The 125,438-nt window shown below is 40.1% G+C and overlaps 7 protein-coding genes and 4 long non-coding RNA genes across 15 annotated transcripts; 10 read left to right on the plus strand and 1 right to left on the minus strand.

The window, feature by feature from the left end:
* The first annotated feature begins 902 nt into the window (after positions 1 to 902).
* Positions 903 to 2,288, plus strand: scpp9 (secretory calcium-binding phosphoprotein 9). The gene is made up of 6 exons (XM_085789090.1): positions 903 to 1,076; positions 1,610 to 1,684; positions 1,770 to 1,829; positions 1,924 to 1,989; positions 2,068 to 2,118; positions 2,214 to 2,288. The coding sequence occupies exons 1-6, from the start codon at positions 912 to 914 to the stop codon at positions 2,286 to 2,288; spliced, it is 492 nt and encodes a 163-aa protein (XP_085645216.1). The 5' UTR covers positions 903 to 911.
* A 1,167-nt stretch (positions 2,289 to 3,455) lies between these two features.
* odam (odontogenic, ameloblast associated) lies at positions 3,456 to 5,730 on the plus strand. 2 transcript variants are annotated; one of them, XM_085791907.1, is made up of 10 exons: positions 3,456 to 3,551; positions 3,697 to 3,762; positions 3,852 to 3,887; positions 3,986 to 4,033; positions 4,151 to 4,399; positions 4,488 to 4,544; positions 4,650 to 4,772; positions 5,156 to 5,188; positions 5,291 to 5,374; positions 5,538 to 5,730. In XM_085791907.1, the coding sequence occupies exons 2-10, from the start codon at positions 3,703 to 3,705 to the stop codon at positions 5,571 to 5,573; spliced, it is 726 nt and encodes a 241-aa protein (XP_085648033.1). In that variant the 5' UTR covers positions 3,456 to 3,551; positions 3,697 to 3,702; the 3' UTR covers positions 5,574 to 5,730. The 2 variants fall into 2 exon arrangements, with proteins under 2 accessions (XP_085648033.1, XP_085648042.1); XM_085791916.1 differs by having other exon boundaries at positions 5,159 to 5,188; positions 5,538 to 5,607.
* A 3,173-nt stretch (positions 5,731 to 8,903) lies between these two features.
* LOC146991762 (uncharacterized) lies at positions 8,904 to 9,555 on the minus strand. Of its 2 annotated transcripts, XR_015037124.1 has the most exons (4): positions 9,392 to 9,555; positions 9,208 to 9,282; positions 9,027 to 9,116; positions 8,904 to 8,940 (listed from the first exon to the last, which is right to left on the minus strand). It is a non-coding gene; the product is annotated as an uncharacterized LOC146991762 (long non-coding RNA). The 2 variants fall into 2 exon arrangements; XR_015037123.1 differs by lacking the exon at positions 8,904 to 8,940 and having other exon boundaries at positions 9,020 to 9,116.
* A 681-nt stretch (positions 9,556 to 10,236) lies between these two features.
* Positions 10,237 to 10,760, plus strand: LOC146991763 (uncharacterized). The gene is made up of 3 exons (XR_015037125.1): positions 10,237 to 10,398; positions 10,528 to 10,601; positions 10,710 to 10,760. It is a non-coding gene; the product is annotated as an uncharacterized LOC146991763 (long non-coding RNA).
* A 20,391-nt stretch (positions 10,761 to 31,151) lies between these two features.
* On the plus strand, positions 31,152 to 31,877 carry LOC146991764 (uncharacterized). The gene is made up of 3 exons (XR_015037126.1): positions 31,152 to 31,383; positions 31,530 to 31,568; positions 31,662 to 31,877. It is a non-coding gene; the product is annotated as an uncharacterized LOC146991764 (long non-coding RNA).
* A 2,122-nt stretch (positions 31,878 to 33,999) lies between these two features.
* Positions 34,000 to 36,045, plus strand: LOC146991765 (uncharacterized). Of its 2 annotated transcripts, XM_085791954.1 has the most exons (7): positions 34,000 to 34,139; positions 34,221 to 34,469; positions 34,571 to 34,627; positions 35,096 to 35,245; positions 35,380 to 35,418; positions 35,527 to 35,565; positions 35,698 to 36,045. In XM_085791954.1, the coding sequence occupies exons 1-7, from the start codon at positions 34,086 to 34,088 to the stop codon at positions 36,019 to 36,021; spliced, it is 912 nt and encodes a 303-aa protein (XP_085648080.1). In that variant the 5' UTR covers positions 34,000 to 34,085; the 3' UTR covers positions 36,022 to 36,045. The 2 variants fall into 2 exon arrangements, with proteins under 2 accessions (XP_085648080.1, XP_085648088.1); XM_085791962.1 differs by having other exon boundaries at positions 34,086 to 34,469.
* A 2,424-nt stretch (positions 36,046 to 38,469) lies between these two features.
* LOC146991766 (uncharacterized) lies at positions 38,470 to 39,347 on the plus strand. Its single transcript, XR_015037138.1, has 3 exons — positions 38,470 to 38,574; positions 38,876 to 38,957; positions 39,126 to 39,347. It is a non-coding gene; the product is annotated as an uncharacterized LOC146991766 (long non-coding RNA).
* Positions 39,348 to 40,350: 1,003 nt separating this feature from the next.
* On the plus strand, positions 40,351 to 41,923 carry scpp5 (secretory calcium-binding phosphoprotein 5). Its single transcript, XM_085791980.1, has 10 exons — positions 40,351 to 40,416; positions 40,505 to 40,578; positions 40,706 to 40,765; positions 40,887 to 40,955; positions 41,084 to 41,119; positions 41,206 to 41,265; positions 41,386 to 41,415; positions 41,503 to 41,541; positions 41,641 to 41,715; positions 41,811 to 41,923. Exons 2-10 carry the CDS (start codon positions 40,525 to 40,527, stop codon positions 41,913 to 41,915), a joined length of 528 nt encoding a protein of 175 aa, XP_085648106.1. The 5' UTR covers positions 40,351 to 40,416; positions 40,505 to 40,524; the 3' UTR covers positions 41,916 to 41,923.
* Positions 41,924 to 48,640: 6,717 nt separating this feature from the next.
* enam (enamelin) lies at positions 48,641 to 51,125 on the plus strand. The gene is made up of 8 exons (XM_085791992.1): positions 48,641 to 48,665; positions 48,846 to 48,904; positions 49,004 to 49,027; positions 49,199 to 49,264; positions 49,391 to 49,432; positions 49,522 to 49,545; positions 49,621 to 49,704; positions 50,689 to 51,125. The coding sequence occupies exons 2-8, from the start codon at positions 48,851 to 48,853 to the stop codon at positions 51,106 to 51,108; spliced, it is 714 nt and encodes a 237-aa protein (XP_085648118.1). The 5' UTR covers positions 48,641 to 48,665; positions 48,846 to 48,850; the 3' UTR covers positions 51,109 to 51,125.
* Positions 51,126 to 53,643: 2,518 nt separating this feature from the next.
* Positions 53,644 to 57,994, plus strand: cnga1a (cyclic nucleotide gated channel subunit alpha 1a). Of its 2 annotated transcripts, none has more exons than XM_085778433.1 (6): positions 53,644 to 53,690; positions 53,943 to 54,221; positions 54,302 to 54,406; positions 54,769 to 54,875; positions 55,542 to 56,152; positions 56,747 to 57,994. In XM_085778433.1, exons 1-6 carry the CDS (start codon positions 53,659 to 53,661, stop codon positions 57,677 to 57,679), a joined length of 2,067 nt encoding a protein of 688 aa, XP_085634559.1. In that variant the 5' UTR covers positions 53,644 to 53,658; the 3' UTR covers positions 57,680 to 57,994. The 2 variants fall into 2 exon arrangements, with proteins under 2 accessions (XP_085634559.1, XP_085634568.1); XM_085778442.1 differs by having other exon boundaries at positions 53,644 to 53,680; positions 54,119 to 54,221; positions 56,747 to 57,789.
* An 8,084-nt stretch (positions 57,995 to 66,078) lies between these two features.
* tacr3a (tachykinin receptor 3a) lies at positions 66,079 to 95,108 on the plus strand. Its single transcript, XM_085778455.1, has 5 exons — positions 66,079 to 66,690; positions 75,044 to 75,232; positions 75,796 to 75,946; positions 93,136 to 93,332; positions 94,624 to 95,108. Exons 1-5 carry the CDS (start codon positions 66,323 to 66,325, stop codon positions 94,955 to 94,957), a joined length of 1,239 nt encoding a protein of 412 aa, XP_085634581.1. The 5' UTR covers positions 66,079 to 66,322; the 3' UTR covers positions 94,958 to 95,108.
* The last annotated feature ends 30,330 nt before the right edge of the window (positions 95,109 to 125,438 follow it).

The raw sequence follows: 125,438 nt of genomic DNA on the forward strand, positions 1-125,438 counted from the left end.
GGCATATATGAATAAAAGCTCTTGATGATGACGTCAGCTGTTTGGCTCTTGTGACCACAACCCACAGCATTTAGATGATTCTTACTGGTTCTTTAGTTTCCACAAAGCTGCACAAACTCAAGACACTGAATCACTGTGTTATTGTTGGTGGTCACTCAGCTGCATTGAGAACAATGCCGGACAGCTGAGCTGGGTCGGGGTCGGGGGTGTCCTTTGAAAACCGACAGCTCACAGCATCACACTTCTTTTGAGTTCATATTTTAGAAAAAGACATGACATGATCCACAGGTGACAAATATAGTTTGTCAACAAGTCGCTGTTCTCCTCTCTAATTGGCTCATAATAATCTCTGGGACTGATAAATTGTCCCAACAATCACAGAGCAACTGTAGTTGAGTCCTCCTTGGCACATATTACATTTGAAGGAAGCTCAAAGAGACAAGGTATGATATATTCTGGATTTTTTTTTTGACAGAAACAGCGTAATAGATGTGTAAAAACTGATCTATCCTGGTCTTTTTTATATGTTTTAGGCCACAAAATGAAGCTGCTCCTTGCCACACTTCTAGCCACTATCTGCTATGTGAGTATCTATCTATCTATCTATCTATCTATCTATCTATCTATCTATCTATCTATCTATCTATCTATCTATCTATCTATCTATCTATCTATCTATCTATCTATCTATCTATCTATCTATCTATCTATCCATCTATCCATCTATCCATGTAATTAACAGTGTATTTACTGTAACTTTTGGTCTCTTTGCACACTGCAGGTCAGTGCAGGCAAGGTACGTTACATTCATAATTACGTAATCCGTACAATACAATTCAAATGAGACGATGGTTTCTGTGATAACTGACACTATTCTTCCCTCCATGCAGACAGCGAAGATGATAGCAGCCATGAACGCAGCAATGATGAATGGTATGGTCGGAGTTAACCCTGGGATGGTCGGAGTTAACCCTGGGATGGTCGGAGTTAACCCTGGGTTGATGGCTGGAGGCCTGAACCCACGCATGGTAGCTGGTGGTGGGGCAGGGCTCGCTGGACAGCCACTGTTTGCACAGGTTAGTTCACCAGGCTGTCATTTTGATGAGGTCGGTTTAAAGTTATGGTGAGGGAAATTATTTTTGTAAATGACATAAAATCGCCACACAATAGGAAAATAGGAGAGGCGGAGATGAGATTCCATGGTGGCTTCGCATACATGACCATGTTTATAATAATTACAGTAATCAGGTTTATGATAATAAATTAAAAGTGTATGTAAATAAAACCAAGACATGTCATGGAAACCAATGTGAGAAAAGGGGAAAAATGTATGCATATAAAGGAATGAATGGATATAAAGATTGTCTGGTTATTTCCATTACTGTTACCAACCACAAGATGGTGCTCTCCTGTTGGCTAATCGGTTTGTTCCTGCCATCTTCAGTATTTCACATTCTGTTTATCAAACTGTCTAAATTATGGTTGCTGTTTCTCTTGGCTATTTTGACTATCTGCATTCCCCTGATCTCTTCTTTCATGTTAGCAATTTCACAGAAATGGTGCACTATAATGAAACTCATATGAAAGTTTACTGTTATTCTTGTTAAAGTTTGTCCCTGGAGTTCCTGCTTTTGCTGCACCGGGCCCTGTTCCCAATCTGTACCCTGTCCCTGTGGCCAATGCGGTAAGTGTGGCTGTTAGTGCTAATGTGATATTACATCATGTTAGAGCACCAGACCAAAACGTTTCACTTCCTCACATAGTATCAGCCTCCTTTCATGGGACTCCCTCAGATGGCACAAATGAATCCTCCTCAGCAGCCTCTCATGGTAACCTGCATATTTTTTATTTTAGGTTACAATATGTTATATGTAGAAATTGAAGAAAACACTAGAATAACTGAATCTTGCTGCCTGTCTTCAGGGGATTGCAGGTGGTGCTGTGCCACAACAACTTCCCCTTCAGCCTGATCCACTCCGAAGATTCAGGGTAAAACGCAATAACTATATTAGTGGTGTGCTATGAATGAAAACTGCAGTGACTCACTGTTGTTCTTTGACTTTCCAGCGTCAGGTTATGAAACAGGGCAACACCATGAAGACCACTGTGGACACTCAGGTAGGACTGAGTAAAAGCAAAGAAGCAGGCCGCCGTGAAGTGAATGAGACCTTTAGTTTTATCTGACTCATTGGGAATTCTCCTTCATTTCTCAGATTCCAGCTCCGACCGACACAGTAACAACAACTATGTGTGATGAAGCTGACCATCATCATGAGAATGATATATAACATGACTTGTATCACTTGTATCACCAATCACAAATAATCATGGAAATTGTGTGAATAATGTTTTGAAACCAGTGGTGGTGAATCTCCGGATGGTTGACTGTACATGTTCACCTTTCAATAAAAATAAAGCCTAATTAAAATGAAAGTTTTTCCATAGATGGCTCTGATTTCACACCAGTAACCAAGACAACCAGAAAAGTAAAAATGAACTACAGTTTGAATAAAATGCACGCAATGTCTACTGCCATCTAAAGGATAAGAAGTATAAAAACAAAGGTAATAGGAAACCACATTATGATATAATATAATTTTTTTTTAGTTTTTATTTATTTTTTTTAGTTTATTTCGCACCAATAAAGAATAACAAAAATGGGACATATTAAAATACATTGACAAAAAAACAATAGGTGCAAGCCGAGACAAGAGACCCAAAGGGCCTGTATAAGGCCTCAGCATATAATATGATATGATATGATATAATATAATATAATATAATATAATATAATGAATTCATATTATGCTGTAATTGTGATGATTACAGTAACACCTGTATTTTTCCCAAATATAAGTTAAACTGTCCAGCATGTGATAACTATGCAGAAAAAGCATAAACTCTGCATTTAAAATAGATTACAACATAACATGACTTTGTGTTTAAATATTGTACTTTCTGCCACAGTCAGTAGTTTTTTAATTGATGTCTAAATTTTCCAGACAGGCAGACTCAAAAGACATGCTTTTTTTTTTTCCTGTGTATCCTCAACCTAAATCCCAAGACAGTCACCAGTAAAAAAAAAAAAAAAAAGGCAACATCAGACTGAACACAATGAATAACTGTGACAAATGTCTGATCATAAGCTCATGAGATGCTGAAACCCAAACTGTCAAATTTAACATCTGTAATCACACACTTAAACATGTACACGTGAACTCAGTGAAAGCTCAAACCATTATTGAAGAACTGGTGCTTTGCATGTGAACGGTGCCGGTAAAATACTGTTTCAGGGACTTGTTAGAGTAACAACTTGACACAGACCATGTCACGGCACTTAGAGACATGACTTACACCTAATAACATACTTACCTGTCCCATGTTGTGAGTGTCTGAGTCTGATGCCATGAGAAATGTCTACCACACTGACCACACATTGTCGGGACAGGTTGGTGATGGACTACAACAGCTCACATGCAGAGAATTTAAAAGGGACCTGGACAAGGTGAGGAGACACAAGCTCAGAAAGGAGAAACAGAAGCAGAAAAACGGTAAGAGGAGCTTGGAGCACTCACTCTACAACTTCCCTGTCCTGGTAAAAACGCATTAGATATTTCATAAAGCTTGAGGATAACATTGGTAGAACTTGGTAGCTCTTTTACAGTAGACCCTCACTCTTGTTTTTGCACACTGTAGGACATCATGGAGCTGCAAAGTGCCCTTCTGTTGGTCTGTCTATTGAAGACAAGCTTTGCTCTGCCAGTGAGTTCCATCTTTATGCTGCTGTATTATGCATCGCTCACATGGCAGCACCTAAAATGACTGGTAAAATGTGACTGTTTGTTTTACAGCTGCAAATTGGAATCATTGCAAGCAACAGCAATGAGGTAAAAAGCTTTTTATGCATTGATGTCTCCTGGAGATAAATTATTTCTCTCATTTGAAGAAATTGGTTGATCTAATTCAACCCTTTGTGTGTGTTCAGATCCTGAGACTGAATGGACTAACTCTTGCAGCACTTGGACAAGCTCAGGTACAGTCTATAAATACATGTGCTATTCTGATACTACTGTACCTCTACAATTGCGTGTTTCCATCTTTGCTCTGGAAAATAATATGCTCAGCTGAAGCACTTCCCCTTTTCCTCCAGGCGTCTTCAATATTACCCCAGTATGTGCTTCAGCAGCAGCAGCCTGAGGTGCTACTCACTCCACAGGTGGTGAACTTGAACCCTCAAATGACAGGACCTTTCGGCCCCCAGGGGCCTCAGCTGTTGTTCCCCAACCAGGGCAACCAGCTCACACCCATGTTCATCCCCAACGGCCAGCAGGAGCAGCTCGGGCCTCCACAGGACCCCAATGCTCCTAATGTCCCTCAGCAGGCCCAAAACCCTATGCAGGTACAATGACGTGTCGTTATTGGCTTTACTGTACAAAACTCCTAATAGTCATAGTCAATAGTCATTAACACTTGTAAATCTTCTTTAGATGTATCCACAGTTTCAGTACCCTGCCTATGGATTTCCTCAGATTCCCAGACACCAGGTACAATGTCAAACACACTGACTTGTTTGCGTACTGTATGTCAGTATCGTCTTTTATATGCTCGCTTCAGATTTCAATTCATTTGATTAACTGAACCATCCACAGGGCTTCCCCTACTTTGTGCCTTCCTACGGCTACCCCCAGCAGAGGAACACTATGCTGCCACAGCCAAACAATCGTCAGCAGAACCTGGAGAGAACCACACAGAGACCACAGCTCCCCCTGCAGGTCAGACATTCAAAAATAGAAAGAAATCAGGATGTGAAGAAAGGTCTGGCCGCTCAGCAAGATTTCACACAAGTAGGGAAAAATATCGACTTAACAACAGAGAAAAATAAAGTATTGGGTCTTTGAATTATATGTCTCAACTTATGTAGACGATGGTGACAAAGACAAGATGTAACAATAACATCAGAGCTGCAGGTCTTGAGTCATGACAGTGTAGATGTAGTGACTGTGATGCAACGGCAGCTGTTTGCCATGCAAACCACACTGTCTGTCTGGCTGCTGGAAACAAGCCATCTCGGTCTTACTTGAGTTTTCAGAGAAAACTCATTTTTTGCATACTCATTTTTTGTTATCTAATTTTCCTGCATATCATATCATTTCAGCAGGGTTCCCAGCCCAAGGTGCAGACAGAAAAAGTGAGCATACTACATAACCTCTTCATTTTCATAATTTCACTGTTAAAATGAAGATGGAGACAGTTAAAGTCTAACTGCTGTTTCGATGTTTGTCTCTCTCAGATATGGCCCAGTGGGGCACAGAAAGAGTCCACTACAACTACTCCTGATCTTCGTGGCGACACTTCAGGCCCTGGGATCGATGAGGTTCGATTTCATACAATGACACTCATCATTTAAAGTTTTCATACATTCAAATGTGTTTGTGACACAGGAAAAACTGGTTCCCATTACACATCGCTTTCTCATTAACTGTGCAACTTTTAAATTTGAATGACTGAAACAGTTGCTTTTCTGTTTGTTTCTCCAGGGTCACTCAAACTTCCCCTTTCTGTTTGAGCCTTAGACGTCATCTGGGAAATAATAACAATCTGATTTGATGTTTGGCTGCATTCACTGCAAACATGCTTTTGCAGTATACACTGGAGTATGTTGTTCTTTTGAATGGATTTTATTTGTATTCAGTTATTTGTCTAATAAATTGAAAGTGTCTAGCTTGTTTCGGGGATATGGTCCTCTCTCTTTCAAACCCTTCTAAATCAAATAAAGATCTTTGCCAGAAGATAATTGATTCAGATTTTATTGGTGAACACAGAGATTTGGGTTTAACAGGAAAAAGGAATTATATTTCCACAGGATGTGCCACAGAAAATAAGCCATCATCTCCAGACTTGATCAGACTTGAAGAATCAAATTTAGACTTGTTGCTTCTTTCCTGAGTAAAGTGGGAGACAAAATAAGTACGTATCAGTCATCAAATGGATATTAAGGTGATTACACAGGGTGCCACTGTAACATACAGTATATTACCTTACAAGTCAGCCTCCTCTGGGTCATCTTGTTCTCCAAAAAGCTCACCAAGGTTCATCTGGAAATAATAATGTTGTTCAAATTAATCACACAAACCTATTACCAGTGTTAGAGAAATTTTAGTGAACAAAATACTTTAATATCTTGATATATATGTTAATACCCCACACCACCATCACTACCAAAAGAAAAAGAAAAAAACAAAACAACAACAAAAAAAACAATCTACATGAAATATAGTTCAAGACAAAAGCACAAGCTCTGTCTAGAGTTGATGACAATGTAAGTAGTGCTCAAATAGATTAAGGAATTACATGCAATTTGGTATTGAAGCATTAACATGACTTTCATAATACTGAATTGAGAAAATGGAACAAGACAAACACATGGTGCAATGTGAACAGTCTGTACTTACAGGTTTCACAACACCATACTCAATGGAGACTTTGTTCTTCATGAGGTAGGAAAAAAATATGATAATTGTTAAGAAGATAATAATAAACAAAAAAATATTCCTACATAATAATTTTATACAGCATAAAAAGATTACCAGCTGTGTGGCGTTGTAGATGAGCTTGACGTATTGCTGAATTATGAGGGGATACAAATATCACAATTTGGTTGTATTACATAATTAAAAAGAAATGTTAAACTGAAGCCAAAACACACAAATAGATACAGTTATTTTATACATATATACCACATTCTCTGGAGGCCCATGTCTTCCTCCCTGTAAAACAAGTAACAACAAAAGTCAAACTTATTATTCCAAAGTGTCTTTGTTTTTATATACTGTAACCATGAATAATGAAACGGCTTCTCTACCCTGTGATGGTGAGGTCCTCTTCCACGATGCTGTGAATGAATTGTTCAATCATTGATAATGATGACAATTATTTCTATGGTCATAAATGTGATTATACTGTAAATGTGGATTTATTTTTTGCTGTATTTTCAGTCACGTACCTTCGGCATCACAAATACACTCTCCCCCTGTAAGACGTTGACATGAGTGTTAATGGAAATTTAAACGATGTAGTTTGGAAAAGCAGCTCAAAAAGTTACCAAATTACACTGTTTACCTCCTTCAGAGGCACACTGGTGATGTTCTAGGGATGAAAAACACAGATTTGTTGAAAAATATAAATATTCAGCGATTCTTCTAAACACTGAAAGTTTCATTTTCCTGTATAATAACTTTATACTGTAACATTTTCAACCTCTGGTCTCACCTGGAATGTCACATTGTCAACCTGAAAAGGATTATAACAAATTATAAGAAAGTCTACTTTTTGGACAGCAAAATGTTAAATGTATGAATATTATAATAAGCCTACTGTACCTTGAATGCAGGGGAAAATGCAATATTACCCTAAAACAAGAAAGACAGTATTGTAAATCATATTTTATCCTGACACAAAACCAATTATAATGCCAGTTCCCAATAGATGTCAAACAGCACTTCACAATAAAAGACAAACGCAACAGCAAGAAACACACATCACAAGAGTAAAAATGAAAAGGTATAAACAAAAGCAAGTTTAAAGAGGGGAGGGGGGCCTAAAGCTGCTGTTAAATTATTACATTGTCAAGGCTCAGTGGGTGCTCTCTCAAAGGAAGACGCCACCAAACAGAGATTTTCTCACCTCTGTTAAGGGTTCAGGAAAGACCTGCTTTAATAAGATTAATTGTTCTTTTCTTTTTTCATTCCATGTAGCGTCAGTGTGTTTCACTATGGTCTTACCGTAACACCGGGGTTTCTCAGGTTAGGCCGTCCGCCCCTCTGAGGCACCCTGGGTCTCCCAAAACGTCTGCTTGCCCCAAGCCCAAAACCTGGAGCCTTGGTGAAGCAAAGATAAAGAGCTCTGTAGAGTTAATTATTGCCTCAATAATTGTTGCAGTGTTTCAGCAGCTCTTTGTGTGACCTCTATATTTCAAATGTTAAAACAATATTCTGACATATATTTTGGTTTTCCAGAGATTTACATCGGCACCACTCATTCAACTGTGTGTTAAGTTTAAAGTTTATGTGGCAGTACAGTTACCTATTGTTAAAATAAATTACAAAATCAGTCAAAATACAGTTGTTAGCAGAAGGCATCTGAAGTGAATGTGTAAAAGGTTTAAGTACAACGCTGTCCTGCATCACATGCAGTTCCTCAACCTCCTTTTGTGTTGTTCTGAGCAATGTCCTCACATCATCATCACCCGTACATGTACACATTTCACTTCCCTGCCACTTGTAATGTTTTTTGTTTGTTTGTTTTAGGCCTGTAGATAGCTAAACTGACAGAGGGAGAGAGAACATGATCAGTACTGAGGACAGTGCTGAAGCTATTTTCACCGTTATCTCACAAAGATAATGGAGCATCCAATTTGTAGACGTATCCCATCATGCAATGAGTGTGCATTGGCTCATTGCGATAACAATAATAAAGATTATAACAAAAATTTTGCATTTGCCAATATTACGTCATGCTTTGTGTTACGTTAATTAGTGACTGGTTGTTGTGATGCTGCTGCTGACTGATCTGTCTTCATAACTATGACCTCAGATTGGTGTACAGTTATTTCTAATCAGGTTTCAGTTCATGTGCCATGTGTCTATTAAGGCAACATGATGTCTATCTGTTATTTTTGATATGCGTGAAAATATATTTCTGCATGCAATGATGGTCCAAATACTAACTGACAATAGGTTTTCAATCTGTCTGTCCTGCAGAAATAACACACTTTTCCTCTAGTGAGACTAAACTGGTTGGAGTTGACTGACTGACCTCTCTTTTTCCCAAAGTGGGAAGCTGCTGGTTGGTCCTATCACCCACCTGCATGGGTCCCTGTGGATTTCCATTTCCTGGTCTTGCATGTGGTCTGTTTTGTAGCCAAGGCGGCAGGTCATGTGGCTGCCCCCAAACAAGAACAGCCTGTGCATTACTGAATCAGTGACGCTGGGATCAGTTAACCAGTGACCACAAGATGTAACACGTACCCGTACTGGATGTCCAGAGTCTCCTTCTCCACCTGATACTCCATCTCTATCCTCTGGGGCTCGTGTCACTGACTGCTCCCTGTCACCACGCTAAACAATAGGAGAATTCAATAAGAACAAACAGACACAGATCGTAGATGCAAGTTAGGACCTGTGTGAATTCATGTCTATTCCATGTTACGTTAGGGTCGGCATCCAGTTTGGGTCTTCCTGCAGGTGGAGACTTCCCATCCTGCCATGGTCTCCTGGAATCTGGCTGAAAGATGAAATTAAACAAAACTCAAATTTGAAAGTGACTGATATCAAGCACAATTTTGTTTTTAAATTTTACAGCACTAAATGAATAAACTTTATACCATACTCACACGAGCAGCTACTGCTGACACAAGTAAGGCGGCGATAAACAAAAACTGCATTGCTTATGAAGAATCTGCCAAATAGATGAATAATAATACAATTTAAAAAAAACCCAAAAGATTTAGTTCAAAATGAATCCAACTGAATTCTTCCCTATGTGTTGTTTGTCACTTGTACGTACTATAGGGTAAGCATCTACTCTACGTTCCCACTTACCTGCGCTGTGCGAGTATGTGTGACCTTTCCAGCATTGATACTTATATCAGACATCAGATATTGAGACACAGATGTTTCTCAAAACAAAACATCTGACTCATGCTAAGTTGTTTTCAAAACAAGTATGACTTCACACATTGTGTTCTAATTCCCTATTACACTGATTTGGTCCAAACAATGGAATTGGTGCTACCGATTAATATAAATGAAATAAAAACTGGACACTCAGAATTTCCTTGGATTATGAATTAAAATCATTGTATCTACATATGTGAGTGACTGAAAGCAGAGGGGCCTCCAATATCCTGAAATGAGCAAGCAGACAAAGTGCTTGCTTCACTGGGTGTTGCCTGTAAACAGTCTAAGCCACTAAGTCACTTGATTTGTAATCTTAAGACCAGGTATTTCCAGGTATTTCCATGTGCGGTATCTGTTGACTAATTTGCCAATACGGAAGGGTGGAGAACAAAGACACTGGTGTGACATAATTGTTTTAATATTGAAAACATTGCCAGACTCAACTTAAACTAAATTCAGATTCAACTTTTAGATCAATCAGTAAATTGTTTAATTGTAAAATATTATTTCTGGTATGACTTATTGAATTAATATATCACATACACATATCACATGGTCCAGGCTCTGTAAGTTCAGTAGACACACCTTGGCATGTGGAGGTGGAAGATTTCCTAATAACTGCAAACTACTCCTGGAGCTGTATATAAGGGAAGTAGCATCCAGAGCATCACTACAACAACCTCCTCAACCATCTGTCTGCTACTCCTGTAAAGACTTGACGGTAACTATATCATTAGATTTTTTTTCCCTTTATTTCATTCATTCATTGCCATCTTGTTTGTATTTCTGAATGTTTTTATTTGTCAGTTACTGATGGACTTAATATTAATGTATTTGTTGTTTTCAATAGGCGTGATCACTGAAACCATGCTGAAGGTAGTGCTTGTGCTCGGATGCCTCCTGAGCCTGACTCTGGCCAATCCTGTACGAGATATAACTCTATATTCAATACTCTCATTTTTTTGATGTTATTACTTTTACTGTAATAGTATAGAGTTAATCTTATTTTTTTTGTTGTTGTTGTTTTTATAGGTGGATACGATCCACCAACGACTTGTCCGCTCAAGCTCAAACTCTGGCTCTAACTCCAATGAGGTGCGTATCGTCTTTCTCTAAAAAATAAATATCGAACACAATTGACTTTCTGTAACTTTAACTCCTCTGCTGTGGAACTGATAATCAATGTTTCTGTTTTTCTTGAAGGGTTCATTGGGTTTGTCTTCACAACAATTACTCCAGCTCCTTCTTGCCCTCATCCAGCAGCAACAACCTGTTACTGCTGCACCAGCAGCAACTACAACAGCTGCACCTACAACAACTACAGCAGCCCCCACCACCACAGTCGCACCCACCCCGGCTCCAGGCACATAAAAAAGAATAAGATCAGCAAGAGATTGATGAATGATCAATACATCAGTGCTATTTTGTGTCAGTTGCCTCGTTCATCTTTTCAGTTCATGTAAACATGTGGATCAAAATCCTTTTACTGTCTGTAGTAGTCTCTTCTGAATAAAAGTCATTAATGGAAAAAATGTGCACTTAATTCGTTTTGTCTTAATGAAACCTTTGTGTCACTTTGTATATGGAACATGTGCTGATATTTTATCTCATGTAAAAAAAAAAGTAATAACTGGGGATGTTCCCATAGCTCACCACTAAATTACTTTTTTGCATGTAGAAGCATAAAGCTGTGGTACATAAGTGATGTCCAGCGACCACCACTTTTTTCTTTCCCAGCACCAGTGAAATTAGCTCTCTAGTCTAGCACAGAAAGCAAACAACAAGTTTTACAGATCATCCCCTGAAATATGTCAAAAATCCCAAAGCTTTCAAACAAGAAGAGAATAAACATCTTTGACATGTGATTGGATGACTGGGGGCAGAATCTGCTTAAAAGGTTAATACAAACATCTCAGGTCAATTCACCACTGAACTGAACTGTATTTGTGTCAACATTAGTATTGATTTTGAAGATTAGACTTTCATGTCTGGGGACTGTTCGTAGATTTACAAGTACAGCCTGCAGCAGTTTTATTTTTTCCTTTTCTGTTTCTGCTTTGAACAGTTTTGTATTTTCAAGTGATGAGGCTGTGCCTATGTCTAACACATGGAAATCTGAAAACATTTGAAGAAGATGTAGGCACTCCTCAAACTAGTTTTGTGAGAAATCCAGTCTGAAAGATTTTGAAAGAGTCTCACCTACTGTACCAGCCAGGTAACAGTGGCTGCTCATTTGCGTCACACTTAGGCTACATAAGTCCTGGTCCAGCTGTCAGTGACATCTGTTAGTCCACAGGACAGAAATTATTGTAGTAATGTGAGAAGGTGAGCAACCTTCCCCCCTTCTCACAGTCTCCGGTGGTGAACGCCATTGTGTGGTGTGGCCAATGGGGGAGCGAAGAGAGACTTTGGTCGGACATTTGTATACACACGCACACACACTTATACACCCACACACACTCACACATATTCTTCAAAGGGACTCAATAAGGATGCTATTACGATTATTTTTATTAAGTGCATGTTGTCTGCTTTGTAACATGTGTGGCTTCCACTTGGCAATCGAATTATCTAAATATCGATAAAAATATAAATGCGAATAACGCTGGTGCAAAAAAGCCGTGTGTAATGAGGTCATGTGCTGTTTTGCAATCATATTGGTGTCGAATTGTTTTCTTGCAATTTAAGGTGTTTCTATTCATTTTGGTACTAATGTGACTGACGTTGTCTGGCCTGCCCTGAGTGAGTTTCAAACCCGGGTCTCCTGCACCGCGGGCGACGATGCAAACAGGTTCGCCAAGAGGTCAATGACCACTTGGCAAGTGGGTTTGCACGTCTTTTATGGACGAGTGAGTTTAACTTCAGTACCGCTAACCGCTGCACGTCGTCACTTCTCCTCACTGGCACCTCGTGACTGTGGCTATACTCGCGGACCTCCGACTTTCTAAACCTGATGAGTCATTCAGCTACATATAGGTTCTCCAACTCTCATCATTATCAGCAAAGTCACCACCTTTTTTCTAAAACTTACTTTAAAGGCAATATTTATTCCTAAAGGCTTTCTCGTTGTTACCAGTCAACATTTTCACAGCTGTTCCTTCACCTATTGTTTATCAGTGTTGTTCCCACAGTTCACTATCATGGTGTTGTTTTCCTCTCTTTCTCTGTATGAACAGAATATCAGTTCTGCTTCAGCATCCCTGTGAAGTTGTAAATGCTGGCATCCACTTTAACACAAGAGTGTGTTAATAATCTTGGCAAATTCAACTTTGAATTGCACATTTAGCTGTAAAGTTCAGTTTAGATTTGTCAGTGGGACATTTTGTAGACTATTGGTGCGCTATCATTAGTGATCTGAGCCATGTTATTAATATGTACCATTGTATGTTATTGTTATTTATTTTATGTAAAGCACCTTGGTCAACCACGTTGTTTAAATAAAGATGACCTTGACCTTGACCTTGAATTCATTATCTTTCACCATCAGCCATCTATATAAATGACATTAAATTCATAATAATGTTAAAAATGCTAATTTTCTTCGTGGGAGTTGTTGGGTTTTCTATGCATAGGATCATGTTGGTGTATGGCACTGACCATATGTGTATAGCAAAACACATAGTACTGTTTCATGAACTAGTAATTAATGATCTGTATGCGGCTAATTCAATTAATTTAAAGTGATTTCATTCATGTTTATGAAACCGTATTTCAAGAAATATTAATTCACAACATATGAAGTCCATGTTGGTTCAATTGATTTTTATTCAGCAGATGATACACATAGTAAAGTGATATTCACCCACATGTTTCCTTGAACTGGAAAGATCATTGTGGGAACAGACAAAAATTGCATTGATTTCAATTTTTCATTTACTGGTTCATCTCTGGTTGAATTGCTGCTTTAACCTGCAGCAGCTGGTGCAGCGGTGACAGGTTGACGTAGCTGGAGGAGAGCTAGAATCAGCTGCAAGAGCTGTTGTGTAGATAAGTTAGACGTCGTCGTGGTTGTGGAAGCCTTCAAGAAAATCAGATATATTCAGAGTCAGTTAAAGAGCAGATTATTTGACAGTGACAGACAGTCTGAGATGAATATTTGATTTCTGGAGAGACGACTCTCACCTCATTGGAGCCAGAGCCAGAGTTTGAGCGAGCAACTCGTTCATGAGCCATGTCCACCTGAGGAAAATCCAAAGGTTGAAACAACACTATATTATATTACAGCTGATTGATTCAGAATTTCTTTTTTCCGACAACCTTCTCTATTGCCTGAGACACAGACTCTACAATACTATTGCAATTATAGTCCATTATAATAGTACCATTATATTATTTCATTAACTGATATTGACTATAGGGATGTTCGACTCACAGGATTGGCCACAATGAGGCTCAGGAGGCATCCAAGCACAAGAGCTACCTTCAGCATGGTGATCACACCTGTTGAAAACAATAAGAACAAGAAGACTTGTGCATTCTGCCAAAATTATTGATTAAAAACACTAAGATTACAAATAGTTTACAAAATATTACAATAATAATCAAATAAATGTCTAACAATATAATTACAGTCAAGTCTTCTCCGCTGTAGCAGACTGTCTCGCAGATGGTAAAAGAGGTTATTGTAGTGTTGTTCTGGTTGTAGCTTCTCTTATATACAGCTCCAGGAGAAGATGTTGTGTCATTGATGAACAGTGTTTTGTTGGCAAATTTGATTTATTCAGGAATCATCCACCTCCACATCATCAGGGTGTGACCACTGATTAGAAAAAGAAACCACACCTGTTATAATTTAAATCTAGGTATTAGTTTTGATATAGTTAGATAAATTTTTGTTTTACCACAGATAAGTTGGCACAGTCTATTTCCACCTATTGGTACTGGCAAATTAGTCAACAAATGCCAAATATAAATAACACCTGATCTTATGATTATAATTTATTAACTTAGTGGGTTAGGCAACACCCAGTGAAGCAAGCATTTCTGTCTGCCTCCTCGTTTTATGAAACTGAAGGATCTGGTATAAGTTCAATAAATAAAACTGTAAATTCACATCACAGGAAATGTTCCATTTCATCATATATTTCATCGTTGTTAATAATTGCTCCCTGGAGCCAGTTTCATAGGGCCCTTAACTGCTTCTGTGTCTTATCAATGTATCACATTTCACTCTATTAGTAATACACAGCCATGTCTTTAATGAAAATAACCTAACCCACCATAAATTATCAATGCAAAAGTTTCACAACATTGAGTTTGAAGCGATGCTAACAAAGATGCAAGCAAAGTAAAAAAGTGCCATCAGTGAGTATGAAGCTATTGTTTGACAGATGTACTGTATCACTGATGCCCTAAAATGACAGTTTCATTCAGATGTATACAAATATTTCTAATAAACATGTGGCAGAGAGCATTATAAAGTCCTGATTCTTCGTTTTGTGAGACCAAACGTCCTTGATTAAATTGTGCAATTATTCCTTTCTAAGCATGCACGCGGAACTCAAAGTTGTTCCAGTTCAGTGGGCACCACTTCACCATCTCTCAACAGCAATAACATTAACTATGTCTCGCACCAACAGTGAATGACATACTTTTAAGATAAACCTCCCTATACAACACCACAACCAATTTATTTTACTTTTTATACTTTATTCTGTATTGACATTACTTTTGACTTTTTTTTTTTCAAGCAGTGACTTAGTTTGTACATGTGGGCGGCAGTAAGTGATAATGAAATTTGTTTTTTATGTTGAAAATATCTTCTGATCATTGCATTCATTTTCTGCATGTACTCTACTGAGTGACTTAAACCAGAATTGCCACCAGTTTCCTAAATTGAGGAAGCAGACAGAGGTGCATGCTTCACTGGGTGTTGCCTGTTACCAGCCTACGCCACTAAGTTACTCGATTTGTAATCATAAGCCTGAGTAGGCTTACTATTTCAGCTTGGCATCTGGTCACCAATTTATCAAGGTGGATGATTTCCAAATGATTGCAAATTCTCAATGACAATGTGCTTTTTTATCTACATGACACATCATCAGCTCCTGAAGGTGTATATAAGAGAAGCTGCATCCAGAACAACATTACAATAACCTCTTCACCCATCTGCAAGTCTACTACAGCTGATAAGCCTTGACTGTAAATATATCATTAGAAATCTTTTTAATTGTAACATTTTGTAAATAATTTGTGATCATAGTGTTTTTTTTATCAATACTTTGGACAGAATGTCTTTAAAATGTCATTTTTTATTGTTTTCAACAGGTGTGATCACCATGCTGAAGGTAGCTCTTGTGCTTGGATGCCTCCTGAGCCTCATTCTGGCCAGTCCTGTGAGTTGAACATCCCTATATTTAATCTCAGTTAATGATATGTTATAACAGACGATAATTGCTATAGTATTGGAGAGTCTGTGGCCCAGGAGGTAGAGAAGGTTGTCGGAAAAATATAATCTGAATCAATCAGCTGTAATATAATATGCAGTAGTGTTGTTTCAACCTTTGGATTTTCCTCAGGAGGACATGGCTCATGAACGAGTTGCTCGCTCAAACTCTGGCTCTGGCTCCAATGAGGTGAGAGTCGTCTCTCCAGAAATCAAACATTCATCTCAGACTGTCTGTCACTGTCAAATCTTCTGCTCTTTAATTGACTCTAAATATTTCTGATTTTCTTAAAGGGTTCCACAACCACGACGACGTCCACCTTATCTACACAACAGTTGCTGCAGCTGCTCCTTGCCCTTTTACAGAAACCTGTCACCGCTGCACCAGCTGCTGCAGGTTAAAGCAGCAATTCAACCAGAGATGAACCAGTAAATAAAAAATTGAAATCAATGCAATTTTTGTCTGTTCCCACAATGACCTTTCCTGTTCAAGGAAACATGTGGGTGAACATGACTTTACTATGTGTATCATCTGCTGAATAAAAATCAATTGAACCAACATGGACTATGTTGTGAATTCATATTTCCTGAAATACATTTTCATAAACATGAATGAAATTACTTTAAGTTACGTGAATTGGCCACATACAGATCATTCACGAAACAGTAGCCTACTATGTGTTTTGCTATACACACATGGACATTGCCATACACCAACATGATCCTATGCATATAAGTCTTATTTAAAATAAGTGCAGTTTATACTTTCTGTTCAATTTCATCTGTTTTTTTGTCAACTCATTATCAACTAACAGGGTAAAGTCAAGACCTCACTTTATAATAGAGGAGAACCCAACAGCTCCCAAGGGCAAACACATCGAGACATGAAATCATGACCAGCTGATCACTGGGACTTCATCACATGTAAATAAAAATTAGCATTTTTAGGATTGTTATGAAATTTATATAGATGGTCGATGGTTAAAAATGATGAATTAAAGCAGAAGTAAGCGATATTTTTGTGTTAATATAAGTCTTAAATAGTTATATCTTCTGACAGCAATCACTTACATAGAGTGTTTGGACCGAAACACGGGTCTGTCAGTCACTCTGCTCTGCTCTGAGCCGAGGAGAAAACTTTTCTCGTATCCTACAAGTTTTATCCAATGAGGAGAGAGAACGGCATGAAGGGCTGTGTGTGCAGCCAAGGGACGCCGTGAATGTGGTGACGTAGGGACGAGGACGGGGGCTGCTAACTCCGTCGGCTGACAAGACGTTATGGTGCGTTCAAGGCAACCCGCAACTCGTGTTTTTCCGACCTGTGAGGTCATACCAGTTCGATCTGGTACGAGTTCACGGGTCGGAAGTTACGAGTGGCCGTTATAGTGACTTAACAGGTCGGAAAAACACGAGTGGGTTGCCTGGTACGCTACAAAGTCGTAAGTCGTGACTTGAAGCTGTAATTTACGGTTTCAAAAGCCTGCCTGGAACGCAGCATTAGCCAAAACGACCGGATCACTTACTTCTGCTTTAATAACATGGCTCAGATAATGACTAGATAGCCTGCCCTGAACACCAATATCACAAATAGTCTCTACAAAATGTCCCACTGACAAATACTGAACTTTACAGCTAAATGTGCAATTCAAAGTTGAATTTGCCAAGATTAATTACTGCTGCTGGGTTTTATCAATGTATCACATTTCACTCTATTAGTAATACACAGCCATGTCTTTAATGAAAATAATCGAACCCACTGTAAGTTATCAATGTAAATGCTTCACAACATTGAGTTTGAAGTGATGCTAACAAAGATGTAAGCAAAGTAAAAAAAAGTGCCATCAGTGAGTATGAAGCTGATGTTTGACAGTTGTATTGTATCACTGATGTCCTAAAATGACAGTTTAATTCAGATCCTGTACAAATATTTCTAATAAACATGTGGCAGAGAGCATTATAAAGTCCTGATTCTTTTCAAGAGATGTTTTGTTCAGTGTTGAGACCAAACCTATGTCCTTGATTAAATCATGCAATTATTGCTTTCTAAGCGTGCACGAGGAACTTAAAGTTGTTCCAGTTCAGTGGGCACCACTTCACCATCTCTCAACAGCAATAACATTACTGTAACTCCAATGTCTCGCACTAACTGAATGACACACTTTTAAGATAAACCTCCCTATACAACACCACAACCAATTTATTTTACTTTTTATACTTTATTCTGTATTGACATTACTTTTGACTTTAAAATATTTTTTTATCAAGCAGTGGCTTAGTTTGTAAATGTATCTGGGTAGCAGTAAGTGATAATGAAATTTGTTTTTTAAACCGTATGTTGAAAATATCTTCTGATCATTGCATTCATTTTCTACTCTACTGAGTGACTTCAACCAGAATTGCCACCAGTTTCCTAAATTGAGGAAGCAGACAGAGGTGCATGCTTCACTGGGTGTTGCCTGTTACCAGCCTACGCCACTAAGTTACTTGATTTGTAATCATAAGCCTGAGTAGGCTTACTATTTCAGCTTGGCATCTGGTCACCAATGTATCAAGGTGGATGAGTTCCCAATGATTGCAAATTCTCAATGACAATGTGCTTTTTTATCTACATGACACATCATCAGCTCCTGAAGGTGTATATAAGAGAAGCTGCATCCAGAACAACATTACAATAACCTCTTCACCCATCTGCAAGTCTGCTACAGCTGATAAGCCTTGACTGTAATTATATCATTAGAAATCTTTTTAATTGTAACATTTTGTAAATAATTTGTGATCATAGTGTTATTTTTATCAATAATTTGGACAGAATGTCTTTAAAATTTATTTTTTTATTGTTTTCAACAGGTGTGATCACCATGCTGAAGGTAGCTCTTGTGCTTGGATGCCTCCTGAGCCTCATTCTGGCCAGTCCTGTGAGTTCAACATCCCTATATTTAATCTCAGTTAATGATATGTTATAACAGACGATAATTGCTATAGTATTGTAGAGTCTGTGGCCCAGGAGGTAGAGAGAATCAACAGAAAAACTTATTCTGAATCAATCAGCTGTGACAGGAAGAAACCAACAGGGGATATACAGTATTATTGTACAGTAGGCCTATAATATCACACCTGCAACTTTTAGTTTAGGAAGAACATGATCTGAATTGAATTTTAATATAATTATGAAAATATAGTAATATTAATATGACAATAATGCAGTGATATTGTAATAGTATAATGTTGTAACTTTTGGATTTCCTCAGGTGGACATGGCACATGAACGAGTTGCCCGCTCAAACTCTGGCTCTGGCTCCAATGAGGTTAAAGTTGTCTCTCTGTCCTAGAAATTAAACATTCAACACAGGTGACTGTCTGTCACTGTCAAATCTTCTGCTCTTTAATTGACTCTGAATGTTTCTGATTTTCTTGAAGGCTTCCACGACCACGACGACGTCTAACTTATCTACACAACAGCTCTTGCAGCTGATTCTAGCTCTCCTCCAGCTACGTCAACCTGTCACCGCTGCACCAGCTGCTGCAGGTTAAAGCAGCAATTCAACCAGAGATGAACCAGTAAATGAAAAATTGAAATCAATGCAATTTTTGTCTGTTCCCACAATGATCTTTCCTGTTCAAGGAAACATGGGTAAACATCACTTTACGATGTGTACCATCTGCTGAATAAAAATCAATTGAACCAACATGGACTTCATATGTTGTGAATTCATATTTCTTGAAATACAGTTTCATAAACATGAATGAAATCACTTTAAATTAATTGAATTAGCCACATACAGATCATTAATAACTAGTACACGAAACAGTAGCCTACTATGTGTTTTGCTATACACACATGGTCATTGCCATACACCAACATGATCCTATGCATATAAGTCTTATTTAAAATAAGTGCAGTTTTTTCTGTTCAGTTTCGTCTGTCTATTGTCAAATCATTGTATACATGTCAACTAACAGGGTAAAGTCAAGACCTCACTTTATAATAGAGGAAAACCCAACAGCTCCCACCAAGGAAATTAGCATTTTTAGGATTATTATGAATTTAATGTCATTTATATAGATGGCTGATGGTGAAAGATGATGAATTCAAGGTCAAGGTCACATTTATAGAGCACCTTATAAACAACCTAGGTTGACCATGGTGCTTTACATAAAATGAATAAAAAATCACATACACTGGTACATAGTAATGACATGGCTCAGATAATGACTAGATAGCCTGCCCTGAACACCAATATTACAAATAGTCTATACAATGTCCCACTGACAAATCTATACTGAACTTTACAGCTAAATGTGCAATTCAAAGTTGAATTTGCCAAGATTATTAACTGCTTCTGCGTCTTATCAATGTATCACATTTCACTCTATTAGTAATACACAGCCATGTCTTTAATGAAAATAACCTAACCCACCATAAGTTATCAATGCAAACATTTCACAACATTGAGTTTGAAGTGATGCTCACGAAGATGCAAGCAAAGTAAAAGTGCCATCAGTGAGTATGAAGCTGATGTTTGACAGTTGTATTGTATCACTGATGCCCTACAGTGACAGTTTAATTCAGATGTATACAAATATTTCTAATAAATGTGACAGAGAGCATTATAAAGTCCAGATTCTTGATTAAGATTTGTCCTTGATTCAATTGTGCAATTATTCCTTTCTAAGCATGCACGAGGAACTCAAAGTTGTTCCAGTTCTGTGAGCACCACTTCACCATCTCTCAACAGCAATAAAATGTCTTGCACCAACAGTGGATGACATACTTTTAAGATAAACCCCCCTATACAACACCACAACCAATTTATTTTACTTTTTATATTTTATTCTATATTGACATTACTTTTGACTTTTTTTTATCAAGCAGTGGCTTAGTTTGTAAATGTGTCTGGTTGGCAGTAAGTGACAATGAAATTTTTTATTTTAAAACGTACGTTGAAAATATCCTCTGATCATTGCATTCATTTTCTGCATGTACTGACTTCAACCAGAATTGCCACCAGTTTCCTAAATTGAGGAAGCAGACAGAGGTGCATGCTTCACTGGGTGTTGCCTGTTACCAGCCTACGCCACTAAGTTACTCGATTTGTAATCATAAGCCTGAGTAGGCTTCAGCTTGGCATCTGGTCACCAATGTATCAAGGTGGATGATTTCCCAATGATTGCAAATTCTCAATGACAATGTGCTTTTTATCTACATGACACATCATCAGCTCCTGGTGCTGTATATAAAAGAAGCTGCATCCAGAACAACATTACAATAACCTCTTCACCCATCTGCAGGACAGTCCGCTACAGCTGATAAGCCTTGACTGTAATTATATTATTATAAACTTGTGGTAACTTAATTTATGTTTTCTGATAGTGAAGAATAGTGATCTTAGTGTTTTAATTGATAATTTGGACAAATTGTCCCTAAATCTTCTTGTTCTTATTGTTTTCAACAGGTGTGATCACCATGCTGAAGGTAGCTCTTGTGCTTGGATGCCTCCTGAGCCTCATTCTGGCCAATCCTGTGAGTTGAACATCCCTATGTTCAATATCAGTTAATGAAATAATATAACAGTGTGACTATAAATGTGTCTCAGGAAATAGAGAAGGTTGTCGGAAAAAGATACTCTGAATCAAGTTGTAATATAATATAGTGTTGTTTCAACCTTTGGATTTTCCTCAGGTGGACATGGCTCATGAACGAGTTGCACGCTCAAACTCTGGCTCTGGCTCCAATGAGGTGAGAGTCGTCTCTCCAGAAATCAAATATTCATCTCAGACTGTCTGTCACTGTCAAATCTTCTGCTCTTTAACTGACTCTGAATGTTTCTGATTTTCTTGAAGGCTTCCACGACCACGACAACGTCTAACTTATCTACACAACAGCTCTTGCAGCTGATTCTAGCTCTCCTCCAGCTACGTCAACCTGTCACCGCTGCACCAGCTGCTGCAGGTTAAAGCAGCAATTCAACCAGAGATGAACCAGTAAATGAATAATTGACATCAATGCAATTTTTGTCTGTTCCCACAATGATCTTTCCTGTTCAAGGAAACATGTGGGTGAACATCACTTTACTATTTTGTATCATCTGCTGAATAAAAATCAATTGAACCAACATGGACTTCATATGTTGTGAATTCATATTTCTTGAAATACAGTTTCACATGAATGAAACCATTTTAAGTTAATTGAATTAGCGGCATACAGATCATTAATATCTTGTTCACGAAACAGTAGCCTACTATGTGTTTTGCTATACACACATGGTCATTGCCATACACCAACATGATCCTATGCATATAAGTTTTATTTAAAATAAGTGCAGTTTATACTTTCTGTTCAATGTTGTCTGTCTATTGTCAACTAATAGGGTAAAGTCAAGACCTCACTTTATAATAGAGGAAACCCCAACAGCTCCCACCAAGAAAATTTGCATTTTTAGTATTATTATGAATTTAATGTCATTTATACAGATAGCTGATGGTGAAAGAAGATAAATTCAAGGTCAAGGTCAAGGTCACGTTTATTTATAGAGCTCCTTATAAACAACCTTGACCATGGTGCTTTACATAAAATAAATAATAATAATAACATACAATGGTACATAGTAATTACATGGCTCAGATAATGACTAGATAGCCTGCCCTGAACACCAATATCACAAATATTCTACAAAATATCCCACTGACAAATACTGAACTTTACAGCCAAAGTTGAATTTGCCAAGATTATTTACTGCTTCTGTCTTATCAATGCATCACATTTCACTCTATTAGTAATACACAGCCATGTCTTTAATGAAAATAACCTAACCCACCATAAATTATCAATGCAAACAACATTGAGTTTGAAGCAATGCTAACGAAGATGCAAGCAAAGTAAAAAAGTGCCATCAGTGAGTATGAAGCTGATGTTTGACAGTTGTATTGTATCACTGATGCCCTAAAATGATAGTTTCATTCAGATGTATACAAATATTTCTAATAAACATGTGGCAGAGAGCATTATAAAGTCCTGATTCTTCGTTTTGTGAGACCAAACCTATGTCCTTGATTAAATCATGCAATTATTGCTTTCTAAGCGTGCACAAGATACTTAAAGTTGTTCCTGTTCAGTGGGCACCACTTCACCATCTCTCAACAGCAATAACATTAATTTATTTAATTTATGTCTCGCACCTACTGAATGACACACTTTTAAGATAAACCTCCCTATACAACACCACAACCAATTTATTTTACTTTTTATAGTATATTGACATTACTTTTGACTTTAAAAGATTTTTTTTTTCAAGCAGTGGCTTACTTTTTAAATGTATCTGGGTAGCAGTAAGTGATAATGAAATAAGTTTTTTTAAAACGTATGTTGAAAATATCTTCTGTTCATGTTACTCTACTGAGTGACTTCAACCAGAATTGCCACCAGTTTCCTAAATTGAGGAAGCAGACAGAGGTGCATGCTTCACTGGGTGTTGCCTGTTACCAGCCTACACCACTAAGTTACTCGATTTGTAATCATAAGCCTGAGTAGGCTTACTATTTCAGCTTGGCATCTGGTCACCAATGTATCAAGGTATTTCCCAATGATTGCAAATTCTCAATGACAATGTGCTTTTTTATCTACATGACACATCATCAGCTCCTGAAGGTGTATATAAGAGAAGCTGCATCCAGAACAACATTACAATAACCTCTTCACCCATCTGCAAGTCTGCTACAGCTGATAAGCCTTGACTGTAATTATATCATTAGAAATCTTTTTAATTGTAACATTTTGTAAATAATTTGTGATCATAGTGTTTTTTCTATCAATACTTTGGACAGAATGTCTTTAAAATTAAATTTTTTATTGTTTTCAACAGGTGTGATCACCATGCTGAAGGTAGCTCTTGTGCTTGGATGCCTCCTGAGCCTCATTCTGGCCAGTCCTGTGAGTTCAACATCCCTATATTTAATCTCAGTTAATGATATGTTATAACAGATGATAATTGCTACAGTATTGTAGGGTCTGTGGTCCAGGAGGTAGAGAAGGTTGTCGTAAAAATATAATCTGAATCAATCAGCTGTAATATAATATGCAGTAGTGTTGTTTCAACCTTTGGATTTTCCTCAGGAGGACATGGCTCATGAACGAGTTGCTCGCTCAAACTCTGGCTCTGGCTCCAATGAGGTGAGAGTCGTCTCTCCAGAAATCAAACATTCATCTCAGACTGTCTGTCACTGTCAAATCTTCTGCTCTTTAATTGACTAAATGTTTCTGTTTTTCTTTAAGGGTTCCACGGCCACAACGTCTACCTTATCTACTCAACAGTTGCTGCAGCTGCTCCTTGCCCTTTTACAGCAACCTGTCACCGCTGCACCAGCTGCTGCAGGTTAAAGCAGCAATTCAACCAGAGATGAAGCAGTAAATGAGAAATTGAAATCAATGCAATTTTTGTCTGTTCCCACAATGACCTTTCCTGTTCAAGGAAACATGTGGGTGAACATCACTTTACTATGTGTATCATCTGCTGAATAAAAATCAATTGAACCAACATGGACTTATGTTGTGAATTAATATTTCTTGAAATACAGTTTCATAAACATGAATGAAACCACTTTAAAGGCCCCATGGCATGAAAAATGTGATTTTGGTTATTTTTTCGTGCGTGGGGAGGTCTCTGGGCCACGTATATACTGCCCCATGCATCAAACTGGTCATAAACGGAGAAACGCACACCGCCCATTTGTAGAAACTGTCTCTTTAAGACGAGCGGATAGCACTTCCTCCTTTGTGTGATGTCACACACAAGGTAACTCCACCCACCACGACCAGTTTTTTTTTTTTTTTTATGACTGTAGCTTAGGTTTCAGTTACTTGCCTGTGATTGGCCCGACCACACGTCACTCAAAAACAGTCAGCCAATCAGAGGAGAGGTTCTCATTCTCTCTTCTGATTGGCCAAATGACTTGTGCCTGCTAGAGCTCCAGAAAGAGGCAACAGAAAGGGGCAGTATAAACGATAGATCACGGGTACTCAAAACCAATTATACATCTTGTTAGGGATATCAGCAGGTAAATAAACCCAGAGAAAAGTGCACAGCATGAGGCCTTTAAGTTAAGTGAATTAGCCGCATACAGATCATTAATAGTTCACGAAACAGTAGCCTACTATGTGTTTTGCTATACACACATGGTCATTGCCATACACCAACATGATCCTATGCATATAAGTCTTTTTTTAAATAAGTGCAGTTTATACTTTCTGTTCAATTTCGTCTGTCTATTGTCAACTCATTGTCAACTAACAGGGTAAAGTCAACACCTCACTTTATAATAGAGGAAAACCCAACAGCTCCCAAGGGCAAACACATCGAGACATGAAATCATGACCAGCTGATCACTGGGACTTCATCACATGTAAATAAAAATTAGCATTTTTAGGATTGTTATGAAATTTATATTGATGGCCAATGGTTAAAGATGATGAATTAATGACATGGCTCAGATAATGACTAGATAGCCAGCCCTGAACACCAATATCACAAATAGTCTCTACAAAATGTCCCACTGACAAATACTGAACTTTACAGCTAAATGTGCAATTCAAAGTTGAATTTGCCAAGATTAATTACTGCTGCTGGGTTTTATCAATGTATCACATTTCACTCTATTAGTAATACACAGCCATGTCTTTAATGAAAATAATTTAACCCACTGTAAGTTATCAATGCAAATGTTTCACAACATTGAGTTTGAAGTGATGCTAACAAAGATGCAAGCAAAGTAAAAATAGTGCCATCAGTGAGTGTGAAGCTGATGTTTGACAGTTGTATTTTATCACTGATGCCCTAAAATGACAGTTTAATTCAGACGTATACAAATATTTCTAATACTGTAAACATGTGGCAGAGAGTTAGCCTGACAAGCCAGACTATATCATTAAAATGTGTAGTCTGGCAACGACCGGTAGACCTCGGCTCAATCCAGGGGGTGGGATGAAGGCTGCCTTTCAAACTGCCTCTGCACGCAATAGGGTAGCGCTACGACTAATCAGAGCAAAGAGCAGGATGACGTTAGCCTGACAAGCCAATTAAAATGTATGTTGTCATCGCGTTAAGCCCGCCCAACGACTCTCTAAACAGATAGAGCGCTGTGATTGGTGAACACAAATGGGGTTCGAGACTCAAAAAGTTCCTATGGCTCATTTCTAGACCCACCTACGGAGCAAATATATTTGCTGCCACTAGGGTGCGTCTAGATTTCTTGGCTAACAGAGAGCATTATAAAGTCCTGACTCTTCGTTTTGTGAGACCAAACCTATGTCCTTGATTAAATCATGCAATTATTGCTTTCTAAGCATGCACGAGGAACTCAAAGTTGTTCCAGTTCAGTGGGCACCACTTCACCATCTCTCAACAGCAATAACATTAAAGCAGATATCAGTGGAATGTTTTTGTTAATATAAGTCCTAAATAGTCCTATTTTCCGTCAGCAATCACTTACATGAAGTATTTCAGCCTAAACACGAGTCTCTCCGTCACTCTGCTCTGCTGTAACCCGAGGAGAAAATTTTCCTTGTGGGATACAAGTGTTATCCAATGAGGGGAGAGAACGGCATGAAGGGCTGTGTGTGCAGCCAAGGGATGCGCGTGAATGTGGTGACGTAGCACGAGGACCAATTGATGCCTGACAAGGGCGGGGGCTGCTAACTCATGGTGCGTTCAAGGAAACTCGTACTTTGTGTTTTTCCTTCCTGTGAAGTCATACCAGTTCGATCTGGTACGAGTTCACGGGTCGGAAGTTACGAGTGGCCGTTATAGGGAACTTTCACAGACAACAGGACGGTAAAAACACGAGCTACGGGTTACCTGGAACGCTACCAAGTCGTAGTTGTGACTTGAAGCTGTAACTTACGGTTTCAAAAGCCTGCCTTGAACACAGCATTAGCCGAAACGGCCGTGCCACTGATATCTGCTTTAACTCAATGTCTCGCACCAACAGTGGATGACATACTTTTAAGATAAACCTCCCTATACAACACCACAACCAATTTATTTTACTTTTTATACTTTATTCTATATTGACATTACTTTTGACGTTAAAGGTTTTTTTTCTATCAAGCAGTGGCTTACTTTGTAAATGTATCTGAGTAGCAGTAAGTGATAATGAAATTTGTTTTTTTTAAACATATGTTGAAAATATCTTCTGATCATTGCATTCATTTTCTGCATGTACTCTACTGAGTGACTTCAACCAGAATTGCCACCAGTTTCCTAAATTGAGGAAGCAGACAGAGGTGCATGCTTCACTGGGTGTTGCCTGTTACCAGCCTACACCACTAAGTTACTCGATTTGTAATCATAAGCCTGAGTAGGCTTACTATTTCAGCTTGGCATCTGGTCACCAATGTATCAAGGTGGATGATTTCCCATTGATTGCAAATTCTCAATGACAATGTGCTTTTTATCTACATGATCACATCACATCATCAGCTCCTGAAGGTGTATATAAGAGAAGCTGCATCCAGAACAACATTACAATAACCTCTTCACCCATCTGCAAGACAGTCTGCTACAGCTGAGAACTTGACTGTAATTATATTATTATAAACTTATAATGATAACTTAATTTCTGTTTTCTGATAGTGATCATAGTGTTTTAATTGATCATTTGGACAAAATGTCCCTAAATCTTCTTGTTCTTATTGTTTTCAACAGGTGTGATCACCATGCTGAAGGTAGCTCTTGTGCTTGGATGCCTCCTGAGCCTCATTCTGGCCAATCCTGTGAGTTGAACATCCATATATTCAATATCAGTTAATGAAATAATATAATGGTACTATAATTGTGTCTCAGGCAATAGAGCAGGTTGTCGGAAAAAGATACTCTGAATCAAGTTGTAATATACTGTAATACAGTATAGTGTTGTTTCAACCTTTGGATTTTCCTCAGGAGGACATGGCTCATGAACGAGTTGCTCGCTCAAACTCTGGCTCTGGCTCCAATGAGGTGAGAGTTGTCTCTCCAGAAATCAAACATTCAGCTCAGACTGTCTGTCACTGTCAAATCTTTAACTGACTCTGAATGTTTCTGATTTTCTTGAAGGCTTCCACAACCACGTCTAACTTATCTACACAACAGTTGCTGCAGCTGATTCAAGCTCTCATCCAGCTACGTCAACCTGTCACCGCTGCACCAGCTGCTGCAGGTTAAAGCAGCAATTCAACCAGAGATGAAACAATAAATGAAAAATTGTTCCTTTAATCTTTCCAGTTGAAGGAAACATGTGGATCAATATCACTTAGGCTACTCTCTGTTTTATCTGCTGAATAAAAATCGACAATAGAAGAAATCTGGGCTGAATATGTTTTTTCTTAAATATCCAGTTTCATAAACATAATTATAATTAATAATGGTGTGTTTTGCTATATTGTTATTCATGATGTGTTCACAACTGACTCTCAACTTATAGGTGCAAACAATGGAGCTATGGTAGTTCGAAATCCACATGATATGTGTCTGAAAAGAGGGACCTGAGGTTAGGTTTTGCTTTTTGCTTTTTCTCGTGAATATTATTAAACAGATAGATTTCCGATAATATTATAACCAAGAGCTTTGTAGCTTCAGGCTTCCTGGATCTACATATTGCTCACATACAAAACACAAATAGTATGCATATTTAGAAAACATCTTAATCAACATCACACCAAATGCACTGCAAGAAATAAAAAACTGGGTTGGACTCGAACTGCTGCAGTCAGGATTGTGTCTTCCTGTGGTTTAAAATCCCCAAATTTGTTTTAACACCAACAAATCCATCGGTGTGAAATAGTGAGTGGCCAGGAACAAACAAACCACCTCCCCCTGACCTACATCGCACATCAACTGTGAAGGAACAAGTCATGACCATCACCTTGGAAATCATCAAAAACTTGCTAGGACTTCTAAGACTGCTATGTCTTTCTTGCGGGTGAATGTGTTGAAATTGATCGTGGAGCTTTTGTGTTCAGTTTGTTTTTCTTTAGTCTTTAAACCTGTGGACCTGAGTTATACAATAAAAGTGTACAGTTACACAAGATACTGTTTGGAGGGTTAGACCACGAAATATTGACTCACTTCCACCTTGTCTTTAATCTCCAATCAGTTTAATCCTTGTTACTAATACAGGTGGGTGTTTTCTGTGCTTGAACATTGAGCAACAGCATGAAGAGCTTTAGCCAGAAATTATGCAGTTTTAGGCAGCAGTGGAAAAAATGCTGTGAAGTAGGAATGCTTTAAAAATATATAAAAAATAGTGGTCACAGCAAATATTGATTTCTCTTCCGTTTATTCACTGCATTTTGTTAATTGATGAAACTAAATTATTAACACTTCCATTTTTGAGAGCATTCTTATAGTTTACAGCATTTTTTGTTTTACACCTGCCTAAAACTGCCTAAAACTTTTGCACAATACTTCAACTTCATTTATGTCTGTAAAGGGCAATTAGTTCTGTAACAAGACAAGAACAGACAGACACACAGTTACACATATTCCAGTCAACAACAAGGATGATGAATGACATTGAATGCAATGAATACAATAAATGCAATTAAATATAAAAGATAACACTACATGCTTAAGGGTTTATCTCCTCCCCTGGCAGAGCTGTATACATAATTTTTCTTTTGAATATGAAAATAATATAGTGATCTCAATGTGCTAAAACAGATGAGAAACAGATATCAGTGTCTGATTAAAAACTGAAAAATGAGGGGTGCTCGAGTGGTTAAGACTTAAGAGCATATCCTGTGTTCGCAATGCTCGATACAGTGATCGCCAGATCGATTCCCGACTGTGCTGATCTGAGAGGCTGACATTCCCCCAGCTTCTCTTCCCATTTCCCTGTCTCTCTCCACTATCCTGTCAATGAAAGGAAAAAAATAACCCTCAAACAATACACAACCAATCAAGTATATCCTGAGGTCAAATTGTTTATATAATGCTTATTCATTTACAAATTTTAATTTTGTCCACAGAACATCAGGGCATGACTTATAAGTAAATGTCAAAACAGCTTTCATTTCACTTCAGCCCCATACAATTGATTTGAAATAAGAAAGCTTACTGAATTATTGTATTTCTACTTTATTTTTCCTCAAATAACATATACAACTGTGGAAAATGATAATGCTCTTAGGGAAGTAACATTTACATTTTAATTTCTTTCAGAAACGGTGTTGTTTTTATATGTCTAAATAAGTATGCATGTTGTGTTAAGGTAGGACATGAGTTAAACATGAACTGCATGTTTCTATGTTTCAGTCCTTCAGGTCACAACAGTTTGTATGGTGTTTAATTAGTCGTGCATGTAAAAACAATGCACATACTACGTTAGGCAATAATAATGTCTAGGAGAAAGGACTGACTAAAGCATGAAATATTTCACCTTAACAAATACTTAATACTTTAATAATGTTGATGGCATTGTACTATGCTGTAATAATCTCAACAATCACTTCTGTGTGCTCAAAGCCGGTATCGGTCTCCACACCTCTGCCCACCATTGGGAAATAAAAGCTTTTTAAATCTCTACAGTCACATCTCTGTGTCTAGATGACACAACAGGTCATTAGATGCAATGACTGCTGTAGAGGACATACACGAGGTCCACCATGGGTAAACAAGAAGATTACAGTCTTTTGAAAAGATTGGGCAAGTATTATTTTGCAGGAGGAAACATAGCTCCAGGCAACAGATATTACAGTTTTGCAAGTAAGATGTGCTTGAGCAACCGTACATCAGTCGTCCCTGAATTTAACAAATATTTGGAAATCTTTATAATTGTACTGTGTTATAACATGTTGATTTTCTGCAGATTATTCAGAATTCAAATAATCATCTGTGTGCATGTGTGTGTGTCTGTTTGTGTGTGTGTGTTCGGGTACAAACTGGGGTTACTCTACTTAATACTTCATGTCTATCAGGATTATAAACAGGCTGTGAACCTTAATGTTACAAAAACACAGCACTGGTTGTGTAACTGAATTATGTTCACGCCTATTTAGGTTTTGTGTCCGGAGGCTGCCAGGAGACCGACCACGTCTGAGATTAAGTAACGCACCTTTAAAGTGTGAGACCAGCGTGGGCTGTTTAAAAAGCTAATGGAGTTTCATAAAGGTACCAGCGGGAAAGTAGAGAACAGACGCCTGCTATTTAATTCTGTTCAATAAGCCGTGTACACTCACACTCTGCAGTTGCACGCAGGCAGCGACAACTTTCAAGGGATTTGAATTGCTCCTTGAAGTGCAAGATGAAATTTTTTCCTTTATTGATTTTCTACTTGATCCATTCCCCTCTGGCAGTAAGTACAAAAAACCTGTGCTTTTCATGTTGTAATTCCTGTGACTTATAACTGATTTTCAGCTAATTCAAAAAAAAAAGAAAAAAGAAATGTATTCTATTTGATTAGATTTATTTATTTATCTATTTATTTATTTATTTTTGCAGAATTGTCATCACTCTAGCAGTGAGTCTGACAGTGATGAGGTAAGAATTAAATTGATCCTATTGGTAGTGAGCATGTAACAAAACATATATGTTAATATAAGTTTTAATATTTTATTGTGTTTATTGCTGTAGGGGCGGCATCGCTGGCCCAAACCACTTCCCCCCTGGTTTACCCTCCTGTTTTCTGCTCTGTGTCCACGGCCACCACCTGCTACTGTCCCACCTCCACCTCCCTCGACACCAAATCCACCCACAACTACAGTTACAAGCCCCCAGACCACAGTCATTACTACAACTGAGGCAAGAGGAGACAGTGGGTGAACTGTGCTGATCTGAGAGAGTGAATAGCTGATTTTACTTTCATTTTCAATCAACAGAAAGGTTACTCACTGATAAAGAAATGTTTTTGTTTTTTGCATTTATATACTGTATGAAAAGGTAATTTGTGCTTCCTTTGATGCCATGTTTGAAACATATTTCACAGACTTTTAAAAATATATATATACATACCTGCAATTGCTTCCACATTTCACTGTTGGTTGAGCATCACAATCTCAGTTATCTCTTTTATGACTGTCACGTTTCATATAATTTCAACCATTTCAATCAGTCATCTCATGTCATGCAATCAATACAAAAATGTAAAAAAAATAAAAAATAAAATAAAATAAAGTTAAATTAGGATTTGTAAGATATAGTAGTAGAGACAGGTATTACAGTAGGTCGGGGTGCAATTATGAGTTTTACAGGACGTTGGTGTTGGCGACAGCTGTGTGAAGATGCTGATGACACACCGCTGTAATATCCACTCACTGTGTGCACTCATCACCCTGCCAGGATCAACACGGCTTAAGAAAGGGATGAGTGCTGATCCTGTAAATACCCAACTCTCTGCTTCATCAGTGAAGTCTGCTGCTGCACTATTCTTTTTTTTTAATCATGACTCAGCCTTTTTCCTATACACTGCTCTGTCTACTCGTTAATTTCCAGAGTTTTTGACAAAAATATGATGCATGTGTTCAGATGTTCAGTAATATATCAACACTTTTAAATCACACTTCTTTAATATGTTATATTTGTGCCCTAACAGGGTTTTGCACAGCTACTGTAATCAAGTTTGTTTTTAACTTTGTTGAATAATGTCAGACAACAGAGACGTGGATGGTTTATGAATCCTGCACTGAATAATGTTTTTTAATTTGTGTGGTTGATTTCAAGAGTGTGAGGGTTTTGAAAAATAAACTTAAATTTTATTTGCTTGTGGAGGTGATATTTTTGTCATAAAATGTAAATGCATAATGGATCTTGGTGTTCAGCCATTACATCAGTCATTAATGTCGTGCTTTCCTACAAAAACATTATGGCAGAATTATTATAGAATACAATGAGTGGATGCACCTGCGTATGGACATTATATACATGTGAGCTGATATGTCTTTTGAACCAATGTTGTTTCATCACTCACATCAGGTTAAATGTTCATTAACTGCAATAAAAAAGCAGGGAGGAACATTGTGAAATATTTCATGCCATGTAACATCTTGAGCACACACTGTGTGAATGTGTTGCGATCTCTAAACAAAACACAACTCCGCCCACACCAGTACATCTTTCCCAGAATGAGGAAATAAATTAGCTCAACAAAATGCTTCTTTATAAAAGAAAAACAGATATTTATATAACACACAGCATAAAGACACATGCGTAGCTGAGCATTTGTGATGTGTTTGTGAAATTATCCTTTATGTTATCCTTTACGTTCTGCAGCATGTGTGTTTTATTATTAAGGTTCATGCTTTAACCGGAATTTATATTAACTGAAAGTCTAACTTTTTACAGGTTTTAGTAGCATTAACAATAGTTATTTTAAGTGCTTTTCTTATGCACACCTGATTTTGAGGAAGTGAAATCAAGTAAGAGAAAAAATGTTTTAATTTTTACAGATGTGCTTCAGTCAAGGACCCTAGCTGTCATTTAATTGGCTGATCTAAAATAACATATTACTGAACTAAATGATCTTTTGTATTATTTGAAGTTGTGAATTTGATACCTGAGGACGACATTACAGTATGTGACCAAAACACTCTTTTCTCCCATTTCCTTATTCATCTTTTTTTCTCCTCTCATTTCAGTTGCACATTACACACATTTGGTTTGACCATAATTACAAGACTGTGTCTCTTGACACATCAGCCGCACCCGAAGGTGATGAGACGAACAGGAAACCCACAAGTCCTCAGTCCTTGTGTGTTTGCTTATCCATTTCTGTTGAGACATTACAGCATCGCAAACTCAAGGAAAACAAGCAGTTTGGAGCTTCCAGTGGATTTTCTTTGGTTTCTACCTCACTGCTTCATTCACACGGAAAGATTGGGTTAAATAAGTCTTTTTTTCTGTCATGTGATTGGTCGTTTGAGTCTGTGAGTTGCACATAAGTCAATGCTCCCCTCCACACATTTTCATTGAATTTTGCTCTAAGCAGATACTCTTAGACAGCTTCCATAGACTCTATTGGGACAAATTCAAAACAATATTGATTTTGTTTAGTTTCTGGAAATGATTACTGTGGCCCTGTTGTCATGTTTCACCATAATAGTGTCTGCAGCACCAGTAAGTACACTCACAGTTATGACTTTATGTATTTTTCATAGCAACATTTGTTACTTGTTGATATTACTTTGTTGTTTTCAGGTGACGCAAAGAGCCCAACCTGGTGAAGCCACAAACCAAAACCCTGAGCCTCAGACTCAAGTGCCACTTTCCCCACAAGTGGTTCAACCACAGGCTGGCGTCCTTCAGCAGGGTGGCCCCCAGCTACTTCCTTCACTGCAGCACTACACCTGGCCTCCGTTTGGGAACAGTCTGATGATTGTACCCCTACAGCCGAGCGTCCATGGATCTCAACCTGCCCACCAGCCGACACTCTCACAGCAGCCTCTGGTATAGGACCTGAGCTAAAGAAAACATTGTATGGAGAGAAAAATGCAACACTTTTTTTCCCCTAATGTCTGGCTGATTTTATGTTGTGTTGCTGTTTTTAGGTGGTCCCTCCTTATGGATACTTCCCTCTGTTTTCATCACCATACAGAAATCAGCTGGTAATATATTATTAAGGAACACACAGTCTATGTTTTGTGAGACAGAGCTTTGTTCTATACAGTGCAGACAGTTGAAACACAAATATTTTCCAACCACAGTCGAGTTGACAGCTGTCACCTGGGGGGTCTTTAACATATTTCTATAGTACAGTGCAGGATCATTTCCCCCCTCCTTACTTGTGCTGTCAACATGTACGTATATGAAAACTGAAACAACCTGAAACTATTTCGTAACAGACAGTGTTGTGGAAATAAAGACTCTGTAGTTTTCCTGACAGTTGATTTACAACTCTCAGATGGAAACCTAGATGCTGTTATGTTTTGCACGTGACATTCCACCACAGGTGATGTTGTAATCCTGATCTCTTGTTTTGAGTATAGAGGATTTAAATTGAAGTTCTGTCTGCTCTCTCAGTGCAGAAATTTTGACACAATTTAAAAGGTAAAAGCTCTGTTTCTCTCCACCAGTTCTCCCCCTATGGATTCCCAAGGATTCTTGAAGCACCTCTGTCCCAACCCACTGCTAATCTCCCTCCCAACAGCCCAGTCTTACCTGCAGAGACGCTCTCTGTAGCTGCTCCTTCGGGAGATGTCCCTCAGCCAGTTCAGCAACAGCAGGTGTCTGGTTTGCCTTCATAAAGTCTGACAGCAGAAATCATACTGTGTAACATTTTCTAATGGAAATATAGCAAAACCCAAGGGAAAGTTAAAAAAAACAACTGCATTATAATCAGTGTTATTTTCTTGCACAGAATCCCCAAATCCTATATACTATGCTCCAGCAGCCCATGGTGAATACAGATTTTTTTTTTTTTTTCATGTGAACTTAATCACTAGCCTTTGTGGTTTCTTTCTAATTGTGTTTTATTTAATTGTTTGTATTTTCTTTTCTTTAATAGATCTCTCCACTTGGCAGTGTCAGCTCAGAGGAGCTTCAGGTATCGTAACACAGCCAAGATTTTTATCTGTCTCTCAGCTTGTTCAAACAATCCACTCAGTGAACTCAGTGATCCCCCTGATGATATAACCGTCCTCTCTCTGCTGCATCTTCCCTCCTTTCTCTGCTTCAGATGGCTGCTAGGGTGGGACAGCTGGGTATGTACGTGCCCTCTGTGCTCACAAACCTGCCTACAGGAGGAGGAGGAGGAGGAGGAGGAGTTGGAGTTCAACCTGTGAGCCAAGCCTCCGGGCTCACAAACCAAGCAGAGGCAGTGTCGACTGTGGTGACCCCGTCAGCTGGAGTGCCACAGGCAGAGGGGTGGGCCAGCACCAGACCGCAGCCACAGGACGCTCTCGCTCTCCCTGTGGGTTTGGAGCAAGCAGCGCAGGAGGCAGCCACCGTCCAGTCGTCTGTTCAACCTGAACCTCAACCCACGCAGGGAAACCTGGTCTGAGCTTTTGAGACAAAGAGAAAAGATAAAAAACTTTACCTATAAAAAACAAAAGCTATTCATTTTCTCAACTTTTATATTTTAGTTTAGTTTACTAGGCGTTGAAACTATATTGTCTTACTGAATGAATCTTATCTAATAAAATTAACAGATTTATTCCACCTGAACTGTTTCTCTCTTGTTTACTTTTTTTAAACCACGTCCAGCTCTGCAACAGTCTACAAGGCAAGAAAGTAAATGCATGATCTTTAAGTTGAACTTTTTTAAGCTTGATAAAACTGCACCTCTTCCCACACCTATACCTACTGTGTGAGTGAACCTGAAATAACATAAAGTACAATTACACCCAACCTAGGTGCCACAAATTATACTCAACCAAGTGTTGTTTCTGCCCAGTAAGAACATAATGTAAGGGGAGTGGACACAGCGGTTCACTAATCATCATGCTGAGGCATTTTCAGTTAATGGAGTTTGGCCCAAGTGTGGCACTTAAATGTCCCCACAGGCTCAAATGTATAGTGAGTAGTTGAGTAAAGCATTTTCAAGCTGTCAGCTAAACATTAGCCAGCTTACAAAACTGTGGGTTTATGATGAGATGAGATTTATTAATATTCATGCACAACCATGCTGACCTTTCTTTGTCTTAAAGATGTTGCAAGAGGCTGTAAAACACATAATTTATGGTTCAAATGACTGATGTGTGTATTCAAGCCAAAAATGAATTATGAGATTTCTCACAGGAGTACAGCTGCCAATTTGCAATCACACAAAAATGAAGATACTGGGCATGTCATCAATATCCGTCAATGGTTCGCTCATCCTTTGTTTTCTCAGCAAATAAATAGGAGTAGATTTCCCTCCGCTAATCACATCACTCCTCAACAATCCTTCAGTACTCGTGTGCTGCGAGAAACGACAGGTAATGTAGACGACTAATATCATACAATATTTCTAAAAGGAAAGCTGTTGAACTCAATGATGTTAAGTATAACAACCCAAATTCTCTTTGACAGCACTAGCCAAAATGAAAATCCTCCTTGCTGCGTGCATCCTTGGGATGGCTGTCTGTGCTCCAGTAAGGAAAACACTACTTCTAAATATTTCATAAATAATATATATTTTTATTCTTTCTCATATACAGTGCATTTCACAATTGAATCCCACAAACTGACAAATCTATGTAAATTTAAGGTCAGTGTAGTTTTGGGACAAAATGGGGGGAAAAAAAGAAAAAAGAAATCTAAATGTCTTCTGAGCATTACAAGGATTTCTTGACCATGTTGGTGACTGACTACAAACTTTAAAGAGTAAAGGTTTTCCTGGATATTTTGTTTGACTTACCTTAAGTCCACTGAGGCTGCAGTATTTTCTCTGAATCCTCTTTTACAGCAGCAGATGTTCATGGAGTTTGACATTCATCATGCTCCAGTTCAGGTACAGTGAGGCACAGCTTACATTCAACACTGTAAATCATGACATAACCCAATAAAAGACACATTTTCAACCATCACTGAATAAGCTCTGTACACAGGTCTGCTATTATCTGTTCACCGCTTATGGTCACGTCTGCAGCTGAGACTTTTGACAGCTATTTTATTTGGAATTTGCTACTTACACTCATGTAAATGTTAACATAATGATCCTTACAGGCAGCCCAGGCTATCCCCGCTGGAGCCGCTGTTGAAAGTCTGGATGTTGTAAGGACTACATTATATTCTGTTTTTTGCTTTTTTCTTTGTTGCCTTTTACATGCTAAAATTTGGTCAAGTTGTGTTGAGAAGCACCAGGTGCTGAGAAGTAAACACAGATGTCCACAAATCATATACTGTATACATGTGTATATTAGTCAGATTTTTGGAAACAAAAAACTTTAAGGTGCATGTGGGTTTGGGAATTGCACACAGGCTGCAACAGGCTGAAAAAGAAATGAAGCACTTTTATTATTATGTGACTTAAATCCAGTTGTCCTCATCCAGGATTTAAAAGTGGTTATAATTTTGACTGTTTTCATTTCCCAGCTGCTCCCGGTTGATGCCCAGAGACAGCCTGTGGGAGGACCTGTGAGTGTCACATTATCAGCATGATATTCATATCAATACTGAGTGTGCATATAGTTGCCACATGATTCATTCAAAATTGCAATAAAAGCAGTAAAGTTTGTGTGTGCATGTGTGTGTGTGTGTGTGTTCACATGTATTTTCACTGAAAGGTCCGTGGCTTCATCAAACAAGAGGTCCTCATGCCAAATGGCATAGACACCCAGGATCTGGTGAGAGTCTGTAGATTTCAATTTGTCTGACATCAGAAATCATGTGATATCCTAATAACTTAATGATTCTCTCTCTCATCTTGTTGCAGTACTTCCCCTTCGGTTTTGACAGTCCAGATGCTGCAGCTGCTGCCGCTGCTGCTGCTGGTGTTCCTGCTGCCCCTGCCGCTGCCGCTGCTGCCCCTGACGCCGCTGCAGCCCCGGCTGTTCCTGCTGCTCCTGCTGTTCCTGCTGCTCCTGCTGCTCCTGCTGCCCCCATAGAGCCTATCATTGTTGCTGAGGCTGCTGTGAGAATGATTATGATTATAATTATTTGCACTTTAAGCCATTCAAGTCTCTTGAACCAGTATGACTCAGTAACCACCACTGAATAGGCTTTGATACGAAAGAACATTATATGCCTCTGACACCAGCTGGCAAGAAACTGAAGTTGAACTGAAGTGTAGTAGAGAGCAACGAGTTCAAGCTAAAAAAAATAATTATTGCATCAGAGAAACAGGTTTTTTTGCTGAGCTGTTGGGAAACACCCCGTCATTGGCAGACTGTCCTCACTCCTGATAGGCTCATCAGAAACCTCTGTCATTTCAGGCTGCCAAACCCAGCACTGCTGATGATGATGATGACGATGACTAAAATAAACTGAGGCAGCAGGATGTGAAGGTGTGTGCAGGTAAATATACACACAGTGAGGTGTATAACTGCGTAATTCTGACTTTCAGGTTCTAACAAAAATAACTTCTAAAAAAAATATATTTTATGTATTTATTTTTCTGTCTTTCAAAATAAGAAGGTTTTGTCAGGGCAGGAACAGATGTGTTTACTTCTCTCTCCACTTTAGGTGACCAGTGCTACAAGACCTGCAGCTCCAGTATAAGATGAGCAAACAACACTGGTGTTCAAGGAAAGTCTGAGAAATGTGGTGTCACGCTTTTTAAAAGACAATGGTGCTGTGCATTTTAAGGGGGCACTAGTGCTCTGCTGCTTTATGTTGCTGTGCTTTTCTGTGGAAGAAAAAGTCTGGAAATGTGCTTTGTCTCATACAATAAAATAATAATAAAAAGGTACAATGCAACATGAGTGTGTTTTATTTTCATCCCATGTCTCTCCCTCTAAACTAATACACTGTTCAAGAGACAAAATCAACATGCAACAAATTCACTGTCTGCAGAACTTATTAATTCTTGTTACTTTAATATTGTTGAAAACAAATAGTAAAGTCCATTATTGTGTAAAGCTCTTTTCCACTGCTATGTTCACTTTACTTTACTAACTTCTGACGGAGGCTCTTAATCAACTCTTCTCAGTGTTCTGTCTAGGAAATAATGACAATTGATTGTTATTGTTCTCAATTTCACCATTTGAGTGATGCTTGTTCTGGTTATTCTGTATACATTGTGAGATGTTTATTGTACAGAGCTGAGCTCTAACTACTGGGTAACAGTATAAGATATAGTAGTAGTAGTAGAAGTAGTGGTAGATGTTGTAGTATGTCATCAAAATGAAATTTCATATTACCTCGCATTACAATTACAGTTATATTCTCCATATTGAATAGTTACAATGAAGAAAGCACACATCCAATAAGATTTAAAGACTAATACATGAAGATTTTTTCACTGCTCTCAGTTGGTTTATCTAATTTTCTCCTCTGTGTTGCTAGACTTATAGGTGAAGTTGTTCTCCTCTGCTGTTAATATAGAAACACACTGTATATTCTTAAGCAATAAACCAAACAACATTAATTTAAATTTTATATGAGCAATCAACAGGATGTTGTCATGGTACCATTTGTGCAGCAGTATAGATGCAATGACACTTTTGTTATGGCAGGATGAGGAGCGAGCAGAGTGAAGGTGGGCTCTGCTCTAGACAGTGTCATCAAACAGACTCTGCTATTACACAGAAAGTGGATTTGACCACTGGTCATTTAGTAAAGCTGAAGACTAGACACTTGGACTGTACCTACTCATTGGGTAGCATCACAACCGTGGACTGTGATTGGCTGCCAGGTGAGCTGGAGCCCTATAAAAGCCAAAGTAACTCAGTGGAAGATACAGCTGGCATCACCTCCAACATTGAGCCACCTCTCCACTGCTGGTCTCTTCTTACTTTTCCTCTATTTGAAAAAGGTGAGTTGAAAATGATGCCATGGTCACTCTTAGTTTCAAGTTTGAGATTGATTAGATTTTTAAGATTTGTAATGATTCATGTCTGTAGGGCTTGGACTCTCTGTGAAAATGAAACTGGCCCTCCTCTGCCTCTGTCTGGCCAGTACGGCCTCAGCTGCACCGGTAAGTTTGGTTGGGTTACTCTCACTCAGTGGGAACTATATTCTGTCACTTCAGGAAAAGTTCTGTTTGATATCAGTATTGTTTAAATTTTGTTATCTAACTGTGTCTGTTTTGTCTTTGTTTTCAGTCGCCCTTTCATTACCTGCCTCATTACACGGGATCCAGACAACAGCTGCCATCTTCACAGGTAACAGGTTGCTGTTTTGTGGACTGTGGAAAAATGACTAACACAGTCCTGTGGATACAGATCTCTCAATGAGTGGAATGAACTGACTGTGCATCATGTTGACTATCTTACATCCACTCAGATGCCGAATCCCTTTGCAGCTGCTCCACCCCCACAAACTGCAATGCCTGGTGCTTACAGTGTGGAATTAGTATGTCACAGCTTTATTTATTCCAAGTTTTAGTTTCACTTACATTTTTTTTGTAATGAAATATTTATCTTGTCGTGATTATGAATTATGCTCACAGTACACTCATACCTGTTTGTGTTTTTTCAAAGCTTTATCCCCACAATTATGGTGTAGCTGGTGGCATGGTGAGCAAACACATATTTCTGAACCATATCCTCCTGTGGTAAAACATTACACAACTGTTCACTACTTTTTACTGCTTTTCTTACAGACCCATGGTTTTGTCAAATACTCCATTCCTCAGCCGCCTGGCAGACAAAGTGTGGAAATTGTAAGTTGTATTATTAGTATTATTTGGCCAACAGTTGACATCGGGGACATGTTTGGTACAATAAATTCACTTAAATATTTCATTAATATTGCTTGTGTCTTGTGTTTGCTCCATTTGCAGTACTACCCCTATGACTTCTCTCAGCAAAAGGTAAACATCTTTTTCACATTTACAATGTGAAATTACTTCTGTATGTTTTTACATGGTACACTACTAATGTATTAACCTTTGTTTCAGATTATAACAAGCATCTCACCAGTTTCAAACATGCCTCAGGTGAAAAAATATGAGATATTATCTATCCACAGATATGACTTAAACTGTCTCAATTTCTGTGTGAAAGCATTTTATTCATCACCTGTGTTTGTTTCATAGATCTTCCAGGCTGAATATCCTCCTCCTCCTCCTCCTCCTCCCTCTATTCCTCATATTCCCCAGCAAACCCTGAATGTGAGAAAATCAGGAAAAACAGAAAGATATTATCTGATTTTACATTTAATAATCATATTTTATTGATTAATTAATTTTTTTGTCTTTTTTTTCAGATTCCATCATTTGATGCCAACCCTCTCCCATCCCAGGATCCCCTGCAGCCAGTCCAGCTGGACCAGCCCGCTCAAATACAGAACCAGGCAATTCTAAATCTATAGATCTATCAATACAATTGAATAAGAGATGTATTGCAAATAAATGCACATATCAAAAATGACCTGTGAATAATGACATATCTATTTTTTTTTTGCAGATGCCAGCACATGTGTGAAGTAGATGAGCAGCAACATTCGTTCTGATACCTGTGACCTTCAATGATTATATTCAGATGAATGAATCTGCTACATATGTTCTCACTAAAGTGAAATTAAAATGCTAGGATGATAGTTGAGTAACCACCACTGTTGTAATAGTGAACTGTTACAACATTGTCATTTGTTTAGAATGAAACATTTCTGAGGACTGATGTGCCTTACTTTGTAGTTGTCATAGATTAACAAGAACCTGTTGACCCGTAGATCATCTGTAAACCCCTTCAGCAGCCTTCAAGTCCAAAATTAGTTTTCGACTGTATTGTGGAAATGGAGAACTTTGCAATGCTGCATATTTACAGTACAGTGTCTAATTTTTATGTTTCATATCTTCATTCATTCTCACTTCCCTTTAAATGTAATTCCCTTTTTAGAAATAAAGTTGACTTTTTCAAGCAAACCTTTGTTTTATATAGAATTTTTTTACAGCAGCCTGTAGTGAATACATTTGTGAAGCGAGTTAATTAATGTCTTACAATTCCCATAACACAATGCAAAATAACTCTCCACATTATACAAGACCTCTTCAAAATATATGAAATCTAAGTCAAAACACTGACATCAATATTAGCCAATGGGCAGCTCCTCTAACTGGGAGGATGCTGACCTGAAACTATGGCAGGAAATGTACCAATGTACCACCGTGGGGGCTGATGGGGGCGAGTCACCATATTGTGATGCCACACTTATACCATAGTAGACGGTTATAGACAAGTGCAGGGAAACTCTAATTAACCTCAGTTCTCAGGGAAATATATTATATTATCATCATTTTTAAATTGTCCAGCGGCATAAACACTGACACCACTCACTAGATACATGAAAATGTCCGGAAAAGCGAGGGGAGGTAAAGCATCAGGGTCGCAGATCCACTGCTCCTTCGGGATCTCATAAGGATCCAAATTTCCAACCTGATTTTTTCAATATAGCATTTCTTGGCCTCCGGTAAAAGTTTGTCTCTGTATAATCCATCTTTCTTTGAGATATTTTTAGCATTTGGCTAACTGGAAAACTCCATAAAGGTTGCTCTGTATATCTATGAGGAAATGTAAACAGTTTCCATGGCATCACAATATGCCCCCCTCCCCCCGCCTCCACAATGCACTGCGCAGTGACATCGGTTGCCAAGCTCTATTGTCTACCTAGTGAAGAACAAAGTACCTATGTGGATTTAAGCTGCATGCCTCACTGTCTCTGCATGTAACTTCAGACTGATGCTTGCCATTAGAACTGGGAAATCAGATTTTCAAGTTCCCAGTCAGCTCTGTCATCAGAAATTCCCCCTGACATCAACATTTCAAACTGGAAACATGGAGGAACTTCAGTGACCTCAAACTCACAATTCAAGATTGCTGCTCTGTGCATTAACAGTGAATAAAAACTGTTTATGACAATGGATATCAACAACTTAGTCTTGTTTTTGTGGTATCCAGTTTGTTGTAGCAACAGTATTGCGAAACTTGGCTGTCGCTAATTCAAGACAGCTGTATGGATGGACTAAACAGAGAAATCTGCCTGGGCATCATTTACACATAGATAACTAATTTATGTGCGGTGAGTTTTATCACTTCTCAGCGTGAGAAATGTCATGTTTGGCATGTGAGCGTGTGAACTTATTGAAATTTGTGTGTCTCACGCTCAATGCATGACTTGAGAGCCCTGCTATCATGTATTGTTGTTATCGGGTGGTATTAGCTGAGGATGCTAAGAAGAACACATTTTCCAACTTGTTACTAATGTGTGAAACTTGAAACTGTCCTGTATTTTGTCAGAAACGCACACCACATAATACCAACGATTGTAACTGTTAGGGAGGAATTTGTCATCACAACATAAATGCGTGAGGCCACCTCAATTCTAAGGGTAAACAGTAAAGCTCAGATTCTTATACTAGAAATGGAACAAGATAGTAAAGGGGAGATGTGTCAACATCCAATTGGCTATAGTGCATAAACATGAAGATAAGGATTCACACCAGCTAGGAAATGCAAAGTGTTATCCAGTGACGGAGGGCGTTATCATCTGACTCTACAGCTGTGTCTGTAACCAGCCAGAGAGTGAGATTGAGGATGCAAAAGAGGGACCATGGCCATGGCATGTTCCTAAAAGAGAAAATAGGGCAGTAATCTAACAGAAAGTCACTATGACACAGATGGATTGACCATTAACTACACAAACTATCTATAGGGAAGTGAAATTATTCTCTAACGGTAACATTAGGATCATTTCAACTTTCCTATTAATATGAGCAGGTCTTGTCATAAAACACCCCAGAAACTTAGATGTAACTGATGTGTGTCTCCCTCCTTGTTCTGCTGCCTAGCTGCTGAAGTGGCTCCAACAGGTGCAGAGCATCAGTCTATTTGGAGAACAGGTCAACATCTAATTAAAGAGATGGCTGACGTTTCCAGGCGACTGTTCCTGATTGAGCAAAGTTCAGTCTGCACAACGCTCTGTAGCATCATGATGCTGGACAAAACTAAGACTGGGTTTATTCACATTGTCTAAGTCAAGTCTGCAGAAGCAGGGAAGATCTGCTTTAATGTTTTTAATTGATTTAATTATTAGTCTAATCACTATCCTGTTGCCATAGTTTTATCTGTGCTGCTGCTAATTTCACCTGTGCATGTGTAAACAATAGTGTTAAAGGCTTATATAATTTATTGACTTTTTGCATGCTTTGACTTCATTCACTACTGCTAATGCCTCTCTCTCCGATCATTGCGCACAGCAGAAACAACCTCTTGTATAAATTCAAGTTTCTTTTAAATAAATTTGATTGTGAAGAGAATCTGCAGTCAATTGCTGTGTGGCAGAATGAAGGAGGGCCCGGGCGGGGTTTGAACCCCAGCCTCCTGGGTAAGAGTCATGCGCGTCAGGACGCATGATCAATTGGAAGCATAGTGACAGGACCATCAACTGTCACATCTCTCCCCCTCTTTTCACAAGCACGTCCTCGTGCGCCACGCAGGCTGCCACCCATCAGGAATCCATGGACCCACCATTGGTGCTACATGGATCCTGCCAACAATGCCAGAATGTGGCAGGACGAGGTTTGTCATGCACGCTGACCATTCGACCAAAGGGATATCCGTGTGGCCAAGTAGCCAGGATACATGATCAATTGGAGGCATAGTGACAGGACCGTCAACTGTCACAGCTGCATGCAGGATTTTCTCAGGTTGAGCTGTCAGTAACTTTGAACTCAGCATGTCTCCACCAGATCAAGTCAAGCAAACTAAATCAGAGAAGCATGGAAATTACTTTAATCCCCGTTGTAATGGCACCATTAAAATATGACAAAGTGGCACAACAGAGATTTACAGATGAAAGACATGCTCATATGTAATCTTAGGATAATGGCTAATGGCTATTATATACATCAAGTAGGAGAGAAAGAGTAGAACTGATGGGGGTGACTTGAGCCAGCAGCCCACTGACATCAGTGTTGTAGGGATGTACAGTAGGAGACACAATAGCCAAAACCTGCTTTAGATGTCAAACTGCTGAAATAGCATTAAGAGGTCAAGAAGCCTTGACAGATGTTTTGCCATCCCCACGACTAAGGAACAATTATACAATTGGAGAGACGGAGAGATTTAATTGCATAAGGGATGAAAACGGACCCCATATGGTCATGCTTCCAGATTTTGAAGTAGCTTGAGGCAAAGTGCTGTGAATATGCAAAAAAAAACTCTTTCAAGGTCATTGAAATCTAAAATAACATAATCTTGTCAATATTTCACTTTAAAGGAACCCACGCCAATAGATCCACTCAAAGGATTTGAATTCATCACATTTTTTGGTGTCAGATAAGATGGTCTCAAATTTTGCAGTACTGGTTGGCTGCAAGAAATTGTTTGACATTTCACATTCCACATTTCCAATGTTAGATTTTACCTTGCAGAATGATGGTGAAAAATGTTCAGAATAGAAACAGAAAACAACAGAGGACCTGACTGACCTCTGTGGAACACCACAGGACAGAGGGAAAGGGAGGGAGAGGAGCTGCAGAATGAAAATGATAGAAAACCATGCTTCTTTTGATTGCTGGTATCAGATACAGTATCAGTATTGAGTGCTTAGATATTTGTGATAATTAAAAGCCCAGTTTATACGACACAGGCATAGTCTTTCATATTGCATAGATACACTATTATGGCACATAAATCCATCACACAGTGGTTGAGCACATTTCCTCACAGTGAAATGCAACTGTCTTAGAAAGATAAATACCACAAAGGGAAAAGATCATCCTGATCCTCATGCCCCTGGGGACAAAGTCCTGTCACAACATGACTTAATTTTTATCTCTTCAAAGAAACTTAAAATGCACAGGCGCCATCCTCTCACGCTATGACTGTCTCCTCTTCAGAAGTTGTCTTTCCTGGAGCTTTAGATTGCACATGTTCATAACTTCTATCACCCACTGCTGAGGACATGTTGACAGCAGGTTGAAAAACCTTAATTTGACTTGTCACAGCTTCAGCATGACTGTCTGTAGATGACTCCTGTAAATGTAGCTAACCACAAAACATATAGGTCTGCAAGTCATATTTCAACATTTGGGAACAAAACTCATATGCATTATCCGACGTTGAGGTACAGTAATTACTTCATTCAGTAATGAGCAAACAACTTACTGCACCATCTTTTCTTCATATAGCCCATATCTTACAGTATTTCAGCTGGGTGTGTCTCTCTGAGCAGGCAGTGCACGGTGGCTGTCGTTCAGAGATTTTCAACTGTGGCCTTGACACTGATACAAAGCATGAATTGGCTCATATCAGAGCCAACTTCAGTTTGGCCTCGTCTCTGCACTGCACATTTTAAATTCATGGAACGGTTTTCACAAAAATAATACTGTTTTGTGACATAATTATTGTAAATATATATATTAAGGGGTTTTAAAAATGTTGACTTCATACTGTATGTAGTCTTTGCTGCTGAGCCCCTGATACAACCAATCTGAGCCTTTAAAGACTGTCAAAAGACAAACAAACTTTCCACAATCCAGAAGTCAGCAGTCAAAAACTAATTTCATAGTCACAGAGGTCAATGTGAGTATGTGTCTGTGTGAGTGAAACAGACTTGGGAAAATAAAGGATTCCTATTCTTCCTCTTCTTCTTCAACATCTGCCATGTCAAGGCAAGTCAATCTGCTCATTCCCATGTTCACTCTTTAAAGAGGAACTAAGCAGGATTTTCCTGTGGCTATGCTACATTTTTACCCTAATTAAAAAGCTCCGGAGTAATTGTGATAGTTGAATACATGACTTCAGAAAACCAACCTTGCAACATCAGTGTAGTCTCGGCCGCCGCCACGGTGTCCCAACTCTCCTCCTTTATGACAGTTAAGACTACACAAATATTAGGGGGTTAGCAAAACAGAGGAAAAGTGACCAGAGTTGCATAGTTCCTCTGATGCTTCACCTTGAAATGAAAGTTGCTGGTAAGATATGAATACTGTAATTCCCATTTATTTGACTACTAGGATTCAGTCATCTTCACTTTGCACGAACAAAACACTTTTCATTTACGCAAGTTGTCAAAAGCTTTGCATTTTTGATTCCACATTAAAATATATATATTTTTGTAATCCCAATCCCCCTCCCCAACACACACACACACACTTCATAGCAAACAGAGATAGTATGTGCCAAGATGGCAACAGTAAAAGTTCTGGAAGACAAATAAAGAGATTGTTATCTTAGTTGAACTCATTAGCTCAGCAGGTTTGAGGAAAGAAAGCCCAGAATAGTGGAGCAAGTCTTTCATTATCTGATTTGGAACCACAAAAAACAAACATAAGAAACCCACAATGTTGTGCAGGCATGGCAGCTAAAACAAACAAGGATCAGTGAAAACTGAGACGCCTCAAAAGAGGTGTGTGTGTGTGTGTGTGTGTGTGTGTGTGTGTGTGTGTGTGTGTGTGTGTGTGTGTGTGTGGTCTGGAATTTGAAACTAAATAGTGTGCAGTGGCAAAATAAATATTCAACATGCAACTATGCATGTAAAAGTCCTTTATTTGTTCTTAGAGTACAGAAGTACCATCGGTATCACAAGTATCAAAGTAAAGTCAGAATATGATATTACGTAACAGACTGTTTAAATAACCTGTCAGGATTTCACTGTTGCAGCCGGTGACGGTGGAGCTACACTAATGGATCAACCCAGAGGCACCTGAAAGATGATGAGGGGCCCCATAAACACACTTTTCTCACATTTTCCTCCAAGGGATATGAGCAAAAATGTGTAGAAACCTATGGTGTAATCTTTATAGTAACAGTGCATTGTGTGTGTGTGTGTGTGTGTGTGTGTGTGTGTGTGCTTTAAGTTTGGTTTAGGGCAATAAAGACAAGGGCATGTGTGTTTCACCAGCTCACAGTATGTAATTAACTGTAAGAGGGGCCTTAACTCTTTTTGAAGTGTAGGTAGATTTCCTCAAACACATGGCTCTCTGTGTTTTACTGGATGTGATTGGCTGACAGGGGATGTTCCAGCATATAAATGTCATCCATGTTGGTGATGAAGTAGATTAGTTTTCATCCTTGAGGAGACACATATTCAGCTGCTCTTTGCTCCAGGAAAAAAAAGGTGATGGATTTTATGGAAGATTTTTTTTTTTTACCTGTTAAGATACATATTGTAGGATTCCATAGCCAATTATCTATATTTTTCATTGTTTAGTATTTTAAATTTCTGTATACTGTAGATCAAATGAAATTAAGGGAAACATTTTTATTTTATCTGCTATATGTTTTTCTCTATGAAGAGTCATCATGAAGCTGCTGGTGGTGATGATGTGCCTGCTGGTTACAGCCTTGGCTGCTCCTGTAAGTTTAATATGTATCTGGTCTGTTCACCAATTCCTTAAAAAACATTTAAAAACCGCACCCCACAGTATTGCTCACTGTCTAAATTTTAATTTACAGGTCCCAGACAGTGGAAGTAAAGAGGTAAGAGAGCGTTTGTCTGTTTTATCCATGAAGTTTTGTATGTGTCTGCTGCAGCGTGTCATACCATGTTTTTGTCATGTCATCAAATGTACAGACTGATAGATGTCTGACAGAGAGAGGATAATTGGCTTAATTGCAGAGCATGTCTCGAGATGTCTGGTATTTCTTCAGCAGGTTGCAGCACATGCTAATGAGGCCCTGAGGTGGATGGAGATGTACAGGCTGTACCAGCAGCAGGTAGTGGGGGTTCACTGTAGTTTCGCAAAAAAAAAAGAAAAGAAAAGAAAGAAATACTAAAAAACATCCTTTTATGAATTCAGGTAGTTTGGCTTTAGTCATAATCACAAATCTGTATTTTTTCAGGGAGTAGTTGGAAACCCCTTCCTCCCTGCTGCTGATGCTCCTGTAAGTTTATTTATACAGTCCACTGTTAGACTTTGGCATTCGAGACTTTGTTTGTTGCCTAATCGTGAATTATTTGTTCATTTATCCAGGCTGATCCAGCTGCGGCAGCAGTGGTAAGCACACATACAACACCATGACATCTAATCCAACACAATGCAGTGTGAGTTTAAAGGGTTTTGTTTACACAGGTGGATGCTGCACCAGCGCAGCCAGCTGACGTCCCCCCTCCAGCTCCTGTTGCCGGTGGAGATGCATCAGAGGAGGAGGAGGAGGTACGGTTAGGAGAGATGTACTTGATTGTAAAGTGTATTTCAGTGCAGTACTTTGTGTGATGTTTACTTCCACACACTATTACTCCCACTGAGTGAGCCAAGCTAAAATAGGCACCAAGTGATAATTATGATTTGCTTGAAGACTTGAAATGAGTAGAGAAAACATAGGTGGAGCCTGGGTCAGCAGACACTGTAAAAACAGCACACAGGCAGTGAAGTAGCATTCAGGTATTCAAAGACGAGACAGGTGAGTCTCCTGTTGTCAGGAGTTAAAACCAGACCTGTGGTGTGTTTCTTTCCCCAAAATAAAATGCAGGACCAACAGCAGAAGTCCCGTGGTGTGAGACTGTGTGGAAAATTCAGCCAATGTTGCTTTTGTTACGTGTACTGTTTTTGTTTTATTGATTGCAAAAAAAGCTCTGTCGAGAGATTCTTCACTGACAGTGACAAAAGAATTGAAAAGAAATCAGCAAAATTGAATGAATCTTGTTCTTGTTTAAATTTGCTTTGGAGGAACAAAAACAAGCATTTGATTGTTGCAATGTTTAAAAAGTGGTCCTACAGTACTTTAGAAGTGCACCTTCATTAAAATGGGAGTCCCAATAGAGAAGCCTTTCGAGAAATGTTAGAAACTGAAGAGTTCGGGATATCCTGAGCTTTAGAGTCTGTATGGGTAAAGCTGCAATAATACTGGATCCTACACTGTGGGATTTTTCATTACACCCTGTCTGCCTAGTAAATGTCCTCTGTGCCTACTAAACACCACGCCACCAGTTTCACTCAGCCTCGCTGTTGAATTATGTATAATCTCCACAAACAAGCTTAGAAGAGTCACTTCTCACTCTTAACAAAGCTTCTAAGGAACCACAAAGGACTTTATACAATTGAGTCCATTTCCCATGCATACTAATCTAAACTTTTGTCAGCAGAATAAAATGAAATGAAAATAAACTCTAAACCAGTTCCTTATTTTCCCCTGCACAGGACGGGAATCCTGCCCCGAAGGCTGCAGCTCCTGCTGATGCTGCCGCCCCCCTGAACTCTGATGAGGTAGAGGAGGCTGAGGAGGCGGAGGCAGCTGAGGCTGAGCCAGCTGTGGTTGAAGCAGCACCAGCAGAGCCGGCAGCAGACCCCGCAGCTGCTGTTGAGCCAGCTGTGGTTGACGTCCCTGTAGATGCTGCACCAGTTGATGCTGCAGCTGTTGATGCTGCTGCTGCGCCCCCCGTGGATGTCGCTCCTGCTGACGTGGCCCCGGCGGCCCCTGAGGTGGCTGTTGATGCGGCCGCTCCTGCCGCAGCCGATGTCCCCGCTGCTGCTGATGTTGCTGCCGCTGATGCTGCTGCTGCTCCACTGGCAGCTGAGGCTGACACAACTGGACTGGTGGAAGATCCTGCTGTTGTTTAGTTACCTCCGTCTTGTTACCAGCCCCAGAATGCTTCTTTATAAGTAATTAAGACCACAGTGGGAGCTGTAGTTGAAACAAATGGTAAAAAAACTGTGGCATGCTGAAATGACATGACTATGTAAAATGTGAAATAAAAAGCAACTTGTCATAATCTTTGTAAAACAAAAACAGTTAAGTGTGTTTGGATAATAAAAGCATTTATTTGTGATCATTATCCTGTCTTTATTCAAATTTTTGCAGTAAAGAACTCAGTTGTAGTTTAGTAGTCACGGACTTGACTAACTTCGTTGATACTGATATTCATTTTTGACATTGTAGGGCATCATGTTGAAAATAATACCAGTACACTAAAACAGCTCAATGGAGTTCATCCATCCATCAGCTATATCAATTTTCCATAGGGTCCTGGGAGCTGGAGTCAGTCCCAGTCAAACCGGGGTGAAGACACGGTTCGGCCAGTGGGAACCTAATGTGCATACAAATCCTACACAACTGGTCCAGAACCTTCTCCCTGTGAGGCAACAGTGCTAACCACTGAACCACCTGGCTGCACTCACATGCTGTTTAACCATCAAATCATTTCAGGCACAGACAGTGAAAGTGTATAACCCCACACCAGCCAACAGGGAGAGCCACAGAATCACAGGATATCTATAACACCACAGGGGAGGAGGATGCTTTTAGGACACAATACTCAGGACTGACAGAGGGTCAGATTTAATCTCACTGTCACGATTCTTATTCGTGTAAAAGAGACCAGATCCAGCTGATCTGGAATCTGTAATACCCGGCATGATCTAATAGGATCAGAGCTGGATATGGCTGAGAGTGCTGACTGAGCAGGAGATGCTGTGTGCAACACAGACTAAATCCTCCACTGGTCCACACTCAGGGGAATTACAGTCTGTCAGATAAAAGAAAATAAAAAAATAAATATATAAAAGAGGTGTCAACAAAAAATGGTTTTCATTGTTGTGGATCCTTGCCGACAAGTTAAATGAGCGTTGTACAAACTTCACTTGGATGTTTCTTATCTCCCCCTGCAGTGGACAAATAAGGCGGATGAGTGACTTTGCTTCTCCTCTCCTCAGCCAACTCTAATCCACAAATCCTTATCAGGGTCACTGAGACTTTATGACACACTTAGTTAGACTCCAATGCCTATAGGCGTCCAGCAACATTTTGATATTATTTTATTATAATTATTAGCATACAATAGCATCCGATGATTGATACAAGAAACCTGCTGCTATTGTGAGTGGCCACATTCCTTAAAGGACCTTAAAAAACTAAAGGAATCAAAAGGAAAATGGACTTCACATTACACTGACAAGTTGAAAAGGTAGGTCTAACTATAGCCAACTATTTATGCATTATTCGATTTAACTGTTCTGCATTTTTAAAATATAAGTCTGTGTCAGGGTGAGTCTATTACTTGATGTGAATAGCATGGCACTAGGTTATATGAGTTTGTTAATTTTATCCTCTGTTTTGTGTATCATCATTAAATTGGAGCAGATGTGAACACATGATTTTAATGACAGGTCTGAAGGAGCTTTTTGTTACAGTACAGAAGAATTCCAGTGCTTATATTACTCCTTACTTTTCTCTCTGACAGTTTATCAAAACCGAAGAGACAAGCATAAAGGATCTTAAATTAAGAACAAAACTGAATTCTGAAAATATTAAATATTCCATAACAAGTTCCCAGAGACTACCGATGTCTTCTTTGAAAGTCTTATTTCGTCTAGACAATAGTCTAGCACTCAAATAATTCAGTTTTGTCACAGAAAACACAGAAATCGACCAAATCTCCACACTGTTGATGCTGGTTAACATTTGTGTTTAAAATTGTTGATGATGAACTGTTGATTGACTAATCAAATAAAGGACATGTAGAGTTTCAGCTCTAATTGGACATAACGGGAGCGTATCTATGTTACCCCTGCAAAAAAAGGTTACTGTTCTGCTACTGCTCACCTGAAAAAGGGTTCTATGTTCCCCACTTACTTACTTAATGCAAGAAACATAGCAGTAGCATACAGTAAGTGTGCTGTTTTAACATCTCTACACACACACAACAGAGCATAAACCCTAACCTTAACCCCCAACCCTAATACTACTGCTATGTTTCCTCGCTTTTTTGGAAAAGTGGGGAACATTGAACCTTTTTTTTATTAAGCGCCAGGGAACATAGAACCCTTTTCCGGGTGAACAGGGAACATAGAACCCGGGGAACATAGGGATGACCGCCTCGTGATTTATCTCTGCAGACTAAACTGCAGATCTGCCGCCATGGCTTCTTCAGCCACCCATCCCCACCTCAACACCGCACAACAGGTGGCCAGAGACAGTGAAGAGGACAACGAGGCTGACCTGTGAGCTCAACCTTAAAAACACACGCACAAATTCAGAGGGCTTACAGTACATTAATAAGGAATAACAAAGTCAGTCGGTTTATCAGTTAATTAACCTCCTGTGTAACATGCTGTGCTTGTTTCAGACGTGCTTCTCGTGCTCCTCCATCAAATCCCCATCGTCTGCTCAATATGAATAACAGCAACAATAAGAGTGAAGAAGAGTGAGTACCACTATAGAGTCAGGAAGTGATAAGCAAAGCCTTACTGTAATAAACGAGTTTCCCTTTGACATTTCTTAAAAGTCACTTCAGTAAAGCTCATTAAATGTGTTAATTAATGTTTTTACATGAAGAAATAGAAAAAAATGAAGAAATAGTAATTAGGTTTATGTTATATAACAAACATGGGGAATGTTAAAAAGATTTTGATGCACATTTGTCCCTAATGTACTGATGTACTGATTCAAATTACAGGAAAAAGGAGGATGACAAGGAAAAAGAAGAAGAAGAAGAAGAAGAAGAAGAAGAAGAAGAGAACGAGAATGGAAAAGAAGAAAAGGAGAAAGAAGAAAAGGAAAACGAAGAAAAGGAAAACGAAGAAAAGGAAAATGAAGAAAAGGAAAAAGAAGAAAAGGAGAAAAAAGAAAAAGAAGAAAAGGAGAAAGAAGAAAAGGAAAAAGAAGAAAAGGAGAAAAAAGAAAAAGAAGAAAAGGAGAAAGAAAAAGCGAAAGAGAAGGAGAAGGAAAAAGAGAAGTAAGTTTATATTATTTAGACCAACTTCCTCTTCACATTTTCAGGTGTTAAACTTTCACTTGTTTCTGCTCTTTTTATAGGCCCAAAGAATTATTTGTGATTAATCCTGCTGGGAATTTATATTACAACTGGCTGTTCATCATCGCAATGCCAGTCATGTACAACTGGACCATGATCATAGCCAGGTGACGTAAAGAATAATGATTCTTATCCATCATTGCAATTTCCCTGTGGTTCAAATGTCCTTGTAATTGTGATCCTTATGAAGCTGTTGCACATCATTGAAATGTCAGCGGGAGGGGGGGGGGTGTTGGTTGGTTGGTTGGTTGGCTATGTGCAGGGGAAACAGCTTTGTTCTTCCTTTGATTGATGTGGAAAATACTCCATCAGTGACTGCTACAGTTTGTGTTGACAATGGTGAGATTGGCACCACATCGCCTGCAGCAGTAGCAGTGTAGGACACAGAGGAGGAGAAGGAGCAGTATGGACATCATTCATTTATATCTTTATAAAATGTGCTGCTGTGGCCTTGTTCTTGTGCAAACAGGGCTTCCTTTGAGGAGCTGCAGCATAACTACATCATTTACTGGATGGTGTTGGACTACACCTCAGATGTAATGTACCTTCTTGATATGCTCGTCAGGACGAGAACAGGTAAACACTGAGAGAGGCTAAACTTTTCAAACTACAGAGGGCCTTTTGGTTTCCATTTGTATACGTTTCACATCATTTTCTTTCATTGATGAAGGTCCCATGTGTTATGAAGCTAGTATGTTAGCTAAGCTACACAATACAAGCTCTGAAAATTACAGCCATAGTAGCTACAATATTCCCTCTTGATGTGTTTGTCCTCTCCTAACACTAACACCATCCTGAGGAAACACTCACAGATTTTCCAGACTGTGCTTTAGCCACAGTCAAATGCATTTTTGAGAAACTGTGGACAAAAAATGGATTTTAATTCACAAGATGAACTGTGAATTTCATCCCACATTGCTTATAGTGGAACTGAGCCTTTCACACAGTGCGGACAAAAGGAGCAATTGCAAAGTGTTTTAATGTGTGTTTCGGCATATTAAAATAAATAAATAAATATCTAAAAGAATAGAGATTAAGCATGTGAAGTGTAAATACTGTACATGGTGCTACTGTGTTGACAAAAACTATTCAACCAATTTGGATTAATTGCTTTGAAGTTTTGGAGGGAGATACTGATCAACAGAAAACAAATGTGTGACATTACAATATTCCTACAGGACCTTAACTCTCTCATAACCTTGTGAATAATGTGCCCATAACTTTGTACCTCTTGAAACACAGGTTACCTCGACCAAGGTCTGATGGTGAAAGATAAGAAGCTTCTACTGGATAGCTACATGAGAACCCTTCAGTTTCGTCTCGATGTCATCTCCATGCTGCCCACTGACGTCTTCTATTTCGTACTCGGCCTCGACTACCCAGAGATCCGCATGAACAAGCTGCTGAGAATCGGGCGCATGATGGAATTCTTCACGAGGACGGAGACCAAGACTAACTACCCCAACATCTTCCGCATCGGTAACTTGATTATGTACATCCTCATTATCATCCACTGGAATGCTTGTTTCTACTTCTCCTTCTCCAAGTCTATTGGTTTTGGGGCTGATGACTGGGTTTACCCAGCGCTGGATGATCCTGAGGAACCTGACTTTGGGATGCCTATGAGGAAGTACTCATTCAGCCTCTACTGGTCTACTCTGACCCTGACCACCATTGGAGAAACACCACCTCCAGCTCTGGACTCAGAGTTTCTCTTCCATGTGGCTGATTTCTTAGTCGGAGTCTTGATCTTTGCCACAATTGTAGGAAATATTGCCACCATGATCTCCAACATGAACGCTGCCCAAGCCCAATTTCAAGCCCGGATTGATAACATCAAGCAGTACATGCAGGTAGATGACCGTCCACTTTCCATTATAGCATTTTTTTTTACATAATTATCATCTGTTGATTGTGTGGTTATTTTTTTCCTTCTTAAAAAATCAACACTTGCTCCCGCACTCACTTGAAGCTCTTTTATTTAGTCATTTAGTCAGTCAACGTTTCGGTCTATTGACCTTCATCAGGACCCAGTATTTTACTTCTGTTGTGTGACTTCCTTTTAAAAACTAAGCACACTCATGCAATTAACTGATCACAGGTGTGTGTGGTTGTCTGAGGAAGTGACATCATTAAAGACAGAGAGAAAAACTTAGAGCTTAACACATTCAAACATAATCCATTTTGGGCCGCAATAGAACATAATCTAGAAAAGAAGAAAAAAAGGAAGTCACACAACAAAAGTAAAATACTTGGTCCTGATGAAGGTCAATAGACCGAAACGTTGACTGACTAAATTACTAAATAAAAGAGCTTCAAGTGAGTGCGGGAGCAAATGTTGATTTTTTATGTTGAACTTGACTGGGGATCTGCTCCCAGCACCACCCAAAGGAGAATGTGCATGCTGATTAAGCCTTGATTATATTTTCCCTTCTTTTCATTAATAGGTTCGAAAAGTCAGCAAGGAACTTGAGATACGAGTCATCACATGGTTTGACTATCTGTGGAATAACGGCAAAGCTCAGGATGAAAGAGAGGTGCTGAGATATCTTCCAGACAAGCTAAAAGCCGAAATCGCCATCCAGGTGCACATGGACACTCTAAAAAAAGTTCGTATTTTTGCAGACTGTGAGGCAGGCCTGCTGATCGAGCTGGTGCTCAAGCTGCGGCCTCAAGTCTTCAGCCCGGGAGACTACATCTGCAAGAAGGGTGACATTGGCCGTGAGATGTATATTATCAAAGATGGAAAACTTGCAGTTGTTGCCGATGATGGCGTCACACAGTTTGTTGTGCTGGGAAGCGGCAGCTACTTTGGCGAGATCAGTATTCTCAATATTAAAGGCAGCAAGGCAGGGAACAGGCGCACAGCCAACATCCGGAGCATTGGATATTCTGACCTCTTCTGTCTGTCCAAGGATGACCTGATGGAGTCACTGACAGAGTACCCAGATGCTAAAGCCATGCTAGAGGATAAAGGACGGCAGATTCTGATGAAAGATAATCTGATAGAGTTGGACCCAAGTAAAATCTTGCCTGAGGCAGAGGAGCTGGAGGAGACGGTCAACAAACTGTATAACACCATGGAGCTGATGCAGTTCAAGCTGAAGAAGATTCTGGGAAATAAAAAAAACGCTGATAAGGCTCTGAAACACCGCATCACAGACCTGGAGCGCCTGACTGGAGAGGAGGTAGAAGATGAGGATGAGGAGGAAGAAGAGCAGAAAAAGGCCCCCGAGATAAAAGAAGAGGAAAAAGCAGAAGAGGGGGAAGCAGATGGTGAGAAAAAGGAAGATGAAGAAAAAGGTGAGGAAGGAAAGCCTGCGGAAGAAAAAGATGAAGAAGGAAAGGGTGAAGATGAAAAAGAGGAAGGGGAAAAATAAACCCATAGTAAAATACCAAGCACTTTTCTATGTAGCGACACTAGAACCTCTCCCACAAAGACATATTTCTGACTGGAGTTGCTTCTCAAATACTGTAACTCCCTCATGATTAAAAACTGCGAAAGACAAAAAAAAAAAAAAAGAAAGAAAAGAAAGAAAGAGAGGGGCTGAAATACCCACTGGAGCTTGTCTTCAGTTTCAGGTATTGCGTTTGTAAATATATTATAAAATTAAAGACAGTAATTCAGTGGACAAATATTGCCAATGATAATATTGACATTCAATTTAAATAAAATATTGGTTTCAGTTGTCCTATTTATTGTGATTTCATGAGTGATATACTGAAGAACTGCTTTTCCCAGCCCTGCAGTAAACACTGGTGGCCACATGAGGATAGTAAATAGCAAGGATACAGGTATGTATATGACACAGTATGATACTAGGACACAGTAGCTCAGTCTTACAACTTACTGTAAGACACTGTTGGAGCTGTAGCACTCACCTAAACAGTTACACCAATCAATTATTGAAAATACTACTTCTAAAAATTAAACCAGATTAATACTGTTAATAGTATACACAATAACAGTTCAAGTGATTTAGAAATGAATAAGTATTAATAATATTCAATCAATGAAAAATTAAAGCAAGGAAGTGTATTCAATTTGACCAGGTTCGGATTTTGATTTTGTAGTGGTCATAATTTGTTCCCTCCCATGTTTGTTGTTTGTAGATTATGTTACAGTATTTTCAAATATTGTCTAACTTCTCGGTAACTAATGCAGAAACACAAGGACATATTGCATACACAGGTCTGCATTTCTTCATATTGTTACTTACCTTAGTGTGGACATGAGTTCATCTTCTCTTGTTTTCATTGGAAAAGAGTTTTGGAGGCCTGTAGAAATTAAAGTATGCAGCATTTCACAAAAGACATTCAAAAAATATATACACTATTTAGCATAAAAGAAATGTCTAATGGCCTCTCTACATTTTCCACTGACATGAATTTAAGGGGTGAGGTGTTTTGATGAAAACTTTTCTCATCATATTTTGTATTCACCAATATTGAGCTAATGAAAAACGTTACCTCTACTGTAGGCCCCAAACAGTGATTTAAATGAAACCATGGAGATGTCTACACTGTAGATGATGGAACGACTCGTCAGCTTATCTGAAATGTGACGCGAAGCACCAACAATACCCAGCTCCATGGAGTTTGGGGTGAGTGTATGGACTAAATAAGAAAATAAGAAAAAGAAAAAGTGCACGCAATTAGTCAGTGAGTTACCTGAAAAGACATGTTCACACTGAAGTGACAAAGATCTCTGGTGACCGTAGTGATTACGAAGAAGTGAGACATTATTATAGTGTCCACATGAGGGATGTTGATGCGGATGGGTGCATTGACAAAGCTACAGGAGATCATTGTTCTGTTTCCAACCAACAGCACTGGTTTATTTTAACCTTGAAAGCACCAGTTCCCTGACTCAAACCATGTTTTTCTTTTGGTAACCATGGCAACAAAGGTCAACTTACACTTACAAAGTATGTTTTCGCCAAATCCCAATGTTTCCCAAACCTTAACCATGTAGTTGTTGCACCTGACAATAACCATGGCATGGTCACAACATACTAGGCCTCCATATTCTACAGTGATTAGCAGCTACCAGTAAATAGGCTACAGCCCTGTATCATTATTCTGTGCATTGTTATGGACAAATGATGGATCTTATTTTTTCTTTCTCAATTTTTATGTATTCAGTGAAGCTGCAAATACTGTGGGACAGCTTGGCACTTGCCTTGTGTGTTTTACATCAAAAGGTCTCAAACTGCTGTCTCTTGCCAGCGCTTTATATGAAGACACACACTTCACCTGTGAACACAACTGGACAGTTTATGCTCAAAGCCAAGACACAATCAAACGCCACACACACCCCTAACTCCCTCCCCCCAAAATAATAGTGTGAGTGCCGCAGAGAGGGTGAGACAATTGATCATCTTTTGTGTCTGTCTGTTGCCACTATTTGGCACCAGCAGAGCAGACTCACATTCTCTCTAATACATTAATCAATGGCTCGATAAAGTCAAGAAGAAAAGCAACCAATTTGTGATAACTGGCGCAGCCAGACGAGTAAGACAGAAACGTGGTGATTTGTTGGCTTTTGTGCAGAAGTCACATGCAGCACTGAATTATAACCGACAGTCTGGTACATCCTGGAGTGGAGCACCATCTTTGTGTTAATTAATGAAGACTGTCAGTGTGTCTTCATTAATGATGGTTGGTATTGCTGTATTGCAGACGGTAGCAATCAATAATGAATAATGTTCTTTTTTATTATTATTATTCAACAGAACGGTTTAATGTCTAAACAAAAAGAATTTCTCTTCATCAATTAACAGCATTTTTAAATATCTTGTTTTGCTGTATACTGAATTAAAACCAAGTATTCATGTCGAATAAAAGAGAAACCTAACAAGGTGTCACAAGACATTAGAATCACTGAATATTTGGCATTTTTGCTTGATAAATTAAACATTTTGTGTCAATGACTTTGGCTAATTGTTTCAACATTAGTGGTAATTTGATTTGTGCTCTACTACAGCAGAATATTAACAGTGGGAAATGAAGAGGATCTTATAGAACAACATTATCCACATTCCCTCTGGTGTCCATTTTACCCAGCACATTTACTTTGATGCTGGTAAATGTCAGTGTTATTTAATGTTCATTCAAGTAATTTAAATAAGTAATACTGAATGAACTGGACTCTTTTTTTTTATAATCTTACGTAACTCAATGTTCCCTTACCGGCTTTTTGTGGTGTTTTAAATCCAATCTCATTTTATGGCCTTCATCAGTGAAAGATTTTTCTCTGTTGTGACAGAAATGTCTGTTATGTTGAAGAATGTTAATATGAAATCTCATTGCATTTAATTCCAAATACATTTTAAATTGTAGAGGCTGCTTATATGTAACAGGTTTCGTCTCTTATCACTCTGAATCTTTTGCTTCTGTGTGCAGCCACACAGCACCCAGTACACTGAATAAATATTAATGTCACATAGCCTACTCAGCCTCTCTAATGTCATGAACTTGGTTGTGATAGCCAATGAAAATGTCTTCACAGAGCGTGCACGGAGAGGTGATCGAGCACATGCCATTTATCCCAGGGAAACTGCTGCCTATAGGCTGATTTCCCAAGGGAGATATTTCTCCGTGGGAATCAGAGCCCGGGGGGGCCACACTGTATCAAACAGTATCAACACAACAATCATTAAGAGGATAATAAAAGGGTAATATTTTACATTAGCAACACATGAAGACATGATGCACAATATTAACCTATTTACTTACACCTACTATATCTAGAATGTGTCTGAGAGGATTGTTCACTGTCAACAAATCCCATAAAAGGACCAAAACCAAAAGCAAATGAGTGTGTGTCCTCTCTCTGTCTGTGACTCTCAGGCACAGCTCATTTGGTCTTTTGATATCACAAGTCTTGTCTGAGAACTATTCGGTCACCAAGACTACCCTCAGTAATTGTCTTACTGAACCCCTCCAATGACTGATTGATGATCATGTTTCTCACATGATGAAAATGTACAAGAATATCATGAGTGAAATAAGCAGTCAACATCCTGACTGTCCCCACATAAAAACAACAAGAAAAAAAAACTAAACTATATATATATTTATATATCTCATATAACCTTTTAACGTACAGAGAGCTTGCATTAGCACAACCACTAACAGCCAGTTTTCAGGTAACAACATAAGGAAGTAAAATATGCCAACTACAATCACTGTTTTCATACACCTGGTTTCAGTACAAACTCTTCAGCTGTGCCATCTGACTGAAGCTCAAACATGAATCTTGGTCTCTCTGATGTTTCCTCTTTAAATGCACAGCTCCATCACCTGTCACTGAAACCATGTCAACACAGAAAGCAGGAGTTTGAATTAACACAACCAGCAACACAGCCACTGCTGAAATAATAAAGATAAACAATTAACTGTGTTTAATATGTCCTCTAATCCAGACTTTAATTTACTCAAACTAACAAATAAAGCAGTGTGGTTTAAAAATGTAGTGGTTATTGTGTCTGCTTTACATACAAAAGGTTATGGGTTCAATCCTCAGTGGAATCAAATAATTTATCTTTGATCAATAATTGTACTGTTTCAATAACAATTAAAAGTAAACTTGTGGCAATGTGTTGTACTTCTAGATAAAAAATAAAGGAAATCAAAACATACTGTATGTGTCTGTCTGATGTTTCCTTTACTGACCATCTTCAAATACCTTTTCTCTTCCACCTGTCAACCTAATGCAAGAAGCAATGTTGCAGCTGGCAGGATCATCTGTGGAGACAAATGCATCAGTATTGCAGTATTACAGTATGTCTGTACTTATTTTGCACCTCATTTATTTCTGAGTTATTTTTTATGCCTTTTTAGGAATTTGATTTTGGAAAGGTCACGGGAAATGGAGAAAGAGAAGTGATGTCCACTAAGGTCCAGGGACATTGAGACTAATGGCCCCAAGGCCACTGAAGCGCTCACCTTAATCTGAATTACTTTTTGAATATATATTTTTGAAAAATGTGTTCAATATAATTTCAGCTTTTGCTAAAAAAAATATCAATATTTATGTTCTATATAACATTATTTCACCGTTTACCATGGATTGTTTATATACAGTAAATCAATTAATGCTTACTATATATTTTCACTTTCTATTCTATTCCTGTGGAAATAGGAACTACACATTATTGCACAGTGTAAATGAAGAGATTTTAGAACATACTGTCCTCCTGGTCTTTACAACACAGAACAACAATCAGTACATGAAAGCCCCACTCCTGTCTCTCTTTTAATGGAGCTTTATTGACTTCAACTGCCAATAGTACTGCCGAGCCCTCTTCCCCCAGGTCTCACAGGTCGTATAGCATTAAAAGTCATGCCCGCAGATTGGTATCAAAGTGTAAAAGTGCATGTATATATCAACACTTACAAACTACAAAAACCTTGTGTGCTTATTTTTTGGTGACAGTATTGTGCTTCAGCGTATCTCATTGTGTCTCAATTAGGATCATGTCTTCTCATTAGAGTAACATTAAATATTCACAGATTGTTCCTTACGGCTCTATGTGGTAGTTTGTCTTCGGTCTCCCTTTGGTTTAAAGCAACAAAGGGTCTGGTCCGTAAAATGTTTCATCATTCCTCAGTGCAAATTTACATTTATAATGACTGTGTCCAAATGTTTTAGCAACACAAAGATGCCCTTTGATGACCTTTAATTGATTAGTGTGTGACAGTCTGTTGTTGGTCAATAGTCACACATAGACACACAAACACTGAAGTAGGCTATAGTAAATTTGTCATGATATTGTCCTTAGGAACACAACACTCAGCTGCTAAAGTCTCCAGTAAGGATTCATTAGGAAATAATTGAGGAGCAATACTCTTTCATTAGCAAACAAATTGCTATCCATGGTTACATTTTGAATTGATTAGAGAAAACAGCCCCGAGCCCTGACACGAGTTCTGACACACCACAGAGGCAGCTGTGAAAATAGCTGACGACAACGGTGCAGCTGAAGCGGCGTAACTGCTGCTCTGATATTTTTACAAGACATAGAAATGCTGGGAGAGACATGCCAAAAATGTCATTTCATGTCAAAAAAAAAAACTAATTGCCTAATGACAATCGAGCCTCTGCAATGAAACACGCACATAACAAAGCCACAGCCAGGCAACAAGTCCACAACATCTCATTAAGCAGCAAGTCTCAAAATGATCAGAGTAGAAAATGACGAGGGTCAGAACTGGACTCTGTTAAAATATGCATCATATGGAAATCAGGCATTTTTTAAAAACCCTAGCACTTTTGTCTTTGCAATGCAAGCCACAATATGCATTTTACATTGTACTGTATGGTAATTATGAGGATGTAGTTTGTGATGTGTGGACTATATTGCATCTTAGACAAAATAATACAAACACCTGTTAGTAAAGCACATTACAAAACAACCATAAACTGCAGCCTCCACAATTAAGTTGAACATTATAACCTTCATGAAAGAAGGATGAGACCACATTATATTAACTGGCTGTTCTAACCAGTTTGTTTCCAAGCTGTCAACAAAGATTCAAAATGACAGGACAATTTTTGATTTCCTCCTCCGTGATTGTGAGCGTGGTTTTCATCACCATTAGGTGAATGTCAGTGTCAGGGCATTGTTGAAAAAAAAGGTAAAGAAAAAAACGCAGAAAGCGTGACACTTTTTAATCTAAACCTATTTCAGTTTTTCAAATTTCACTAGGTTTCAACTGTCAAATTTATTCTTCAGAGAACAGAGCCCAATGTCTCATCACAGCCATGCTATCTATTCAAGGGAGCTAAAATGTTCAAGAACTACAACATTTGGGATGTACAAAATGATGCTTTCAGGTCTTTCATCTTCTTTTCAAACCAGAGTTTTTAAATAAATGACTTGTCACTGATCAGTTTGAGAGCAACTCACTGCCCTCTCATTTGCTCCAAATGTGTACAACATGTACAAACTGAAATAGCCATTTAGGTGGAATCTGAATATATTACATGTTGTCATATTCTCTCATTTTCTGCAAGACTTCCAGAGTCTTTTGTTCCTGAATCGGATTTGCTCAGATCATACATTAGACAACTGGAAAGCCCCTCAGGGTTTTTAAAAATGATCAAAGACTCTTGTACAAGCCATAGAAATCATAACCATGCCTTCGGTAAAAGTCCACCTCCATCCTACAGTAATAGATAAAAATAAGTATCTTACGTTGACGTTTTCAAATATGTTTCCTTCAGAGTTCAGGGAAGAAAAAAAACAAAAAACAATACACTTCATGTTGACAGTGACACCATACAAATATCATGAATTCATATGAAGTCAATCACTGAATATGTATGTTCTGCTTCACACTGTCTGATTATTAAACCGAGTCTCCATCCTGATACTTCCAGAAGCATCTACATCTCCAGAGGGAAGAAAACTTCAAAATTATGAGAATATGAATTCCAATCAGCATTAGCGGGATTACAGAGCAGAACAAACAGCTGGTTCAAGTGGGCTGGGCCTAACACAGACCCCTTTGTTTGATCACTTTTGTTAACGACAAAAGTGTTAACGCTCATAACAGTTCAGTGACCTCTGACATCAGAGGTAACAGAGATTATATTTGCAGCCTACAACCCAATGGATAACCCAAACACACCTTCACACATAATGCCAAGAATATATCAATGTAGTGGTGTACTCGTGTTGACTGCTCGGTGCTATATAAATAAATTTTCCTTCCTTCTACAGACTGGATTTGTTTAGTTACTTTTTGCAGCTTCCCCATGCATCTGTATGTCTGAACATTATAAATAAATAACTAAACATGAAGTTAAGTGTGTGGAGTGTGAAATGGAGTGTTTCTTTTTCCTCTGCAGCGAGCGATGCCTCACTCTGTTGTGGTACAATATAAAAAACACTGCAATCACACACTGCAATGTTGCCTTATGTACAGAGACAATGTCTTTTACATATTATGTAATTTCTGCACAGATTCCAGCTGCGATTTAGTTTCAAGTGCAAAGAGATAGAAGCCAAAATGCAGGTTTTCAGGAAACGCCTGAAGTGGAGTCCTGCTGTATTAGAGCAAGGGATGTGTCTCAAAGAAAACACAATCACTCTGGGCGAGTGTGTTGGAAAGCTTTACTGGATTGATTGGATTTGATCAGCCACAGAAGACATGTAAATGTAACCCGTGTAGAGGTTACCATAGCTCTAAAGGCTATGCGAGTAGATGAAGGAGGTTTATCTGATGTGAACAGCCGGTTGTCTGGAGGCGACTTCAGCCTGTTAGTCGTGAATGTTGGCCTGACAGAGAAGGGGAGTCACACAGTCATCCCCTCACCTCTGTGCACTTCTATTCTCTGCTGCTCAGTGAGGATGATTAGACCTTAATAACAGAACCATTGATCCAACTGAAGATGATGAGTCACACACAATGAAAACTGACTTTATCAAATCTTTTGAGGGCAGAGGAAAAACACCCATTGTGCACACAGTGGATCCGACCTGAAATATTTCAATATCCTGTTTGTGGCTCATTTGAATTGCTACAAGATCATCTGGAGGGTCGGTGAAGATAAAGCTGCACAGTGCGCCTTGACTGATTATATAGCGCAGACAGTATCAGCGCGGCCCATCTGTTATTCATGAAGTTTAAAACAGCAGCTACAAGTATCAATCAATCTCTTTCACCATTTGTGCCACTTGTGCGTCACTGAGTGCGCACGGCTCCCTGCCTGTTGCTGCTGCTACTGCTGCTGCTGTTGTTGGAGGAGGAAGAGGAGGAGAGGCTGTGCGCTCACACCCACATTCAACAGGCACTGGCGAGAGCTCACTTGTTTTACATGTAAGGTGTCACCGTGTTTTATTTCTTCAACTTGAACCTCTGAGGAAGATCTGGGCTTGTTAGAGGTGTTGCGCGCGCGATGGTGCCCATACGCAAATCCTTTCCCAGTACTCTGGCTTTGCGCCTCAGGAGGTAGAGCAGACTCTGAGACAACCAAGGCACTCACTACAGTCTGAGGGAGAGGAGAGGAGAGGATGGCTGCTCCACATAACGGATCCAACATCACAGCGAACTACACCAACCAGTTCGTGCAGCCGCCCTGGCGCGTCGCCCTCTGGTCCATCGCCTACAGCTCCGTGCTGGCGGTGGCGGTGTTCGGGAACCTGATCGTGATATGGATCATTCTTGCGCACAAACGGATGAGGACAGTGACCAACTACTTTCTGTTGAACTTGGCGTTTTCGGACGCGTCGATGGCCGCGTTCAACACTTTGATAAACTTTGTGTACGCCGCCCACGGGGAGTGGTACTTCGGCGAAGCTTACTGCAAATTCCACAACTTCTTCCCGGTCACGTCCGTGTTTGCGAGCATCTACTCCATGACCGCGATAGCTGTGGACAGGTGAGTTCATGAAGTGCTGTGAGCACCACAGTTAAAGAATGACAGATGATACGCCCCTATTAAACCTCCACTATCTGTCTCGCTATCAGCTCCATGTGTGGATACATCAATTATGCATTAGTATTATAATTATTATGGGAGCAATCATTTAGATGTTAATTATTTATCTCTGTGTGCTGGAAATCCCTTAACAGCAGTGTGTATCGGAGTAAAAATACACAAACGGTATAAAGATATTTGCTGTACCTCCACACAGCCATGGAGGTACAGTACTATATACGTACATAAATATACCATTTGAATTCAGACAACCTTCAGCACACCTTTATCATTAAATAAGCAATGTAACATCCAGAGAACACAGGCACACTTTATGAATATTTATAACTAACTCCAGCATGTGTAAACATGCAGTCATCCAGCCACTTTAATCTCAGCTGTTTCATGCATGATGTTTTGGACATGGTATCTGATCTTTCCACATGGCTATGCTGGCTTCCACCAGCAGTGGCGGAAAATTGAATCTTGTGCTTAAGAAGGGGAAAAAAGAAGCTCTGATCAGTGTTATGTCTCGCTTGAAGACTGTGCTCCATTTGGTAAGAGTTATGCAATAAAATTTGATGTAGCTCCACTAACTTGTGCCCTCTTGCTCACAAGAGCTAACTTATATAGGGTCCCCATCAGTGACATTTAAACTGTACTGATGGCTTATATAATACAGACCCATAAGCTTTGGCCCCACATTTCTTTGTGCCTCCTGATGATCTCAAAACATACATTTGCTTATTTTTCACAGTGGTGGAAGAACGGGCAATTACTTATTCGTGATTTGCGTTATTATCCTCGTGGAGGGGCGGTACCCCAGCAGGGTGACTGCCATCTCGCACACCACAGGCCTGTTCCACACATTTATTTTTATGTTTCAGTTCCAGTGAATCATGGACTAAAGCGGTTGTCTTGCAGAAAGCCTGCACTGCAGTGAATGACTCTGTGTGCCAACACCCTAGAGAAGATCACTCCATCGCCAATGCTTTCACGCTCTCTGACTTTCTTTCTTTCTGTCACATGCACTCACATTATTCATCTGCTTTTTCACACATTTGATTCTTTTCCCTCTGTACCTCCTCTACCTCTGCCTCTTTTCTTTCCCAGCTGTAGTTTCCATTAATGCGGTGATGGAGTCGTCACAAGCAGCCAGGCTTTGATACTGATCAGCGGACCGTCATACGTCATAATGTTTGAATAAAGGGATTAGACTGATGAAGGAGGCAGCCACAGGCCGGACATAATGAAAATAAAAAGCACGCAGGAGCTGTGTGCAGTCGCAGTGTGTGTCTCCAGCTCATGTACGCACATCACAGTGTGTTGTAGCATTGTGCGAGGTGTTTTCCTCCTCCAGTACTTCTCTTTGACACACAAAGGGGAACAACTGCATTTCCTCGGGCCTTGCTCATTTTGGCTCCTCTACAGAAACTTCCATGCGTTCGTATTTTTGGTTTGCAGTGTCCATTCGATTCTGTCAGCCGTGTACTGAGAAAGAGAACATCGCCATGACCTACATAATGTAGATGTAACCCCCGGTCATGCTTTCCCTAACCCCAGTATGGTGCTGTCTCCGCTCTGATGTCTTGAAATGGCATGAGGCCACAGTTCACGATCATCTGTGAATTTGTCCTTCCTGCTGACTCTCTGTGTTTCCTTGGGCACTGCAGAAAAATAAACTCAGGTTGCCGCGTGAATGGTAACTGGCCAAGCCTTAAAGCTTTTTATGACGACACTGCTGGTGGCGGTTTTGGATTTCTCACACCTTTATGTTCTCACGTTGAGGCTGTGAATTAGGACAATACAGTCACATCATCAGTGTCATGACCACATACAACACTCTGCTACTTCACCATCCTATCTGTTGGTATAATAATATTTCAGTGTGTGTGTATTTGCAGCAGTAGTGTGTTACACGACCTATGTGTATTATTGCTGCATGTAGATATCCATACCGCATGTGATAATGAAGACAGTGCTGCATGCTGACAGGTTCTCTGCACTGGAGTCACTCATTACAACAACAGCCAATCAAAAAATATTCACATTACAGTATGCACTGTGTATGGAATATATTTGTAATGAATATGTTTAAAATCTTTTGTGACACTTTGTATGCACATACAGTACACTGCATTGTATGTTTTGGCACCGTTCCTCTATATGTCCACATGTCCTCATTACATTTGTCTCAGTGAGTTTTTCTATTTGAATCCCTCTCACGCTTCCTATCTGATCAGTTACCAGCAGTGGTGACGTTTACTCCCTTAGTCTAGTGCAGAAAGAGCTGCAGGAGACAAATATCACTGATTACTGAGAATGAGTGCTGTGCAACTTAACACGTGCAGGTAGTTTCAATTGAATTTGTCAAGGCAGTGAGATATTTACCTCTGAGATTACAAGTCTATTAGAGTCTTCGTCCACCTGGGGAAAAAGGGAGAATGATGGGATTTCTTTGTTGCCCAACAGCAGCGAAAACCGTAACCATAAGCAGTAGTTTGCTTTCAGGAAAAACATCCCCATCATCCCTTTGGGTGAGAGCAATTTGCAGACTTTGCTGTGAACTTTTTCCATTGCAGCTACCTTCCGGAGAAGAAGAGTCTATTTAGAAGGAGCTGACAGATCTGTGGTTTCTGGATTACCCAGTGTAATGATGGTATTGTCCCTGAGAGAAGATGCTGTTGATGTTGTTGAACTTTTAATCACTGCAGTTTCAAAGCAGTCAGCGACACAAACAAATATCTATTCCCTTTTATTATTCTGGTGACAGCAGGAATCTCAAAGGTGGATGTAATCTAAAAACCTGCACAAATGAAAAAAACAATCTGCATGGCAAGATGCCACTGCTGGTACATGTAAGAGTAAGTATTTCTCCGATTGTCTCCTAAGTGAGGGTGGCTGAACATTAAACATAGGCTTCTCCTCTCACCTGAGGAAACTGAAGCCAACACTTGACATTTAGCTGTATTATGTTTAGCTTCTTCCCCTGGAAGTCTCATCCAAAGTAATCTTTGCTAAATCAACACCAGGGGCCCGTTGTCCGACACCTAGATAAGGGATTAAGCCGGGATATGTTGGTTATCCGGGCTGAATTTAGCCTCAAGTCTGTTGTTTGAAAGCAGGTTAAATTTGAAGTTTGTGATTTATTCTCTGCAGCTACCCTGCTCCAGACCAGGCTAACAGCCAGGCTTAGGCCGCGTTCAGACTGCCAGCAAAAATCCGATTTTTAGCCCATCCAGATTGGAACTGGATGGCTCTTTTTAAGTCTGAACAGTCCCAAATCACATGAAATCCGTTTCAGTTTCAGATCGCATTTGGACAGATGCGTCTCAGTCTGAACAGCTCCAAACACTCAGATCGGTTTTGACTGTCCGTGACGTCACTCTCCGCGGCGCTGTCACTGTGTTACAGGTCCCGTATGGTCCCGTGAGCTCCAGTTAAATATCAATTTCCTTCTTGTTACTTTTCTTTTATGCAAACTGCCTGGGAGCCGACTGCCGTCGCGCTCCCAGCTCTGGGGTGCTGGAGTTTCCCGTCTCTGTGGCTGCACACACACGCACACCAGTCTCTGGTACACGTACACGTACACACACACCAGGCGGGCTGAGGTTGAAACTAGTGGGGTAGCGCGGCTGCAGCACCGGGCAGATCACTGTGCTGCAGGCAGCTGATCTGCCCGGTGTATGGAGTTATTTTTGTCTCATAAATATCTGTAAATGCACAGAAGGTGATCTACAAATGTTCCTTGGTTTGCACACGTGTTTTGCTATCCACAAAGGGTGATCTACAAATGTTCCTTGGTTTGCACACGTGTTTTGCTATCCACAAATACAAATTTCTAATTTGTAACTTGTATTTTGGTTTTTAAAAATAAATGTGTATTTGTAAATATATTGTGTATTTGTAAATGTATAATTTTCCATTTGTAAAAACAAAAAAGCCATTTGTAAAACCGAAAATTCTGTTTGTGAAGTGTGACTCTGCATTTGTGGATCACCAATCACACACACGCATCTCTTTCCGCAAAGACGTATTTCTGAGACATTCCTGCCGAGATCCACACAGATCCACAAACTCACAGCTGCTGATTCACAAAGGGCCACTCTCCTCACCAGGAGGGGCAGTGTTGGCGAGTAGCTGAATGAAAACTAACGAAGAAGACTGCTACTGGCTTATCTCGAGAAATGATTTTAATTCCCACTGTTAATGCGTCACTTTATTAAGTTTTAATGTTTTTTCATGCGATAAAGTAACTGTTTAGATCCCCAATATGCGGTTAGTTTATCCAAATGACGCCTGTTTGGAAGTTTGCTCCGCCGTTCGCGGAGCAGTGAAGCTCCATCTGTGGAGCAGCTAAGCTAACTAGGCTACCACCGGACGAGCAGTCTATCACAGAGGCTACAGCCGGGCTGCTGTGGTGGTCGGCCGGCTAACCTCCGCTGTCATCCAGGTCTCCCCCGGCTCGTTTTTTCCCCCGGAATGATGAAGCTGGTTAGCCAGCCCACCGCAGCAGCCCGGCTGCTGTTTAGATCTGATTAGATGTTTAGATGTTAGACTGTTTAGATCCCCAATATGTGGTTATTTTTATCCAAATGACGCCGGAGCAGTGAAGCTCCACCTGTGGAGCAGCTAACTAGGCTACCACCGGACGAGCGGTCTATCACAGATACTACAGCCGAGCTGCTGTGGTGGTCGGCTGGCGAAGCCACGGCGTCTTCTCGGGGGAGAAAACGAGCACTTCAGTAAACCGGTTGCTGCCTCTGGATGTGCAGATCATCACAGAGGAAGCAGCCGGGGCTGCTGTGGTGGTCCGCCGGCTAAGCCGCGGCGTCATTCCAGGGGAGAAACCAAGCCCCAACCCGGTTGCTGCCTCTGGATGAGCGGATCATCACAGAAGCAACAGCCGGGCTGCTGAGGTGGTCGGTCGGCTAATCTGCGTCGTCCTCCCAGGGGAGAAAAGGAGCCCATCAATCTACCGGCAGTTTTTTAGAGGTTTACCGCCGGCTGGATGAATTGTTTTTATGAGATAAATGTTGTCTCATTCAGTGGTGTAGTAGGCTATATCAACAAACAAAACTATTTAGTCTATAATGGGCTATGTACAATCACCACCGCTACATTAATAAATAAATGTTTTAAAATGAAACAATCAGTCAGTTGACATTAACAATGCAGGTCGTTTTCTCCCCTGGGAGGAGACCGCGGCTTAGCCGGCCGACCACCACAGCAGCCCGGCTGTAGCCTCTGTGATAGACCGCTTGTCCGGTGGTAGCCTACAGTAGTTAGCTTAGCTGCTCCACAGATGGAGCTTCACTGCTCCGCGAACGGCGGAGCAAACTTCCAAACAGGCGTCATTTGGATAAACTAACCGCATATTGGGGATCTAAACAGTTACTTTATCGCATGAAAAAACATTAAAACTTAATAAAGTGACGCATTAACAGTGGGAATTAAAATCATTTCTCGAGATAAGCCAGTAGCAGTCTTCTTCGTTAGTTTTCATTCAGCTACTCGCCAACACTGCCTACTGGTGAGGAGAGCAGCCCTTTGTGAATCAGCAGCTGTGAGTTTGTGGATCTGTGTGGATCTCGGCAGGAATGTCTCAGAAATACGTCATTGCGGAAAGAGATGCATGTGTGTGATTGGTGATCCACAAATGCAGAGTCACACTTCACAAACAGAATTTTCGGTTTTACAAATGGCTTTTTTGTTTTTACAAATGGAAAATTATACATTTACAAATACACAATATATTTACAAATACACATTTATTTGTAAAAACCAAAATACAAGTTACAAATTAGAAATTTGTGTTTGTGGATAGCAAAACACGTGTGCAAACCAAGGAACATTTGTAGATCACCTTCTGTGCGTTTACAGATATTTATGAGACAAAAATAACTCCATACCGGTGCTGCAGCCGCTGTGTCCAGGAGGCATCGCCTGTCACATACGGCGTAGCCTCCGCTCCGACGTCGTTGCTACAGCAACCTGTCAGATGGGTCAATAATGTGGCCCAGTCTGAACAGAGCCAAATGCGATTTGGACACTTGCTAGAAACAGTGTGGACAGTCAGCCCTAAAAATCGGATATGAGAAGGAATCAGATTTGCCTGCAGTCTGAACGCGGTTGATTCTGTTGTCATTATCTGTGAAGTCAGCAGTCACTGTGATCAGAAATCAATGTGTTTTATACAGTTATTCCATGTTCTTATGTATGTATTGGCCTGATTTTTAAAGGGATAGGGATAGAGGTTCATTAATTGTTGGTGCAAGCTATTTTTAGAACGGCGGAGCCGAGCTGCGAGCTGCTCAGAGCTACGCTACGGAGGCTAATGGGATTTCTTGGTTTCCCTCATCAAACTCCCCCTCAAGTTTTTTTTTTTTTAATTGTCTATCAAGCTATCCTGCAGCTTGTTCTTCTCACACTGAATCTTTGCATCTGCCAGTGCTACCTGCTTCTTCAAATGCAGGGCAAATAACGGTTTGTGAATTCTGTAAAACACATATCAATTAGCACAGAATTGTGGACACTGCGGATGTTCTTATATTTAATTAATGTTCACCTGTTACGCTTTTGGCCACTTGTATTTGTGCTGTATGAACTTTACTTTAGATTATAAGAAATTTGTGCAATGAATCAATTTCCAATGCTCATCATTAAGGCAAAGTGCACAACTGTTTGTGAAAAGAACTTGAGTTGTGATTTTGAAGGATTATAGTTTTGGATTACTTTCACATTCAGTCAGTGGCGGTGTTTCCTTTTTTTTCTTTTTTTTTAAGAGGTGTCACCTTACGTCAGAGTAATGATCCGCTGTTCATTGGAGGACAGTAGCCACACCTGTCCTCTCATCGGTGAATCTGTGATCAATCTCTGTAGTCTACTGATGAGAGAATTAGTTACACCTGGCTTGGCAAAGCCGCCCCTCCTCAGCCCATTTTGGTGTTCGAACAACCAATGGGCTCTTTGCACAGCTCCACTACATCCTGAACTTAATTCTGCTCCTTCATTTCCTGTTTTACATTATTGGACAACCTGATTAATCCAGGTGTGTCTGACCATTGTGACTCCTCAGACACACCTGGATTAATCAGTTTGTCCAATAATGTAAGACAGGAAATGAAGGAGCAGCATTAAGTTCAGAAAGTAGTGGAGCTGTGCAAAGAGCCCATTAAACCAGGATGGACTTATTAGACGTTGTCTAACCTGGCTTGTTCACTTATTCTGGATTTCTTTATTCAACTTTCGAACAACAGGCCCCAGGTGAAGTGAGTGTTTACTCAGTGATGTCACACCATGGGGACACGGTCTCCAAACAACACACTGTCCAAACGCTTTTCTCTTCATGACTGACTCCCAGGTCGACAAAGAAAAAAAGGAAATGATTCATTATTCTGCTGCTGTACTGTCTCCATGCCCAATCAAAGCCTCTGTGAGTGTGCTTTGATACTAAAAGAACGAGTCTGTGTGTGTGTGTGTGTGCGTGTGCGTGTGCGTGTGCGTGTGCGTGTGCGTGTGCGTGTGCGTGTGCGTGTGCGTGTGCGTGTGCGTGTGCGTGTGTGTGTGATCATGTTTAGCTTATTCAAGTGTTACTGGTGTTGCACTGTGGTGATTGTTCAGTGGTTGCAGGTCTATTAGATCAGTGTGTGTTCAATCCCAAATAACTCGCACTGCTCTGGCATATACTTGATGGGACATCTAACCAGCTATTCTCATGCTGCCATACACACAGGGCAAGTGAAGACTCTAGAATAAATGCCAAGCAATTACTGGAGAAAAGACGAGCCATCTTAGTTGTTGTCCCTCAGAGAGCTGCAGCCACTGAGGTGACAGGACATGGCCCATTCTTTACCATCGTATGAGGATTGAATTAGTGTCTCTAAACCTGCCTTATCAGCTACTGAAAATCATGTAGCATCCTGAGTTGGGTTCATGTTCGGTTGGTAATCGCCTGCTGTTTCACTGTGTCACTCAAACAAAATCCCATCACAGCTTTTTGGAACAAATCATCCGTCAGTATCTAAGTCAAACAGAGTGTAATGGACTTTTATGGGGAAAAAAGGTTTGAATTATATGTTGATTTTTAGGTTGGAGAGTTTCCATTCAGGTTTAATCACATGCTGCAGAGGTAGCAAAAATGAATCCAAGGGCTGACAAGGTGATTCTAGCAGTAGATGAAATACACAAAAACAAATATTTAGAGATTTTTCTATTACTTGCACGCAAAAAGATGAAATCTGGACAATTAGTAATTTGTTGAGGCTGTAAATAAGTGTGTTTTTTAACATATTTAATTCATTCTGTCCTGTAGGTACATGGCCATCATCCACCCTCTGAAGCCTCGACTCTCAGCCAAAGCCACCACAGGAGTGATCGTCTGCATCTGGAGTCTGGCCGTAGTTCTGGCCTTCCCTCTCTGCTACTTCTCCACCACTAAAACTCTGCCTCGCAGGACTGTCTGCTATGTGGCCTGGCCCCGCATGGCTGACGACCCCTTCATGTGAGAAAAGTTGAATTATCTTTGATGCCAGCCTCGGCAGCTCAGGTCTGCTTCACTTGAGTAAACTGCTACAGCTCGCCTGAGTTCAAGTGTAGCTTGCTTTAACTGGTTGCTTCATAAAGGTTAATCACAAGGTTGCACTCAACAACCATTGAGCCATTAAATGTTTATCTAACCATTATAACAGTTCAGTTAGAAAGATGGTACAGACACAAATGTTTGAAGAGCCAAAGAAATGTCCTCTTGTATATATTTACACTTTTTGCATGTGACAGACTACAACCTTTTCCATTTATATTAACACCGACATACACACTCTTGATTGAACAACACATCACTGTTGCTTGCAACAAATGAGGATGTGAGTGTCTTGTAATGGAAAATTACGTGTCAGTGTTTTTCTAATTTATGGCAATACAGCGCTGTGATGTCTGATGCAGCTGGTATCAGGAAAACACAATCGCGACCTGTGTTATACCAGAACATAAAACACACAGCAGATGACGAGTGAATATTTTATAAATGTGAAGACCCTTCATTGTTTTCCTTTCTTTTCTCCCAAGGTATCATATCATAGTGACAGTTCTGGTCTACCTACTGCCTTTAGTGGTGATGGGCATCACTTACACCATTGTAGGTGTGACGCTGTGGGGAGGGGAGATCCCAGGAGACTCATCCGATAACTATCACGGGCAGCTCCGGGCTAAAAGGAAGGTAAGGCATGCTTTAGGGGAAAGTAGTGCTCCATTCATTCAAGGATGCAGATATAACCTGTGGTGGTCCAAGTAGTAACTGTGAACATTACAATCTATATACGCTAGAAATCAGAGAACCAGGAATAATCAGTAATTAGCTGATGGCTACAGGTAATTATTATCTCATTTCTATTTCATATTCTTACCGAAATAACCTAAATAAAAGAGGGACTGTTAGAGACAGTATGTCAGTTTGATACTTACTCTCATTAAGAAATAATATTTCCCAGCATTCTGCTGCTGCACATCTAGTAGACCTGTAGGAATTTGATTTAAACCTGTGTCTCTGATGATTCAGTCACTGTGGCTACAAGCATTTACTGTCAACTCAGGGAATCCCAGACCAGCAAATCTAATTAATTGTCCTTTGACCTTTTCTGTGGTCTCTTTATATTCATGTTAATCTGTTGTTAAGTGTATGAACGCACATAACTCCCTGTGAACTTCTAGTTGTGTTTAATCTCTGGAATTAATATTATTTTTTTGGAAATGATGTCTCTTGTTGGCACTGGACAGTAGCAGCAGTACAAACATAGAGAAATATATCTAATTCTTGCTGGTGAAATTAAAAATAAAATCATGTCTACTCAGCTCAACACTTAATGAGTTGTAGGTTATGATTTTCATTTTCAGCAACTGATAACAGTGAGGAAAAGTAAAAAGAGCAGCAACAGCACATTGTAGTGAGCAAGAGTAATGACTTTTGTCTCAATTATTTCTGCGTGCCTGCGTGTGTTCGTGCGTGCGTGCGTGCGTGCGTGCCTGCGTGCGTGCATGCATGCGTGCCTGTGTGTGGAGGATAGACACACCTCAGTGAGAACATTGCAGGGAAGAAATCCTTGATTCCACACAACCTTTGTGGTTGTCACTTGTCTATGCCTCCAGACAGGCTCAAGCTCTGAAAACCAGCAGTGTCTTGGGGCATAATGGGTTTGCCCACACTCTGGTAGACATGGTGTCTGCTGAGTTTGGAGCTTATATGCAGAATCACTAAATAAAGATACTTGGCACAGGCAGGTTAATTTAACTACAACAGATGATATGATGTATTACACTTCTGTTTATCATTCATACTATAGTAAATGTATGTACAACTTCACTGATGCCATCCATCATTTTCCCACTGTGTTCATTTAAGTGGTATAATTGTTAATGACCTATTAACTACTAAAACCGGATGGAGGTGGTAGTGAGATTTTCTATAGGTACTGTATGTTAGCAAATTTATAGGTCTAATAAGGTTTTGTTGTCAGGAGACCTCTGTGGTAATTATGACAGAAGCAAATGAGGACTTGAGTTGATGCCGTATAAAGACAGAATAAATGTACTAAAGGTCGACCACTCCCCAATCTGGAATCCAACAGTATATTCAAGTCCTCAGTCTCTCGAGATACCCTCAGCGAATCAAGAAGTACCTCCTGATGTGCATCTAGCCTTGTTTGGCAAACAATGAGATGAATGAATATCAGCACCACATTGATTTTCCCCCATGTGGTGCCAAAACTATATAAAACCCACAGCGCAAGCCTACAAACCATTTAAAGGCCATTACTTCACCATAGTGGGAAGAAAAAACCAACTGCCTGCAGCTAAGAGAAACCAATGGACGACAAGATATGTAACAAAACAGAAATGCATGAAACCATGAACCATGAAGTTATAAACACAGCCTGGAAGGTCCGGACGTTCCCACACTCAAATCAGTGCATTGAAGTTATTTAAACGAGAGCCACTGGATTTTAAACAAAGTGCTTTGTAGCTAGATGCTGTGATGCAGCTTCCATTACGAGCTGCTGCAGCAGTGATTTATGTCAGAGGTCGGGGTGTTAGTGGGCAGGATGTGTTACTGGTAAACACACTTTGTAATAACCTCAGTTTGAAAGTCAATGTGTGTGTTCCCTTGTGCAGTTCACAGGGTGATACAGCAGCAACTTTCTGCCCAGTGCTGCATAAAACCAGTGGTCTGTCAAACCCAAAGAGGACAGTGATATAACACTGTAGAAAATTGATACTGAAGCAGACATAGGTGTAGCTCCTAGCATTGACATCATGTCAATTGCTCTTCATGTCTTTTCTGGAAAATATTATTTTGCTGAGGTCTGACATCCCTCAGTTTGCCTCCTCGTAGGTGCTCATGAGACTCCCAAGTTCTTGTTCACCTATAGAGCTGTTGCCTGAGGGCAGGATCCAACATATTTTGCCTCTCTCTCTCTGTATGCTCTCATGTTTTCCTAAAAACCTGTATTGGCTTCACTGTGGTGGTCATTATTTCTGAGTCTTCATGACAGAAAATGGTCTGCGGTGGGGTATCCTTCTCCCCAACAGCTGCTCAGATCAATAAGGAATATCCAGTTGATTCCAGGATTGCACTCAAAACAGACTGTTTATTGTAGTGCCGCCTTCAAAAGCTGTTTGCATTGTGTGAGTGTTTATAGCATTTCAACATCACTGTGGAGATAAAGTGTGCTTTCTAGCATATTTATGTTTCAACCCCTTTCATGTCCTTATCACCGCTCACGTGGCGCAGTGTCTTTTTCATGGGGATGAATGTCATGCGGGTTGAGGGTTTACTGCTCACAGGCTCTGGTCAGAACAGGTCGCAGAAAGGAGCAAACAGCCGAGGGCAAAACTCATCGAGCAAAACACAGAACTACCTGCCTCAAACACTAATGTTTTTATTGTATGACTAAGGAAAAACCCTGATAATCTAATCATATATTCAATGATTAATCTCATCCATTCTGTGATCAGTTGCTAATTAATCCAGTTGTTTCAATAACAAGCAAGAGAGAAGCATATTATTTTTGGTAGTGGTACTGAACTGAAGCAATGAAGCAGGAAGTGGTAATTGTTTACAAAAAGCAATCTCTGAAGACTGTTATTTCTCTCAAGTGTTTTCTAGTGTTTCACCTTAATGACACATCCTGTGCAGCCATCTGAGAGGTAGCAATGACAGCTCAATCCTTCATCATCCTCATTGACACAAGATTCACTGGTCCATTGTACTGAGTAAATCCATTTTTCCGCAATCACTGCGCCACAAGTGGTCTATTTAGTTCTTACCAAGGGCTGTGCATTTGAAATGTCAGGCATAAGTGCAGGACCAAGTACAGTACCTGTCCTATGATTGACGTACAGCTCTTTAAGATAACCTGCGTTTGACTTGTGTTGAAAGCACCATCAATCATCTGGTACTTTGTGTGGGTGTCTGCCCATGTGGATGTATAAAGAATTGGGTTAGATTACGTGTACAAAATCAGATTTTTTCAGAAGTGAAGTACAACAGTGTTAAACCACAGAGGGATAATGTGACTGTTCTAATCCCAGCGGGGCAGATGTCAATAGCTTCCCCTATCCTGAGAGAGACATGTAGGTTTGAACAGAAAAGAGCTCAGACTTGTTCTACAGTGAGAAACCACAGTAGAAGCCACTTTGAAGGGTCATCCAAAAGCCACATGTAATACGAGTTGGCTGCTTTCCTTTGAAAGGCAGCTTTAAGTACCACGGCTACAGTCACATATCTCTTATGCACTCTCTACTTGTCAGTCATTGTTCAGACAAAATTTGAATCTATGTCTTTGTCACACTCTGACAAAGGTGCTTGCTGAAAAACCCCAACTGCTGGGACTCTTCTGTTTTTTTTTATTAGATTGGGTTATAGAGAGTAGCTTTATTCACCGAGCAACAGAGGTCTCTGATGTCTTTTACATAGATGCGCATTTCCAATGTTTTGGGGGAAACTCTACAGCTGCCACACTCAGAAGCCATACAAAGGTGGTCAGTGGTTGAAAGTAACAACAAAAAATTAAAAACCTGAACTTGAAAAAATGTTAGTTGGAGTAAGTTTTGATATTGGTTAAGTTTCAGGAAAGATTTGATTTAAAGTAAATAAATACTGTACCTTGTGTCTCAAGTCACTCTGTAGAGTTGAGTGCTTCACAACCTGCTTTGGGTGTTTATAAAAAAGAAATATTAAAGGACAATTCCGGTCGAATTCAACACGGGGGTGTATTTTCCTATCATTTTAGGTCTAAAAGAATGAATCTGAAGATTTTCAGTTTAATTGCTCCTGTTTTGCGGTAGCTGCGTCTGTCCCTGCATCGCCACGGCAGCAATGAATGGGAGTGGATGTAAGTTCCGCTGTTTAGGCTGTTTCCAGCCCTCAAAGCCGCAATTTTTTTCCACAGACAGCGTCAGATGGCTACTCAAACATGCACCGAGAAGTTTATTTACTTCAAGCAAGTCGACATGTTTGTAAAAGTCGATCTAATTCAAAGTCTCCCGGAGTCTCGCGCGAGCCCGAAGTTGCAGTGCTGGTGTATTCAGGTGCAGTGGGAGCTACCGCTTGTGTCATAAACACAGGAATATCAACTCTTTACTTGCTTGAAGTGTACATTTTTTTCCACAGACAGCGTCAGGTGGCTAATCAAACATGCGCCGAGAAGTCTTTTTTACTTGAAGCAGGTAAAGAGTTGATATTCCTGTGTTTATGACACAACCGTAGCTTTTCCCACTGCACCTGAACACACCGCGCACGGCAACTGGGTCTCGCGCGAGACTCCGGGAGACTTTGAATTAGATCTAGTTTTACAAACATGTCGGCTTGCTTGAAGTAAATAAACTTCTCGGTGCATGTTTGAGTCTCCATCTGACGCTGTCTGTGGAAAAAAATTGCGGCTTTGAGGGCTGGAAACAGCCTAAACAGCGGAACTTACATCCACTCCCATTCATTGCTGCCGTGGCGATGCGGGGACAGACGCAGCTACCGCAAAACAGGAGCGATTAAACTGAAAATCTTCAGATTCATTCTTTTAGACCTAAAATGATATGAAAATACACCCCCGAGTTGAATTCAACCGGAATTGTCCTTTAAGGAATCAAGTTTTGGATGGATGTCATGAGTTAGTAATGAGAAGACAAATTAATCATGCCGTCAGTAAAAATTGCAGCATATTAACTTTTTAAAAGACAATTTAAAAGTTAAAGGTGCTTGAGACAAGATCGAGGAATAAAACTCATTAGCGATACAACGGCCGTAGCGGCTGTCAGGGTTACTGCAGCCAAGCTGGTGCGGGAGCGCGCATCAACTCTCCACAGCAGCAGCTGATGCTGTGACAGTGACACTGTGGCTGAATTGGAAACGGCATAACGTTACTATACCAGTGTTTTCCACTAATCAGCCGCCACAGTTTGGTTTGTGTCCGCCGCAGCAGTCTCTCACAGAAAAAAAGAACAGCTTTCACTATCTCTCATCTCTGCCAGTCAGCCCCTCTACCTGCTGTCTCTCGACACAGAGCAGACACACACAGAGACACACAGAGACGCACACAGAGACACACACACAGACACACAGAGACACACAGACACACACACACCGCCTGGCTGTTAATAAACAGTAAATGCGCCGTGCCGCGCTCTTTGTACAGTGCTCAATTTACCGCGACACCGGGAGGTTGACCGCCCGGGCATCAGGTCAGCACCGGCCGCCGCCATGAGCCGCTGCTGCCGCTCGGCTGCTCTAGTGGCTCTGCTCCTCCGAACACGTCGGAGAATTTCTTTACAGGCGTTGTTTGCATAAACTGACCACGGATGAATCAATCGGCTCATTATAAAACTATTTATTTATTGAAGTAGCCTAAATATGGTGATTTTTGTACGTACAGAGCCCCAAGGCTGCGCTGCTCACACACACCTGAAGCTTCACTTTTCATTCATGAACTAATATCCGACTGCCACAGTGCCACTGTTAGATTTCATCCAGCATTTATCTCCTCAAAACAATTCAACTAGCCGGCAGAAAACCTCTAAAAAGGGTTTTCTTCCCTGGGAGGAGGACAGAGGACAGAGGTTGCCCGGCCGATGAGCTCAGCTCCCCGGCTGCAGCCTCTGTGACGAGTCGCTGCTGCTGCTGCGTGTGTGTGGCTCTGCACTCCTCCGAAAAATGTCGGAGCAAATCTAGTAGGCTACTTACAGACGTTATTTGGATAAACTGACAACAGAGTGGGAATCTAAACCGTCACTTTCTCGCATGAAAAAATATTAAAATGTAAGAAAGTGACGTTATTTCTCTACTCGCTGCTCACATAACTGTTCAGGCTGCAAGACACCCGCCAACCGCTGGGCGCAAGCGGAGGAAAGCCGAACTGTCGAGGACGCGCATGCAGCGTCATTTGACGTCACATCCGCGGACAGCGCGGGAAATTCGGACCCAGAATTGCAGCGCATTATGCAGCACACAGCCTGTTCAAGGCAACGGAGAGATACGCGGGTGGGCTCATTCTTTTTGGTTTTTAACGCTTCATCGCCCATCAGCAGTAAAAAACTTAAAACGCATGTGCATTTCTTGCCTCATGAACCTTTAAAAACCCATTTATTATGTGGATAAAAAGGTAATGTCATTGGTATCACATTTTTTCATAACACATTTCTGTTGCAAAGTTGTGTATGAGGGATTTTTTAAATAGTTTTGTTTGTGAAGCAAAGACTCACTTCAGTACTACTTTGGATTTGTTTCTCTTTATTTCTCTATTTGTGTTTTTTGGTTCATTTCATCAAAATCAGTTTCGCTTCTGTTAAGTCACTCTGTGATGCAGCTTGCAGAGGTGTGTCTTCATTATATAACATTTCCAATTGTTAGTGGTGGTAGCCTACTGCTAACTAATGGGGAGTCATTTACTGGATTAATGAAGGAACATAAATCAAGTGCAGGAGCAAGCCTGAAACTGTTTTGGTTGGTTGTAATTTAACTCAATATCCATTTTGTGCATTGAAAACCTCATTAGTGTGTTTCATTGTTTTCCCTCCAAAAGTAAATCAGCATCAAACTAATAGGTTGTCTGCATCTGCTTCCATTTGTTTCCCACTGCTCACTTTAGATGTGAAATACTGTGTTGGTGCGGATCTTGATAGCAAGGTACAACAGGTTTGTATGAAGTGTTTAGTGCAGTTTCTTTTAAGTAGTTTTTACACCGCTCATTAGGCTCTGTCATTATGTTCCTTTAGCAACATTATTAACACTTTAAACATTAAAAAACATTAAAAACCCTTTGATGGCTGCCACTGGTGCTGAAAACTCAAGATGAGCAAATATTGACATACTGCTAATGGTTCATAAAGTTCAAGTGTAGGCCTGCATGAGGCATTTGTTAACTACACACAGAGGTGCTACTTTCACATGTAAAGGCCTCTGACTAAATAGTAAAACCACTGGATTCTAACTATTATTGTACCTCTTGTTTGGTCTTTGTGTGTGTACAGTGTGTATCTCCCTCACTCTACCGTCTGTCTGTATCAAATGGTAATCTCCTGTCATGCCGTACGGCAGTATAGTAGTATGGCTCCATCAACCTTCAGCCTTCGACCCAAAGTTGTAATCAGTCAAAATAACTCATAAGAACTGTAATAACAACATAAACAATCCAAGGAGTATTTGGGACCTTAATAGCAAAGCAAAGCTTCCTCTCAACAATGCACCAAGAAAATCCCTAATAAAACCCTTCTCCTTTTTCATTCCCCTAAAGTAGTCTTGAGATTGCAAAGACATGTTCCTGTGGGCCAGTTTGGTGTAAATTGACATTGGTCTGTATCTAAGTAGGACTGAACACACTTGAGATTCTACTCAAGCTGATATTCAATGCAGGGCTCAGCCACCTGCATGCAGTTGTCGCTCCCAATTAAAGGAGTAGATATCCTCGAACAACAAAGAGCAGTGTACATTTTCCATGTCCATTTATGAGACATAGATGGATTAATCATATCATTTTCCAGAGATTCTACCCGAGGCATCTCTCATCTGCTCTTGTGTCTGTTGCTCATATGAAAGCATAGCCATAAAAAATTGTCTTGTTAAAAATGATAGACTCACCCACTAACAAACTTACTCACTCATCTTGTAGCACGTAATAGATTTGCAACAAGGAAAAGCTTTCAGCTGTTAAGAGGCTCTTTTTCTTTGCACGGCAATTTTGGATTTTACTGTGAACCAATGCAACATGTCAAATGTTTGTTGTTGTCAGTAACTGTGACTATCTAAGAGGCACAAATGAGCAAATCACATGCATAGACTTATGATTTGTTATTCAAAGATAACGGTTAGTCTTTTTCTTTTGGTCTCTCTAATCTCAAAACAATGTTGGCTTGAACGGTTTTAAATTATTGAAAACCTGCTTAATTTTTCTTGTGCTGCGACTGATTAAGTAGATATGAAGCTACACCAGCAGGCTGTTAGCTTGGATTAGCATAAAACCATAAACCTTGCTCCATCAAAAAGAAACTAAATTGTTCGAGTAGCATCTCAAAAGTTCACTTAGTAACACATAACTTGGTGAATTAGTTTGTTTTTCTGCCAGTCATCTTGTGTAGAACAGCCTGAATGTGTAACAATAAGCTTGGCATCTAGAGGTTGACCTTGTCAACATCCAGATACCACACAGCAGTGAGCGGGAAGGGAAGAAACAATATAAACTTCTCCTTGCGATGCAGCTGCATATTCAGTTAAATAAATAGATAAATAAGAGACTGGCATCTTGTCTAACTCTCAGCTATGAGGTGAATAAGAATACTTCTCAACATGTTGAAGACTTTCTTGAAACTACATCACTGCACCAAAACCCCAAGAATCTGGAAATATCCTTTTGCAAGAATTTGATTTATATCTGTAGATTTTTTTCAAATATAATTTTACAATACTATGATCAGATGATGACCAGTCCAGAATTCATCATATATGGTTTGAAGTTTAAAATATTGGGTGTCTCCAGATTGAGGATTTATTTTGTGTAAATAAGGGTTTGTTTGGTGGACGGTTTTCTGCCAACAGTGACATGTCTATCCTTTTCCTTCAAAATCTCCCACACATTTTTTTTTCAACAGGACTCTGGGATCTAACAGCACAAACGATCACGAGTCTCTGCACAGACCTCGTAACTTTCATGGTTATATTACATTTCCTGTTGCCGTTTATATCTGAGCACCAGTGATCCTGCTCCATGGGACTGTTGGTCACGATACGATTACCATTACAATTCTTGTTATAAGACATTTGATTTTGTCCTTGCTGGCCTTTGTAGAATAGCAATCATGACACATCAAAGTGGTACAAAGAGATAACACATCACCCCTTTGAGGTCTGGTATGCCGTATGTAAATTTCCTTTATTTGCTCTTCACTCATCTCTTATTCTCTCTGCTCTGTCTGAGCCCATTTACTCTGGATTTTCGAGTCCAACCTAATAAGAAAACCACCCAAGATTGTCTGAAATTGCATACAGATATAGTCACACAAAAATCTGTATTCAGCTGTGCACTGATTATTCAATGTACTGTAACTTCTCCTATTCTGTCATGTATTATAGTGTTTGGACTAAATGAAAGCTGATGTCGCTTTTATTGACTTTTATTCTCCTTTCATTTAGCTCATTGTGTTTTCGTCTCAATATGTCTCAATTTATCATACAGAGGACAATGAAACAGAAAATGCAACTCATTTTCAACAGTGCCAAGGTCACACAAAACGCACAATCGCTGCTCTTCTGGTATACCCTTGTACCTCCCTACTTCAATTGCTAAAGACAAAGTGCCAAATCTCAGTTGTGCACACAGGGACCTCTGTCCCCTCCCCAAATTTAACATCAAATATGGTTCCGTACAATAATCTTCTTTGATTTGAACATAGTTTCTAAGTTTAGGTGAAATAAGTTCAAAAGGAGCTTCTTTTTTTTTGTAGATCCTTTCTGGTTGCTAGTCTGTTCACAAGCAGACCATTGCTGGATGTTTGAGATGCATGATGTGGATTTCTCAACAGTTAGGCCTCTCCTCACTTCTTTGTCTTCCAAAGAACTACATCCACATCAGATATATAGACAAGGACTTGGAGAGTGTGATAACGACCTCTCAGGCCCACAGGACAAAACAAACTAGACACTCTTGAGGGAGAAGGTAGGGTACAGAATACCAAAGTGTGAAATTGTCGTTATTGTTACATCCCAGCCTCGGGGAACTGGATGCGCAACATGATCTGAGCCCCCTCGCTCCTCCCATCCCCAAGAAAAGTGGCCAAGAGCAGGGTTTTCAATCTACACAGTAGCCTTTATTTGCTCGGAGATGAGAACACTGCCCAAAACCACAAACAAAATCTCAGTTCTCCCTAATCTGTCCTACTCAAAACAAAGAAAACCAAAATACAGGTATCTAACCTAACTCAGATGCAAAACAGGAGAAAAAGGGTTAAAGTAAAGGGCTTCTCATTCCTACGGGCTACTTTAATACAAGGTTTAACAAAAGGTTGCAAAGACACTATTCACACATCAGGCCTTGGTTGGGGATGAGGGAGGGAGAGAGAGCGAAGGCCGGAACCAGGCAGCATAAATAGCCCCCATCCACCAATCAGCAGCAATCCTCTTCGGCCATGTGGTCCTGCAGCACACACCTGCACACACACACTTTCCACACACACACTGATTGCACAGAGGGAGACAGAAACACAGGCACCACACACAGCATAACACTAATACACATAGGGTTGTGACATTATTATTATTAAGATTTACATTCTTTCTCATTATAATTAGGCAGATGTTTCACATGTTAAAAGAGGCATACCAAGTGGAAATAATCTTTTTCATGTTGTCAATATAACTACAGTTAGTGTCCCTGATGTATCAATCAAACTTCAAACAGAGAATACTTTCCTATCCTTTTCTATTGCTCCATCGTTCAGTAATATTAGCAATTTCCCCGAAGTGGCACCAGCACAGAGGCTGTACTAAATGTGAGGAAAGTGATTTCAGTCACTTTTATTAAGGGTTCCTGCCCACTCACTGGTGTTTACCAGAGCCTTTTTTCCCAGTGGTGTGGGATAATCAGCTTGTCTTTTGAACAAGTTTTGAAAGCAGCATGTGAAACTTTCATTGCAGTCGGTTCCGTCTGTGTCCATCACAATGGCTTTCATCCCTTAAAACCCTTACTCACACAGGATGTTGCCCCAAAGGGAGGAGCTACATGACTGTCATTAACATTTAAGGTTGCATTCTCTGCTAAACAAAACTTAAAGAGGAACTATGCAGGATTTTTACCTTAATTAAACAGCTTTGCAGTAATTGTGATGGTTTAATAAATAGCTTAACTTGTTACGAGGGAGAATGGAGACCTATGCCTTCCATGTGCGTGTCACTTATTGCATCTCTTGGCTGAAAAACAATTTTGCAAGATCAGCGCTGCCGCCCCGGTCTCTGCGCACCGCGATACAAACGCACCCCGTAACCCGTGATCTCTTGTTTATGACAGATTAAACTACACAAATATACATGTTGTAACATCATATATAAAATGATCCACCGCTCTACTGATTGATTTCTCGCCGGCTTGATTGTAAACAAACATGGCCAGGACAAGGGTTAGCAAAACAGCGGAAAAGCGACCGCACTTAGTTCCTCTTTAAAGATATATGTTTGAAAAAAAATACTTATACAGTATATCCTAAAGGCCAGTTGAGTTGTGATTTAATCAGACTCAAAGCGAGATTGTAGCAGTCTAGAGAAATTCAAGCAGAAGGCATTCATCCATTTGTCCATGGTTTCTTCTATTATCCACACGATTTTCCTTGCTGAAAAGAGAGCTATTTCTCACTGTACCTTTGTTGACAGGCAGTGATCAGGATTTGACCTCAGGGGAAAGCCTTCAGTTGAATTTTTCCCAAGACTCAAATTTTCTTCGATTCTATTTTATTATACTAACAATATATAACATGAATGCTATTGTGTGTGTGTGTAGCATGTAGTCAGAATAAAGTGTTTCATTCAGGTAGTGCAGTCTTTCAGAACGCCATAAAATACACATGTATACATAAAATAAATAATGCATGTGGAAAGAGACAGAAAACTATAATTCTGGTCAACAGGCGCCTGTCACCTTCAATAAGAAGCTTTTATGTTGTGTTTGGAGAAAATAAATTGAAGGAGCACATTTCAAATCTTCTGGCAGGCAGTTCCAGCTCACAGGAGCGTGAGAACAAAAAGCTGCTTCTCCAGGTTTGGAGATGACTCTTGATATTTTAGGGCCAGCACCAGATGACCTGAGCAATTTGAAAAGTCGTGACTGATGATTACTTTATAAAACAGTGCGTTGTAGCAGAATATTGAAAGCTTTGTTTCTGAAAAAGAGCTGTTTAATAATCAAGACAAAGTTTTCCTGGAAAAGAGTGATGCAATTTAACAGCAGGAGTTGCGTTGTATTGAGGGTGTGTTCCTATTTCTTTGTGCAAGCGTCTGTGTCATGCATTGCAGTGCATCTTTAGTCTTCAGGCCTGTAAGATTCATTTATGATAATAATGTGATTTAATATGTTTTGCGCTTAGCTCTCATTATCATTGTAAATAAGCAGAACATTCACATCTTGTATCTGTTTGGCTTTTATGGCAAGTCAGACCATTAGTTCAGTGATCAGTGCATCTTTTATCCAGTTTCTAAAAGCTACCCATTCAAAATGTTAAGACTTTTTAATCAATTCATTAAAAAAAGATTAAGGGGATGAGGCTTCTAATCTCTCCACCATTTCCACTGCTTAACCGCCCACACAACCTCAACATCTAAGGAACAACATCCTGATCATTGGAGGACATTCCCACTTGTCTTTAGCAAGATTTTCACATTTTAAAATTACATATTATCTCCATCATCTATTAGTTCTTGCTCATATTCACTCAAGTATTGCCAGCCACTGTGGAATCCTTGGTGAAAAAGAAAAAGAAAAAACTTTTAATTTAAGGCCTATATAAAAACTTTAGTTGAAAAGTCCAAACTTATAATAATTTCAGTAAATTGATTTATTTTATGAACAACGTTGATCATTTACAATTAATTCATCTGCTCTAATCATTGTGACTAATGACTTCTGTTTGCAGCTACTGTTCCACTGTGTGATTTTACTTTTAGTCATTTTCCCCAACCCATCTATTTAAACTGCAGGGTTAGAGTTAAGACTGCACCAGTTTATGGGTTGCCACCAGTCTCCATATTTGTTCTTGTTCATTGCTTTTCAGTGACAACTTAGGTACTATTATCATGTTTATCATCCAACCTGAAGTAAAGTACGGAAGCGTATTGCATTCACTTGAATAATAAAAAAAATCCTGTTTTTTTTGGTTTGTTTTTTTGAATATTTTTTTTCTGTTTTTCTGACATTTTTTCCCCTGTTTTTCTGACTAATTATTCTCTGTTTTTCGTGGTAATTTTTTCCCCCTGTTGTTCAGGGTAATATTTTTCTGACTTAGCTATTGAGATTTCAAAATCCCGTGAGAAGCTCTGCACCTGCAAGTAATGTAAGGACTGATTTCAAAATAAAGGTGCTACATTAGACTGCTCTGATATTTTCTGAGTGACACTCTGAGGGGGTATAACAGGTAGTTTCCTTCCAATATAAATCTACTGGTTACACAGTGAAAATTAGAAAAATGAGTGGGGTTTTCCTTTGAAAATCTACAATGCCGGTGATAGCTAGACTGTATTTTTTGTGGAGCATATCCATGGATGTATCTCATGGATCTAAGATGTAGGCTAACAATGAACCGTCTTTGGATGTAATACTAGATCTGTGATGAAGTGGAGGCAAAGACAGTTTATCTTTGGCGGAGGCTTGACTGCAGCAGTTAAATGTTACTTGCAGATGGGAGCTTCTTGAGGGATTTTGAAACCCCGAAACCCCGAAAAACTGAAAAAAATTAGTCAGAAAAACAGAAATAATTATTCAAAAAAACAAACCAAAAAATAAATTACTCAAGTGAATGCAATACACTTCCGTAGTAAAAAGTCTAAAGTCTGAGATGTTTTACACATTCAAATGAGCAGGTTTTGATGGTGAGAAAATTAGGCCTTTATTCTACTATAATGTTTTTTTTTACTCTTTTTGTTAGTAGGCTCTTCATGTGTGCATGAATCAGACCTTCACCTACTCACATTCTCATGCTGCAAAGATTGACAGCTGTATATGGAAACATTAGCAGTCTGTCATGTTGTAGGATATGCAAAATGTAAACATTATAATTGCATGTTTTTTCCAGTCAAAAGAAATAAATGAACTGAGCATTTAATGTTATGTGCCTCCACATGTATTAGTGCAAAAGAGCAATCATTGCAGATATTTCCATCAACAATATCATACAATTTGAAGACAAGACATTATGTGCTTTGACATTCCTATTATCCCCCATGGTGAAAAAATGGACAGCAGAGAGGTCCGGATTTTCTACATCTCAGTATTTATTTAGATATGCTCACAGACCTTAAGAGGGCCGTACAATGTTTATATAAACCACTGCATGAGCTCAGCTCCTGAAGCATAGGAGGTTCTATGCTTCACAGGATATACTTTCAACACAGTTTATGTTGCCGTGCGAGGAAGAGACTATGGATTGTGTCTTCCTGTCATACCTATCCAAGAAGGTGCATGTTCTTGCTTGGCTGACATTTTCAGAACTTTGGGGACTGTGGTAAACCAGACACATACTTTAAATGTTTCAGGATCCAGCTTCATATCATGTGTGTACATATAGAATAAATGGATTGTATTTAAATCTCTGGCAGTCCAAATATGGATAATTTAAACAAAACCTAAGAGCAGCCTATTGAGAATCTTGACGTCTTTTATGCAACACACATTAAAAAAGTGAATTAACAAGAAACTAAAGAGTTTAACAACACTTGGTATCAGTCATATGAATTGATCCCACTAACAAAAATTGTCTGCATATCCAATGCCAAAGCCAAATGTGCATTACAGCGCTGCTGGAAATAGTCCCCAATAACCACACAATTTTCAAGTTTCATTCAGGCCTTGAAAAAGAAAAGCATATATTTGCAACCAAACAAGAGTGTACTTCAAATCAAGAACAACACTGAACCCTTCACCTTCCCTTCTGAGCACTCTGCTGCAGGTTACTGTGACACAATGAGGGTTCGTCGGTACGAAAATCACTTGTGCTGCACCATAACAACAGTTTTTTGTCTTCTCGTATCACTTTCAAATACGTCTCAATTACAGGAACTGAGTCTAAATTTAACATCCTAGTTGACATAAAATGAAAATACTACCTGAACAGCTCACCACTTTTTAGCAGCTTGGACAGTTTACATGTTATGCCTTAACATCTTTGAAACATCGACTCAAAAAAACCTGGGTGCCAGGACAGCTGTTTAGATTTCATGGGGGATGCAATGATGTCTGTTTTGTCTCTGGTAGCGTTTCTCTCCAGCTGCCTCTGAGAGGTCATGCAGCATTACACATCATGTTCCCAGTTACCACCCAAAGACAAGCTACAGCAGTTCATTCAGCTCACTTTAAAGAGAAATTGGAAAATAAATTGAGGGGTTTAAATTGTTGAAAACATTTTTATTGGATGAATCTGCACCTCAGAACTTATATTCAAAACCAACACAAGTACAGTAGTGTACAAGATAATATTTAAGGTATGGTGCATGGGTTTCTCAATAGGTGTGGAGCAGCAGGTCAGCATTCAAACCCCGACACGAGCCTGCAATTACTGCTTGCATGACCATAATTATTAAATCTCCCTACGTTAGCTATACCATACTGTAGATACAGCATAACAATTGACAATTTAAATAATAATCACCTGGCAATATGGTGGATTAAATGATAATATCACCACTTTCACTGAGCTAACACTATTTTGTTTAGATGGAAAATTACATTTTTAAATTGTGGCTACAGTCATGGTCTAATATGATCTGCAATTGTGATTCTAATTCTGCTGAATATATAAATTAAAATATATTTTAACCTTAATCTTTGTTGTTTGTACACTTTGTAAAATATAGGACACATTTTTATCTAATTCTCAAATAGAAGTAAGGGCTTTCATTTACTTCAACTGCTGAACTGAGGAAATAGATTAAGGGAAAGAGGGAGGAAACAATAAACAGACAAGAGGAAGGCTAAACAACAGACTGAACTAAGACTGAGGCCATGGTGAAGAGGTGGGTCTTGAGGGATGATTTGAAGATTTAGGACGCCGGTCTCCAGTATAGGAGACCAGCATCTATTTGAGACTCGGATTGGACCCACCAGAGGGTCCAATCCGGCCCGCGGGACTAGTCGTCGCCAAATGTTAAGCCATGTATGTATTTATTGAGCGCCACTTCTCCTCTTCCCCCGCCCCTCCCTCACAAAGTTGCAGCGGACAACAAGAGACACAGAGCAGCCGACTCTTGCGTATTGACCACAACACAACAACAGCAGCTCATTGCGTAGTGTAAACGTGGCACCGACATTCACCGTAAACAGAAACACGTCCTATATCGCCATTCAGTTAAAAAATCACGATATTACTTTTGGTCCATATCGCCCAGCCCTAGTTAAAATTACATGTATTTTACTCAAGAACTTTCAGGTTGTTCATACTGTTTTGTAAAAAGGATAATTCATAAACTTTAAACATGTTAAAGGGACAACGAGGAGTTTGTATTTGGTTATAAAAAAAGTCTCATATTAATGTGGATGAATCTACATTACCCACACTTGTTCACATTCTTGGCAACATTGCGCCGGTCCAAGAATTTCACTGTGCGCGTGGAGGCTCATGGTAAATGTAGTGTGAAAACACTTTGCTTTCCAAAACTCCTCGTTGTCCCTTTAATAATGTACTTTGCACAAAGTACAAAGGGAAATACAAATTGGGCTGTATGTGGCCCCAGAACTAAAATTAGTTTGACACCCCGGGTTGTTGCAGCGATGCTTAAATCTTTTCTGGCAACATGCGTCCATGTTTTGTCCATCTGGTCAGATGTGGCCCCGCTGTAACATCTTTGGAACAACACCATGTCCTCCTGCTTCCCTTCCATTACAGTCTCATAATAATGTATCTTTCTGTTGCCCGTAGTGCCAGGTGCTACCAAAATGCTCCAGTTCGTAAATGGACTGAAATTGCATGCACTACATTCTTCCCTACGGATATTCATTATTTTCAGAAAGTGACAGAGGGTTGTCAGATGTGTTTTTTCCTTACTATATAATCTTCCCTGGCTAACACTCAGCCATCTTTCGTTAAGCCTCTGTGAATGCTTTCAGGTGAATACACTGACAGCCTGTGAATGTTTCTCATCATCGTTCACTCGCTCTCTCTCTCTCTTCCCTGCAGGTGGTGAAGATGATGATCATCGTAGTGGTGACCTTTGCCCTCTGTTGGCTTCCGTACCATGTCTACTTCATTGTGACGGGGCTTAACAAGCCTTTGAGCAGGTGGAAGTACATCCAGCAGGTTTACCTGTCCGTGCTGTGGCTGGCCATGAGCTCCACCATGTATAACCCCATTATCTACTGCTGCCTCAACAGCAGGTGGGTAGTGTTGACAAGCTGAAAAACACTTGTCAGACAGACAGAAGAGGAATTAATTGTATTATTATATTGTATCATTTGATAAATAACCTATATGTGAGAATGTGAAGCAAGTTACATGTATTGATTGTTTATGTAAAGACTGTAACAACTTGCTGCCCGTTTTATTAGTCTAATTATGTTTGAGGGTCAAATTATTGACCATTGATCGCCTGGATTAAAATGTCATCACTTCATTTTTACTTCATTTTAGTTAAATTATGCCTATGATGTGATAACTGTCGTTCTAAGAAAGCTTGAGTTTTGGCCAAAGGTCACAGTAAACTTGACCTACCAAAATCTGATCAGTACATCCTCGAGTTCAAATGAATGCTTGTGTCAAATGTGATGAAAAATGTCCCTGGACGGATGGACAAACTGATGAACAGACACAATACTTCTGGCTCTGGCTGTCACTGGCATGAAGGCACAAAAACAAGACTGAATTTCACATTTGCCTGTAACTGATGATGTCTAAATCAAGGGCAAATTTTCCAGGATAATCCAAAGGATGTGGGTCATATTCACTCCCTTGGAAAAGTTCAATGTCCCTCTTCCTTTCCCTCTACAGCGAGCACAGAACAAATCTTCAGAAGAAGTTTCTAATTGACATAAGTTCACATCTCAACCTATGTTGACCTATGTATGTTGGTGTATCAATGTTCTATCTTTTAGACTAAACTGACTCAGCAATATAAGGCTTTTTTTGAAACTATCACAATAATCTGCAAATAAACTGCATCATTCTGCAAAATTGGCTCTGCTGATACTGCTGAGGCATTGCTCAGTGGCGAGAAATGATATGGTTCTTAAAAAACAGATGGTTCTTTCAACTATCTAAAGCTGTGTGGCTATCAGGGAATAAACAGTTTAAAAGCCAAGATCTGAAGTAATGTTGGTTTACAGATGTGTTCTCTCACTATAAATACTGCACTTTAACACCAATTGACCTCCTATTCATCACTGCACAAACATTTAGACATGCAACCAGAGACACAGTACAAACTGTTCTTAGATAGATACCAGATAGATTTATTTATTTGTCTTTTTCAGGAAAATTGTTTCCACCTTCCATACAGCCTCCAGAGTAGATGAAGAGAAGTCAATACAGTATACAGTTATTTTATGTATATTAATAAAGAACCCTAACCCCTGTTAAAAGAGTTTCACCTTTTCATTTTCTATGCACTTGGCAATTAGCTGTCCTTTGTTTGCCAACTTCACCTCTCTCTTTTCTCTAATATGACACCAGGTTTCGAGCTGGCTTCAAGCGAGCGTTTCGTTGGTGCCCGTTCATCAAAGTGTCCAGCTATGACGAGTTGGAACTACGCTCCACGCGGCTGCACCCAACGCGCCAGAGCAGCATGTATACGCTGTCACGAATGGATACCACCATGGTGGTTGTATACGACCCAGCCGAGGGGGATGGCGGTGCAGGTGGCGGCTCTGGGAGGAAGCACTCCCTGTCCTCGAGGAAGAAGAGCTACGTCACGTCCCGCCACACTGACATCACCGGCTGCAACGGTAGCAGTGTTAAAAACCAAAATGGAGGCCCTCCAAACGCCCAACCTGAGGAGTTCTCTTGAGGAGCACTTGCACACACATGCAGACAACATATTACACACACATGGGATGTGCATGAATTTTATACACATGTATAATACATTGTACATACAAACAGTGCACCTGGTGTTTGCCTGATTTAGCCATAGAGGCACTGTATCAATGTTGAAGTGAATTCTTTAAAAAAGGGTTATAAACAGCTGGATGTTGAGAGCAATGAATATTTTTCCTTCTTGGATTGTAAAAATTAATTTAACATATTCTGGATCATGGATGTATATCCAGAATGGGTATTCTGAGCACAGGCCAAGGTGCACAGTCTAAAGTGGCTGTTATTACAGTTTGCAGGAATCTGCAAATATGAGCGTCATCCAGTATCTGAGTTCATTTTGTCTCTATATTTTAAAGCTGAATACAACAAAACAAACAAATAAAAAGTGTTTAAGTGGTCCAATTTGAAAATACTATATAGGCCTTGACATAGAGATATAGTATAATGTATAGCACTATAGTATTTGGAGGAGAAATGTGTCAGTACTGCTGTGAGAGATCTGTACACTGTATCCTCATCAACAGTGTGTATAAACCAGATCAGTACATCTTTTCACCAAATAGCAAATAGGACAAATAGTCAACAAGGCAAAACACCCCAGCACCAAACATGAAATGAAGCAGACGACTGGGATTTACTGTGGGATTTGTCCTGGTAGCTACTGTACAATGAGGGTGCAGGGGTCTGTTGTCTAATAACTCATCCATACTCAGTAGCAGCCTTAACAATATACAAGGTGGACATCGGTTACTTTAAAGAGTGTGATCATCTAAATTTAAGATGCTCACACTTTGAGTTCAACAAGTTTTTCTCCTATCTTGTCAGGATAATTATGTTTTCATGAATTTAAATAATAAATTAAATTAAGTGACAGCTCTGTCTTCTTCAACTAAACAGTCAGTCCACTGGTGTTTTGTTTATATCATTAAGGTCCCATCATTCAATTAATACATTGACGTATGTTTGGAAATATACTGTTTAGAAAAAATGCCAGAATGGCAAGAACCACTTATTGTACAAGTGAGGTATTCTGAAAACATGTCAGGTTGAATGTTGTTATGTAAGTCATAATTTTAATTTCCATTTCATTTCTAACAGTGAACTTTATTTGATCCAGAGGATGCATTCACCATCTATTTCTCCCTGAAGCCATGGACGGGTGGTTGCAAAGCGTTGAACTCTCTTTGGCTCTATATGTGGCTCTGAGTTTGGCTCTAAAAGTATTGGAATTGATTTTGGCTTTCAGTTAGGTAACTGTAGTAAGGGACATGTTTCCTGCTAACTAGCAACAAGCCAGAGGCAACATCCAGTATCAACTAACAAGCTGCAGGAGACTGAGCAGAATGAAAGTGAACTAAAAACAACCAGAAGCTCATGGATCACAGTTTCTACTTTAAATTTAAAGGGGGAGATTAAAGGGGAAACACATAACACACATACATAACACACATACAAATACAGGACAATGTACACAGTCAATTCAGTCAATCTTTCTCTTACTGCTCTTTAAAGTTCTTTCAGATGCGATCGTACATCAGGAACCAGTTCTGCCTGCTGACGGTGCCTCTGGTATGTTTCATCATGCTGTTGTCCTGGGTTAATTCAACCCATTGCTCAACTGCACATGGTGTTGAAAGTGCACCAAGCAATACTCTCACCTGTGACATGTTGGCTTTACAGTAGAATAAGTGGAATCACACTGTGACAGTACGGCTACCCGCTGATTCATTACACGGCAACAGTAAAGGTGAAAAATGTTGATGCTTTTTTCACAGCTGGGACTTAAGCATAATATTCATTTTAGTTTTTTACCTTATTTAAAGATACCACAGAGTATTTTTTAAAACAATGTATTGAACGTTGTTGTTACTTGCAGTAAAAGTTAAATATGTTCACCAGTTCATGGTGGCAAGACTTTTACTCATGTAATAAACACAATTAAAGCTCAGATTTTCAAAAATCAAGCAGAAATTGGAGCCAAGTTGTCAATAATTGTCTTAATTATTCTTTCAACCAGTTCTGAATGTTAGAAGACTTCATGAAAGTATTTACTCAAGAATGTGAAGACTAAAAAGTTGTTGTGTATTTCAGTGTTATGTACCTAAAAGCTGTTGTCTGTTTTGTCTCTTTGTTTAGAATATTTGTACGTTGTGATAAAGCTACTTTTCGTGTTTCTCTCTATAAATGTATGTGTTTTGTATGAATGTACAGTACAATGTGTGCCTCACTGTGTCAAGTGATGACTATATTCTCTGTATCTTTAAAGGATAACTACTTGATTTCAACCTGAGTCACATTTCTGTGTTCTTAACATGATGCAGAACATTTTTCTTGTTATCATTAATTCATTACATATTTTTGTCCCTTTTAGCCCTTATTCCAAAACAGGACTCAAGTTGAAAATAACTAGAATTATCAAAAAGACATTAATTATTTTGGTTATTTGAGATGAGGAACTGTTATTGATGTTAAGTGACTTTACAATTCTATATCATGTTTCTCTTTGTAAGATCTCCAGAGAGTTTTTCATTGCTGCGCATTGGTCAGTAGTGCTGAAGTATCTGCTTCATGTAGCTTAATTGCAACAGTCCACACAAGTGTTTACAGGTGACAGTACTGTACATGCTTATGATGAAATGTAGCCGTGACTTGTTGCAAATGCAGTTAAATTATAATGAAAAAAAATACTGAGCAATAGTGTTTGGTCTTGTGTTGGCTGTCTAAAACATTGCAGACTAATGTATTAATCCATAACTGTTAAATATTAGTAATATTAAATATTAATAAGAAACACACAGCTACTAACAGACAAGAGGAGGAAACTAACCATTCACCTCTACTGCCTTTCAGAGATTAATCGCAAGATTAAAATTAATATTAGCAAATGTTTATGTAAAATCTTAAGCATCGCTCCCTCTGTAGCAGGGCTACAGGCTCTCAGATTTTTTCACGACAAATCCAATTCACGATTTACATAATTTTTTCCCCCTACTTAAAATCAATCTGCAGATGACAAAGAAATTGTTCAAAACAAGTTTTTACTTTATTTTGTTATTTCCTTAACGCATACCACAAAGCTGATTTGCAAACTTCGTAAAGTTGATTCGAAAGTCAGACAACAAACTAACCTCACCTGTAATAAAAAAATAAAAAATAAAAAATGTTTAAAAAGGATGGCACCGCGCTCTCCAGCCGGCTCACCTGCAGCTCACTTGCAGCTCGCACAGACGAGCTGTCAGAGGGGCACTGTTCCTCTCTCTTTAGCCTGGTGTTTGGCTGCTCTTTGTATAAAAATAGTTCAAAATTGGATGATACCGCCATCTAAGTGCTGATCAGCTGAGCCAGATAACAATGGGTGTTGCACTGCACAGCTGTATCTTGTGTGTACGTGTTTTATAACATCGGTTGCAGATGTTACAGAGAAACTCAATTTTCATTAAAACAAATTGGCCTGAACTACAAATTCAAATGAATCGATAAAATCAATTTATCACCCTACTCTGTAAACATTTTAAGTCACTTCCACTGAACTCCAAGTTGCTGCTCTCAAACCACTGTAATTCTGTGAAATACAAATGTTGTGGATTATAACATAAATTTAACCTTTGTAGAAGTGTCAGTGTGTGTTGTTGTTTCTGTTTTGCTGTACTGAATTGGTTAATAAACCATTACAAATTAAATGTAACAGTGTGAGCACTGAGCTGAATGTGTCCCCCTCAGGGAAACCATCTCAAGTTACAGTCACACATCCTGGTCCATCCCACAACTTATGAAATATGTCAAAAATATGTAAAATTGTACAAGAGGGCACATTTTAGCATTCTGAGTTAAGACAGCTATCGAGAAAACAGTGGCACATCCACCTTATTCTGCTTTTCTGAGGATAACTATCCCAAATCTCATGTGCATTTTGAAAATTACAGACTAAATAAATATTCATGTCACTTCCTCCTCGACACATTATTAGAGCATGCCTCACTGAATCTGAGACCAAATGGTCCTTTTTACAAGGAAACAGAGCTTCACGCAAAAAGATGTTTTTCTTACGTAATCGTTTTGAAAAACACAGCAGAGTTTCTAGAAATATATGCGCAGATAGCATTAGGCTTTAACCCTCTAGGGCTCCTTGTCCTCAGAGTTATAAACTGATACTTTGGTTGACGGATGTGCAGGGAACCAGGCAGCAGTAATAAAAACCACAACGTTTGAGATTAAATACTTATTCTCACGAATCTGCGAGTAGCAAAAGGTCTCACACTCATCAATCAAACATCTTCCCAGGAAATATCTTAAAAAGAAGCTAATGATCAAAAACACAGCAGGCAGCATTTGGTATGTTGTTTCTAAGAGAAATTCTGTCATCAGTGACAATAGCCCTGTTCAGTTGAACCCGCGCTCATGTTATTAGAAGATGAGGGATAATTACTGGAGGTTGTTTACCCAAGGCATCCTGGGAAATGTAAGAAACAACTGAAGCTGTAACAGATGACAAAGGCTGAGAAGGGGAGAATAGGCACAATAAAAATCAAAAGATAAAAACAGCCGTCCAGCAGGAAGACATTTTGAACATGCCAGTCTTCTGATCTTCTAAAATTTGACACGGAAAATTGGAAAACAAATGTTCCTTAGAGCACATTCAATCAGTAAAGCTATACGGGGGGGGGGGGGATTCAGACCTCAGCCTTCCAGCTTCTATTTGTTTAAACCAATGAAGTACTTCAGTATAGAGCAGGAATATTAATTTCACAAGCTCATATTACCTAAGGTTTTTCAATTATTCATTGCAGTTACATTGAGCTATTATTTTACTCCACAGTGAGCAGCACTGAATTAAACAAGGGATATGCAACAGCTTGTCTCTACTGCTCCTTTCTTTATAGTGTGGTCTGTTTGCCTGTGACAGTGCATTTTAAATATGTTGTATTTGAGTATTAAATCATAGCAATGCGTTTGTAACGAACGGAAATTTTAAATATTAATTACAGATTAGACCACAACAGCGTTGAATCAGTGCTGACACATGTTCACATCCCATTTCTGTCACTGTAGAAACATGTTTGCTGGTGAAGAAATCTGAGTATAACAAACACATGTATTCAACACAATGTCTTGCTAAATAGCAGAGGAAGAAGTGCTAAGTCATGCTACAAAACAAGCATGGATCTGCACCACTAAATAAGGCAGTTCCTCCACAGTAATCCACACCACATACAGCTGAGGGGTCCTGGTCTGTGTCAGACAGCTTGGCAGGTGAGAGGTGTTTTTAGAGCAGCCTCTTTCCGACCACAGCAGTGGAGAAGGGGAAGAGCATAAAGCTGTCAGTTTGCTTAGCACTGGTGCTACCAAACCACACACTTAATGTCTGATTGTTAAAACTGTTTATCGCTCTTCTTAAAAGAACAGCGTTGTTGCTATGTATTTTTATCTTAACACTAAATAGATGTTTCAGGTAATGCAAACACTGTCAGAATATTCCTCTAATGGCAGCAATTAATTTCCTTTTTTTTTCTTCCCATGGGTAAAACCTTTGACAGTGGATGTATTTTCTCCATCTGTATCAAATTACATTTGGTATCTGCCATTATCAAGGAATCCATTGTTTCACAGATGAAAGAACATTATGTTTTTTTTTTTTCTTTACACTGTTCTAAGTATCGTCTGATTGCCACCCGAGTCAGAATTCAATCTGGAGCCAGCTGCTGGAGCCTCTGCACATGGGGCGCCTGCTCTATCCACTGAGCTAAACAGCGCCCCTGCCTCATATTCAATATGCATTTTCATTCACTGTGATCATCACATTTTCATTAAATCCTGCAATCTTGTGCCTTTTCATATCATAATGAATGCATGTTTTTTTCCCCTCAAGATTAGCATACTGAATTCATTGCATGGGAATCTGATGATGGTGGATGCTAATTTGATGAGGATGCTGTGCTGAGGTTTTGTCAATGCTTAAAGACCGGGTAAACCAAGAGGGGTTTGGTCGTGACACTGTTCTACTTGTGGAGATAACCCAAAATTTAAAAGGCCTGCAATGAAGAAAATATAAGGCTAATATCTTTTGTATAGTTTTAATTATGAAGAAACACAATTCCTTTGCTGCTGTTTTACTGTAACTGTCAGCACCAACATAAAAATTAATTCCAACTGTGAGAAATGATTGATTACAAGCGTGATCATTGGTGGATGGAGGCTTCAGACGCACGTACACTCAGTCACATGGTTGCTCTGATCACGTCACAAAACCCGGCGATAATGTTTGGGAAATTATAATTAGGTGTGAATGCGACTTTATAACCATCAGCACTGAAGCCATGGTTCGACTGAGCCTGATCCCCAATCCTCTGTTTCTGTTTAACACAGCTGATATCGGTTTTAAATACACCTACGTTGCTCAACATAGAAGTCGAGTTAAGTTTTCAACACGGACTTGATGAATAGTTATATCGTATTCATTTATTTAACCAGTAAAAACAACAACAACATGAGGTCCACATCGCGGCCTAGTCCACACGAGCCCGGGTATTTTTGAAACCGTGAACATATGTTCCCGGTTGTACGTCCTGTCCACATGCAACCGTGCTTTTGGAAACCTGAAACCGTGGTTTTTTGAAACCGGGGTCCAGGGTGGGGTTTTCGGCCGGGGTTGGTTTCACCGGGTGCGTGTGGACACTGCAACCGTGATTGTTTTACTCGTTTACGGCATAGCTGCACACGTGCTGATGTAAACACTGCCAGCCCGCAGAGGTTGTTTGCAGCGGTTTGCAGGTGAGCTCGCAAAAATGGAGGTGACAAAGTGGATTTTTATCACTTTTTTTTATTTATTTTTTTTACATCATCTAAATGCTAGGCTATAGTTTTTCGATGAGAAAAATATAACGAAACGGTCGTCAGGGCGATCCTCTTGTCAGCTCCTGCACCCTCAATCACAGACCACAGCTGGTTTTCCACACAGCATCATTTACAGTAACAAGTGACGCTACAGATCAGCTGTTTTTAAAATGACAGAACTACTACAGTAGCGCCGCAGTTTCTTATTCCCCACCTTGTTTGATTGAGAGTTTTTCGGGATGATTTTCATGAATGAACAGGCAATAGCCTATGTCACTGTCAGACCGGGTACGACGGGAGGGGGGGTCGCGCTGCTGTCAGGCAGTGATAAAAAGAGCCTATGCGGAGATGAGGAACGAGCCAAAAGCCGAAAATGTATACGTGACGTCCGCGGTCGATATAAAGTGGATATGTTTCATTCATCCATGTTTTGACAGACAACACAACAGCCAGAGTTGCGCCGCACCGACAGACAGTCATGTGGCTCAGCAGCCAGGTGACGCACACAGCACAACAACACAGCGCACAACAACACACAGCACAAGAGTCAAGACACAGCGCAGCAACATGTGCAGGCTGCTGCAGCAGCGCACGTCAAAGGGACATCGCCGAAAATAAAATAAATAGGCTACATTTTTATTAAATTAATTAATATTTAATTGTTGGACTTGGAGTCTGTGAAATAAAGCTATAATAACACGTAGTTTTGAAATGGTTTTTGCGCATGTTTACATCCATAAAATGACCAAAAATGAACACTATAAGAGGATTTCTTGATAACGAATTATTTAAACAGCATTTGTATAGAAATGATTCCGCCCCAAGCCTTTTGATCCAAGCGGTTTCCACTGTATTTTGATTGGTTAAAACAGCCTTCCACACGTGCATTGCGTCACTTGGTAGCGGATTCCACGGTTGCGTGTGTACGGAGTGTTTTTATTACACCACTGGTGTGGACGCGAAGCAAAACTCCGGTTTCAAAAATACCCGGGCTCGTATGGACAAGTATGGTTTAATAATCATTCTGACACAGCAGCACTCGTTTCTGCATGTTCTGCGCTGGTTCAAATGTGCGCACACCTGGTCAGAGCTGGCGTGAGATTTGTACGTAACCTACGCTCACGTTCAGATTGTTAAATGCCAATCCTTGCAGTAGATTTGGTATCACGCTTGATAAATGAGGGCCAGTGTGAGTATTTGTTGTGATCTCATGAATCCATGTCTTCATGGTTACATCTCATCCCTGAGCTTGATCTAAAACGTCAACTCGACACAGTGGACAAGTGGAAAGTTAATCGAATGACTGTGTGAGTACTGTGCAGTATGTGCAGGCAAAACTAATTTGTTCAGAGTCTAGGTAAATCTGTGATAACTGAAGGATATTCTTTGTCACATTAATGGGCTATGTGGTCAGGAGTCTGACATGTTTGATTAATGGCTATGGAGTGTCACTTTGAACAGCAACATGAAATCCATTATGTGATTTTTCCCACTCAAAGAGCTGGCTATGAAATATTTCAACGAGTTTCTTTCTCACAGCAAGTTTCATGACCCCACATTATCAAACAGTGGAGTTAATTATGCAGGACACAATGGTATGATTCACAAAAGTTTTCAATTCATTTGTTAACCAGGTTACTTCCTGCTCTTTTGCAAGTGATTCATATTGGATTAATATCATTATGAACCCTGTGTTGACTCATGCAGTGCACATGGTGTCAGGCTCAATATTTTCAGGACTTAAACATAGGCAGCAAATCAGCAGATGCAGTTTGAGGATCTTCTCAAACAAATAATAAAAGCTTGGAACTGAAACTGGAAAACCAAGGTAAGCAGTGAACAACAACTAAAGCAGCGCATGGCAGAAAAGAAGAAAGTCAAAGAAAAGAAAAATCTGATGCATAAAGAGGAGAATTAAGTGAGCTGAAAGGAAAATTGAAGGGACAGCGCAGACACGAGGCAACACAGGGAAACTGACAAGACACCCTGGCGAGCACTAAGACGATACACAAGGGGACACAGGGATAATTGGACACAGGTGAAATACATTAGGGAGGCAAAGACCATCACAAAGGCAGGAAAAGGAAACAAAGACAGGAAATGAAATCATCATGATAAGCACCGTACCCTACAAAGGCTTCATGTTTGTAACTGTCATACAAACATGATGCCACAAACTGAAATCAACTGTGTGAGGCTTTATGCATTGTTCAAGCTACAGCTGCTCTGAACATTACATCACAAAACACTGCACCTATCACCTAGCAGCTTGGACTAACTTTTTTTCCCTAGGTGTTGAGGCCCTTAACCTTTGGGTTGTGACAGTTATACTGTAACAGTATCTGTTCAACTGGACTGAAACCCAATTCTTAACATTTAAGTGTACTGTATAATTCTCCGCTTCTCTGTCAGCATTATTTGCTGACATATTATTTTCATTATCACAAGTGCAATGAATCCTGGGATAGGTTGGTCCTTGGTATTGACCAGTAAAACAAAGACTTGTTTCTGGGCTGCATCTTAAGTAGTAAGCCATCCAGTTTCCCAGCCAATATACTGTATATGGTCACTTTAAACAGAATTCATGCAGGTGAAAGTTAAATGCAGAGAGATTAATTCTTCTGTCGGACCCTGGGAGTCGAACTGTGAAGGCAGCAGAGACACCTCAGTTTCTAAACAAGGAACGAAGAGAGAGAAGAGATGATCTCTCTCTAAATGGCGTTTTTTCCTTGAAATAAACATGTGAATCAGTGGATCTAAATAAACACTAGAGAATATGTGCAGTATAATAATGACTTCATTTTTTATTTTTTACACTAATGGTGACACGTTTACACGGAAATGTCAGTGACGCTTTTGCTTTCTCAAACAAAAATGTCTGCTGTGGAAAAGGCCTATGAAGACATGCAGGAAAACACATGGAGATTACAAAGTTGCATGAGCGTGATACCAGGCAGAATGAGAGTGAGCGAACCAACCTGACCTCCATCTCCGACATTAACAAAACAAAGGGATGGACCCGGGTTTGAGGACTTGCAAGACCTATGGTGGGTTTTATTTATGAGTGATGATGATACAAGCCGTTCTGTCACTGTCCTCTTATTCCATGTGAAAAGGTTAATCTGATGAAGCCGTTTGTGGATCTCCTGTGGTTTTCAGTAAACTTAAATTTTTAAACTAAACTGAGCATGGTGTCGTTTGGCGATATGAGCGTTGTACAGGTCCCAGGATGCAAAATACCTTTCCCAGACAAACAGACACAGCAAGATGTCAAACTGATTAATCAGTAACATACACTTAACAAAAATTCAATCCAATTCAATTCAATTCAATTCAAAAAGCTGTATTGTCTATCACAAGGACAGATAATTGTCATCACTCCATAGGCCACAATCAACAACCATCTATGCGAAGGAGATGTGTTGCACTGCGTGAGGAAAATGGTGGTCACACCAGATACTGAGTGGTTTTGTGATTTCAGATTTAGACACATTTGTGAACAATATTTGAGAGAAATAGACCTTTTGTGTACATAGAAAACGTTTTAAATCTTTGAGTTCAGCTCGTGAAAAATGAGAGCAAAAACAAAAGTGTTGTGTTTATATTTTTGTTCAGTGTAAATAATGGCTCTATTCCTTTTAGGTGTTTTAGGTCCAGGGACAAAGCAATAATAATAGAGAAGTGTGAAGGGTGTCTGTATGTAATGAAGAGCATCAATTAAACTGTCTCTGTCTGCAAAAGATTGTTTGGCGAAAAGATACTTGTTGATGCGTTCATGGGTTTTAGCCCCAGGAAGAATGTTTAAGCTCAGCTGCATCGACTTGAAGCCCATGAGCACTTGATTTGAGAGTAGGAATGTAGAATAATGAGTCTTCAGTGCGAGTTAAATCTTGCGTGACGTGTCAGAAGCCTTTAAGTGTGGTGATTTCAGAAGTAATTACAGAGCAACGCTACGTAAAGCACATTTAGTGAGAAACACCAAAGGATGCAATTAGTGGTCGCTTGGACTGAACAGATGTTAAATACATACAAATATTATCTATTCTGTTATGCTTGAAGGTGGAACCTTAAAAACTCCCTAATCACCCTTTGTTGAGTGCAATTCCTATTCTTGCATAAAGTTGTTGTTATTATTCCAAGATAAATGCTGTAGGTGATTTAATAATTGTCTCCAATAATCTTAGCCTAAAGGACTTTTAAACAAAATCAAGATGCCAAACAATTACACTATATACAACCTAATGTGACAAACCCTGATACTCCTGACCCGATGCCTCCCTCTCCCATCATACAGACTGCAGTTTGATATATACAGGAAGTGTTGCAGTCTGTGGCATTGGACTTTAAAGTGCAGGCACGCAGCTATTTTCCAGAGGCAGTGTGTAACTCGATTTGAATCAAAAACTCATAGGGGGGAGTCTATTTGTATGCACACATCTCTGAGAGTTGGCCTATACAGTTTTGAAGAAATGGCTACAAGGACAAATGAAGGGTCTCATGCTATCACACACAAACAAGATTTTAATTTAGTTCTGGCCAGCGCTAAATGTTTAGAACGTCAGTGGGGTTTATTTTTAGCTGCTGCACTCCATTCATCCAGACAAACTGGGCACTTTTGTCAAACATGTATTAAGTTCAGAGCACGGGGAGTGTAGGAGAAGGAGATGAAGTAGCATTAGGGCTGAAATGTAAGAGGTGCCAGCAGGGGGATGAACATGAACAGAGACAGTTCAGTCTGCTGCAATGCACAAGAACAAAACACAACAGTTTATCTCTTCTTCTGGGAGCCAGCAGGAACACGGACCTGAGCCATTAAGGTAGACACTAACGGCAGCAGGCAAACTATCACTGAGGTGATTTTGTTGACTGCTATGTTGATGCAAACACAACGTCAGAGGGTGTGACTGTGAATATCATGTGTTTTAGTTTTGTTTGTTTAACTTTTTAAAAGTTTTTTTTTTTTTTTTAATGTATGTTGTGTTTATTTTACACTTCTGCACTGTTTAACATAATGGAAATGAAAATCATAATCGTTTTACCATGGATCCCTTATAGCACAGGTACCAGTGATTTTACACTTTCATTGCCCTTGTTTTTTAAACCAGCAATGACCAGCATTATTAGCCAAGTAGAATTGATTTGATTTTAGTGGTCAGAGGTCAAGATCCGGTTACCTCACAAAAAATGATTTTGACCCTTTGAACACAACACCTTGGTGGAATTTCTTCACAGTAGATGCATGTATGTTCCCTTGGACCCAAAGATGACCTGAGTACATGTTAGAGGTCAAAGATCAGGTCACTGCAATTTCACAAAGAACCTTTTAGCCCTTACCCAAGACTTCCAACAGCAATTGTGACAAAATCTGACACAAGGAAACGAATGATCAGATGGAGCAGGAAAAAGAAAACCAAATAGGAAGTGAGGAGGAGCTGGGTCTATAGGCTACTGACAGGAATAATTACTCACATACAGCACTGGTCCACGATTAGCCCCACTACTGATGAGGAAAAGAAGAGAAACAGTTGGTCTCCCTCAGAGGCAGAGGTGCAGCCATGTTCTTCCAACGTCTGGTCATTGGTTTGATCCCCAAAGTCCATTTGTGTACTACTCCAGTAGCAGCAGACTAGCATCCTAACGAGCTCTCATGTAGTAGCCTACAATACTCAACACTTTTTGGCCTATAAACACATACGGGAGTTAATTGTTGCACTTCACTACAGTGAGTCCCGCTCTGCTCTCCTTCTCTTCAACCTGCTGCACCTGTTAGTCCCACCTCTTAACCAATCACCGTTTTAGAAATGTAACATCTCTCTCTAAACATAAGCAGGTTAGTCTATCAGCTGTGGTGGCGTGCACATATCAAACAAACTACGGAAAAAATATGTTTTTAAAGTGACACAGTCTATTTATGAACGTGTCCAGGGGTGTAGCACCAAATTCTGGGCCCTGTACACTCTCAATGTCAGTGGGCCCCTATCCATGCCCGCGAGGCGTGTGAGAGAAAAAAAAAAGGGGGGGGGGGTGTATTTATACAATCTACTACAATCAACTACAATCAGATCAGATTATATTGATGAGTGGTTCTGAATTGAGCCATTTTTCAGTCAGATTGAGAAGAATAGCTAATTGTTTTTCTATGTTCTCACCACCCAGACCTATCTCTTTCTCTCTCTATCTATCTATCTGTGGCAAAAATCAGAATCACAATCATTTTTGATTGATAGTGAGATCACAGTTATTTAACATGATTATTCATTGGCTTTGGTAACATCATGAATTTATTGAACATTGACAATAGCTTTTAAGCACAGCACTGCACCGCAATGCTAAGGCTTTAGACAAAAATAATAAATTGCGTTATTGCTCAATTAATATATTACTAGTGTGCACTTGAGCCTACAGTGATATTGGTATGTTATTTACATGTTGATATATGCAGCAGCAATATTGCTAGATGGATCATTCATTAAATCTCAGCACGGAGTTTCACTTTCAGCTCTGCTGTGTTAGTAGACAAAATGCTATAGCACACACACTGAACCAAAAGGCTAACTTACTTTAAACTTCAGGTAAACAACTCATAGTTAGACAGCAATTCTACCAGTCAGCACCACTCTCTCTCTTTCTCTCTCTCCACCTCGCGAACCAATATACCAACGTAAGGGGGGGTCGGAGGGGGGAGCTCGCCTTTGAATACTTGAACAACGATCTCACCTTGTCTTTGCTCATCTCTAATCTCATCTTCAGAAGAGCTGCCAGGACTGACCACTGCTGCTTCTGCTGCTCCAGCTGCTGCGGCTGCACCACTCTCTGTTTCTGAAACTGGTTAATATTGACAACTAACGTTAGCTGGCCTGTAATTGTCTTTATACTTACAGCCGCAAGCAGCCTGGTTGGCAGCTAGCTAAGCTAAAGACTTCACGTGAGCATACAAATATAAGCAGCAGCTGTCTGGAGTGGACTATGTTAACTTTAATTGGACTTTGCATGACAAGCTAACTTGGTTCACCTTTGGGAAAGAAAGCAGTCAGCAGCTGCCTCCCCTCGTTCTGCCGTCTTTCTTTTTGTTTCCTCTCTTTCTTTTTCTGATAGCCCGATTTATGTTTTTTGGGCAGCATGATGTCCTGCACACAGGTCTCTGATCTGGGCGCACTGTCTGACCTGACACTTGTTGCCGGTCGCTGTTGGGCGGACTAAACCATTTTGCATCTCCAAGAGGGGGGCCCCAGAATGTCTAATATGTTGGGAGAACTGTGACATTAAGTTCATTCTCTCATTTGATGTTATCAATATATTTGAAATAAATTATGACACCAATTAATTGGAGGGCCCAATTCATTCGAAATAAAAACATCACAAAAAAAAAAAAAAAATCAGGATTTTCATGGGCCCCTCTCTCTACTCGGGCCCTGGGTAGTCAGGTCCACTTTTCCCCCCACTACCACGCCCATGAACGTGTCATTAAAACGTCATAGTGTCAGCCCTCACTGATGCATCTGTGTGGTTTCTACTGCTATTCACTGTTAGTTTAACTGTGCAACTTGTAAACAAATCAATGAAAACTTTATTAACCTTATCATATGGCATTCAGAATTATTAAATGTTAAGCAATGGGTCCTTGTGCATTTTAATCAAATTGGAAAAAATGATTTTAATAAATGTAATCAACTCTATATTGAACCGCCACCTTACCGTGGTGGAGGGGTTTGAGCACCCGAATGATCCCAGGAGCTATGTTGTCCGGGGCTTAATGCCCCTGGTAGGGTCTCCCAAGGCAAACAGGTCCTAGGTGATGGGTCAGACTAAGAGCGGTTCCAAGCCCCTATGAAAATGAAAACATCGAGGAAGTGTACGTCGCCCGGACTGGCGTTACCGGGGCCCCACCCTGGAGCCAGGCCTGGGGTCGGGGCTCGCAGGCGAGCGTCTGGTGGCCGGGTCTTGGCCCACGGGACCCGGCCGGGCGCAGCCCGAACGAGCGACGTGGGCCCGCCCTCCCGTAGGCCCACCACCCGCGGGAGGGTTCATAAGGGGCAGGTGCCGTGTGATTTGGGTGGCAGCCGTGGGCGGGGGCCCCGGCGACCCAATCCCCGGACGACGACTCTGGCTTTAGGGACATGGAATGTCACCTCGCTGGGGGGGAAAGAGCCTGAGCTCGTGCGGGAGGCTGAGAGGTATCGACTAGAGATAGTCGGGCTCACCTCCACGCACAGCCTGGGCTCTGGAACCCAACTCCTTGAGAGAGGTTGGACTCTCTTCCACTCTGGAGTTGCCCATGGTGAGAGGCGGCGAGCTGGTGTGGGCTTGCTCATAGCTCCCCAGCTCAGCCGCCATGTGTTGGAGTTCTCCCCACTTAACGAGAGGGTCGTTTCCCTGCGCCTTCGGGTCGGGGATAGGTCTCTCACTGTCGTTTCGGCCTACGGGCCGAACGGCAGTGCAGAGTACCCGGCCTTCCTGGAGGCCCTGGGAGGGGTGCTGGAAAGTGCCCCAACTGGGGACTCCATCGTTCTGTTGGGGGACTTCAACGCTCACGTGGGCAGCAACAGTGTTACCTGGAGAGGTGTGATTGGGAGGAACGGCCTCCCCGATCTGAACCCGAGCGGTGTTTTGTTATTGGACTTCTGTGCTAGCCACAGTCTGTCCATAACGAACACCATGTTCGAGCATAAGGGTGTCCATCAGTGCACGTGGCACCAGGACACCCTAGGACGGAGGTCAATGATCGACTTTGTAGTCGTGTCATCTGACCTCCGGCCGTATGTCTTGGACACTCGGGTGAAGAGAGGGGCTGAGCTGTCAACTGATCACCACCTGGTGGTGAGTTGGATCCGCTGGCAGGGGAGGAAGCTGGTCAGACCTGGAAGACCCAAGCGTATCGTGAGGGTCTGCTGGGAACGTCTGGCAGAATCCCCTGTCAGGGAGGTCTTCAACTCCCACCTCCGGGAGAGCTTTGACCGGATTCCGAGGGAGGCCGGAGACATTGAGTCTGAATGGACCATGTTCTCCACTTCCATTGTTGACGCGGCCGTCCGGAGCTGTGGCCGTAAGGTCTCCGGCGCCTGTCGCGGCGGCAATCCCCGAACCCGGTGGTGGACACCGGAAGTAAGGGATGCCGTCAAGCTGAAGAAGGAGTCCTACCGAGCCTGGCTAGCTCGGGGGACCCCCGAGGCAGCTGACGGGTACCGGCAGGCCAAGCGGACGGCAGCCCGGGCGGTCACGGAAGCAAAAACTCGGGTCTGGGAAAAGTTCGGGGAGGCCATGGAGGAGGACTACCGGTCAGCCTCGAGGAAATTCTGGCAAACCATTCGGCGCCTCAGGAGGGGGAAGCAGTGCTCCGCCAACACTGTTTACAGTAGAGGAGGGGAGCTGTTGACCTCGACTGGGGATATCGTCGGGCGGTGGAAGGAATACTTCGAGGATCTCCTCAATCCCACTGACACGCCTTCCGTCAAGGAAGCAGAGGCTGAGGATTCAGAGGTTGATTCATTCATCACCCAAGCTGAAGTCACTGAGGTAGTCCGGAAGCTCCTCAGTGGCAAGGCACCGGGGGTGGATGAGATCCGCCCTGAGTACCTCAAGTCTCTGGATGTTGCGGGGCTGTCGTGGCTGACACGCCTCTGCAGCATCGCGTGGCAGTCGGGGACAGTGCCTCTGGACTGGCAGACCGGGGTGGTGGTCCCTCTCTTCAAAAAGGGGGACCGGAGGGTGTGTTCCAACTACCGGGGGATCACACTCCTCAGCCTCCCGGGGAAAGTCTATTCCAGGGTGCTGGAGAGGAGAATTCGGCCGATAGTCGAACCTCGGATTCAGGAGGAACAATGCGGTTTTCGCCCTGGCCGTGGAACGCTGGACCAGCTCTACACCCTCCGCAGGGTGCTCGAGGGCGCATGGGAGTTTGCCCAACCAGTCCACATGTGTTTTGTGGACTTGGAGAAGGCTTTCGACCGTGTCCCACGTGGCATCCTGTGGGAGGTGCTCCGAGAGTATGGGGTCGGTGGCCCTCTGCTGAGGGCTGTACGGTCCCTGTATGACCGGAGCAGGAGCTTGGTTCGCATTGCCGGCAGTAAGTCAGACCTGTTCCCGGTGCGTGTTGGACTCCGGCAGGGCTGCCCTTTGTCACCGGTTCTGTTCATTATTTTTATGGACAGAATTTCTAGGCGCAGCCAAGTGCCGGAGGGGGTACGGTTCGGGAGCCACTTGATTTCATCTCTGCTTTTTGCGGATGATGTGGTCTTGTTGGCTCCCTCGAGCCAGGACCTTCAGCATGCACTGGGGCGGTTTGCAGCCGAGTGTGAAGCAGCTGGGATGAGAATCAGCACCTCTAAGTCCGAGGCCATGGTTCTCGACCGGAAAAAGGTGGCTTGCACCCTCCAGGTCGGGGGAGAGTTCCTGCCTCAGGTGGAGGAGTTTAAGTATCTTGGGGTCTTGTTCACGAGTGAGGGGAGAACGGAGCGCGAGATCGACAGGCGGATCGGTGCGGCGGCCGCAGTAATGCGGTCATTGTATCGGTCCGTCGTGGTGAAGAAGGAGCTGAGCCGAAAGGCAAAGCTCTCGATTTACCGGTCGATCTACGTTCCCACCCTCACCTATGGTCATGAACTCTGGGTCATGACCGAAAGAACTGGATCCCGAATACAAGCGGCCGAAATGAGTTTCCTCCGCAGGGTGGCGGGGCGCTCCCTTAGAGATAGGGTGAGGAGCTCTGTCACCCGGGAGGAGCTCGGAGTAGAGCCGCTGCTCCTCCACATCGAGAGGAGCCAGCTGAGGTGGCTCGGGCACCTGTATAGGATGCCCCCTGGACGCCTCCCTCGTGAGGTGTTCCGGGCATGTCCCACCGGGAGGAGGCCCCGAGGAAGACCCAGGACACGCTGGAGTGACTACGTCACTCGGCTGGCCTGGGAACGCCTTGGGGTCCCCCCGGAAGAGCTGGAGGAAGTGTCAGGGGAGAGGGAAGTCTGGGGTTCCCTGCTCCGACTGCTGCCCCCGCGACCCGGACTCGGATAAGCGGCGGACAATGGATGGATGGATGGAACTCTATATTGGGAGTTAGCCTAATCCAAAAGGTCTTCACCAACTAAGCAATCAAAAGCAACCAATACAGTGCTGACATAGCCCACAATACAGTGACTTTTCTATGTTATGGTTTTACATGATTAAATTTGTAGTAGCTACATTATGTGATTAATCTCTGCATGCATTTATATTACAGCACTGTCATAATTTTCCCAATGTGGTGTTTGTCATTTTTTTCCAGACTCCTTGCATGGGTATCTGTGTTTTGTAATCGGTTTAAAATGGGTGTGGCATTCACACAGAATCACAAGCACAGCTGAGATATGCAAGACCCACAACTTTGATCATACAAGACATTTTTAAGAGCAATGATAATAATTAAATCCATCAAGGTACTTTTCACAGCCTCATATGAGTCCAAAATTATTCTCAATGCAAGAGAATACTGTAGTGCTGGTGCCCTGGGTGTTTATCAATATGAGTTTAAAAGTGTCAAACACTGACTGACAAAGCTTCTTGCAACATGATCTAAAAAGTGCATACATTATAGAGGAGATCCAGTATGTTTTAATAAGAGTCAGGGCAGCTTCTCCTTTTCTTTTCCTATTTCCGGTCTTATGGAGGTAAGAACCTAACCTCCTCAACCTGTCTGGGTTGTTGCCAAGCACAGGTAAACTTTCTGGTGACCTTGTTGACTTTATCATTCTCGCCTGCCTGGGCAGAATGGAGCTATTCTCTCATTCCCTTGTGTTTATTATTAGCAGGGCTTGTGCAGTAGAATGTGCTTGACACAGTAGGTGAAGGTCATAGAGGTGGTGGACAATGTGGCAAGGCCCAGGGGTAAGACGGGGAAAGATGAGTAGTTAAGGGGATGTGGTCGAGGTGTTGGGTTGGGTGAAGCAAAAGGAATTTTTAATTAATTGTAGAAGGAATCAAGCTGGTGGATAATTTACGCCAGCTTTCATTTCCTCTGTGAATCCTTTTGTATTGAAGGAGGGGAATAGGAGTAATAAAGCAGATCCATGAGCTGACTATCAATGATGGGCTACTATTTATATGGTTAAACTTGCTAAACCCCACGCATCCCCCAATTGGGTGATTGGCGAGGGGCGGGCAGACATCTAGAACAACCACATAGCCTCCACTGCACTAATTATGTCATATTTTACATCAGACGCTGGCCCACAATGTGTAAAAACCATGTTTATATGACCCAAACACTACTCAAATAAATAACTAAACATCAAACTTCATGGAGCACCTCTGTGTGGACCCAATCGCCACATTTCTGGCTCGTATAGCCAGAGCCAGTCTATTGATATCTCAATATTAGAAATCCTCTGGTATAGCCCACTTTACATTATGCAAAACACATCAGATACAAAAGCCGGCTCCAAAGATTGGAACGATAGCACCCTCGGCTACACAGAAGCACGGCAGAGAGAGAAGCCAAAAACGAGCAAAGTTGAGCAAACACAGACACTGCTTGGCCAAAACATGGTTGTAAATTTCCTCTTACCTTTGCTGTTTTGCCGTGAAAAGTTTGTTTTATGGGTAAATCCACAATATTTCCAGTTGAACTTTGACCGGTGTTACATCTAAATCGGTCCAGACGGGCTTTAGGAGTGGCGGAACAGCCTGCACGTCACACGTTTCAGGATTCTGCTGATTTTGATTGGCTGCCACTGCCAGTACTGTCAATCACATCAACGTGGGTATAGCCTCACTCTATTGGCTCTAACGGTTCAAATGAGCTGTCAGTCACTCGAATCAACCAATCCGCTGCAGAGATAGAGCCAGGCGTAACTGCAGCAGATCAGTGCAGCTTTATGCAGAGGGACACAGAGGGCGTGTAGTTGTTATTTAGTCCCGCGGTTGATACTTTTTCAGTTAGTTTATGCAAATTGTGTGAAAATAAAGATTAAACAATGGTTTATAGTGGCAGGTGGTTCCAAGCTGTGCCAAAAATGGACATTTTGGAAAGCTCGCCTGAATATTTTGTAGTAAAATCTCAACCACTGCAGAGATAATGTTCATAGATTGTACAATCATTTGACAGAGGTTTTGAGCTTTAGCAGCATTCTGAAGGACACTCATCTATAATTTGATTTTTTTTGGGTGGGGGGGGCGAATATTAATTTTATTTAATTTTTTCTGTGTGCCATCTTCATTTACTCTTCACCAGTAACATACTGAAATTTCTCATTTTTTTCCCTTTACTATGACACCAAAAGTATTCAAGTAGACCTTGTGGTTGCAGAGATATACTCATTTTATTATGGATATGCAATTATGCAACTAGGCTTAACGTTACCTACATTGGTGAGGAGACGTCAGTCATGTGTGATGGGATGTGTGATCAGGCCTATCACGTTTCATTCATAATCTCTCAAATTAATTATCCCGTTATCTCTGGAAAACTGAGGGAAATTATCTCGTTATCATGGGAAAACAAAGGAAATAAAATGTATGTATATGACCCTTTATAGGGCTTCCGTAGATATGGGCACCCAGACTACACATTGCCACTCAAACCCCCCCAGGTCCAGCACATAGACTCCACCGCAGCTCTCCCTCTTTCACTTTTCTCCTCCATTTCCTTCAGCTCGCCTTCAGTAAACTAGGTCTCAAACTGATAGGGCGCCCATCGAAATGAAACCAGTCGTCGTTGTTCAACTTCTCAAACTGCATAAACTCAGCCGTGTTGTCCCTTGTGTGATGTCTGCTTCACTATGTCACATCTCATCCGGCAACAAACATCGTCCTGATTTCGCGTGTGACGTCGCTTTCTTTTCTTTTTGTTTTCTGTACCCCACCTGGTTCTAAACATCTTTGATTCTTGCTCTATGAGATTACCATCACAAGTCGTTTTCCCCATCAGAGGGCTGACAGACACAGAAAGAAAGAGAAGTGAAGTGCATTTTCACAGGTAGTGGTATTTAGCTGTTACTCAAGAACAAAGACTCCTGTATAATGAAGGAAATGTTGTAGTGCAGTAGCCTAATCAACCTTTGACACAATTAACAGGTTGTGAAGATGTCATTGGCACATATTACGTCCTTCTGCTTCTGTCCACACAGTTACAGTTCAGAGGTCTTGCAGAAATAATTGCCACTGCTGACATGAAAACAGAGGCTGCATGCTATTTGACATTAAACTGTCCAGAGCTACTCCGCACTGAGCGGGGGAGTTGGATGGGGGGAGCATTCGCTCTAGCTGCGCTCCACACTCTTCCCCAGTTGTTGACATGCCTGCAGTGCTTTGGAGTAACCTTTTTGCACAGTTCCACATCAGCGCAAAGCTGCACTGAGATTAACAGTGAGTCAATACCTAAATAATGACAGTAAATTAAATGTATACTGTAGCTCATTAATACTGTTAACGGTAAGATAAAACTGCTACATCTACAACATCTACAGTCTATTCTTGTGCCTGTTTTTCAGTCACATGTTTATGTTGTGAAAAATGAATAATCTGATGCATAATTTGATTTAAACTACATTATGTAGGCAGTAATATAACATGAGGAATATCAGACACACAAATGTTAAACTAAAATACAATATCATTTGCTGGACAATATAACACATTTTTCTCAGGGACTTGTTGAGGACCCAGACAGACTTAAAATGACAGTGAAAATTATATTTACTTTCATCAGATCTATGCTGAAGCTGTTTGCTAATAGCTATGCCACACATCGTAAACTGGTGACAGCTTGAAATATCAGTTTATTTTAAGTTTTGCTGCTTCCTAGTGGTCACTGCATCCACAATTGCAGGTTTAGAACACATCATCACACTATAATCAAATAAGATGTGAGATTTTTTTCCCTCCCTGAAGTATACTGTATGCATACTGTAGATTGCACTGAGCACTGTGTCCTTTATTCCTATTACCAATGCTTACCTTTGCCCTGCCGGGTATGAGAAGAAAAGGAGAGAGAGCAGCTTTGAACAGAGGCTTTGTGCCCAAGCCAGTTGTTTCCTGGCATAATAAATTATGCCAAAAGCATTTCTGTGAGTCGCAGACTGTATGCATTTTTCATGAAACTGGTGCGAGTTGGTTTGGTGGCCTTGCAATCAACTCAGAGATGTGTCAGCTCCAGCATGCCATTCTGTCAGCTGTTCCTGGAACCAAAGGGAATGGGAAGTCTGTCAGCTCTGCATCATGATGCAGGAAGGTTTCCAGATATGGACTACTGTTCCTCCCCGGGTGCTGCCTTTAACGTGTGATTGTCAACTTCATTCATTAGCTAGTTAGACACATAATAATGCAGACTTGCCTATAGCATTACAAATCTAAGAGTTGGCAGCACAAGGGCAGGAGGAGACACATGTTTTTATACTGTTACTGGATTATTTCATAGAGGAAATGCAATTATCTTTAACAAATCAAACGAGGATATAATAGGAGTTCTCTTTTCACCAGAACACAAAATTAGCTGTCATTCAGTGTAGGATGCATTTTCACAGGCTTCTTAAATGTAACACAGGCCATTCTGGATGACTGGTGTATGTAGTTAGCAGCTGATGTGCTCTTGCTCAGTCAAGGAAAACTATTTTTAATGCAATGCAGCAATGATAACTGTTAACCCTCGACTTAGAGGACAGTTGCAAATTATGGATTCTGCTCGGCTGCAGGACTTCCTGAGGAAAACACAGGTTTGCTCAGCTCCTCAGACTGAAACATTCAGTATGGATGTGAAATTCTGCTCTGCACCATAGTCCATGTACCATAACTAATAGCCCATGCAGCATCATTTTTGCATGCTCTTCTGATCAGATTTGTTTGTCCGCTGAAGGAACATAGAGCTCCTTGGATTTTCATTTTGCCATTTGTCCCCATCTTTAAAAAAAATATTCGACAGTGCAAGTCAGTTCACTAACAATAAGCGTCGCTGGATGAAAACTGAAAGTCAGTTTGAATTATTTCCTGATAAACTTGGTGTTGTTATTTTACATGGAGGTACTGACATGTTAAAGCGCCTTGATACATATGTTAAGTCCATCCTTTGTTTTCTTCTGTTCAAAAACAACAGGAGGAAGTGTCAGTGGAAAACACAGAACATGGCCACCAAACTCTCAGAGATTTCCACACAGAATTTCAATTTTCTGTTTCAGTTCATTTTCAGTTTACTTTTTCCCTCAACATCCAGTTTAAAGAGCCACAAATGTGCTGCAGAGGGCAACAATTTGAATTTGGTATCAATCCAATGTGTTTTAAGCTGCACGTTTGTTTCCCGTTACACAGCTTTGTCCACTCTCTGCCTTTTAGAAAATGAAATTACTGTTGTCACAGAGAAATGTGTTTGCCTTATATCTATGTCAGAAAAATTTGACTCCTATTCAACTGAGACAAACATGTGGGGAGATGTTTGACAGGTTATGATTAAAACCCTTTATCTGAAGTTTATGCAATTGAAAGCATGAGGGTAATTCCCACAGGAAAATAGCTACAGTATTTAGATTTATTTATAAAATATAAATAAAGCACAGGGTCCTTGTCTGATTTTTCCGGCTTTGAGCAGTGTTTGGTGTGACAGAAATATAAATCACAACAGTTTTTCTAAGTGATAAGAATCAGTATGATAAATAGATGTATGGGGGGTACTGATTTTCACACAGAGTTCCTTAGAGACAGGAGAGACATCATGTAAAGGTTAAGTTTTCCAGCTGTTTAGGAGGTTTTCTACTTACTGTATTGAACAATGGTGCTTTTTACTTTCATTTCAAATCTACCTTTGTCAGGTTTAGGTGATTCAAGCACAAATGTTATTGTTACTGTAAAAGCTGTACATGTGACAAACCCTCAGACCTCGAGCTGCCTCCACTATTTTAGCCTGTTCATCAAAGCTCTTCAGGAAATGTTATGGGATGAGATCCTCACATCCAAAAAGCTCACAGAACAATTTCAAATAGAGTTTAGAGTTGGATATTGTAACAAGGTGTGTTAAAGCCAATGCCCCTCCACTGAGTGCCACTCTCAGAGGACAGTCTTGGAAGAAAAGTTGTCATATCTTCAAATTTCAATATTTGAGAATATATATAACATAAGAAAATATATAACATATTTTTTGTTCTAATCGTTAATTCTATCTGAAAATTATTGGCACACAAGCACCGCAGCTCTGACATTCGACATTCTCTCCATCTGTGTGCTCACAATACAACTGCTCTGTAACATTTGCCATGTGGATGTTGACATTTATTCATGTGCTGAGGGAAGAAGCAAACAGAACAGGAAAGAAGCATGAATGTGTGACAGCTAGTGTAGCTACTGTAGCAGGCTTTACCAGCGTCCTACACAATTCCAGTGTTTTATCAGGCACTCATTTGTTCCCATCCTCTCCATCTCCTACATGAAACATCTCTTGATGCATCATTAATGATCCATCATTGTGTCTTGTACCAGAAAGTGAGCCCACCATATCAGGCAAGTTCAACACTATTATCTATTAATTTCAGAAGCTTACTCCAGAAGATGCCCCTCATTTATAATCACTCATGCTCACAGGATCTATTTCTAGTACATGTTCTCAGGACTGATGCTGTTGCTGCAGTAATTACTGATCCTGCTGCTGCTGCTCTTCAAATATCACACCCTGTTTGTTCAGAATGATCTGTAGAGCAGACGGAAAGCTGACATGCTGACATCGACAGGGATCTTCAAGTGTTTCATTTGATGTCTTTATGATAACTTTTGTTATCTATTATATGTGCTCAAGTCTCACTTGAATAAGATCTTGATCTCAATGTGACTCCTGATTTAGTATATTAATCTATCCCAGTTCTTCATTTTGGATAATGGGGTGGTTCAATTGGTTTGATGGCGGCTAAACAGGCTGACTTATGAATATGATGTAGATTACATGTTCTCCCTCAATTTAATAATTTTGATTGATTGATTGATTGATTGATTGATTGATTGATTGATTGATTGATTGATTGATTGATTGATTGATTGATTGATTGATTGATTGATTGATTGATTGATTGATTGATTGATTGAGAACTTTATTGAACAACATTAGACAAGTGTTCAAAAGGATTAAAAACACAATAAAGCCCAAAGGCTTATTTCTATTCTGGTCCTATTTGATGGTAGACAGTACACATGGATTTAAAAACAAGGAAGACAACACACAACACATGGACTAAAAACATGGGAGAAAGACACTAGGGCACATAGACTACAACATTGAAGAAAAAGAACAAGATGATGAATAACAATAGCATCACTGCAACTGGGTAATGTTTGCCAAATGATATTTACAGCATCTCAGTCCCCACATCCCAGTTCTAGCTCCACAAATAATACCCTGACACCCTGAGAGTGCTAATTTATTATTAGATCAAACTTGCAAGGTAAATGTCAGTTTTTAAGTGAATTACACCTAAAGTAGCGGATTAGTTTGTAGTAATCCGCTTTTACTTCTTTGTCCCAACTCACTGCTTAAACAATGTAAAGGGATGAGCTTCACTGACATCTGGCTCACCACTCTCTGCAGTCCTACCTCTCTGTCTTCACAGTGCTGAAGCAGATATGAGTGGCCCATCAAGTGTTAGTGCAACGAAAGCTTGTCAGACGACAGTTTGGGGGGAATAGCAAAGAAATTAAGGCCTCAATGCAACAGATGGGCTTATTTATTAAAGCTGGTTATATATTTGCTTTGGCATCAAGTGGCATCCGTAGCCGGAAATCGAAATTTCTCACAATCCAAATGGGCAGGCACTGCTTGAAATAAGTCTGTGTAAACAGTAGCGAAATTACATTTGGGTGGTAATTTTGGGGTAACAGGAGAAATACAAACAATCAATCTTTCCTCAGTCTTGTCATAGTCCTGCACTGATAGAATCCAACTCTGGCAGATTGGAAACTGTTGATGGGATTTTCCAGTAAATCTATAGTAATCAACATCAGTTGTCTGTCCAGGGGTGAGGCTGCTGCAGGATCGCTTTACTCAGCCATAAGCCACAGTACTTCTTACGTAAGCTGTCCTTTCTGAAACCTTTTAACAACTGGGGTCATCTAAAATGGAAAGTGTCATGCCTCAAGTGACACAGACAAAAATGAAAACATTAAAAGCATAAAATGATGATGTCAACATGTGTTTCAGTGTGCATAACATGATTTATAGTTCATATTTAAAAAACAAAACAAAAAAAAAACAGACTGTATATAAAATGTGCAGGAAGTAGTGTCAAAGCTGTCTCAATCAATATTTTTACTTGTTTATTTTTACAATGGAGCTGATGACAATGTGTACTGTAAAAAATGGGCTATTGTTAATGACGAATCCACAAAGAATTATCCATAACTCAATAGGCACCTGTTTGCCAATACATTCACCAGCTTGTTGTGTTTCACCAGGATTAAGCTATCTACTTTAACTACAGTACATTACATTTTGATGTGTATGTCTTACAAGAGTCTTTTTTTATTTGCTGTAACATTTAAAAAATGCTCAAGATTAGATTGCATGCCATATTGCGAAAAGATCAATTACACTTGCATAAAGAAAGAAGCTATTCTACCCTCAGTGTAAAGACTGTGTCTGTTGAAATTTATTTGTGGTTGGCTTTCCTGAGAAGGAGCAGTAAAACAGAAACAACACAGTAGATTTCAAAGAATGAACCAGTGTAATGTATCAGACATGGCCATGTTGATGAGTGGGATCTTCTCTGAGTTATAGAAAAAGAAAAGAAATTGCTGCATTAATGTTATAGAAAAGCAATTACAGACCTTATACTGACACAAAATGAGGTTTTTCACTGGCATTATCAGGTCAAGATGTATGAACAGGCTCTTAGAGGAAAATGAATCATTAAAACAAGACACAACATGAGAGAGAGGGTAGAGGGAGATTTACATTTCTGAGAAAAAAAAAACATTCTTTGTCTACATGTGATATACCAAAGTCCTGATTTCCACCAGAACGCTAATGATATCTGTGTCATCTTAGTCTATATTGGAATTAATTGGCATGTGACAACATGTCTATCATCTACTGTAAATAGACCTATTCTGTGAAGCAGAATTTAATTAATTTCCTCCATGCTGCTTCAGAGAACTGGATAGTGTGATCTGTGCTCATTCCATGAAGCCACAGAAATAACCAAACAACAGATTTAAAGGAGAAGAAATATAGCTACACTGATCAAACTATTGATTGGAACTGTTTCACTAAACATGAAGCTCCTACCAGGTCCAGTAATTCTTTATTATTTGATTTCCAACATGTCTTTGAGGTGGTTAAAATCTATAAAGTAGTTAAGAAGTTGCATGGCAATCAATCACAACACAGACCTAAAACCACATGGAATAAAATCACAGTTTCTCCAGGATAATATCATTGCTTATGTGTACTGTGCAGTTGTAGATTGTCCTGATTATGTTGTGGACTGAGAACAGTGCTGGTTGTACAGACAGCTGCAGGGAGGAAGGACCTACAGTACCATATCACCCCAGGAGCCGGTCACTGAAGGAGCTCTCCAGTCCAGCCAAGATGTCCCTCATGTGGTGGGAGTCACTGTCCGTCAGAGATGTCAGCTTGGCCATCATTCTCTTCTCAAGTCTAGCCAGGACTAGATCTCCCCTTTGAGAAACCAACTCAACATATCACACTCGGATATCCAAATAAGTTGGGGTTCTCGCCTGAACTTTTCCAAACAAGGATTTCCTCAGTTCATTGTACAGAGGGCATTGAAACAGGAAGTTGAATTCATCTTCAACAATATCAAGATCGCATAAAACACATGGGAGTGCCCCCTTCATTCCAAAATACCTCAACCTCCCAATCAGAGTCTAATAATGCTCTAGTCTGCTCTGACCCTACTTATAATTATAAGCGCAATGGTGCATACCAACATAGGTCTTGTGGTTTTTGAACATTTTCATGGAAGCATTACACTCTATTATTACTTTAACCTCTGCCCTTAATATTAACAAATACATTATCTGTGTATTTTACTGCAAGTCAAGAACAACATGAGATTATTTATATTGTCCACAAGGGGGAACAGTTTGGTCAGACATCTTCAGCATCCAGCGCCACCTATAGGACAGGAAATCAATAGCAGCATCTATAAAGTAGGCCTATATAAAACACTCACATATAGTCGACTGACAGTATAAATCCTACCTATTATTATGTCCTACGGAGTCTATAAACAGAACCTCTCACATTCTCACTTTATTATCTCTACAAACAGGTCAGGAAAAGCTCAAATTGCCTTCGATCCATTGTTCAGAAGAATAAACTGAAGAGCTCTCTGGAGAGAAAGACTGTAGTTTAAACACTGTTTATGTACTGCAATGGCTCTACATTGATTCATTTAGTTTAAACACATCATGTAAATCTTTCACAGAGGCTTGACAGGCTGATTTGTATTAAATGGATACAGCCATAAGGAGGAAAGTACTTCAATTTTCTGCTCCAACTCAATCAATAAGTCATTAGGGTTTTGTTAAGAGTAGTTCTGGTCGATTGAAAAGGTCTGGAAGGAGTACTCCAGCAGTTGTGATTTGCACATCCAAAAGTATGGTGGTTGTGAGAGCTCAATGCACTGCAACGGAAAGTGTAAATGCACTGCAAATTCAGTCCTATACAATTAAAGTGTTCTGATGCAAATGCGGGTGTCAGGGGTACAACAGAGGTGTAATTATTCTGACAGCAGCTGAGTCAAAAAAAAAAAAAAAAGCTTTTATCTTGAACTGAACTGAACAAGTCCCAGACATTGGTCATCACTTTTTTAAGCATCCAACAGGACACTAAAATTGACCCGCCTTGTTATTGTCACGGTCACCCAAATTTATTCTGTAGGAGCAGAGATATCCAGATCTTTAGCCAATAGCACGAGGTCCCACTCTAAATTCCCAACCATGACATGAACATGAAGGTTCATATTCGGAAACAGTCAGCGTTCTCAGAGCATTCAACTGCATGGGATTTGTGTGGCAGAGGCAGGCACAAAGAAGTAAGTAACTCAACATTGCAGTTGACATTTCTTTGTAAAAGAAGCAGTAGCATCTTCTTGTTAGACCACAGTAAATGCCCTCATATTTCAAAGTCAATGCCATTTATTTACAACATGGGCTTGAGGCTTCAGTTGTTTTCCTGAAGGACTTCCTGAGTTATAGACCTTCAGAAGATACAACATCAGCAAGCGACCAGCTTCAGAGCCTGCCGTGTTGTTATAGGTCAGACACTTTATCTTTGCACGTATTGTCTACTGATTGAAGTGCACCCCTTGGATCTGTATACCATGCTGGCTCTCAGTCCTCTTATGAAGATAATAATGGTGACCTCACTTCCCCCAGGCCTCCTTCAAGAACAGTTGCTGGGCTGGTTAACCCTGTGACAAATGTAAAACTCTTCATGCATATTTTATCAACAGCTAAATGCAGTCTTTCCACATTTTCTGAATGTTTACCATCTCAATAGAAAATTGTGTCAAGAATCACACACACAAGCTGGATGGTCACTGTCGCAGTCTGGATGGTCTGCTTGTAGGTGATTGTTTATGTGATGACAAATTTGCATTGTAAAGAACACTTTTCTAATCTGATTAATGAACATCGCAATTTATAAAATGTCAGAGTCAGCAAACAGCATGAAAATGACTGTCAATAAAAAAGTGCTAAATCTTGTTATTGTTCTAGACAACTATTTTACACATATATTATTATTAGGTATTATTATTATTGTTGTTGTTCTAACCTGACTAAAACTAATTTAATGTAATACAACACCTGAAATCAACACCTCTGTAAAATTGTCTAAACACAAACTGGGCATTTATTCATGAGCCTGCATTTATTGCATGACTGTAAAATAAATATTTACAAATGCATGTGAGCTATCATTATACGGAGAAGGTAAAGCTGGCACAGAACATGTTGATGATGGATGGATGTTAGATGTAACAGAACATAGGCCTACTGACCAAAGAGCAAAAATACTAGAACACTTGAAGGACAGCACTGGAAAAATAATGAGCCCTGAGACTTAAAAAATTGCAGAGGACACATTGATCACCAGGAGCAAGGACCCTTTGATTTAAATCTATAATGTAACTCACCTGTGTGGAGAATGAAAAATAGAGAAAGATTTCAAATGTTCACTCTTGACTGTAGTCTCATTTCAAGGTCCATGAACTGTTCTGATTATGACACATGATCTTCATAAATAGATTAAACAGATCAACACACCTTTCTTTCTTTCTTTCTTTGTGCCGGAGTGCACATCAAGCTTCACTTCATACTTTGAAATGTGTGTAGGTAATACAAATATATTCTATATTATATTATAGGCCTAGGCTATATGATATGATGTGAATGTTGGGTGTGTTTTTTAATTCCTTTTTTAAATGAAATGTTTTTCTTGTCTTATGATGGTCAGATTTAGATTGAAATAGTACTGAATACATTTACACCAGCAGCCTAATCATTAAGCTTGGTTATGTTCTGTTCATAAACCATTAATCCTTCAGGAAAATAGATTAAGTCCCAGACTATAGTCTAGATCTCAAAGGTCAATTTCCATGGTTGTTTTTTTGTTTTGTTTTTTCAAAGCAAAACTGAGAAGAACAAACCCACTTGATAGA

The sequence above is a fragment of the Trachurus japonicus genome, chromosome 1 (genome assembly GCF_045865225.1).
Source record: "Trachurus japonicus isolate A0001 chromosome 1, Traja_1.0".
NCBI classification, from domain to species: domain Eukaryota; kingdom Metazoa; phylum Chordata; class Actinopteri; order Carangiformes; family Carangidae; genus Trachurus; species Trachurus japonicus.

Bases quoted from the DNA above. Each gene is read 5' to 3' on its own strand.
- scpp9 (XM_085789090.1), top strand. From the start codon at position 912: ATGAACGCAGCAATGATGAATGGTATGGTCGGAGTTAACCCTGGGATG. The intron at 1,685-1,769 runs GTAAGTGTGGCT...ACATAGTATCAG, and splicing joins CTGTCCCTGTGGCCAATGCG to CCTCCTTTCATGGGACTCCC. The intron at 1,830-1,923 runs GTAACCTGCATA...GCCTGTCTTCAG, and splicing joins CTCCTCAGCAGCCTCTCATG to GGGATTGCAGGTGGTGCTGT.
- odam (XM_085791907.1), top strand. From the start codon at position 3,703: ATGGAGCTGCAAAGTGCCCTTCTGTTGGTCTGTCTATTGAAGACAAGC. The intron at 3,888-3,985 runs GTAAAAAGCTTT...GTGTGTGTTCAG, and splicing joins TTGCAAGCAACAGCAATGAG to ATCCTGAGACTGAATGGACT. The intron at 4,545-4,649 runs GTACAATGTCAA...AACCATCCACAG, and splicing joins CTCAGATTCCCAGACACCAG to GGCTTCCCCTACTTTGTGCC.
- LOC146991765 (XM_085791962.1), top strand. From the start codon at position 34,086: ATGATTACTGTGGCCCTGTTGTCATGTTTCACCATAATAGTGTCTGCA. The intron at 34,470-34,570 runs GTATAGGACCTG...TGCTGTTTTTAG, and splicing joins CACTCTCACAGCAGCCTCTG to GTGGTCCCTCCTTATGGATA. The intron at 35,419-35,526 runs GTGAATACAGAT...TTTCTTTAATAG, and splicing joins CTATGCTCCAGCAGCCCATG to ATCTCTCCACTTGGCAGTGT.
- scpp5 (XM_085791980.1), top strand. From the start codon at position 40,525: ATGAAACTGGCCCTCCTCTGCCTCTGTCTGGCCAGTACGGCCTCAGCT. The intron at 40,766-40,886 runs GTAACAGGTTGC...ACATCCACTCAG, and splicing joins AACAGCTGCCATCTTCACAG to ATGCCGAATCCCTTTGCAGC. The intron at 40,956-41,083 runs GTATGTCACAGC...GTTTTTTCAAAG, and splicing joins GTGCTTACAGTGTGGAATTA to CTTTATCCCCACAATTATGG.
- enam (XM_085791992.1), top strand. From the start codon at position 48,851: ATGAAGCTGCTGGTGGTGATGATGTGCCTGCTGGTTACAGCCTTGGCT. The intron at 49,028-49,198 runs GTAAGAGAGCGT...GTATTTCTTCAG, and splicing joins CAGACAGTGGAAGTAAAGAG to CAGGTTGCAGCACATGCTAA. The intron at 49,705-50,688 runs GTACGGTTAGGA...TCCCCTGCACAG, and splicing joins CATCAGAGGAGGAGGAGGAG to GACGGGAATCCTGCCCCGAA.
- cnga1a (XM_085778433.1), top strand. From the start codon at position 53,659: ATGAATAACAGCAACAATAAGAGTGAAGAAGA. The intron at 54,407-54,768 runs GTGACGTAAAGA...TTGTGCAAACAG, and splicing joins TGGACCATGATCATAGCCAG to GGCTTCCTTTGAGGAGCTGC. The intron at 54,876-55,541 runs GTAAACACTGAG...CTTGAAACACAG, and splicing joins GCTCGTCAGGACGAGAACAG to GTTACCTCGACCAAGGTCTG.
- tacr3a (XM_085778455.1), top strand. From the start codon at position 66,323: ATGGCTGCTCCACATAACGGATCCAACATCACAGCGAACTACACCAAC. The intron at 66,691-75,043 runs GTGAGTTCATGA...TCTGTCCTGTAG, and splicing joins ACCGCGATAGCTGTGGACAG to GTACATGGCCATCATCCACC. The intron at 75,947-93,135 runs GTAAGGCATGCT...TCTTCCCTGCAG, and splicing joins AGCTCCGGGCTAAAAGGAAG to GTGGTGAAGATGATGATCAT.